Source organism: Prosopis cineraria, unplaced genomic scaffold, assembly GCF_029017545.1.
Source record: "Prosopis cineraria cultivar Desert tree isolate PC_DT_omini unplaced genomic scaffold, ASM2901754v1 PC3, whole genome shotgun sequence".
NCBI classification, from domain to species: domain Eukaryota; kingdom Viridiplantae; phylum Streptophyta; class Magnoliopsida; order Fabales; family Fabaceae; genus Prosopis; species Prosopis cineraria.
In genome coordinates, this window is record NW_026555334.1 from 48,009,897 (window position 1) to 48,121,880 (window position 111,984).

At 33.7% G+C, this 111,984-nt stretch overlaps 6 protein-coding genes and 1 long non-coding RNA gene across 17 annotated transcripts; 2 read left to right on the forward strand and 5 right to left on the reverse strand.

Annotated features, from left to right (window-relative positions):
• The first annotated feature begins 2,872 nt into the window (after positions 1 to 2,872).
• On the forward strand, positions 2,873 to 13,581 carry LOC129305225 (sterol 3-beta-glucosyltransferase UGT80A2-like). Of its 5 annotated transcripts, none has more exons than XM_054945215.1 (14): positions 2,873 to 3,233; positions 4,403 to 4,562; positions 4,930 to 5,160; positions 6,139 to 6,262; positions 6,781 to 6,951; positions 8,686 to 8,749; positions 8,983 to 9,040; positions 9,167 to 9,341; positions 9,507 to 9,637; positions 12,235 to 12,343; positions 12,448 to 12,524; positions 12,608 to 12,655; positions 12,736 to 12,885; positions 13,051 to 13,581. In XM_054945215.1, exons 3-14 carry the CDS (start codon positions 4,954 to 4,956, stop codon positions 13,219 to 13,221), a joined length of 1,485 nt encoding a protein of 494 aa, XP_054801190.1. In that variant the 5' UTR covers positions 2,873 to 3,233; positions 4,403 to 4,562; positions 4,930 to 4,953; the 3' UTR covers positions 13,222 to 13,581. The 5 variants fall into 5 exon arrangements, with proteins under 5 accessions (XP_054801190.1, XP_054801187.1, XP_054801188.1 ...); XM_054945216.1 differs by lacking the exon at positions 2,873 to 3,233 and adding an exon at positions 3,278 to 4,039; XM_054945212.1 differs by lacking the exon at positions 4,403 to 4,562.
• A 1,227-nt stretch (positions 13,582 to 14,808) lies between these two features.
• Positions 14,809 to 20,075, reverse strand: LOC129307053 (protein LUTEIN DEFICIENT 5, chloroplastic). Its single transcript, XM_054947913.1, has 16 exons — positions 19,753 to 20,075; positions 19,505 to 19,673; positions 19,028 to 19,244; positions 18,833 to 18,904; positions 18,646 to 18,756; positions 18,070 to 18,261; positions 17,777 to 17,938; positions 17,080 to 17,175; positions 16,900 to 17,001; positions 16,520 to 16,552; positions 16,337 to 16,417; positions 16,154 to 16,236; positions 15,857 to 15,988; positions 15,671 to 15,731; positions 15,417 to 15,482; positions 14,809 to 15,181 (listed from the first exon to the last, which is right to left on the reverse strand). Exons 1-16 carry the CDS (start codon positions 19,850 to 19,852, stop codon positions 15,035 to 15,037), a joined length of 1,824 nt encoding a protein of 607 aa, XP_054803888.1. The 5' UTR covers positions 19,853 to 20,075; the 3' UTR covers positions 14,809 to 15,034.
• A 589-nt stretch (positions 20,076 to 20,664) lies between these two features.
• LOC129304864 (uncharacterized) lies at positions 20,665 to 21,212 on the reverse strand. The gene is made up of 2 exons (XR_008591805.1): positions 21,138 to 21,212; positions 20,665 to 21,061 (listed from the first exon to the last, which is right to left on the reverse strand). It is a non-coding gene; the product is annotated as an uncharacterized LOC129304864 (long non-coding RNA).
• A 19,671-nt stretch (positions 21,213 to 40,883) lies between these two features.
• Positions 40,884 to 45,196, forward strand: LOC129304492 (uncharacterized). 6 transcript variants are annotated; one of them, XM_054944170.1, is made up of 6 exons: positions 40,884 to 41,050; positions 42,195 to 42,301; positions 42,828 to 42,905; positions 43,037 to 43,108; positions 43,260 to 43,357; positions 44,112 to 45,196. In XM_054944170.1, exons 1-6 carry the CDS (start codon positions 41,027 to 41,029, stop codon positions 44,684 to 44,686), a joined length of 954 nt encoding a protein of 317 aa, XP_054800145.1. In that variant the 5' UTR covers positions 40,884 to 41,026; the 3' UTR covers positions 44,687 to 45,196. The 6 variants fall into 6 exon arrangements, with proteins under 6 accessions (XP_054800145.1, XP_054800147.1, XP_054800148.1 ...); XM_054944172.1 differs by having other exon boundaries at positions 40,886 to 41,050; positions 42,198 to 42,301; XM_054944173.1 differs by having other exon boundaries at positions 40,893 to 41,050; positions 42,198 to 42,301; positions 42,833 to 42,905.
• A 1,229-nt stretch (positions 45,197 to 46,425) lies between these two features.
• On the reverse strand, positions 46,426 to 52,927 carry LOC129304491 (uncharacterized). Its single transcript, XM_054944169.1, has 9 exons — positions 52,211 to 52,927; positions 51,105 to 51,196; positions 50,325 to 51,022; positions 49,450 to 49,520; positions 48,876 to 48,965; positions 48,565 to 48,759; positions 48,007 to 48,166; positions 47,160 to 47,318; positions 46,426 to 47,067 (listed from the first exon to the last, which is right to left on the reverse strand). Exons 1-9 carry the CDS (start codon positions 52,574 to 52,576, stop codon positions 47,024 to 47,026), a joined length of 1,875 nt encoding a protein of 624 aa, XP_054800144.1. The 5' UTR covers positions 52,577 to 52,927; the 3' UTR covers positions 46,426 to 47,023.
• A 24,170-nt stretch (positions 52,928 to 77,097) lies between these two features.
• LOC129306414 (monothiol glutaredoxin-S7, chloroplastic) lies at positions 77,098 to 79,501 on the reverse strand. Its single transcript, XM_054947020.1, has 3 exons — positions 79,171 to 79,501; positions 78,588 to 78,857; positions 77,098 to 77,533 (listed from the first exon to the last, which is right to left on the reverse strand). The coding sequence occupies exons 1-3, from the start codon at positions 79,484 to 79,486 to the stop codon at positions 77,478 to 77,480; spliced, it is 642 nt and encodes a 213-aa protein (XP_054802995.1). The 5' UTR covers positions 79,487 to 79,501; the 3' UTR covers positions 77,098 to 77,477.
• A 1,517-nt stretch (positions 79,502 to 81,018) lies between these two features.
• LOC129305769 (flavin mononucleotide hydrolase 1, chloroplatic) lies at positions 81,019 to 87,645 on the reverse strand. 2 transcript variants are annotated; one of them, XM_054945837.1, is made up of 7 exons: positions 86,500 to 87,640; positions 85,708 to 85,783; positions 83,621 to 83,672; positions 82,775 to 82,889; positions 82,632 to 82,702; positions 82,318 to 82,405; positions 81,019 to 81,331 (listed from the first exon to the last, which is right to left on the reverse strand). In XM_054945837.1, the coding sequence occupies exons 1-7, from the start codon at positions 86,718 to 86,720 to the stop codon at positions 81,226 to 81,228; spliced, it is 729 nt and encodes a 242-aa protein (XP_054801812.1). In that variant the 5' UTR covers positions 86,721 to 87,640; the 3' UTR covers positions 81,019 to 81,225. The 2 variants fall into 2 exon arrangements, with proteins under 2 accessions (XP_054801812.1, XP_054801813.1); XM_054945838.1 differs by lacking the exon at positions 82,318 to 82,405 and having other exon boundaries at positions 86,500 to 87,645.
• Between the last annotated feature and the right edge of the window lie 24,339 nt (positions 87,646 to 111,984).

Here is a 111,984-nt window from a genome sequence, read left to right on the forward strand (position 1 = left end):
GCAAAGTTGATAAATACTCCAAATAAGGAAAATAAATATCTTTTAAAAATTTAGGATTCCAAGACCTTCTAAAATTCTTTAGAGCTATTTAAAGATATCATTTTATTGTGTAACAAGAGCTTATTTGCTTCATACTAGACTTTATAAGAAACAAAGCAAAACAATGAATGTTTAGGAATAAGACAATATGTCGTGGCACATGCCACATGTACCACAACATGTAATACAAAGCCACGAGCTCCCTTGCTGTGTTATATGTTGTGGTATGTCACCATGCATCGTGGCGCATATGACATATTTTTTATTGTTATAACAGTTCATAGATGTGAACTTCTAGCGTGTGTCATTTTTGCATACATAATCCAAATGGAATGATTCAAACATCCACATGAAACTTATAAGATAAGCATTTTAATGAAATAAGTTAGATATGATCTAATAGTTCGATCTCTATATAGACACCCGAGTGTAAAAAGTCTATTTTTTCAAAAACCAAGCACTCAAAGTGTTCAAACTCCACTTTGTTTCATTAGACCATCTAGGTCTTGAACAGAGTTCAAAATAACCAATTACATCTGATTGAATATTAATATTATCATAATTACACATACATTCACATTTAGCCATCAAATCGCCCTTTTACACATAACAGGGCTCATTTTTACAAATTCTCATTTACCAATATTCTTGGCTAAAATTCTCCATACTTTCACCACTTTTATACTCACACATTCATAATATAATTGTAATCCTATCTTAGCCCATTATCACATATTTCACCACATATCATACCCATTGGGCTAAGATACATAAAATCACCACACATCACATCAAAATATGCTAATACATCATAAGGCAACTTAAATCCTTTACAAATTCATAGAAAGGCAAATTTATTACACATATTTTTGGATAGCACAATAGTAGCATCCCTATACCGAGCTTGAATCTTTTCCTTTACCCTGCTTACTATCAAAACTTGTAAAAATGTAACCATAGGTGAGATAAACATTTCAATAACAAAATAACTCTCAACTATTAATTAACATGTATAACTATAAATAAGTAAAGCTTATATAAACATATAGATGTGTGTGTGTGTGTTTCCAATTTCATAAAATTATTCCCACATCAAATAATTTACACTATCATAATTACCTACCATCCAATTTTTTATATCACCCTGACTGAAACCATAGATTTTACCAGGCTAATACACACTCAATGACCGAAGCATACCTTTAGTGGTAAAATTACTGGGTTAAATATGTTCTGTCTCACTCTTGGACTGTAGTTTCCCCCAATCACACATAATTGGGGCATCATTATTCCAACATCATATCGTACTGATACTAAGGAGCTCAAATCTCTAATACCGTACCCACAAGGGCTAGTGGAGAGAATTCTCTAACACAGCACCTATTTAGGTACTATGGAGAGGAATTATCCAGCACTGTACTTTGTCGAGTACTAAGAAGAGTAAATGTCATATAGACTTCTATTACTTCTTTCTACGGTGAACTCTCACCCCCTATTATGATCATACTTACATACAAACCACATGTTTGTATTTTGATCCATACACACACTTAATCGCGTGTTTTTCTAAATTCCTCTTCTTCAAACCATTTTCATGCACAACTTTAAAACAAATTCAAGTGGTAAAATAATTACTCATAAATAGTTAAGCTATATAATCAACTAGAGTAAGTTATTCGGTTACCTCAACATTTTTATATTTAAAAAGATTACCTACAGATTTCCTCTAATCACTTAACATCACCACACACTTCCTTTACCTCAGAGCGCACACACACGTGGTACTAATCTATACAAATTAACACTATTAGTTAATTTACCAATTCCCATAAGTATTAATCATAACTATTAATCATAATTAACCATTCATTTCCTTTCTCTTGACCAATCTAGGTCTCAATTACCCCATTTAACTCATTTATCATTTCAACAAGTTCTAATACACTCCACACAAATCTTCACCCCTTTTTAACTATCCATTTAGGGCTAATTTAAGCTTAAAAACTCAAAGCTTAATCACTAACTTTCAGACTAGTTATAAAACCTTAATTCGATTCTCAAGATTTTTTTTGTTACTAAAAGGTGAGAAATAAACTCCTTAAAACTTTTCATTCAATTTTTCCATTAGTTAGACAAAGAGAAATTAGGGTATAATTAAAGTTTAAGGCTGTATGAAACTTACTAGACAAGCGACTAGTTGGAAACATCACCCAAGTTTCTACAAAGTAATGCCTTAGCAGAACGTTGGCTTCTCCTCTTGTCCTTCACGTCTCTCTTCTTCTCTTCTTTCTAATTTCACGAGCTAAACATGTAACTACTTATCACTTTTTTGTGCCATGAGCCATGTTGCAGGCATCACATGTTGCAACGTGTAGCACAATAAGGGAAACTTTCAACACGCTCGCATGCTTCTCTCTGCAATACTATTCTTTCATCCAGTCTTATTCATTTAACATCCCAACAAGTTAAAATATTAATTTATTAATTAAAATCCTAATCACACACTAATTTATCCTTTATTAGCAATTAATTCCATAATTGTGAATTTAGGATGTTATATTGCATGCTATTAATTTGATTTTGAGGGCCAAACTCTTTAAAAAATCTGAGATAATATTATTTCAAAAAAAAATTAAAATATCAGGTGCTTTTTATAAAAAAAATTTTCAGGACATGTTTTGTTCCTTAACCTTAAAAATATCACCTTTTTTAAAATTCAAGCATTAAAAAAAAGCCTAAATGATATTTTTGGTCAAAGGTAAAAAAGGTCGCCTGGTAAGAGTATAAACATGACTTTATTTTAAGCGGTAAAGAACAAAAGATCCACCACCGACTGGAGAGTTAACGGAAACTTGGTCCTGAATTGATGAAGAAGCAAGAGACTTCTTGGAAGAATTGGTCATTCCTCCGCATCCACGTGAATCCTCGAAAACCGCATTCTCTCTCACGCTTTTCTTTCATCTTCTTTATCTTCTTCGGAAAGGAAAGAAGCAGCAATGAAAAAGCATATATACCTTACCCACCTCCGTCACCGTACGCGCGTCATTCATCTTTTCGTCTTCATGGGAATTAGTCTTTCTCTGTTCAGTCGATGGCGAATTCTCCCCTACCTCCCTCTTCCGATTCATCCAGTGACATTTCAGTATCTTTGGACGCTGAGAGCATCGCCAAGAGCGTTAATGCCTCTACTTCTGGTATCTTTTTATTTTTTGAAAAAAAAAAAAGTTTTAATACTTCCGGCCCCCACTCTCCCAGCCATTCTATGTCGTAATTGTAATGTTCCTGCTATAGGACTTGACTCTCTACCTCTTCCAAAGGAATATTGATGCTTTTCTATTCGGAAGCTCAATTCCTGAGTCTCAGGGTTATACATACTATTTATGGCCTGACCAGGGTTACATAATCCCCAATCCAACTTTTGTTTGTTTTTTTGTTTGTTGTTGTTGTTGTTTTTTTTATTTTTTTTGAAAAAAACCTCTGTTCGGATTAAAATTTTTATGTATAATATTCCCTCTCCCGCTCTCGCTAACCGCAGATACTTTATTTGTTGCCATCGCTTTCCCACTTGCTTGGCTTCTTCATTTTGTCCTCCACTCTGTATTTCTGGCTGTTGACCCTTGATTCTATTACTGTAATCTCTATCCCAATGCGTTACGCAGTATATGTTTGATCAAATATCATCAGTATTGAAGTTCTTTCGTATGTTCAAAGGTCCCTTCAAGGTCTTGTGTTTCACGTGCATAACAATAGAAGCAGGCAATTGTACTATTTCTAGTGATACGCTATAAGTTTGTACACCACACAACGCTTTTTCTCCTGATATGTGTGTCGTGCGTCTTTTTAGATCTGAAGCAGCTGTCCATTTAGTTTTACGTTGGCAACCACCTATGATTGTTACAATTTTTTTGGTCTTCTCAGTAAGCATGCTGCTGCTGCTGCTGCTGCTGAGGATGACATATTACTACTACTACTACTATTGAGATCTTAGAAGAATAAGGAGGTAATGTTCTGCAATGTATGCAGTTCCTTGGTGTCAGTTGGATCGGAGAGCTCATACTTTTATAATTTTCCCATGCTCCTAGGGCTACGTCAGAGTGACCTCATTTTTATGCCTTTTCTTTGGTGCCAGACCTATGACTCCTACAGGGAGACCTCCTTGATAGATATTCACAGGGATTGGAGGACTCTTTTTTACCAACAAGCTTGTTTAGTTTTCTGTGTGCTCTTTCTGTTTCCTTTTTGTCTTAATTGCAGAGGATATCTCATTTCTGATCTGTGTTCATCTGTATACCTTCTTTCTTAACATATCATTTTCCTTTGAAATAAAAAAGACTTCAGTATGTAAGATTGATGTTTCATATAGACAGGAACTCAACAACTAATATGCCATGGGAAATAATTATGCCTGAACAACGAGAAGTGGGTCATAGTCCATGTAGTAGTGCTGGAAAAATCAAACAAAATGATAGATTTTGTGCAATGGCCGCTAGATTCTTTGATGAGAAAGTTCCGAGAGGAAAAAGGTTTGCCACGTTACTGTCTTTGAGCTCCTTTTTCTTCCTTTCTACATAATAAAATCAAGGGATGATATCATGATATGTGATATTGGACTGAACTTGCTGTATTAAAATTTGTAGTAGTTAATTTTCACCAGATTTAGACATTGGCTTTGAATAATTGATTTATCTCAGAAATATATTTGTAATTTCATGGGTTACATTGCAATTCATCTATTGCTTTGTTATAGCAATATAACTTACTGCACTTGATGGGATTTGTTTCAAATGCGTTGGATCTGCTAAATTTGATAATGAATCATCTCTGTAACGCACTTAAGTTCTCTGTTTGCTTTATCTTTTGCATCCTCAAGAACTTGTTACAACATTGCAGGTGAAGTGGCTAAAACAAGTTGCTATGGTTAAGGATGATGGTACTGTTGCAGTTCAAGTTCCAGCAGACATTAAGCCACAGTGCATTGACTTCGGAACTACTGTTATGTATAATGAAGAATCTGGTGAGGCAACAGACGTTCAAAATATTCCACCACTTCAGATTGTAATGCTTATTGTTGGCACACGGGGAGATGTTCAGCCATTTGTTGCCATTGGGAAGCGTTTACAGGTTTTTTTTTTTTTTTTTTGCATCACTATTTTTTGAATTGTAGTTTTCAAGAGAAAATCATTGCAGTAAATTACATGTGCTACATATAATTGCTTTTCTGCCATGCTTGAGGAAAGACGTACAATTGGGGTTCTGATGGAAGCAAAGTTGCATGACAGGAACTACTGTTATAAATGAGACACTCTGGAGACTTATTATCTGTCTTGATAAATTCATGGACTAAACCTGGATATTAAACTTCCCTGATCAAAACAAATATAAGATGTTCTATTGTTAGGCCCATTTAATCTTAGTCTTCCTATGTTAATCTGGCTTGTGACAAGTTATGTCTGGTTTTATATTAGATCTACGGCATAAGAAGTTCCTGTAATGTGAATCCTTGGATGACATGTGGGTGCTTTGCATCTATGTCACATCTTGAACACAGAAATTTGACGTTGAAAATGCATTCAATAAAACCTATTTTTTTTTGTAAAGTCTTTGTTGAAATCTCTCATGTAAAATAGATAGATGTGTTCTCATTGTTCCTTAAGTGAATGTTTTATTTGGACTAGCTTTTAATTCAGGTGCTAATTTGCTTTAGATGATTTTCTCATGTGCTCCCCTCACCACTTCCAACTCTCACAACATCTGAACGTCTATGTTCTTTCTTTCTTAAGTAATTTAATCTGAAAATCCTGTTGTTTTTTAGCCTGCAAGGGACAGGAAACTTTTCAAGGAATTTAAGGCTTTAATAAACACTTGTATGGGATGAAATCATATTTACAAATGATTGACTTAAACATAAAGCTATCGCTCTTGCTTATCCTTAAGACATTATTATAGCTGGTCCTGGACATCCAATCATTTCTTCTCGCTATTTATGAAACTGTCAGCTGCTCTTATGTTCCTATTATTGTTGTTCTCTAGTCATTGATGCCTCGACAGCTTTCTAGGTCAATTTAAGTTTTATGCAATATAAATTGATCACTGCCAAAGTTTGGTTTGCAGGAATATGGCCACAGGGTTAGGCTAGCCACACATAAAAATTTCAAAGATTTTGTCTTGAATGCTGGCTTGGAGTTTTTCCCTTTAGGTGGAGATCCTAAAATTCTTGCTGGCTGTAAGTGTTTAATCTCTTATTTAGATACAGTTTTGTTAGATTGTTCGTTTTAATGATTCTACACTTGATGTGAAACACCACCTGCTGACAGCTTGAACTAAATTGATCTTCTTTGGCGTTTGCATGTTAGTCCAACTGGAATTGTAGCTTGCAGGAATAGCACATCCTCCCCCCCTTTAACAAGTAGTGTCACTTATTAAATTTTGTCTTGAAAAAACAAAGATGAAGAATATACCACTTAAAGCTCAAACTGAGTCAATATTAAATCAAGAGCTGTTCAAATATTTTAATCTTTTTCAACAGAAGGTGAATGGGTGAGCCAACGGCAATTCAAGAAACTACGGTTGCCTTGTGAAAATGAATCATTCAAAACTTTCCAACTGAGCTTTATATGTGATTTAGGTGCTTCATTTTTATATTATCAGGGACAAATTTTAAATGTGAATGTGTGTGTATTAGAGAGATAGAGGGACGAATAGATAGGATTTTACACTTACACTTTGAAATGTTCTCTGCAGATATGGTCAAGCATAAAGGCTTCTTGCCATCAGGACCTTCAGAAATACCCATTCAAAGAAAACAAATGAAGGATATCGTTTTCTCTCTGCTTCCTGCATGCAAGGATCCTGACCCTGATTCTAAGATTCCCTTTAGAGCAGATGCAATAATTGCCAATCCTCCTTCATATGGTTAGATACTTAAGACTTCACTATTTAACGTTGGCTTTTGGTTTGAACTGGTCATTATTATAATACCTTGCAATACAATATAACTAAAATAAAAATTGACAGCAGAGTCTTTTTACTGTAATCACACAAAAACACTTATACACTTACAAGTATCTATTTTCTTTAATCTATAAATCCTCTCTAAACTCTTGATGCTTGTTATCTTAAAAAATTCCCACTCTCCCACCTTATATTTCTTTCTAATCTTTCATTTATCTGCCTGCTGCTTCATTCTGTTCCCTGCCCTCTGTAAATGATGCTTCAGCACCTCTTCTCCAGCCTTGACTGTCTTGCGTACTGCCTCAGTTGATGTTGCACCTGCTAAATAAGGAACATGAACTGGAGGCTTCTGGCCATGCAAGATCTTACGGGGAGTAGCTTTGGCTGCGGTATGAATAGTGGTGTAATACCACCATTCAACCTATGAAAGCACCTATTGAGATCTATGCTACTTTTTAGGTTTTCCCGAGTCATGCACCTCAAATAATTCTCCAAACACCTATGGAGAACTTCGACTTGCACATCTATTCGTAGGTGATATGCAGAAGTTAATCTCTGCTGCACCCCTAATAATTTTAGAAATTATTTTCAGAAATGGCTGAGGAATAGGGGATCCCAGTTACTAGTTATTTCAGTAGTAGCCCAATCCAACTTGTACGTATTATCTAGATACAATTGTGCTGCTGTATAAGTTCAATAAGGATAGGTTAATGGAAGAAAATGGGCATCCTAAATTTGTCAACTACCACCAGAATCGAGACCCTTGCCCCTGAATTTAGGTGTGCCATCAATAAAAAATCCATGCTGGTGCGCTTCCACACAGCTTGAGGAGAAGATAAAGGTTGAAGCATCCTGGTTGAGCTACTGTTTCAGTTTCACATCAATCACAATCATAAATTTGTAACATCATTAATTATATTCTTCTGCCAAAACATATCCTTCAAACGTTGACAAGTGGTATGAATTCCTAAATGCCCTCCCTGTAACGAATCACGCATCCATTTTAAAATGGTCAACTTTAAAGAATCATTGGTCATTTATTATATGCCAAAGGGTCAAAATTGAAGCAAATTAGTTAAACTTTGTTCTAAAATTGAAGGTGTACTTGTTAATTTCAACTTGATTGGCCCTTGTACCTTAGGATTAAGGATTGAGGGGGGGGGGATTTGTTGGAAGCTCCTTTGTTCTGAAGCGGTGATCCAGCAGCTGGTGATATGGGTGAAGGCCTTATCAGTTGTCAGGCAACCTGTCTTCGTCTTTAGCAGGTTTCAGATTTCCAAATTATTATTTTGAAGTTTGAAATTTTAGACATATTAGAGAGTGGACAAGCTTAAGAGAGAGGTGGCAAGTGTCTCTTGGCTGCTGCAATTCTAAGTCAAACTTGTTCATTGGAAAACTTTATGTCATGACTATACTACTGTAGAGGAGAAAAAAATATAAGTTTAAGGGTACTGTTTGTGTGATCCAATAACCGGTCATAGAGGGAGACCAAGAGAGATCTACGGAAATACTTGCCTCATCAATACACACATTGATGGTTTAATGCCCTAGTTTTTTGGGACATATATTTTGACTCTCGCAAGGAAAGAAGTACATTAATGGAAGTGAGAGAGAGAAGAGTACACTCCAAAAATCTGATATTGCTTATAATGGCAGTTTTACACAGACTTTTAACATGTCCATAAACTTCTACAGGGCATGTTCACGTTGCTGAGGCACTAGGAGTCCCGCTTCACATATTTTTCACTATGCCATGGACGTAAGTCTTGTTTGGTGAGATAGGCAATCGGGCATTTAGTAACCTGTTTTCCTACAATGGTTTCATACTACATGTGTACCATTCTCCATTCTTTGACTTTCGATAGTTTTTCAATGTGTATGATAAATTTGTCTACTATCTTTTTATTGATTTTTTCATTAGAATATGAAACACGTCGGCAACTTCAAAGTCAGCGATGCTTTTATATATTTCTTTTTTGACTATAATTGCAGGCCTACAAGTGAGTTCCCTCATCCTCTTTCCCGTGTCAAGATACAAATTGGATACAGAGTGAGTCCTTTGGCATGTCTAATATTCTAACTTAGCGCAGTCAATATATATATATATATTGGTGGAAAGCACAGTTGATCAATTTTAATGGCATGCCTAATTTGATTTTATTTTCATCTCTTTCAGCTGTCATATCAAATAGTTGATTCTTTAATCTGGCTTGGGATACGAGATATCATAAATGAATTTAGGAAGAAGCTGAAGCTAAGGCCTGTTACTTATCTTAGTGGATCTTATAGTAACACTCAGGATTTGCCCTACGGCTACATGTGGAGTCCTCAGCTGGTCCCAAAACCAAAAGGTGAAGTATGCATTTACAACTCTGTTTCAAGTATATATATGTTTTTAATTTCGAGTGGTTGATACTTTTGGTCTCATCATTCATCAGTAGTACCCTTGTCAGGGGCTATCTTGGGAGCATGTTGTTCTAGCATCACTCATGAGTCATGAACTTCTTGTTCTGCAGATTGGGGCCCTAAAATTGATGTTGTTGGATTTTGTTTCCTTAACCTTGCTTCAAATTATGAACCTCCGGTATCACTCATGGAGTGGCTTGAAGCTGGCAATAAACCTATTTATGTTGGATTTGGTAGCCTTGTGAGTTTTTCTATTCACATGTTTCTATTCTCTGACTGCTCCAATGAAGTCAAAGAATCCACTCTAAATTTAATGTTATCATGTTGATCAGTAACATAGCCATCGTCCCACTTTACCTATTCTTCTTGGTTACATCTATCACATACTCGTGTACAATAATAAAGATTATGTAATCAACACAGTTGCGGAGGGGTTGGCTCCATGTTTAGAAACTAAATCATGTGGCAGTAGAGTAGCAGCATTATCTAGTAAAACGATAGTGTTAGGAAAATTTTCTATGGTGAAATAAAATAAAACAAAATAAAATAACTCCTCAGAAGTGGCTGTAAGCCTATAACATAAACTTCTAATTCCACCATTGGGAACATAGTTATATGCCTGTTTGGTTTTTTGTTGGCCAAAAGTTTATTTGTTAAAAGTTTATTTGATAAAATTCAGTTTAGTAAAAGTCAATTATTGTAATGAAATTTTTATTTGGACTTTGGATACATTTTATCAAAATTACTTTGATAAATTGAAAGTTGTTTGGATAGTATATAATGAAAAGTACATTTAGAAGTAATAAAAATGTATATATAATATAAAATTTGAAATATTTAAATTATAGGAAAAACATATCTGCATGTCTTTATAGCTTGTTTCAATTTTAAATTAGTTCTCTACACTTTATTTTGTATTAGGTCTTTATAACTTGAAAAGTAATTTTGTTTTGAGAAAATTAATAATTCAGTATTGATTTAAACCTACAAGGATTAATATATTTAATAGATTAAACTATAAGGTTTTAATTAAAAAAAATTAAAGGGACTTAATTCAAAATTGAAAAAACTATAAGAGCTTGTAGATGAATTTTTTTCTAAAATTATAAAATATAAAATATAAAATGAACAAGCATAAAATTAGGAGTAGCATGGTCAAATATGAAATATTTTTAATAATTATTCTTTATAAAAAATTTATATATAAATAATTCTAAAACCTTGCTTTTGCATTGTCTCTTTACTTTGTCACAAGTCATTTTTTAATTTTTACTGTCCCTCTCCTCTCTCATCATGCACAAGCTAGGAGACTTTTGAAATGTGCTTTTAAAAAGCTCCCCCACATCAAGTCGAGAAAATTCACTTTCAACTACATTTTCAATGTGCTTTCCAAAAGTTGGTTTAGATAAAATTATAATACCCAAACAACATTGGGCTTTTTGAATGTGGAAAAGTACTTTCTAGATGTTAAATGTAGAATAACCAAAAGGACCCTATGATTATTTTATTATTATCCTAAGATAATTAGGTTCTTTCTTTTATTTAAATTACAATATCTATATTATCTTTTAGATTTAATTTAGTTCTGAATTAGGATTTATCTCTTATTTGAATAGGAAATATCTTGTCTTTATCTTTTATATTTGAGTAATCTGGATTACTTAAGATTAGGACCAGGTGTTGTAAATAGCCTTAGGGTTATTGACTTGAAGTTGTTTTTGGCCTATTAAATAAAGCTTGAGTAGTTTCAGTCACTCCCTCAATTTCTCTCCATGTTCTTCCTCCTCCTCCTTCCCCTTTCCCTTCGCTTGCTTTACATCATCCACATTAGCTGGTATAAATTATGATGGTACAATCAATTAAAGATGAGGGACTTGTAATGGATCATGAACCTTGCAAAAGTTCATAAGAAATGACCTGATTTGTTAAGACTGGAGAGGTTATTTAGGAAGAAGTAAAAAATTAGGAGTCACCGAAGAAGGGATGTTGCACATTAGTTGTGTACAGCAACGAGCAGTCTTATCCCATTAGGTGAGGTCAGTTACATGGATTATATGACATCATTGTACTCTATCATTTATTAAACTTTTAGAAATATTGTTAATTAAGAGGTCTCAAGTAACAACTTCCAAAAATATTCTTTTTAACCTTCGTCTACCCTTCTTCACAGGGCTTAAAGTTATCTATTCCATTTTTCTTACAGGTGCCTCCCATGATCTTTTTTGTGTACGTCCAAATAACTTTTTAAAAAATTTGCATATGGTAAAAATTAAGTTGAGAATCGAACGAAGTGATTGTAACATAAACATCTAGAATTGTTCCTCAACGTTAGCCATATGATTTGAGATGGTACACTATCCAACTGTTGAAATGAAATCTGGCTTCACTAAGGTAGGAATTTTTTTTTTTGGCCGGAAGATGGGAGAGAATTTTCAGGAACAAGCAAAAAATTAGGGAAGGCCCACTAGAAGAGAAAATATTAAGAAAATATTAACTTCCAATTCTGGAAAGATCAGCTGAATAAGCATTCACCGTAGTAGAGAAATGCAACAGCGGAGGCACAAGCCCCCTCTTAAATGGAACAGAACTGCTGGAGTTGGCAGTTTAAACATGAATCTTAGTTCCTAGGTCCAAAAATATGATATGGTAAACAGAGATCATTGTTATCTTTCAATTAAACTGAGGTTGTTGAGTTGTCTCTAGAGGGGTGATACTCTTGTTTTGCATGATTCTATATTTGTCGATCATTGCGCTAGTAAATAGATCGCAATTGCATAATCATTATGTCATGTCCTTTGCAAACTTCAAAGTAATCTTTTTGTTTCGAGCCTTGAACAGCCTGTACAGGAACCAAAGAGGATGACAGAAATTATAGTTCAGGCTCTGGAAATAACAGGGCAAAGAGGCGTCATCAACAAAGGCTGGGGCGATCTTGGTCTTACGAATTGTGAGTCCTGCTGCTGCTGCTTAGACCATGCGTAGTACACCACCAAATTTTAAATTTTTTGCACTCTTCCCATTGTGAAGCATGTATTAATTAGTGTTTCTCAGTGGCAGAGACGAAGAAGTCTGTGTACTTCTTGGACAACTGTCCGCATGATTGGCTGTTCTCACGATGCTCTGCTGTGGTAGCAACAATATTTTTCTCAGTAAGCGTACAACTGTTTTATATGTAAATTGAAGTTTGATTGGAAGGTGCGCGTGTTACAAGGTTCATCATGGAGGTGCTGGGACAACTGCTGCTGGCCTTAGAGCTGCGGTAATGTGTTGTTTGTCGTGAAATTTTGTAACTCGTACCATACCAGCAGATCACAAAGTCTCTTTTCCCCCACTGTTTAGTGTCCAACAACTGTGGTGCCCTTCTTTGGCGACCAGCTTTTCTGGGGGGAGCGAGTACAAGCCCAAGGAGTGGGCCCCGCGCCCATCCCAGTCGATGAGTTTTCACTTGACAAGTTGGTTAGTGCTATACGCTTCATGCTTGATCCGGAGGTAATATTTCTAGCTGTATTTTGTAATCATAGCAGTACGTGTTGTAGATGGGAGCCTGTGATATACAAATTGTTGCGTCCATGTTTATCTGACAGTTAATTCAAATGAAGAAAACAGATACATACAAGTCGGTCTAAGGAACTAGTCCCTCTGCACTCGTTGCAGGTGAAAACGCGGGCCTGTGAAATTGCGGAAGCCATTAAAAAGGAAGATGGAGTAGCGGGAGCCGTTCAAGCGTTCTACAAACATTTTCCTCGTCATGTATTTGAGGCTAAACTGGAGTCACAACGCCCTCCCACGAAACCATTTTCTTTACGTAGATGCTTTGGTTGCTAAATCTTCTGGATAAAGTATTTTCTTCTTCCATTTATGGGACCACGCTTGATAGGAGATCAGAATCATCATGTGATTTTTGGACAACCGTCTCTCTCTCTCTCTCTCTCTCTCTCTCGTTTTGCCATCTAATTTGTATGACAACTCCCAAAATGATTCCGTAATGTGTCAACCAGCTGATGCATGATACTCTGTCTATTGAAATCTTCACATATCGGGGCGGGAACATCGGATCCTTGGAAACAATTAATTATACTATAGGATTAGATGATTCTGATATTATTTTACAGGATTAATGTACCTATTTTTAGTGTGAAAAGACAAAAATACACTTCATGTGTATATTATATACTCTTTTGACAACTTTCCATTCCAAAAAAACAAAATTACATTCACATTTTAACAATAATAAATTCTTTTATTAACAGTTCTAAAAAATTAATTTGATGATGAAAAGAAACAAGTGTTATGATTTGGTAAATAAGTTCTCATTTAAGAAAAAAAATAAGTTTTATTTTTATTCTAACAACAATAAATTTTATCATTTACAACTTTAAAAAATTAATTTGATGATAGAAAAGAATAAATGTTGTGATTTAGTGAATAATTTTTATTTAAAAAACAAATTCATTTTCATTTTAACAATCAATTTTTTTTATTAACAATTTAAAAAGTGTTAATTTAGTAGAGGAATTATTATAATTTAATGAATAAATTTTTATTTAAAAAAAGTCTAATTTTTATTTTAACAATAATTAATTTTCCTATTATAACAAAAATATGTTAAGGTAGTTTTGTCTTTTTACAATAAATTTTAATTACATTTAGGCTCTTTGATCTTGCAGAATAACATCTGTATCTTTTGATCTTGCGGCATAATTAATTATTTTTAGAGATTTTTGATTGTGACTTTTCCTATTGGGATCTCTCTGCATTTGGATTTACAAAATGTGGAGAGAAGAAATAATAGATCAAATAACGTGACACCACTATTTTATCATTTTGATTTGATATTAATAATATGCTTTCATATTTTGATTCATAAACGTGCGACTTCTAACACAAATATAACTTGCATAAGAATTTTACTAATGTAATTTGCCGGTATTTCATTTTAAAAATAAATGTAGTCTACTTTTACTAGCACGACTGCTTGCGAAATTTTCAAATTTTGATTTATCCTTACACAATTAGTAATTGCCTTAATTTTTCTTTCATTTTTTCATGATATGTGAAGTACGTTTTTTTTTTTGGTAATTCCTAAATTTGAGTTTCTTTTTTTTTTTTTTTTAAACCAGCAAAATTTGACTTTTAATCTCATCCATAAAATTTATTTAGTATGAACCATAGATTACTTTTATCGGCCTTTCAAATTAATCATTCACAAGTCATAAATAAAAGAATTTATTCCTTATAATCCCGAACATGTCGAGTTGAAAAATATTCATCTAAAATTTCTAAATTATAAAATTAATGGTTTATAAAAAGAAGGCCTAACTTCGTTGACTTCTCCACATCTACGATTTAACTCACAGATCCCATTCCTCTGCATTTTTTCTCTTCCGGAGATAGGCCAAAGGAAACCAAGTATTATCAGAATGACTTTACATTAGATGAGAAAGGTGTAAATTTTGATGAAAAGGGGGGTGTTTCATGGGGCAAGTCTCACCTTGCTGCATGGGCAGAGAACCAAAATGTACACGGTCGGAAGATAAAACAGAATTCAACATCTAGTACTTCCCCCCTAAATTTAATTTTATATTGAATGGTTTATGCTGTGTTTCACCAACATTCGAAGAACTTCACCTTTTCTGACTTACTGCGTGCTTATCTTAATACTTGATGGATCCGCATCAAAATTCGACATTTGCAAGGAGGGCACAATGGGAGGTTTCATTCTGCGTGTTACGGTCATCTTCAACCCTTCTGTTGTATGAATTGTTGCCCCCGTAGTCATTTCAACCTATGAGAGCACCATGTGTCAATCAGATCCTCATTGCCAATTTCGTACTTTCAGAAATTTAAACGACCAGTTTTAGTTTCAAAACATTTAAACAACCACTTCTAGTTAGGTAAATGTCAGAAGAACCTTGAGATGTCTGAATTTGAAAATAGCACGGGAGATCATTGTGATTTTATCAAGCCTAGTTCCGTGTAATTGGCATGAAAAATTAGAAGTACTGAACAAACTAACTTACTGGCGGGGCTCCAAGGGCCATGTGGAAATTGAACCTCCTGACAAGCATCGCAAGTGCTACGACAGTCTATCCAATCATTATCAAGAATCATGCAAGTTAAAGTTTGTCATTAGTATGAACAAAAATCATGCCAGCTATTAGTAATGAGAAAATTAAATCCATTCTCATTGTCAAAGGCTATCCCAACTGGCTCATTAAAACTGTCAATAAACAAATAATTCAACCACACAGCAATGTCTTAGCTCCAAACCTACTTCATATGAAGCGAACATATCGCCGACACATTTTCGTGGTCCTCCACCAAATGGAAGATACCTGAAAAAAATTAAAACATTATTATTCCTTGCATTTACAGTTAAACGTAGAGATACTCAAGTAGGACATCATCCCTTTCAATGGGAGAGGGAGAAGAGAACAAGCAATAAACAAAAGTTATATACTTGAAGTTTTGATTTGTCTCATTAGGATTAGGTCCATCTAAGGCCCATCTGTCAGGAATAAATTGATCCGCATCTTCCCAAAGTTCTGGACTCCGATGTAAGTTCCAAACAGAGATAAAGATATCCTCACTCCTGAAAATAAAGAACATCAAAACTTACCAATAAACAAAAGTTAAGACTCCCAAAGCATTCATATCAGGTAAAAAGGGGAAAATTGACAAACTGCCTGCAGTTGGTGCAGAGGAAATATAATTACTTTTCTCAAGAATATCAATGCTGGTGCATTTTCAAGATTACCTTTTTATAGGATAGCCTCCCAGAACATCATTCTCAAGAGACCGGCGAATTAGCACAGGTGGTTGTGGGTAGAGCCTCAATGACTGAAAATTGAATATACGTTTAATTTAAAAAAAAAAAGGGTCAACTGCTAGCCATGTAAGAGGTCAACTCAGCACAACGCCCAACATGTTATCATCATACCTCATTGATCACTCGAGTTGTAAATTTGAGTTTCTTCATGTCGTCAATAGATGGAAATCGATCTCCAAGTATGGAGTCAACCTTCGAATACATCAATAACAAGTAATGACTATTATAGAGTCAGAAATATATGAAATTAAATGCTCACTTTGATACTAACTCGGGAGCTTAGAAAATTGATACCTCTTCCTGAAGCTTGGACATGATACCAGGCTCCTGCAGCCAACAAAAATGGATAAAAGATTCTCAAATGAACCATTACAGTAGGATAAATTTGTTAGTACAGTCAAAGAAATATTATCATAACCATTTCGTTCAGTTGGTAAGTGGAGTTATATCTGCAGTTTCCATATTATAACTTCTCTAAGCAGTGACACTGTTTGTTGGGCAAGTTCAAAGAAGTCTATCTGGAATTTAAATTAATCAAGAAAATTTAAGGAGTACAAATGTTCAAATTTTTCCAAGCCAGCTATATAACAAAGTTTTGTGGTAAATCAAGGATGGGATAAGAAAACATAGACAGCAATTATAATCCTGTCTTCATTAAAGTTCAGCAACATAACCTTTGCTAGAAGATAGAAGGTCCAAGTTAAGACAGAAGCTGATGTTTCATGTCCAGCAATAAGCATTGTCATTAAATCATCACGAAGTTGCTTACTTGATACCTACACAAACAGTCATTACATTGTACTAAAGCCAGTTTTACATCAATTAAGACGTGCTTTGACAAACAGCTAACATACATCATCTCCTGATGCTAATAAGAAGTGCAGAATACTAGGGTCTTTTTCATTCATGTACTCTTCATGAAACTGTAACTCTTCTTCATCAACCATTCTCTGCAAAAGGAACATTATTGATGAAATGCAAGCTCAATTTAGGAAAAATTGTTTTCAGGAGCCAGAATAGGTATTTTATGAATTGTTGAACCTCATTCTGATGAAAGTATTAACTAATGGAAGAAGAAATTTTACTGACTAGTGAACCCAACATCTATTTCGGAAACAAGCACATCAACAGACAAATATAATTTTTGCTGGTTTTTTTAGAAAATTATTAAGTAGAAAAATAACCTATCGTATATTGTTCTAAAAGTGTGTTTGAAGCAAGTTACACACACACACACGCATATCCAGTTATCCACATTTAAAAGTTTTTCTAATTTAATTTGTAAATATCATGTCAGCAACCAATCTCACAATGGGTGCTTCAACGACCATCAATCGTAGTTTCTGAACTTAGGAGAACTAGTAAGATTCATGCATTGTGAGACACCATCAAAATCATCAATGTACTCCACCATAAACCTGACAATTATGGGGCCTTGACAGTTCACCAATATGTGCAAGTTCCTTTCTGTTGAGGTGTCACATGGGTAAACCTATGTTATATGCAACCATTTAAGAGTAGAATTTTGTGTTTCTCCAAAGGCAACTTTACCTTGCATATTGATATCAGATTATCAAGCGTGTCATTGACTAATTTGAGAGCTGAAGCAACCTTCCTTTGACGTGGTGAAATGTCTTTCCATATGGGGATCTCCCAGAAAGGAATTGGAGCAACACTTCGATCTTCTGCTTCTCTCAGTACAGTATAAACAGCCTGATCTAATCAAATAAATCACCAATATATGAAGCTTGAATCTAAAGTAGCCAAATGGAGAATAAGCAAGGGAAAAACTGAAAACTTGAACATCAAATGACAGAAAGGAAGGGAATATGGCAAAACCATACCTCAACTATGCCAGTGTCATTTGTTAAAGAATCAAAATCATAATTGAATACTGCCTTGCCAATGATATCCAAAGTCAAACGAGAGAAAAGTGACTCCATCTCAACATCTTCCCCATCAGATGCTGCAGCATCTAACTTCTTGCAGAGTCTCTCTGTAGCTTGTCCAAAAACGTTAATCATAGCTGCTACATACTGTGGTTACAATCAAGAAACAAATCAACATCACAAAACGGTAATCATGGAGATGTTTAAAGAAAACATGAGTAGAAAAGAAATAGCATTGAATCAGAGATGATGCTCTAAGCATTTCAAGTTATAAACAACAATCTGGTGGTGATAATTAAATAGGGAAGCTCTACTTATTTATCAAGTAACAATGTAAACAAGCTTATCCCACAAAGCACACTATTTAGTTATGCCATGCGCATCAATGACAAGTTAGTCATCTCTTCCAATATTAGAGTGGAAAGCTTTGAATATTGACCACAGAAAGTTTCAATCAATAAATTTTAAGGTAAATCTATGATATTGTTGGGCATAGACTTCAAATACATCGGTCCAAAGATACTAGATAACCTTCTGATGCAATGCTGGGACTATAGCACGTCGTCTAACACGCCATATTTCCCCATCAGCAGGGATGAGCCCCTTTCCCATTACGAACTCCAGGATCTCGGCCAAGATACCCTGCATGTGGAGGGGTATCAAAATCACGAAGGACTGCGATCTGAAAAGGTTTGGCATCCATTATTCATTTAATTACCTTTGAATATGCCTTTGAATTGTCTCTCAAGATGTGTTTTGCAATGGATGGATCGGATACTATCAGAAAAGACTGCATGATAATGAAGTGAGATTGTGGGAATCAACTGAATAGTAGTTATACGGTGTTGTTGCCACATAGTTGTTAAAAACATCAACATGTCAGCGGATATAGCCATAAAAGAACAAAACCAACCTTTGGTCCAAAGGTCAGTCTGAAAATTCCACCGTATGTGAGGTAAAGTTCATACAACGGAATGAAGAACGCCTCACTTCGAATGGCTTTGATTGATCCTTTCGCCTCGGGAATGATGGGATTTTCACGAAGCCCATCCATCCTACCAAACAGAAGATCCAGAACCTCCTCGGGCATGCCCAACTTTGACAAACTCTTCTTTAATACAGACGGGAAACTAGTTGAAAGCGGAAAGAAAATAAAGATAAAAATTACGACTTAAGCTCGGAAAAGCCGGGCCAGAGCGTGAAGGGAGAAATGTCTACATTAAATTCTCTATTGAAAGTGCGAATGAACAAGAGATGAATTCCAGAATAGGCAGGGTGATGCGAGTGATACTGTAGCAGGGTATGACCCGGAGAGGCGTTATGATTAATTATAAAGGCAAAGGTAAAGACAGTACAGCGGGTAGAAAGAGATGCGGACGAGAAGACATACCCGGACTGCTGCACCGTAAATTCTCCGGAGGCAATGCGAGCGGCCAACTCAGCTCGTCGTCGTTGTTCACGAAGGCGGTCGCCGCTCTTGCTCTTGACGCCATCAGCAAGGGAAGTGGGGTCTCTGCCATTAGAAGAGGAAGAGGTGATAACCGAAAATCCGGAGAATCCTGCGAAAGAGGGGGGGAAAGAAATTGAGGAGGGAAAAGATAATCGGAGGGGATGAAGAAGAGAATGATTGAGATATACCTCTGGGTGTTGTGGAGGTGGTGATAGGGTCGAAATAAGAAGGATAGACGTGGCGGTGGGGGGAAATGGAAAGAGGAAGAAGAGCAACATGAGGAGCCATTGACGGCGGCGGAGAGCCGAGTGAAGTGAGAGAGTAATGTAATCCGAAGTTGAGGGACGGTACGTGTTTTATGGTATTACAGATTACAGATGGCGCTAAAAGTACAGCTTTCCCGCCGCTAAAAAACACGCAATGGAATCTCCTTGAACTGCATTTCTTGATGCCTCCCGTTTTTTCTCTTTCTCATCGGTCATCATCCTATTATCCCCTTGGTCCTAATGCCTGCCATGTTTATTTAGCTCGCGCTCCCCCCCCCCCCCCCCCTCTTTTAACTATTTTTATGATATATATATATATATATATATTATTCTAATCAGACGTTTGATATTAAATAAAAATAATTGTCTGATGCTTGGCTTGTCTTGTAATATAATTTTTTACTCCATACAGATATTCTTTTATTACTGATAATGTTGGAAGCTTAGTCGGACACTGCATTAATAAATTATAACATAATTTATATATCATTTAATTTTTTTTTTCATACATTAGCCTCATTAATTGCGCTGTTTCATCTCGCTACCTTTTTATTATTATATTATTCAATAAATCAAATTATATATTATTTATATATGTACATTTTCAAATTTTAATAATTACATATTTAAAAGCACTTGTTATTAGATACTATCAAATTGACGTTTAAAAAAATTCAAATATAAAAAAACTGTTAACAAACGAACCAAACTAACTTATGATAAAATTCTGCCAAACCCATGTTGAATTTGGAAGGGAGCCGTGGGATTTTGATGTACTAGTGCGTGTGGGGAACCTCGAGGCCGATAAATTTGGCAAGACATTACACCAGGATGGAATGGAGGAGTCTTGTATGAATTTTATTTATACTATTTATACATGTACATCAGACATGAGTGGGTTATGCTTTGTGTCACTCTTTTATACAGCTAGAGGTTTTAATTTAAAATGCAAAACAAGAGATAGGCAGCGTGAGGGAGAAGAGAATTTGGTTTGGTTGGAGGAGAGGAGAAGGGAAGTAGGAGGCATTCCTGGTGTTCATGGAGGCCTTGACGCGCTCAGCATTCTACTTGACAGAGTCCTTAGCCTTGAATCTTGATGTTGGCGGCGGCATCCCCTTCCTTTGAGTTTGAGGTCTGATCCTCGGAGGAGTATGCCTCGCGTTGCCGCAATTCTTGCGGTGGCGATGCCATGGATGGCTCCTACTCTTGCTTCCTCGCTCTCGCCTCCTACCTGTCGCATTTCAATTCATCAATTTCTCTGTTATGTATTTCCACGCATTCTTGCTCAAGCAAACAAATTTACTCACTTGATGCATACGCCTCGCCCCCAACACCCTGCTCCCCAACTTACTATCCTCATTGTCAGCCTCACTTTTTCTGTGAATCATGCCCCCTTTCTAGCTTTTTTATTTATAACCCCTTCGCCCGCCCTCTTTGCTCCCCTTCCCTCTCTTCTCCACTCATTCTTTCTCCCTCTCTTCCTTTTTCCCCACAAATCTCCACATTCCATGCTCCTTACCCTCATTCTATCAGATATTAGCCTGCATTTCAATTTCTTTCTTTCCTTTTTTTTTTTTTATAAACAAGGAAAGGAAGCAAAACTAACCGGCAATGCTATTGTCTTGCACCAAAATGATAAATAAGTATTGTGAAATGTGATAATTCAAAATCCTTCCAAAGCCAAATAGGTATTTCATTCAAAATCCATCCTAGTAAACAACTCCCCAATCTAACATTTGGAGGTTGCTCTAGAATGGATCATGAAAAGAGACAAAAATATACCTTTGAAATATGCAATAACGACAAATAAATATTGTAAAATGTGATAACTATGTTTAGTCTTTAGAGACTTGTCTAACATTTTGGTTTTTTGGAAAATGACTTATTTGTCTCTTCTTGAATTTTAGTTTCCAATCTTACTGTTGCCTAACGCAAGTGCAAGGGTCGTAGCAAGTAATATAATAAAAGTAAAGTATTGTTCCCTTAAGAATTTATTCAAAAACAATGATCAAATAAAAGATTAAGTAAATTCAATTAAGTTGAGTTACACAAAGTTAGGTGAAAATGATTTTGTAAACTAAACTAATACTAGAAAATAAAAAAGTAATTAATTCACAAACTTCAAACACAAATTAGGACCTAGAATTATTTATCCTCCTTGTATTTTTCATAACGCCAAAATTACCTCTTCTCATAAATGCTTTTAATGAAAATAAATGCTAACCTAGAGTTCTAAAAATAATTGAACAAGCTCTCTCAAGTTATAAACAAGTGTTTAGTTAAATTAATTGCTCAATCTCTTGTTACAATTGATAAAACTCAATTTTAAACACCAACCCTAATGTGGCTATGCAAGGCTAGCAAATATATCTCTATCTTACTAGCAAAACCATCCATTTAACCTGTAAATATCAAGTTCTTGTACTATTTTACCTAAGCTCTACATTTAACCTAGCCCTCTCAAGCATCAATTAAGTGAACTCAATATCAAAATGGTGGCCAATCACTTAAAAGCATTAAAGAAAGAGTAAAATAAATATATATATATGTTATTAATCATAAAAAGAGAGGAGGAACTTAATGTTAATTTATACAAAGGTTCAAAATAACCCTAGAACAAAGCTATCTATAATCATTCAAAAGATACAAAAACACAAAATATTTGAACCCATATCAAAATATAAAGAGAGGAAAGGGAAGAGGAATATAAAAATTAGAGAAAACAAGCTTCAAATGTCTTCAAAACTCCATTCTCTTGGACCCAACTCTTTCAATGACTAAACCCTAGCACACAAAGCTTCAAATGGTTGTTCAAAGTCTAAAGAATCCACTTTGAGTCGAGCTCAGAGCACATATATGTCCTAGCCAACCAATTTTTGATAAATAAAACGTAACGTTTTTTCAAACAGCGACAAAAGTTGCGAAATGAAAGTCGTGACTTTCTAATGACTTTGACATTTTTAAACTATTTTCACAATTAACAAAATTTTTCCTTTTTGCACTTGATTTTTTCATCCAAAAGCCTTTCAAAAACATCAACAAAGCTCCAGAAATGTATCTAATCAAATCCCAAACCAAAATAACACAAAATTAAGTCAAAAATATTAAATTAAAGCTAAAAATGCAAACCCAAAGTAAAATACATATTTTCCTAATTTGGGCAATAAAAATATATACAAATAAGGCAAATTGGATTAAAATCTTAAAAAATGTGATGAAATGACATGAAATTCTAGAGGTTAACATTTACTCTCTCCAATGTGGTTGCACTCAAGTCTCCAAAATGCCTCGTATGTACTCTTGCAAGCTGCAAGCTCCCTGACTTGTAACTCATTCAAGCACCATTGATTCAAATCTGCCACACAACTTGTGGAAGCATAGGACCCCAAAACTCTAGTCGCATCAACCTACGAAGGCAAATTGTATCTATCTATGAGGATGATATCATAATAGTCTTGGGTACCCGACCCGATAGTGGACTCAGCTAGTGTTGCTGGTGGGTTGCTCCAACCACATAACACAACCTAGTTGGATTAGATTAATTGAGAAAGGGGGATCGGATGACAATATAGAAAATGAAGTTAATGAGAATCAAATATGAAAGGGTACGAGTATAGAAGCCAACGTTCAAGCAGGTTCCATCGTCAAGAACTCAAGCTCTGGAGTTGATGACACCATTTAGGAGATGAAGTACTTGGCGAGAGAAGCAAGGAGCATCAGAGGGAGGAAGATTGGAAACTAACATTAAGGGAGGGGCAATTTTGTAAAACTTTTGAAAAGCTAAAATGCAAATAATTATTATAAATCCAAGAAATATCTACAAGCCTAGAAGGTTACAAGATGTTTCATTATTATTAATGGAAGGAATTTACTTCATTATGGTATTTGTTTGCATATTTATCAATCGTGATTTATCCACATATGACTCTCAACATTGATCATGATTGTCTTTAAAGTAATTGATGCATATATTATATTAATTTTTTAGTTAATTTTATAAATAATTTGATATTTTGAATAAATGAAAGGAAAATCTTAACTACTCATTGCCTCATATAGTGAATGTGCTCTTGCAACAATAGTATTGAAGGATAAGTTGATGAGATTTATGTGACTATGTTATATGCGGGTTCTTGAAGAATTACAAAATTAATTAGTTCATGAAGAACTCATGTAAATATATTTTTCATTTATATGGTTGAAATAATAGTGAAATCCCATAGATATTATTCAAAAAGGAAAATATTTACCACACTTGAACATAAGCAAAAGAAATTATTGGCATTTTATGCATATAAGGGGTAAAGCTTCCAGAAAAGCTATATCATGGTTTATTATTCAAAAATGAATTCTAACATTGATAACATATTTCATATGAATTTGTTAAATTTCAAAAATATTCGCTGAAATGAATATTATATTGAAGCTATATATATAAAATAATAATAATTAGAAGTTACCAATAATTGAGAATAATATTACAAAAAACTTGAGGTTTATTTAACCACATGCATGTATGGTTTGGCATAACCAGTTAAATCATCGTAGTTCACAATGACGTAGAATGTTATGAAGGATTTGCATTGGCATTTATTAAAGAATCAGATAATTCTTTATAAATGGCTAATATATTACATAGATAATAGATTTTTATGTGCTACTTGTTCTCTCAAAGAATTAAATATGAAAACATCATTAGCTAGATTGGATCCATGTAAATTTGAAAATTATGATTAGACTAGCACTTATGATTATGAAAGATGCATCTAGAAAATGGTCATGAGTGTTTATCATCAATTTGCAACTTGAAATTTGCTAATTTGTTCAAGTAATTACATAAAGTGCACAAGTTCCAAATTTGTGATCAATATGATTTATGTTGAAATTGCTGGTGATCGTTCGTCAAGTTTTCAATCATTATATGCTTAATCAAAGCATATTTAACATAATAATATAGAAAGGTAATTTATGAAATCCTCCATAAATAGCAATACGAGAACAAAATCCCTATTCTAATGCCAGGATAGTTGATCTTATATACTGTAGTACTCAAACTCATCAAGCCAATAAAGTATTATAAATTCTCCTACTTTAATTGGCTTTTGGTTAGGAGCAAAAAATTTTCCATCTTAAAATTTTTGGATGTGCAATGCCTATTATTATTGTTCCACCATGCTGCACATAAATGATTATTTATAGAAAGTTGGGATAAATATTAGATAAAAACCTCCTTCTTCTTATTTCTCTCTAAATGATACAAAGAAGTGTTTCTAAAGGAAACAAATATATTTGGCAGACTTATACTGCATGATTAGCTAGTTATCATCATTCGACAAAGTTCTCCCAACATTAGGGGGAGAAAATGAGTAGCTAGTATAGGAAATATATAGAAGCATTATCACTATATCTTATTTAAATCTTCACATATAGCAATATGAACTAGAAGTTCATCAAATGTAGCACATTCCTAAAGAATTTGCCATATACAATCACTTACCTAAATAAAAATTACTAAATTTCTTATTCCAGCTAAAAATGCTCTAATTAGAATAAATGAAAATGAGACAAGCTCGAGGCATGAAAGACCAATCAACTCCAAATATAAATTTAGAAAAAAGGAGAAAATAATCAAGATACTATTGAGGAGGTAGATACTCCAAAAGAGGGTCAAGACATAACTAATTGTAAAATCCTAAAAAAGGTTCGGGTACATGAAATTAATAAAGAGATCTCAATAAGTTATGTCACAATTAAAAAATGAAACTGAAAAGATAAAGTTGTCAACAATTTTGATGATAATATCACATGATTAAATGAGGATTTTATATACAAATTTGTCAAGTAGACACAAAAATAATTGACCAAATAGAAAAAAGCAAAGAAAAAGAGGCAAAGTGAGTAGAACTATATTCATTTTTAATATGTAAAAATCATGAACATATAGTCCAAATACTTGAAGTGTAAAATTATTATGAGATAAATGAACATTTATGTGTAAATAATGATTTTCGCAAAAGTCTAATTATGATAAAGTATATTATCTTGTGATGAATTTTTGTATATATCATTAGTCTGGTAGTATATGAAATTCAAATATGATGCATCTATTAAATATCATCATAGGATATGCATATTACTCATTACATAATGAAATTTATATGATAATCTTTAAAGGAGTTAAAATACCAAAATCATGAAAAATTCCTAAGAAAAGTATTCAACACACATACATGTGTAAGTTCTTAAGCTTGTGTGAATTAAAATAGTTTGAGTGTGTGTGTGTGTGTTGTCTTTGCAAATATGTATTAAAAATGATAGGTTTTGATAAAAAAGAATTTGAGAATAAAATTTAGGGCTAGTGATAGCTAATGAGCTTTGGCTTTGGTTATAGTTTTTGGATTAGGTTCGAAAGTATTTTTGGGCCACCTAGGTCCAAAATAGAAGAGCTACTCGAACTATGCCCTTTTTATGCCATCCATGGTGATAGATGTATCATGCATTGCAACAGATGGTTAGATTGTTGAAATGCAAGTTGATACAAAAAGGAAGGAAAGAAGAAACGAAGAGCAACATAAAGAGCTCTATTAGGGCTTCATTTCTTAGGTATTTTTAAGAGTTCTAAGCTTGATTCTACTTAGGTAAGCTTCCATTATTCCTTTCTCTTCCTCTCTATAATGTTTCTGCACATTTTCTAATGGAGTTAATAGGAGTTATTTAATTTATCTAAGCCTAATTTTGAAGATTTTATAAGGTTGAGGGTTTAGGTCTAGGGTTTTGGATAAACCTTAGTCATTTTAAGTGAGATTTTGAGTTGTTGGATGATATATTAATTGATATTTAAACTAATGTGAACTAAATGAAGTTAACATGAGTTACAAAACTCATTGGTTGTGAATTTTAAGCTTGTGGATGGAAATATAGATTGTTAAAGTGTGAATTAGGAGTTGAAATTGGTGTTTTGTTGATTACTAATGATGTTGGTTGTTGTTATTTGTATATTAACATGTATCATATAGTTGTTTGAGCTTATTACAAGCTTAAGAAGTAAGTTATTTTAGGGTAACCTTTGAATTTTCATAGGTTTGAGATAATTAGGAGAATTCTATTTTGTGCTAATTCTTGTTATATTCGTAGGATTTTTAGAAAAATAACTTGCAAGTGTGTTCTCGTGATATTAGATGTAGTGAGTTCATTTCTCCTACGTGCTTTTATAATATTGAAATCAAGCATTATGTTGTTTTGATGGAATATAAGATTTTAAGATGTGCGCGCGATTATGATAGTTGATCATATTGTAAAATGTAAGTATACAAGGTGATGGCATTAATGTTTTGTATGATTATATTGGGCGGGAGGTTACACTAAAAGGTGTAGTGCTTAATTCCTATATGGAATATAAACAACACAATGGGTGGCCTCGGTGATTTAGTTTAAAGGTCAAGTCTTCTTGAATCTCACTTAGAGATAGTATAAATATAGGTTGCCTAAACTCTTAGTCCTTACATAACCTTGGAGTAGGTATACTGTAGGTGTAACATTTAAATTTTAATCCTTAGATTACTAAATAATCAATCAAGTTTAAGTATGATTATTAAATGATGGATGTAATGTGTGGGCAAAGAGGTCTAATAAATGTATTCGATTGTGATTTCAGAACTAATTATAGTTTTGAAGTGAAGTCAGGCCACCTCGGTTTGAAAGAAGGAGAAAAACATGATAATTGTCTCTGTGTCATATGTCGTGGTGTGCAGCACCTCTGCCGTGGCACACAGATGACAAAGGGACAAAAGGACCTCTCTATGCTATGGGCTGTAATGCATGCTACGTGCACCCCAACGTATGGCCCATTTTTTGCACTCTTAAGGCGCGATTCTGATATGAAAAATAGAGGAAAAAAAGAGGGATCAGGAGAGAAATAAAGGGGTTAAAGAGGACTTTGTTAGGGTACAACATTGGGATGGATTTGAGTGAGTTTGAAGTTTCAAATCATCTAAGGTAAGATTCCTAAATCCTTTCCTCCCTTTCTCTTCCATTTTCTCAAAGAGTTACATTAGGGTTTGACAATAGAAGATTATTTTCCGTTCATATAGGTTATGAGTTTAAATCCATTGACTTAAATAGATTTAATAAGAGTGGGTTAAGTTGTTTAGACCCTTCATTGATGATTTTACAAGTTTTGGTTAGAAGCTCCATTAATATCTAAAAATAAGGCATTAAATGTGAGTTATGGGGAATGGTTGATATATTAATGGCTATGTGGGAGCTTAATGAAGCTATTTAATTAATGTTAAAGAAAGTTAATGCACCCAATGAGTAGGCTTAAATGTGAGAAATACAAGCATTAGATACATTATAAGTGAAAAATGAGAGTTAAAAATGTGTTTTTAACAATGTTGATGAGTTTAGAATTTATTAATTGTAGATTTAAACATTCAGGCACGATATTTGGCTTGGGAATCAAGCTTAGAGGCTAATTATTAAGAGTTTTCAAAGGTTTGAGGTAATCGGGGAAACCCTCCTTTGGGTAATTGTTTATTAATTGTACATTAATGTAAATATGAGTTTGTGCACGTGAATGATTGAATGTGTTGATGTGATAACATGCCATAAAACATGTGGTAATGTATTCATTTTGATTTGAACCAAAAGGCAAAAGGTAGATTTAAAATGTTTTTCAAACTACAATTTATATTGAAATGTATAAATTAATGATTTGGCATGAAGATTTTGATTTGGTGATTAAGCATAATGGGATATAGATGATTGTGTTGAAATTGAAAGTAGTAAATATATGTGAAAATGAGATTTGATGCTCACTTGGGTAACTTATTATCATGAGCTCAATGTGCCAATAATAAATAAATGAAATTGTAAAAATGAGTGAGTATCGTACATAGTATAATCAGTTTGTGGGAGTTCGCCTAGGAAAAGGAGTAGTTAAAATCCATATGGTATTTTTGGCTGCCTTCTGATATATGATGGTATGGCCTTATCCCATAGTTTATCAAGAGACTGTCCCATAGTTTGTTGTGAGATTAGAACCTAGTTATCTCCACCAGTTTATGGAAGAGATTAAGTTAGGGTATAGGATACCCCATAGATTCAAGAGTGGGGGAAGCCATGGTTCAAGAGTGAGTCCTGTGATCTTTGACCAAGTCATACCTTACAATTGGTGAGTTAAGGCAATCCAGTCACATGATCGAAGCCCTCTTATAGCTCACAGTTTTAGTCGAAGGAAATAAAAAAGGTATAAGGATGGTTGATCATGCATATGTGATTATATGATATGTCACATGGTTGTTTAAGTTTGTGGTAAGTTGTGATAATAAAGTGGGCCATTGTCACATATCTGTGTGTCTTATGGCAATGTACCATGTAATTGAAATGAGAATGAGATAAGAATTATGAGAATGAGTTCAATTGAGAAATGACAATTTTTGTTACACGTGTTGTGTGTATATTTTGAGAAAAACCAACTCTCTATATTTGTGTATTTATTTAATAGATATACAACTACATAGGTTAGACGTGCCTTGGTTATTGAGTGGCTAGACTCACCCCTCTCTTTCAACATTTTACAGGTTCTAGCTCTAATATGGAAAGGAAAAACTTCTAAAGGCTTAGGAATCTTGGATTCATACTGTAAAGCCTCTTATTCTCATTTATTTTGTGTGATAGTTTAAGTATTGCCAATTAAGATGCATCTTATTTACACTTGCACTATATTATTGTTTATGATGTCTGGAATATATTTTAAGCATGAGATGTTGTTTATGATAAATTGTAAATGTTAATAGGGTCAAAATACTAGTGCAAGTGTAGTAAAGTTGTTTTAAACATGATATGGATGATTTTTGATAAAATGCAATGCTAAAAACCTCTTTCTGTTTTTGATATTAAAAGGGTTGAGGGGTAAAAATATGATATAGTATTGTGTATGTGCATATAGTGTATTGTATTATTAGTCCTAGGTCTAATAAATATGGTCTGGGTGTTAAAAATGACTTTTGGAACTTATAAGAGGTTTTGGACACTCTTTTGTTGTAGAAGTTATGAAAATGTATTTCGGTGTCTAACTTCTTAGTATGACTTAATTTGAAAATAAAACCTATGCCATTAACTAGTATATAAAGAAGAGGTTTTTGTAAACACTTAGATCATCTTGTTTAGACATCAGACACAGAGATGGGGCAAACTTGAAAGTTGCTTGGATTTGCTATCAAATGACAGCAAAAAATGTTGTCATGGGTGTGCAATATGCCATTACGCATGGTGCCATACGCAGCGGTGCATTGTACAGAGAGAGGCAAGCCATGACGTTGTGTGCACGAGCCACGATACACTACTATATTTTTAGAACCCGAAGTTTTTTCAATTGTTTTGAACTCCTTTCATTCTTCTAAGGTATTACATGCTTTCAAAAACAATATTTTATTTTGTTAAAGGTATAATAAATGATTTTGATTTATTATAAATTATGAAAACTTGGGATCCCATTTTCTTAAATTACAAATCTTGGTAATCTCTTTATGGGTTAATCCCTTGATTACCTTAGATTATCATTTTAATTGTGATAAGTATAAGGAAGGTATTATAGTAGGACACGTAACACCTTGATAGAATTGAGAATTGGGAAAATCTATGGTTTAAGAGTAAATATAACACATTTGGCCAAGTAGTTCCTCACGATTAGTGAGCTTGGACTAGTCCATTCACATGGACTTAGTCTTAATGAATTTGTTAGCCCATAGATTCAATCGGCAATATATGGATAAGATAAAGACAATGTGATCATACATCTAAATTACCATGTGACATGATATTGGATTATATGCTTGAATTGTAACATCCCGAGTTTTAATTCCTTGATTAATTAAATCTAATTAGGGTAATTAAGTAAGTTGAAGTGGTGTATGGCTAGAAAGGTCTAATAATCATATTTGATGGTATTTTAGCTCTAGTTATGGGTCTAGTATCTAGGCAGGCCACCTGGGCATTAAAAGAAGAAGAAAAGGAAAAGTTGATGTTGCTGTGCCACACACCGCGATGTGCAGATCATCCGCCATGGCGCATAGACGTTTCTAAATGAGGGAGGACCTCTCTGTGCCATACATCGCGATGCATTGTGCATCCGCCATGGCGCGTAGCTATTTTTTGCAGTTTATTAGACGTAAAATGAGACAAAAATAGAGAGAAAGAAAAGAAGAAACAAAGAAGTATGCCAATGCTCTGCTAGGATTTACTTGTGGATAACATTGAGAGTATTTTGAAGGCTAAAAACACCTAAGGTAAGTATCACACTCATTAATCTCCTCATTTCTTCTGCATTTATGAGTTTATGGTCAGGGTTTGATAGTGGAAGTAGAATTTCGGTCCATATAGGTTATGGGTTTGAATTTATTAACTCAAATAAAGTTAATGGGGATAGATTAGAGTATCTAAACCTAAGTATAATGAGTTTTGGTGTCTTGGGTTATCAGGCATCATTAATATCCAAAAATCTCATTTATTATGGGTGGTTGGAAGTTTGTGATGCCATTAATGGGGATTTAATAGCTCATTAATGCTATTGAGAGCTAAATGTCACGGATGATATTTCCGTGACCGTGTAAAGACCAAGATAATGAACGGTCCGCTGGTTAGCCTCGCACAATATGGGTAAAGGGGGCGACATTAGCATTGGGGGTGTTCTGCCTCAGTCTTCGGACTGTGTGCACAACTGGTCGGGGGCTAGTGCCGCCTCCCTGATGAGCCCATGGCAGGGCGAAACCAGTGTGATCCGTACGTGGTAAGGCTTGTCCTGAGGATTATGGGGTCCTCCAGGACGCCGCACGGGAGCCGTGTGCTGTGCCAGACTCTCAGCCCGTGACAGAGTGGTATCAGAGCAGGACGTACTTTACTGCCGTGTGCGCGTGGGGTCCCACGTTGGGACTGGTCGGCCTCGGCACCGCTCCAGAAAGGCCTCTGAGCAGGTGGGTCCAAAAGTGGGGACTCGGGCGGGAAGGTTGGCCGTTGTCGACTCCACTCCTGTTGGCTCGCGGGTGCGAGTGGGTCCGAAGAGTGCAGGACTCGGGTGGCCACTCAGCAAGTAAGCTGATGTGTTTGTGGCAGTACTGTACGTACGATCCTTGGGCGGAGTCGTTCTCCCCTAGCACGAGGGCGTGCTAGATTGGGTGTGGGAGAATGTCACGGATGATATTTCCGTGACCGTGTAAAGACCAAGATAATGAACGGTCCGCTGGTTAGCCTCGCACAATATGGGTAAAGGGGGCGACATTAGCATTGGGGGTGTTCTGCCTCAGTCTTCGGACTGTGTGCACAACTGGTCGGGGGCTAGTGCCGCCTCCCTGATGAGCCCATGGCAGGGCGAAACCAGTGTGATCCGTACGTGGTAAGGCTTGTCCTGAGGATTATGGGGTCCTCCAGGACGCCGCACGGGCGCCGTGTGCTGCGCCAGACTCTCAGCCCGTGACATAAAGGTAATTATAAAACCTAATGGATATGCCCTAACTCTTATAGAGTAAATGTTGGGCAATTTAGAAGTAGAGATTGAGGGTTCAAATGTTTAAGTTGGTTATGTTGATGAAATTCAACTTGGTTGGTTATAGTTTTAACTCTTGGTCACCTATTAGATTGAAAATTCAAACTTGAAAGCTAGTTGATTGAGGGGTAAACCTTTGACCTCTGAAAGGTTTGAGGTAATTGGGGGAAACTCTACTTTGAGTAGTTATATGTTAATTGATTATTAATTGGTTGTTAGATATGAATTGTGAATGTTATATGTATGGGATTGATTTTTAAAGTAAAAACTATATATTAGTTTCAATAAGTACATGAAAAAGCTATTTTTGGCTTGAAAATGCAAAATGCGAAGTCAAGAGAATTTTAGCTATAAATATGCTTAGGTTTTTAGAAAATGAATGTGATGATGTGTAGAGGTATTTGTATGTTAATGAGAAATGAATTTTGAGAAAATGATAAAAATATATACTTGAGTAGTGCATGATTATGAGCCCAACGTAATTGTTATAATAATGAGTATATAAAAGCGAAAAAAAAAGTGAAAACCAGTGAGTCTTGATTATGGCATGATCAGTGGCAGGAGTTCGCCTAGGGATTAGGAGTAGAGAAAATCTATATGATAATTAGGCTGCCCTTTGATGCATGGAGGTATAGCCTTATCCCACAGTTTCTTGAGGGACTGTCCCATAATTTGTTAAAGGACTATAACCTAGTTATCTCCACCAGTTCAACGTGGAGAATGGCCTAGGGTATGAGACACCCCAGGGATTTGAGAATGGGGGAAGCCGTGGTCCAAGAGTGAGTCCTGTGATCTTTGGCCAGGTCACACCTTATGATTGGTGAGCTTGGATAGTCCAGTCACACAGACGAAGCTCTAATCAGTGTTATAGCCCATAATTTTAGTGTTAAAAAATAAGGAGGATATAAGGTTGGTTGATCATTGTCTAAGTAAATATATAACGTGTCACACATGTTAAGTGGTGGTAAGTCGCATGAGTATAGGTCATGTCACATATCTGAGAATATAGTGATAATGCACCTAGTTATAAGAGTTAAAGAAGTTATTTAATGATAAATAACAAGATATGATATATGCCAGCATGTTTTATATATTTGATTTCCTCATGCATGTATTTAGTTTATAATTGATATATATCTGCATAGGGTAGGTTTAACCTTAGTTACTAAGTGGCTAGATCACCCCTTTCATTTAACATTTTTCAGGCTCTATTTCTGGTGTTGAGAGGGAGAAGGCTAAAGAGGTGGGGAATCAGCATATTCCTACTGTATGCCTCTAATTTAGATTTAATTATGTAATAGTATATGAATTGCCAATTCTAGGATGCATGCCATCACACTTGCACTATTTTGTTGTTAGAAATGTTAGATTTGTATTTTAGGCCCTTAGTCTTTGTACATGTTGATACACACACACACACACACACACACACACACACACACACACACACACATATATATATATATGTATATATATATATATGTATATATATGGTCAAAATACCAGTGCAAGTGTAAAAATAATGATTTGAACATGTTGTGAACAATTTAGGCGAGATGCAATGACAAATTACCTCCCCCTCTGTTTTTGGTAAAATGGGATTGATGAGTAAATTTTTGTTATACTGATGTTTCGATGCTTATAATATGTTGTACTAGTAGTTCTGGGTTTATTAGACATGGTCTAGGTGATAGGAGAAACTTTTGGCAATTGTTGAGGGTTTTGGATACCCATTTTGTGTAAAAATGTTGAAAAGTGATTTAAATGTGTTTGGGTGTCCAACTTCCTAATATGACATGTTTTTGAAGTGAAACTCATGCCATTAGCTAGTTCATATAAAGAGCTTTTCGTAGACACTTAGATCACGTCATTCAAACATCGGACAAAGAATTAAGGCGAGTCAGAAGTTTCTCGATTCTACTATCAAATGATAATAGAATCAATAGAAATTTCGTGCAATACGCCACGGTGCATAGTGCTTGAACTGCGGTGCATGGCACAGATAGCAACACGCCACGACACAGCGTGCACAAGCCGTGGCACATTGCCCTATATCACAGCACATGTTTTGTTTTTCAACTGTTTTTGACTTCTTTCATTCCTCTGAGGTATCTCATACTTTTGTAACTTATTTTTACTCTGACATGAAAAATTTTAATTGATTTTAACTCATTTTTATTTAGAAAACTTGGGATCCCTTACTTTTGAACTAAACCTTGGTAATTATTTTATTGAGTTAAGTCTCTGATTACTAGGTGTTTTATTAGTTAATTATGTTTAATGGAGTGAGAATATTTCATAAATCACCTCTTAATGCATACTTTGAATGTTGTAATTAATTTGACTTGCATGTGTATAATTTAGAGTTTTTTTTTGTTATTGAGTAGCTGTATTTACTTTTATTTTATATTTTTACAACTATTAACTCCGAAAAGATCAAGGGAAAGCTTTAGAGACTTAGAAATCTACATCCTTATCGTAGGCCTTCTAATATAGTTTATATATGCATATTTTGATGATAATGATGATGATGCCAACTAAGATTATTCTTTTGTTTACTTGCACTATTTCATATTATTTATGTTGATTGTTTGTACTTAGTGTCATAATCTTGTCACATGTAATGTTAAACTCTAGTCAAGGCTTAAATATTATTGCAACTAGATTTGTATTTATTTTAAAAGATGTATATGCATGTTTAAATGATTTAATGCCTCCCTTATGGTTTTTGGTTGAAAGTGAGATTAAAGAGTGAAAATGAGTTAGGAGTCAGATATATGTATTCTGCATTGTTTACAAAACCAGACCAGATTGACTGGTTGAACTTGTGAATTAGCGACTTGGCTGTCTGTTCAATTTGGTTTTGTGGTTTGCAGTGGCAAGGATTGAACTAGGTTAACGCAGGTGGCTCGAGATTAACCTGCTCAACCCCACAGGTTAGGTAGGTTGGGGAATCAAAATATAAAAATAAAAATTAAAAAATAAAACTCAGACAGATCACTAGAAGCCAATGTCCTTCTCTTCCTCTACTCACATTTCATAATTTTAAAGTTCTTGAGCTCGACTTCTCGACATCTTGCTCATCATCATCCCTAAGTAGAGCTTCAACCTTCTTTACTTTTTCTCTTCAAGCTTCTTGTGTTCGACCTCTGGCATTCTCGGTGTTCTTCACATTACTACTCTCAGTGTTCTCAGCATATCTTTCTAATATAGAGAGGGAAGAAGATGAAGAAAGAAGATGATGAAAGAAGAGAGAAGAAGATGAAGGAAAAAAAAAGAGAGAAGAAGATGAATTGAAAAGTGAAAACGCATGCAAAAAGATGAAACCTTGAGTAGTGATCGCCGAGATGATGTGTGTATGGGTTTACCTGACAAGACTACAAAAAAATAAAAAAAATCTTAAAATATTGTAAAGAAATTCAAAATTAGCATTGCATGTTCCTATTCTTTATTTTTACATACAGAAAGGACAATAATGTGTCAAGCACTTAAGCTACATTAGGCAAGTAAAGGTCTATATAATGTAAATTCCTTAAAAAAATAGCTAAGTAGGTATTATTAATTATGAAATATTTATTATTTACTATATAATAAAAAATATTATTTTAATTATTTCAATTTGATGCCTAATTCGATCTCGGTTCCCTTAACCCCTAATCTTAACTAGTTTAATGATCAATCTAGTTTTTAGTACCTTAGTATTGTGGTACGTTGGCATTTGGTTGAGATTTTGGAAAAATATGCTACAACATAAAATTTTATGTTACATCAAAAACTACAGAACCCCTAATAGCAACAAAAGCTGTCATGGCAGATTTCCTGGCCGAACTTCTAGTGCACACTAAATCTTCATCTGACGTCTAATTGAGGTGATTTAGGTGTTTACAAAAAACTTTCTCCAAACTCTAGCTAATGGCACTATTTCACATTTAAATCATTTCTCAATCAAAAGTTAGATATCAAAAGGAAAACTCACACTTTTATGCTTTCAAAATATAATTAAGGTGTCCAAAACTCAATTTAAGTGCCAAAAGCACATATCAACCCTTAGATCACACTCAATAGACTATAGAGGACTCGTGCAATACACCACAACATTCAAATAACACCTATATCATATTTACAAGTCTCAATACCTTGATCACAAAAACATAAGGCGAAGCCAAAATATGTAATTTCACATCTAAATCACCATCATTCATAAAATATACTCACTTTTTACTTGCACAAGTATTTTAACCTTGCATAAATATCTCAACTAAAAAGATACCACATGTGCTAGGGCCCAAAATATACATTTCAATACCCAATATTCAATGGTACAAGTATAACAAAATATGAACATCCTATTTGGCAATATCAATTAATTACACAAATGCAACTAAAATTATGAGAGGCTTATAGTAGGAAATTGAGTTTCCAAGCCTTTGGTGCTTTCCCTTTATCTTGCTCGGAACTAGTGCATGTAAAATGTTAAATAGAGAGGTGAGTACAACTACTCAATAATTAAGTTTCACCTAATCTATAGTTACATGTCAATCGAAAGCGGATGCAATTAGTAATAAATACACATATAAAGCATGCATGACAATGTATATCCTCGGCCATAACAATAACAACCATATGATTGGGCTTCAAACACATAATTATATATATATATATATATATATCAATAATGCACAATCTGGGGTCACAATAATACTAACCATGCACCCCTAAACTGCACTGAACCACAATACTAACAATTATATGATCGAGACTAAATGTATGATCATACACCAACCATATACCCTCTTGTTACCTCCGACATAAAACCAGTGGTTACGTCTTGCACGGGCTAATCCAGCCTTCTACTTATAAGAAGCTACCAGGCCAAGGTCAACTCAATTACTTATGTAATTTAATTTCCCTTAATACCAACAACCATAGGGTTCGTACCCCTAATCTAGCCTCCTCATGAATCAGTAGAGACTAGTTAGGTTTAAGTCCCTTATAGAATAAGTGAGACAGTCTCGAATCAACTATGAGACAAGGTTTACCTCCTGATTCTAACAATCGATGTTAAGGCAAGCTCCCTATTCTAACAGTCGCTGTCAATACCATGTGGGTTTAATCAACTACTCTTTCTCTAGGTGAACTCTTGTTAATGATCATGCTGTGCACGTATATCACATATGTATATGCATTCTAATCAACCATTTATATCATGAATCCACATATTAGTCACACCCAACTCACTCCACACACCAACTAGTACATAATTTTATTTTCTCATTCATTATCACTACTAGCATGTATATGAATATACATATAATTTACAATAATAATACATCATTAACCATGCCAAATTTACATAGCGAGTTTAAAAATATTAAACATGTTTCAAATCAACCATTTTAACAAATAATTAATTAATATTTAACTATATAAATTAGGTTTTTACCAATTATCTCAAACATTTGAAAGGTCAAAGGTTTATCCCCCATTACCACTTGCTTCTGAGCTAAACTCAAGTTCTTTAGTGCTTCATGGGGTAATCTACAATTAACATTAATACCCATCAATAATAATCATCAAAATCACCACTTCGAACATCTAATTTCATGCTTTAATAACCAAATTTTTCAACTATAAGATCAACCTTGCATCCAATGAGTTCTTTAACTCCCATTAATTTTATTTAGCTCTCAACAACTTAAATAATTACTAATATATCATCTAACAACCAAAAATCATAATTAATGTCACAAATTACTCACTTTCAACTTTTAATTTCCAACACTTTAATAACCCAAAGCTTTCAACTATTGAGTTTAATCATCATATTAGGTTTATTAACTTCCATTAGCTTCAACTAACACTAACAAAATCTTTAATCAATATCAATGGTAGCTACTTACCTCAACCACTACCATTTATGACACTTTAGGGCATAATTTCATCCATAATTGAGATCTTACTCTCATGAATGCATAAAACCACTATATCTAGGCTTATATAACTCAAATAACTCCCATTAATTCCATTTAGACTAATGGATTCGGACCCATGGCCCTAGGTCCGAAAATCATCATCTTCCAATCTCAAATTTCACTTTTAAAATATGTAGAGAGATGAAGAAGAGATAAGGAAAACATACCTAGATGGAATTAAGCTCTAATCACTTCCAAAATGCCCACAAGTTGATGTCCTAGTAGAGAAATCACTCCCTCCATCGCCCTCCCTCTATTTCTGGTCTTTTCCCCTTGTTTCAGACGCCTTTGTCACGTTTTTAAAAGATTAGTTTTGAAAATTATGTTGCAACGTAAATTTTTATACTGTAGCATAATGCATAGTGTGTTAAAAATTCATTTTTTCTTTATAATTTGAGTCCGGGAGACCTAATTTACTTTCAAATCCAATTCAAAAGCTAAAACCAAACCTAATAGCTGTATCTAATTATTCTCAAATTCATTTATATTTAAATTTATAAATTTACCTCTCTTTAGCTTAATTAATTAAGGGGATAATTTTTGAGATGTTACGATGAGTTTTAAGCCTTCCCATTATATTAATAGCTATGATTATGGTTTTAATTATTTCTATCACAATAGAATTTATTCTACTATAGTAACATCCACTTATTTTTATTTATTTCAATTACAAATTGTAAGTTTAATTTTATTAACCATAATAGACATTTAATATGAGTCCTTTCCTTTTCTACCATAGTTAACTTTTTTTAATTGCAGTTGTTCCCTTTTTACCATAGTAAGATGGCTAAGGTGGTTAATCTCCAATTACCATGGTAGAATAATGTTATTATTAGTTTAACAAAATTAATTAGGTAATATCATAACAATTACATTTGAGAAATTAGTATATTATTTTGAAGTATAATAATTTAAAAGTGATGTTATCATCGGGAGAGTAAATACACGCTATGCTCTCTTTTTACCTCAAATAATATTTTGTTCGATTGGGTTTTTCTAGTAAAGTTTTTAATAAAACAGCATTAGATATCATACAAATGAATGATGTACTTTTTTCTCCTACTAGATGTTTGTTCCATAAGATTTTTCCTAGTTAAAGTTTTAAATGAGACACATTTTTATATAATGGACATTCAAGGAGAAGTATTATAATTATAGTTATAAATATAAACATTATCTATGGATGTCCCTTTCCCCATGTCATAATTATGAGTGTTCATCTCCCACACTATTCAAAAGGTGTAATTCATGAGATTCTTGAATTTTATTTTCCACTTAAAATTAATGTCTTCGTCATTATATATTATTTCACAATCTTGAGACTCTTGAATTATAAGTGTTTACGATATATGCCATCTTGTTTGTATTATAAGTATGAAAGAGAACACAAGATATCATCCTTATTCTTTGGTATGCTGTTCGAACTTGAAATCTGTAGGATGAGTATGCAGCACACTAACCAGCAAGCAACAAGTTTTCATGGAAAAGTCATCCTTATTCTATTGTCTCTATTCTTCCCCCTCCTCCTTCTCTTTCTTCTCATTTCTCTTCTCTCAACTTTTTATTCACGACAATATTTATTTTATTTAGATATATATGATTCCTGAGCTAAAAAAAATGTAACTTTTATAAAGTTCATTAATTCACCGTTCTTCCCCCAATTTCTTTTACTGTTTTTTCTATAGTATAATATACTACAATAAATTTCCTATTTTGTCCTTTTTTTGTCAAAAGAAATGATCCTCTATTTTTTTTGATTTAGTGAGCTTCTAGATACATTTTTCTCCATATTTTTTATTGTTTAACATGCTTCCTTCAAGTTGTTGAAGTTCCCGCAAGAAGAAAATATTATCAAATTACCTTATTTCTAAAATTTGGAATCTAAAAAGACCAATTTAATAAAGCCAAAACAAAATATCAAATTAAGATTAAGTTTCAAAGGGAATTACTTTGAAGTCCTTACAACATATTTAAATACCACAAGTTTTATGAAGTAAAAATGACATTAAAATTTTTATAATTTTTTTATTAAATTGTGAATAAAACTTTTAGTATTTAAATGTGTTATGGAAGATTTGTGTATAATTCTCTATCAAAGTTTTATCATTGAATTATTATCTTTATCAAAATATTTTATATAACAAAATATTAAATTAATCTAAAAAATATCTTATAAAATGCAACTAAATTGATCTGATCCAAGAGTAAAAATATCTTATCCTATAAAATATTAATATTAACATTAACATTAGTTATTAATTAATTATTAATTATTAATTAATTGTTAATAAACCTTGTAGCATTTAAATATGTTATAGAGGACTTGTGTATAATTCTCTCAAAGTTTTATTATTGAATTACTAGTTTTATCTAAATATTTTATATAAAAAATATTAAATTAATCCAAAAAATATTTTATAAAATGAAACTAAACTGATCTGATTCAAGAGTAAAAATATCTTATCCTATAAAATATTAAGATAAGATGGTTAGAATTTTTTTCCCCTTAACCCCGGGAGTCACAACGCAGCGTTTGGGACTTCGGGACAATTTTCTAGATCCGCTGCCCTGAGTGACGCGATTTCAATCGGGGAAACACTTTCTTCGGCTTTTGGGAGTCTTTTTTACTGTGTTCGCCGGGAAGCCTGAGCAAGCTTTGAACCTTTGGCACAACTCCTTCGGTATGAGTTTGACCCAATTCGCCATGGTATGTTTCTGCGCGACGGTTTTATTTTTCCTCGCTTTCTATTTGTTGCCTGCTTTGGTTTCTCCCCAATTTCGTCGTTTGCATTTTATGAATTTAACTGGCCTGTTTGAGTAATAGTGATTATTAAGTTCTTAGTTCTTCCGGATATTAATTGAGCAATTCTCATTTGGTGGTCACAAAATCCACTAGGTTTAGCGCCGGACCGCGTTCTTCTCATTAAATTATATCCGGTCTCACTGCTCATCGCAAAATGCGGCAGAAACCGAGCAAAAGTATTTTTTTCTATTCGATATTGTATGTGAGGAATAAAATTTTACCGAGCATCTGGTGATCAATATGCATATCTCACGTGGAGTTTATATGAAAATGTAACAACGCAAGTATTTGTTAAATTTTGAGAATTCGCCTGTGGACTAGTAGCTCGCGTGGCATCAGTGAAATTGGTGCGTGTCAAGTCAATGGCTCAATCCAAAATGCCTTCGAAAGGAGAAATTTACTCATCTGAACATGCCTGGAATTCTTGAGATGATGGAGAAGGGGACGAACCTATTTATTCACGAAATTTATGAAAGGGATTCAGAACGCTATACAATCGCACTCCATTGTTCTTCACGTCATCCTCCTTTTGTATGCTGTAACAACGTTGCTATTAACTTTATGTATACTTACGCTCAAAGTTACTTGGATTTTGGCCGAAACTTACGAAGCTTGATGAGCTAGGACAGATGTCTGCATGCTGAAATTCAATGTTTGATCCGAAGTTAACTCTTAACTTTTGGTGTTCATTCATAGTTAGATAAGGCTTGTTTGTTCATCAAAGCATTTGTCTGACAGGGATTTCATTATAGTTTGGGTTTAGTGTTGGCCTAATTCTCTCTAACAGCATTTGTTCACCTGTTTGTCTCCTTATATCTGCAGCTCATTAGCTGCGATTTATCTTTTCTCAACTCTACTATAATAAATGGGATAGGTTGAAATCTCCAGGAAGATATGTATTTTCCATTCTGTGTTGTTGATCATTCGTTTCTTTCTTGTTGCTGTAAAATATTTTGAACTTGTACTTTGGAGGGATTCCCCCCCCCCGGGGGGTATCTGTTTAAACTTCTATGTTGGGGGGTATCTGTTTAAACTTCTATGTTGTTAGCAGGTCGAGGAATTGGCTTTTCTTGTCAAGGACAATCTTCCTTGCAAGCATCTAGTTCTCACTATGGAAGAAGCCCTAGTTAAGTTCCTTCAGGATGATAACACATGGTAACAATTTATGACACATCTTTTGACTGATGTTGAAGCTGAAATTTAGTGCAAGCCATTTCTATGGCATAAGTGATAGGAAAGTAAGAGGTTTTAATGATTCTAATAATTTTGTCTTGAGCATGGTAATAGACAAATATGAATGCCCAGTGGATCATCATATTCTATATATTTTTTCCTCCTTTCTTTTTGTTGCTTTTGCACTCCCACCCTAGGGGATGATTCATAAAAATTTATGTTATTCAGTGTTTCATATTAATTTGAAAACCATGGCATTGCATCTCTTACTCTCACTTACATAAAATTGAAGTGTTATAAGTTTGTGCCTTAATTCATAGATAAAAGAAGGGAGGTTGTAGGAGATGAGCATTACGTTTTATCGGTCTTTTGTAGTGTCTAATTATAGGTGGTTTTTGTGCCAGTTCAGTGTATACATCCTGCATTGTAAGCAATAGTTTACAAAGGTTAGAACTTTTTCCCATAGTATCATATCTATTTCTTGATCTGTGTTTTTCTTGAATTGTAGTTCAGATGGGATCTTGGAATTGGAGCCAATGGACTCTTACAGTCGTCTTCTCTTACATCGTCTTGCAGAGATATTTAGGTACTCTTCTTATAAATTTAGTTCCGTGCAAGTGACCTTTAATTTCCATTTTGGTTTCTTTGTTGTTGTTTTTCTTTTTTAATTTGTATCTGTTTTTTTTTTTAAGTTGATAGTTTCATAATTGGTGTCAGGTTTACACATGAATCTGTTGGTGAAGGAGATGATCGCCATTTGATTCTGGTGAGGTGTCCAGAGACATCTATGTATGTGAAATAAAAGGGCCCCCTACCTTCAATTCTTTTTAAATCAAGCGTCAATTAGATTTATGTAATCAGTCTCTCTACATTTGAAGAAATCAACAATGTTTCTGAGGTTTCTCTCATGAAATAATCTGTGTATGTGGTTGGATTGCAGACCTCCCATCCTGGTTAGTGATATCCTCTGGGAGTATGATGAGCCTCAGCATCTGATTTCATCACACCAAATATTAAGGAGAAAAGAAACCATACCAGGTGATACATGCCGCCATTTATTGTTGCTGTCAATTACTATTGTATGTTCAGCACAATATTGAACTCTATTGAATCTTCCATGGTTAAGAAATGAGTAAATATAGTATGCTATCCTATGATTTAGGCTGTCTTCACTTTGCTAACTTGTGTGTCACTCTGCTGCCTTTATGTTTGGTCCATCAAGTCTTTGACTCAATACTGCTTCATTCTTTAATTTTGTTTATCACAAATTGAAAACCTCAAGTTTGAACTGATATTTTCGAATTTTATCTCAAAAAACACGTTGAATTGAGAATTGAGGGCTGGGGAAATAAGTTGGGGATGCTTGACTGAACAATTAGGGGGGAATTTCTGGACGGGGCAAGAATTTGGAGTGTGTGAGAGACTTGGTTGAAAAAGAATCAGGGATTTCTAGATGGGGTTAATACAAGTTTGAAAGAGCTATTGGATTGAACTAAGCATGAAGTTCGGAATGGGGAAATGACTTGTGGGCCGGAGGAGTTGATTGTGGATGACAAAGGTTAGGGATCTCAAGGCTGAATTGGAAGAAATTTGGGGAAACTGAGGACGTCACAGTGAATGATTAGGAAATATTTTGGGTATTGTTGAGCTTGGTTGGAGAGAGGGGTTGTTGGTTGAGATTAAACAGAAAATTTATGATAATATTAGTTTACATTGCAACATTTTTTCCTTGATGAAATTAAGTGCACTGCACTGCATGAGTGGGCCTTTATATTTCTGCTGCTTCTTTCAGCCTCTCAGACAATTACAGCACCCTTTCAGCAGTCACTAGAGAAGAGAAAAGAAGCTTATTTGATTGCTCGAGAGCGAATTTTTTCCATGAATTTGGAGGACGAGAAAGGGTCTGGTGAACAGAAACCCCGAAGTGTGCCTGTGGTTGCCCGCCGAATGATTGCTCATGCTCTAGGTCAAAGCATCCATTCAAAAAATCAGAATGGCTTGCCTAACAATAATATGAAGGATAGAGTATGTACCGACGTATCAGATGATCAGAATAAGAGCAGTGAAGAGTCCAACCTTGTGGAACATTCTGAAGAGTCTATACACCCAAAAAGGAACTCAAACAGTAGAATAAGAAATGATAGCAGCTCCAATGCATCCTCGTTCAATGAAAGGAATGATGACAAACCACAAGTCTCTCAACATGTAAAGCATGGTAACAGGGCAAGTAAAGTCGACTACATGAAAATGGAGCATTTAGGAGCTGCGAGGAGAATCTTTGCCCATGCTTTGGGGGTGCACTCTGGGAAGGATGCTGCTTCTGCTTCTAAAAGTGGTAGAGAATTAAAAAGGAGTGACACAGAATAAGGTGGATAAATTTTATACACTACTGCTGCTCTAAATGAACATTCGCAGGGGCACGGCCAGGTTTCAATTGTGATGAGAGGGATGAGGAATGAATACATTTTACTTAAAATTCGTGATGTTTTCTGGGGATATTCAGGCGAAAGATTATCCTAGTATTATGGTTTTTCAGTTATAATTAAATATGCTTTAGTAAGTTGAGAAGCAATGCAGTTCAAAGGTATCATCAAAGAGGTAGAAGAAACAGTATCTTGTCGACCTGCCTTGGCATGTGAAACACAGTTGGTTGCGTGGAGTTTAGTCTACCGAACTTCGTAACCCTTGCAGTCCTGTCTTCATTGTAGATGTTTATTTTGTTATGTTAACGTCTAGGTTTTCTTCATGGACACGGACCTTCCGCCGTGCTAGGTATGAACGAGTCATTTCTTCACATGGAGGGGGGTGTATGTATTTTTAATGTAACATATTTCTTTATCTTGTTTGGGAAATTCCAATTTAGGTTCTTCTGTTTTACGTTGTGTGATCACTATGATAAGATACCCGTTATCACCTGCACTAGAAGGACGAGTGGGAGGTGGGAGGGTTGAATGTTGAGTTGCAGTTAACGACTTGAGAAATGGGGCTTGACAGTCTCCAATCGTAGAGGAAGGTGGCAGAAGATAGCGGGGCACGCACCTTCGTAGCCCATAGGATCTCAACATGCATGCGACTCTTTCACGGCTGTTTTTATTTTATCTTATTTTATTTAATTCATTATTTTTATTATTTAATTATTATTTTTCGGTGAACAGTGGAAACAGACCAAATCAATACATCATTATTAATAGGCAAGTAGACAATTGAATTGGTTGGATGTTGCCAAGAAAATCCAGTACCAACTCCCATTTCTTGTTTTAATTATTACGTCTGCTAGAGGTATCGCCTTGGGCAGTCTAAACTTTGATCATTACCATTGCATCTAGGACAGAGTACTCCTACAACTCGTGGGATTGAGTTGAGATTCTTGCTCTGTAATTTCATTAGCATTACATCGATAGACATTCATTTTAGTTTCCCATACCTAGCACACTATGGGTGTATAATATTAATTAATACAGAAAATTAAGAGTTTATGAAGCTTATTTTGGGATGCTATCTCGGTGCAAGTCAAATGTATATGCATTCGAATCTTGTGAATTCCCTCCATCGAGGGTCTCTTCACTGCCTCAGATAAAGTCAGTTGTCTGCCTTATCCTTTGACCGTCTACGAGGCACGTTGAAGGAGGTGACGCTCCAAACATGACTGATTTAAGGGAATGTTGACTTTCGAATCAGATTTAACAGAGCAAGAAGACTGAGGAGACTATACATCCTTCTCATTCATGGGAACAATTGCCGCCACTCATGGCTATATTGGTAGAAGTAAAATGGTGAATCACATTTTTGTACACAAGAATCCCATCAAAGTGAAGTCCACACCTTGGGCAGCTATACAGGCATCTCTAGAAGTAGTGAGTTAGAAAGCAGACACAAAACGTAGCTTATATGCTTTAAGCAACAGGGGTACATTGTGGTTGTTTACATTGTCTTTTGTCTGCGAACAGACACCGATAAGGAAGCTGAATGAATGGAACTACTCTCATGATTTGTATTAGCTCTTTTCCAACCCGACCCACCAAATATGGTCGGGACAAGTTTTCAGGATGGCACTCATGAATCGTACAGAGATGATGCCACGCTTGTTTAGAAGATAGATATGATCAGATGGGAATATTCTATACAATATGAAATTTATAACAAGCACTATTATTTACAAGTTATGAACAACATGACTTATTTTTCAGATACTGCATCGGGTCCTAGTTTTAGATGATGCCACGCTTGATAATTACTTCTGAAAAATAATTATAGACCCGTCCCCTGTTATTCATACAAGTCCTCAGTAGAGGCTTGTGCCAAAACTGTTTAACTCCAGGATCCATACAATTATATCGCCAACAGCACCAAACCTACTTCCAAACTAATTGATATGGTCTAGCATGCACCGATAGATCTTTCGACGGCTCACTAATTAATCTGAAAAACTAGACATGCAAGAAGCTCCAGCAATATCAGAGAATACCAGACATCATGTCAGCATCACGCTAGGAAAACCTTCACCTATCTGCACGTGCTATTGACACAACAAAGACCTATCCACAAATGGTTTCACGACAAACAGTACATCCACGACCATAAGAAATATCAATTTGACAAGAACATGAAAGAATAGCAGACCAAATCATGCAAATTTCTATCGCCATGCTTATCCATCCAGCATCTTTGAATGCCGCAGGATCTAGTGTGGAATGCTACAAGTTTTCAGATGTTCATACAGAACATTCTCTGATCATTTCTTCCAGCTTCTGTTTCAATCAAGGACCATATCAGAAACAAATCCATGCAACAATGATGATTCCCTTTAGCAATACCTACTGAGTTCGTCTTCATTATTCACCTTCTTTACTGTTTACTTGAGACGAATGCCTAGATGATGTAGAATGGAGCAGAGACTGCCCAGCCACCAATTTCTCCCTTAGCATTACATTATACTCATGCAAAAGTTTTAGATTCCTCTTGACATCAGACAAGTCCATTTCAGAATCTCTCTTAAATTCTGCCACGCAAATGACAAGTTAAATGTATGAGAGGTATCAAAAGCATTCAATAATATTTTAAAAAGCTTTGTACAACCACATCAAAATATTAGAAAGCAAAAGGATTTGCAAAATCACTGAAAATAAATAACCAAACAACATAGAAACATGTAAGAAAATGAATCGAAGTGAAAAGTCTAACAGCTATAAAGCACTAACAATCATTTTTTATGCATAACCATTAAGGCATAATGTATGCCATGCGAATATAAAATTTTAACAAATAATTTTACCATGACCATATTAAGGTTTGACCGTACCTGATAATTTAAAAAGCTCAAGCTATATAACATAGTTATATGAAGCTTAATATAATTTATTTATATTAGTAAGATTTATTTATATCACAAGTAGTAATTTGATTGTGTTAGCCTAATCTATGTAGTGCGGTAATTAATGCATGAACCTAACAGCTGCAGAACCAGTAGTCATGCCATGACATGATTTAAAAAGAGTAGCAGCGGTAGAATGAGAGATCACTAGAAAGAGAATTTATAGAACCTTGGAAGACGTAAATACAGGTTTACCAAAGTAACAATCTGCAGTGTTTTTTAATTAGAAAAGGTATTGCAATAAAGGGTTGAATGGTCATGGGAAATGACATTCACGATAATAAGTATGCCAACGCAAACAGAAATTAATTTCTACCTAGTGAAGGTGGTGGTGGAATGAAGTTATCAATGAAAGAAGATTCTTGAGGTTGAGACGGAGTCATTTCTTCACTTGAACCAACACTCTGCTGCTTTGATACATCTTCTGAATGCTTCTTCTGATCATTTGTGGATTTAAGTGGTTTGCAGCTCAATGACTGGAAGAGAAAGCATTGAAAGATGAATATAAACAATTTCTTGGGACATTGACCAGTCAATTCTCATTTAATTTTGAAAGAAACACTACAAACCTTTTCTCCTAACAATGATGTCATGTTCATCAAAACTTACAGCCAATTCATATTATAACTTACACCTTGAGGTTGCTCAGCATGTGTGGAATAGGTTTGTTTGGGTTTGTAAATGAAAGTATTGGATTATATGATTATGCCTACTTTGTAGTACATATTCTAGCACACCAGATGTATCATTTTTAACTATTTTGCACAGTGACCTATGTCATGCAAAGCAACCTCCAGAAAAGGGAGAGAGAGATTCAAAATGCATCAAGAGCTAAACTAACTTAGTTTTAGAATGAACAGAATAAAAGCTTTACCCTGGTTGCAGTTCCACTGGCTTTGCTGTAAAAACTGATTGAACTTGTTCTGCTTTGTTGCCTTCGCTTATGTGATGACCCACTTCCACGAATTGATTGCAACATGAGCCCACTGCAACTTGATTCCGTTTTAGAGTTCTTGTAAATGTCATCTCCAGTGTTACAGCCATACGTGTACATTACATATTTTCTCAACTAATTAGAAGTGGACATTATCAGTCATCCAATCCAAATTCAAAAGGATATATAATCAGTTAAAGGTTAACAGTAGGAGATATATGAGATGTTTTGATCAGTTAAACAGAAATTACTTTGTCCCATCGCTCTCGAGCTTTGCGCTGATTTCTAATTCTCCGCAAAATACTATCTTCATTTCGGAGTTTCTTTATCCTGTACTCACACTAAAATTTAACAAAATTAGAACCCCACATGGATCATAAGACAATTAGGACTACTATGAGCCATTCATCATGATCTGATATAGTATGCACCAACTAATAAAAGAATAGTCACACAGAAGTCATGGCATGAATGGATATTTTAAAAATCTTAACTACTCAATTTTATACAAAACCAGAAAAAACTTTATTGCTTGACAATTTCCACCTTGATGCATGTTCCGGCATTTGTCGTAACTCATAAACCAAATATTGTTGCTTCTGATGCTAGAGCTACCTAGGAAGAATATGGCCAAAGATCTTTGCTGGAGTCTATATCTATAATTAATAAATGGATGAAGGATTTGCTTGTCTCATTTGACAAACAGTTATAAAGTGCAAAGGTTGAATGTTTGCATTTTGTTATCTTCCATCATGTTCATTTTTCAATATTAAGAAATCATAGGTATAATAATACTGAGAAAGACTAAAGGAACCAAAATCATACTTGTATCAACAGGTAGAAAAAAATGCCTATGCTAATACAATACAGGCCACCAAGATCTGCAAGAAAGCTCACTGCACATCAAAACAGAAAATATAATGATTGATGTCAGCAGGAAGCAACATTTGATATACATATATATATATATATATATATCTGTATAAATGATATGACGATATGTTACTTTATTAGAAATACAAGATTTCTGAGACAGTTAAAGTTTTATAACAGAAAAGCAGCATCCTAGCAAAAAACCAATGCCTCCATCTATTAACCTCAATTACCTATAGTCATTTGGCCTGGTCTATTTGATCTGCTTATTCTAAAAATGCCCACATTAGTACAACAAATACAGCATGTCAGTTTGACAAGACATCCTCACGCAAGACAGAAAAGGGGATAAAGGGGAAAGGAACCAAGTTCTCAACATTCAATATCAATTCAACATTCCAACAAAACAACCAACTAAACACGCATACTTAAAGGAAAAGCAATTGGCTAACCTAACCCTAGGACCATAAGACTAACAATGTAAGCAGCCCCACTTGCTCAAATTATAAAACCTCACACATACGCATGTGCATGGATGTGCGTGTGTGCATGTGAGTGTGGATAAAAATTAGAGGTCATAGGATTAGCCAATTGGACTTGAAGGCAAGGAGCCAGTAGCATTTCTTAAGAAAATGAGTGAGGAAATTTGGCAGGACTGAGGATATGCACAATGGAAGCAACATCAAGGAAGTAGGTAAGATTGCAAAAACTACAAAACAGGACAGTTATTGCAAAGAAAGTTCTTCAGTACCTGAAATTCATTTAGAACTTAGAAAAAATGCAGATTGACAGACAAGTACACATACAAGCTGGCAAAAGATATTTACCAGGACCCATGATACTCTTCTTGTCAATTTCCACAGTATAAGCAGACAGAAAATTGATGTACAATGTAGTATTTAAGAGTCCATCAACAGAGCTTTCAAGGGATGCCTGCAGCTGATTTGCATCACGATAAATTGAGCCAGGCAGGAACTCATGAAACAAAGGTTGGATTAGCTTCAAATCATGTAAACTATGGTATATTCGGGGGAACAAGTTAAATTTTAAAATATTTGATTCCCTCCCTCTGAATGTAACCGGTCTATCATCAAAAGCACTTCCATTTTTTAGAGTTCCACTAACAAAACTCACGTACTTGTTTAAATTATCCATTGCAGAGAGATTGAACTCAAACCCAACAGCCATGGCAGGATTATTGGGGAGATCAGCAAAATGCCAAGAAATGTACATGTTATCATGAACCAGTTTGCAGTTTTTACACTTAAGTGTTACGGTTGGGCCCTTGCTTGAGTTGTGGCAAGAGTAGTTTGCCAAAGTTGATAGAGAAGAAACTCTTTGATCAATAAATCCAGGATTTCCAGTAACAAAGCTACCAAGATCACGTAGATTTGAACAGCTCATACTAGAAATGGTGGTTATGTTGAACTCCATGTCATTCATAAATGAATTTAATTCTGGTCTGCTTGTAGCTCTCACATTATGCACCTCAATTGTTCTTTTTGATATGATCTGGTACAGCAACCTGATGAAAGGTGGACTCAAAAAATGGATACCATCCTTAAAATATTCTAATTCCTTAAATACAAAAGCTATCAGATACTCACGCAGCAAATAAACCAATAAAAAGGATCCAACTTGCTATGGAGAAAGTTCCGCCAAGTTCTGTTTTGCGCTTTTTAACTACCTTCTGGTCATCCTATATGAAAAATAGCAGTTACACATAAAGTATTGTTCTCATAAATTTAACAAGCACACCAATAATAGGATAAGGAAGCAGGCGTTGCATTATATTTACAAACAATTCAAATTTCTTGCAGGTCCACATCAAGTGACATGGGTTTCAACTTGAATAGAGATGTAACCATGTGAAACAGTCAAGAATACTTTGAGATGTGAAATTTTCGTAATGAAGAACAAGATTGCAGTTGTTTGTGTGCCTTTGACATGGAGAATGAACTGAAAATGATATGCGAAGCAACAGATCATAGGAGAACCTAAAGTCCTCTCGCTAGCCTAAGTTGTAATGTTAATTCAAGAATATCCACAAGCTATACTTTTGCGTTTGCCACCGATAAAATAAGGTGAAATCAAGACGCTTAGCATATGCCGAATATTAGCATAGGGCCCCAATAAGTGGCCAGTTAATGACACGCATGATTAAGAAAAATGGGAGGCAAAATGAAGCCTCAATTCCTTACGGTCCGTTGGCTTCAACTCCTTATGATTCCTAGGAAAAGCCTTTCCAACTGTAGCCATCATATATTCCAATATCAGCATTTTTTAATGATTTTACCGTAATACAATCAAATTTGGTTGGCCACAACCATGGGAATAGTCTCTCCCATGTAATCATCATTCTTAAAAATTGGCAAACCAAATCCATGAGGTTATACATGTCAATTCTCAGTATGATTTCATTGCTCTCTTAAAAAAAAAATGTGTTCTTTCATTTTAGTCCATTTTATTCTCCATTACCCCATCTCATCTCATTCCTATCCTTTCCAACAATCAAACAGCACCTAAACTTTTATTGGTGTGCCTACACTTGACAGCTGACAGCAGCCAAGGTAAAGGGTAGTTTAGATGAAAATACACGGAAGGAAGAAGGAAATAAATGACTGAGAATGATGGTAAGATTAGAGGCGGCGCGGATGAATGAAACTGGAGATGAGATAAAGAAAGTAATGAATAATGAAAGGGGGGAACTAACCAGCCAATGCCTGGTGGCAAAACAAATATCCAAACGGCTGATCCACCATCTGATGTTAAACCATATAGTAGAGCCATCGCCAAGGTTCGTAAACCTCAAGAAAAAGCAGAGGAGAAGCCAAGAGAGAAGCATAACGAGGGTGGCCTCCAAGAACACAGCCTGGGACTGCGTAAACTTCTTGATGGAATCAAAGGCAAAGATGGTCTCCGGAAAGCTGATGGCATAGTAGTCGACTCCAGATTCAGTATTAATGGAGGAGTTAGCGGTGAAGAGAGTGCAGCTGTTAGAGGGGCGAACGAGGAGGTAGCCAGGAGGGCAGGCGCAGAGGGAGCCATTGTAGCTGATGGAATTTAGAGGGCATGCCATAAAGAAGAGAACTCGCTTTAGGGTGGTTGGATTGCGCTTGTTAGTGCGCTACATCAAAAAAATTGAACAGGAAGGAAGTGAGGGAATTGGGTTCCGTGCTCCGATCTCGATGCCTAGCGGCAAGAGAAGGGAAGAATGTAGAGTAAAGAAAGGAATGTTAACACCTGAAGACTGCTAATTAGCAAGCACTGGAGAGAGTGTTGATTTCCCTTTGTCGTCTCCTTTTGCGATTATGATTTTGCTTTGTCTCGGGGTTATTCTGGAACACGCAGCGCAACCAAAACACTTCGTTCGTTTTCTTTGATCTTTCCACGCTCGTCCTGACTCCACAGCGCTGGTGTCAGAAGATGCCCCGGTGAAGCCGTTAAGGGCATGTTTGGGCGAGTATTAGGACCCGCTAGTTTCAGATTAAAAAATAAATAATTTTTAAATAGTTTAAAAACTTTATAAAAAAAATTATTTTACATAGATTTTATAAAAAACCAAAAAAATATTTTATGTGGTTACAATAATAAAAAAATAATTATTAATTATTTATTTTTAAATTTTATGATATCTTTCTTATTTTTGTTTTATAAAAATAATTTTTCATTATATTGTTTAAAAAAATTATTATATCTTCGCGTATCTCACTTCTTTAAAACATATTCTCTCATTTATTATATTAGATTATTTTTAAAAGTTTTTCAAAGTAGCTTTGTAAAATAATCAAAAATATATTTTTTAATTCTGATTATTTTTAAAAGTTCAAACAAACATCTTAAAAACTTATAAAATAAATTTTAAAAAAATGATTTTTTTGTGAAATTAGTTGAAATAAATGGGCTCTTAATTGACTTTGGGTAGATTTATTCATAAAAGTCATTTTCTTTTTAAGTGATCACATACGGTAAAAGACGCCTCATTAGTTGAGACAATTCAAGTTTGTCAAACTAGTCTTGAACTTTAGTGTCCAACCCATCACACTAATGGTACATCTAGATTATCGATATATAATAATTATAAAAATTTTAATATTAAATTAAATCTTTTAAATTAAATATAGACTAAATTTAAAATAAAAAATTTATTAAAATTATTTTATAATTTTTTATTTTAATAAATATAAAATAAAAAATATATAATAATATTTTAAATTTGAATAAAATTTAGATGATTCAGATCTCATCACATTGATGAGTATTATGTGCTGATCACTATGATAAGCACTAAAGATGAGCCCTAGAGTGTTAGGGAGGGCAAAATTTGAAGGGAGGAAAATCATACAAATTGTTATTGTATGTTTTATCTTTACTTACCTTCAATTTTCTTCTTGACACCTCTTTATTTCTTCTTTGTAGATTATTTATATTTTTCGTGTGTTGGAAGAGGTGAGAGAGATTGCTTTTCCTAGTACAAAAACACCACATGATTCATAAATATAGAAACGATCAAAATTAATTTTAATTGATTGAAAAAAGATTGATATTAAATTTGAAGGGCCTAAAAAAATATGAACTTGCAATCAAAAAATGAGTCATTGTTTTGAATCCTATAATCCATTCTTTTAATACGAAAATGAACTAGTAATCTTGATAGAAGGTTAAGGGGAGAAAATATTATGAAATTTTTTTAAAAATAACACTTAATATCTTAAACTATTGTTTAAAGTAAAATTATTCTAGAACTTTTAAAAAAGGTGCGTAACCACCAAGGACAAATCCAGGGTGAGAAACATTGGGGGAAAAAATTTAAAAGATAAAATATGGGTTGCCAGACTCTATTTTAGGAATTTTTATTAAAATAAATAAATAATCTTATAAAGGGGTGTGAAAATTAGGGAGGGAAGCACCCCTGCATGCCCTCATTATATTCATCCCTGAGTATCACCCTACCGTTAAATCCAGAGAGCATTGACTGTTAAAGTAAAGTTTGATTATGGGTATTTTACTGTTTTGACATTCTTCCTTCTTTTTTTTTTAGCTCTTCCTTCTTCTCCACCTCCCACCTCCTCATGCTCTGCATTTCACAGCCACAAGTGTTCAATCTTTTTTGTTGTCTGAGAAAAGGTGAATCTAAGCCTTCCTATTCAACATAAGGGCAATTGTGATGATGAAGATGATATCCTGATCCAGCAAGTGTTTACACTAGAACCTTGATCCCTTTACCGTCCACGGCATCACAAAATTCTTCAATCTTGCCCCCTTGAAATTTTCCCGGCAGTTCCTGAGCCTCAAGCCGCTTCGTCTTTTGGCCGATGCTCAAAACGCTTCAATCCTCCTCCCTACGAACGATCTTCCTATGGACTTTGATTAGCAAGATCATGGAGCAGTTATCGACGTCTAGGACCAGGCATGTATATGCATCGACGCTTTGATTTTCTTCCCAACTCTAGTCTGGTTTTGTTTTTCTTTCTTTTTTCTTTTTTTAGCCTTTTGAATGTTACAAAATCTAGCATGGTTAATTTTTAAGGTAAATTGATCAAGGAGCATGTGGATCGTGTTGGTCGTTTAGCACGACGGGGGCATTGGAAGGAGCTCATTTTCCTTTCTTTTCTACAAAATGAACTATGCCTGGGTTCCTAATTTGGAGAATCAGTGTCAAATGCAAGCCTAGAGAGAACTGTTTAATGGATTTGGGCTTAATTTGTCAACTCATCCTTCTAACCGTAGTAATGGCAATGCAATGGATCTATCTCCTAGTAGCACGAGGAGGATACACTTCTTCCCTGATTTGAATGATGATGACTGTCACTTGGCTGTTAATCTTCCTTTAGATTGGTTTGGTAATTGAGTTAAAGAAATGTGTGTTGAACAAAGACCAAAAACGCAGAAGGAAGGAGAACAAAATACAAAAATACCTTTGATCAAGCTTCATTTTAATAGTCAATATTTTTTTAGAATTAATGGTAAGGTAATATTGTAACTTTTTGAAAGTTCTAAAGTGATATTATTCTAAACAAAAGTTTAAAATACCAGGTATCCCTTGCAAAAAAGTTTTAGGACTTTTTTCTTTTTAACCCTTTTATATACTCACTATTAAATTTATTGGATCATTTATGAAATGACAAGTGGCAAGATATTACATTTTTCTTTCTCATAAAGTGATAATTATAATTGAATTAAAATGAGTTACTATATAGTAATTGAACATTGTATAAATGAACTAGTACTTAGAATGCTTAGAAATTTCTCAGAGCCATTGTTTTTAAGGAGAATCACATCCAGGGCCTTTAGGAGGTTAAAAATTGCATTAAGGGTTTAATGCATTATGAATTTACTCTAAAGCCCAAGGGCCCTTGTTACACAAATATGTTTGAGGAAGAAAAGACCCAATTACTCCTTTTATTTTCTTCCCTCTCTCTACTTCTCCATGGCTCTTCCTCCTCTCTCTCCCTTCTTATTCTCCTCCTCCTCTCTCCCTTCTCTATGCTTTTCATTATGTCCAATGGTGTTGTGTCGGTGCTGTACTTGACTTGCTCTTAGTGTTTTGTTTGGTTTTGATTTTTCAATGTTGCAATTTGTCTAGAGAACAGGATTCACTCACTAAAGAAATTGAATCACTATGGAAAGGACATTCAAGCGCTTCTTAAGGACCAATCGTTTCAAATGCTACTGTTGCAAATGCACCAATCAAGAAAAGAAGGCTCCCTTTGGTTCAAGCTTCATCTTTTTTGTCAAACTGATATAACTTGACTTGTTTGCTTGACTCTAAATTGATAGCGGATTATTTGTTGTGAACTTATGATTGTTTGCTTGTTCATATTAGATGTTTACATGTAAATATATAAACCTTTACCTATGAATATATAGACTTTTACTTGAAAATATCTGAACTTGAACTTGTCAATATGTGAACCTTTTGTTTTTAATATGTGAACATGTAGTTGTACAAATCAAAACTCTTGCTATCATTGAACTTTTTTTTTTTTTGAATAAATGAAGTTAGAAATTTTGAATTTTGACTTGTGAATTGATGAACCAATACTTGAGAATATTCAAATTTTAAGTTGTAAATTTATGAACTTGTCTAACATGAATTTATCAACTTTGAACAGGAATTTTACTACTAATGGACAATTATGTTTTAATTTGTGTACCTAAAGTTGTAAAATTATGAACATATGATTGTAAAAATTAAAACTTTTACTTACTTTCGTAACCTTATTTCTAAATATATAGAGTTAGAAATTTCGAACTTTGACTTCAAACTTTAAGTTATAAATTTGTGAACTTTTGCATTGATAATTTGTGCAAGTGCTTTAGGTGTGACATTTTGTGCTAGCTAGTGGAACATGCTAATAATGTCAAAGCTCAAAGTACTCTTACACTCATAGCAGGAACTAAAACAAAACCAAAATGCCTCCATAATGATTCAATTTCTTTAGTGAGTGAATCTTGTTCTCTAAACAAATCCCAACACTGAAAAATCAAAACCAAGCAAAACACTGTGAGCAATTCAAGACACAACAACATTAGATAGAATGAAAAGCACAGAGAAGGGACAGCAAAGAAGAAGAGAAAAGGAAGAGCCATGGGGAGAGAGAGAGAGAAGAAAATCAAAGGAATAATTGGGTCTTTTCTCACTCAAACATATTTGCAATAAAGGCTTTCAAGCTATCAGATTAAATTTAGAATGCAATAAGCTCTTAGTGCAATTTTGTTTCCTCTTGAGGGCCCTAGATGTGATTTTTCCTTATTTTTATCCTTGTAATTGATTATCACTTTCAGTTTTGAAGACAAAAGAGTGGAAACACTTTAGGCTAATTTTTTTTCAATTTTCAAATAACATAATTTTAATGTTTTAAATATTACAATTTAAAACATAAAAAAATTTAGCATAGAATTTTTTAAGCTACAAAAATATAATTTCATATTTAGTTATCATAATAGTTAATCTAATATATACTTCCTTCTATCTCTATTATAAGGCATCTTATAGAGCGATTTTTTTTTGTCTTTACTATAAAAAACATATAGGGTCATTTATTATCATTTTCTAATTTTATTCTTGTTGTCATAATTCAATTTTATAGCTCTCTTATTTTTATTTTTAATAAGGGTAAAGTTAAAAACATTTCATTTTAAAACATATTTAATTAGTTAACTGTCACTTATTGATTTAAAAAAATTATTAAAAATGTCTTATAATAAAAATAGAAAGAAGTATAGTTTATCAAAAGAAAAAAGAGAAAAGGAAGAAGCGTAAATGTACCCTGTATATTTACTTTTGTTACGAGAGAAGGTTTTCTTTAATAAAATAATTATTTAAAGTGACATGAGACTGTATAATTAGGATTTTTCAGAATTGGTGCATGGTGATTGGATGGTGTGTGGTTGAGCTGGCGAGGTCTCTCAAAATTTTTCCCTCTATCTACTCCACCGTAGCAAATAATAAAATATTATTATTTATGATTTTATTATATGTGAAATTAATGATGTATTAATCAAAAGCTAATAATTTTGCAAATAAAGGGCTAAGATTGTACCCACACCATAAAAATAATATGATTAAGGGACATTTTTGTCTCTTAATTTTATCCAAAAAATCATTAAGCATCCTAAATTCAATTATGGGTTAATTATATATTTTAATGTTAAAAATTTTCTCTTTCATCACCTTGCTATTAACTTGTCTATTGTGGTTGACTTGTAGAGAAAAATAGAAAGAAGAGAAAATGAGAGGAGAAAAAATAAAGATAAGAGAAAAGTAAAGAGATACAATTTTTTTTCATTATACTTGACTGAACAAGAAAAAATAGGGAGGAGAGAAAAGTTGTTAATTTTAAAATTTAATATTTTAATATATTATATATATAATAATTTTTATCATATATTATTGATTGAAAAAAAAACATAATTAAAAATTATTTTATCAAATATTGACAAAATTTATTTTATCCAATTTAAAATTTTATTTATTAAATTACTAAATATAATAATCTTGAAATTTGAAACTACAACCAAATATAAAATATTTACCTAAAAATTTAGAATTAGCATGTGTCTAATTAGTTTAAAAATTAAATATGTTACTTGTTTAATAAAAGTTCATGATCAAAATATAACTACACTATAAATATCATGCGAAAAATATAAAGAAGTAAGATGTGGCAATAAAAAAATTGGTGAGTAAATTTAAAAATGAAATTTTCTCTTCAAAATCTCCCCATATTTGAAGACAAAGGTTGGAAATAAAAATATATGGGTCATACATGTTATTTTTCTCTCATTTTTTCCTCCCTCCCCTTTTCACTCTCCCTTTCTCTCTCTCTCTCTAATCAAGCAGGAAAAAATATTGTTTTCTCTCTGCTTTTTCCTCCCACATTTGTCTTCCCTTCACTTTTCTGTTTGACCAAGCATAGCAGTCATGTCTTCACCGTTCATTACTATGTGGGGTCAACATTCTCTCTCCACCATCCACTTTTAATTTTTTTTTGTTTTAAAATATTCAATTCCCGCTCTCTCCTTAAGAGTAAATTTAGTGCCCATCACCCTTGAAATAATCATAACGGTCCAGATTTAAGTACTTTTTATTTTTTAAAAATAAAAATTTATAAAATTTTGAATAATCTATTAATTTCCAATATATACAATTCATATTTAATCAAATTAGTCCAAATTTAATATTAATTTTTTTGTAATTTTTATAAATTGACCATGCATATTTACTTTGTACTGTTCATATTCAACCATTTTAACTTATTGTCGTGTCAGATTCAAAACAATCTAAAGTAAATCTATTATAAAAATTGTAAAAAAATAATATTAAATTTAAACTAACCTAATTAAATATAAACTTTACATATTGATAATTAATAGATTTATTAAATTTTATAAATTTTTATATTAAAAAAATTAAAAAAAGATAGTCTAGATTATTTCAAGGGTCATCACTCCTAACTAGTACTAAATATGCTCCCCTCTCTCCCTACTCCTCTCCTTCTCTCCTCTCCCTCTCCCTTCCCCAATTTCTCACTCTATCCTCCATTCTCTCCCCCTCTCTCCCTCTCCCCCTCTGACATTCACACTCTTTATGGTCCTCATCTCCCATACATATTCCCCCTTCTTCCTTTAGTTTTTTCCCTTTGATCTAAAATTGCCCAATATATGCATGGGGTAAAGACTTAATGGTAGAGGATCTTTCCTTAGATTTGGTAGTTTCTTGGAATAGCAATAATAAAAGTTTTATAATATGGGATCTAATAGAATTAGTAAAGACATAGAGCTTCCCCATTCTTAGAATCTAAAAGGCAAAATCAATGTTCATGGCTTTTGGGTTTTGATAATGATAAAGGTATAGACTTTCCCCCCTCTCTCTCTCTCTCTCTCTCACAAAATGGTGCTTCTACAATGTCACCCTCCATCACTTCAATGACTTCTTTAACCAATAGTTTCAAATCTCAATCACAAAGTTCTTGAATAAGGGAGGCCATTTGCTTAGTGTTATGGGTGACGCTAGTGTTGAATGTCACTTCCACATTCTCAACTCCAATGGCTTTTATAACATCTTGGAAAATTTAACCTTTAATTAGCTAAGTGAATGAGGCTAATTAAGTAAATTAATGTGGTGTGTGGTTACAGAAAGCTAATTGAATGTTATGGGTTATGATTTCATCCTTAGGATTGAGTTCAAAGCAAAGTTGAGCCACTTGAATGTCAAAAAATGAGAAAAATAAAGGAAAATAACTATGTGCCACATGTCACAGCACGTGCATGGCATGTTGCAGCACACGAGCTATCAGAGCATGAAGATCCCTCTTTGTACCATATGTCGTGGTACATGGTCACGATTATGTAGAAATAAGAGTGTGGATCAAATGCATAACAAGAAAGAAACAAAAGAGAAAATGAAGGAAACATGAGGAGCTCTGCTAGGGCTTGAGATTTGGAAGCCTTGGGAGTATTTTGAAGCTTTTAAACATTAGAGGTAAGTTTTCCAAGCTTAAATCTCTCTTTTCTTTTCCATTTTCTTCAATATAGAAGTTAGGGTTTATTAGAAAAAATGATTTTTAGTCTATAGAGACTATAGATCTGAACCCATTAACTTAAATAGAGTTAAGGGGGATTGTTTAGGTTATTTAAACCTAGAATTTATGGCATTGTGAGTTTTGATAGTTGTGGGTTGATAAATACCTAAAATTTCACCATAAATGATGTTGTTGGAAGAATGTGATGCCATTAATGACTATTTAGGAGTTCAATAAAATTAATGAGAGTAAAAAGAAGCTAAAAAACCATATGGGTACCTTTATATATGAGGAGATTGAATTTTGAGAGTATTAGAATGTTGAGTTAGATGTTGGAAATTATCCTCAAGATGTTAATGACAAATTGTCGATGTGAATCAGTGTAGTACTTGGCACTATTCAAGCTTGGATTGGCTTTGAAAATGTGTATTTAAGGAGTAAATTTTTGACCTCTCAAATGTTTGAAATAATTAGAAAAAATTTCTCTTGTACTTTTGTGTGTTAATTGATTTATACATTATATTTCAAGTGTGTGAAATTAATTGAAATGCAAGTGTTATGACATCCTAAAAATTTACCCCTTGACAATCAAGTAATTAAGGGTCATTAAGTATAATTTATGTGATGTATGTAACACCATAAATTTTAACACTTATTTTCACAAATTAATAGCTTGATAAACTATTTTAATAATTTTAAACTCTCACCATGGTAGAAAAATAATTATAAAAATATTTCACAAATAGTCTACCATGATAAAAAGGGTCTATCATGGTAGAAAGATTCAAACATAATAAATTTACTTTACTATAGTAATTAAGAAAAATAGTCATTAAATACTTTAAGTATATAGCCCCTTATAATTTCAAAGCTACAGTCACTTGAGCAACATTTCACAAACCATGATTTTACTATGAACTTGGGCCCTAAATTATACTTTTTCAAAACATTGGTTACCACCAAAAACTACCACATAGGGTATATTTGATCGAAATTTTACTTCACAAATATCGGGGCCATGAGAGACAGACAAAATTCTCTTAGCATATAAAGTACAATAATAAATAAAGCCTACATACTCAATATATATATATATATATATATTCTAGGTTGGCATAATATACATCATTAATGAAAATAAAGAGGCTATGTTAGAAAACGATGTCTCATATACCGAATTAAGCCTTAGGTACTTCTCTAAAAGAATTCGCTCCTGAAAAATTAATAATCACGGGGAATGAGATATAAAAGTTTCAGTAACCAAATATTAATATTTAATCATGTACATGAGGTAGTTAATCATGCAACTGTTAAGTAGGCAAATAAAACAACAATCCAAATAATTATTTAATTAGCATGACTATATCTTTATTCCTCCTTACGTCATGCTCGGATGCCAAATCACCTGGCTAAAGGTGAGTTAGACCAACCTACAAGCCACACATTAGTTCCAATAAGGGCTTGCCACGTGGTAACTTAACCAAATAAAAATTCCTACTAAACAATTTTCAATATACTCCGACCAGTCATACATCAATAACAACTAAACAAAAATTATTTGGCACATTTTTATATCAACCAGACAATTTATCTCATGTTTTTAGTAGTGCCAATATTCACAAAATATTCATAATATAAATTTAACCCACTTGGAAATTATTTCTGGACAAATATATATATATATATATATATTATTTCTCAATAAAAATCAATATTTTTCAAATAACAAAACAAACACACAATTAATCACACATACAGATACTACAACACATTAATGATAATTACCTCGTGTCTTAGATAACGCGTTCCCTTGTACCACAACTCTTTCACCACTCTCTTGAACCACATAAATTATACAACCATTTAATGATAAATGTATAATATTAATTTTATAATACTGAATATTAATTAATAAATAATTTTAATTTAAATAGTTAGAAAGTTTAGGCTTAATTTAAATATTAATACTAATTCAAAATTAGTTCCTCATTTAATTTTCTAAATTACTTTCTGAAATTCTTATACCTCAATAGACTATACCTAGGTTTTAAATCAATCATAATATCAAAATTTCATTAATTTATTTTCTAAAAATTTATCCAAAAATAAATAAATAAATTTAAAAAGGACCCTCAAGCCTCAAATCACCATTTCATAACCTCAGAAGCATTTATTCATTCATAAATAAATATCTAATAATTAAAAACCTATCCCAACATCTCAAATCTAACATTAACTCAATCATATAAGTCTAAAGTTTAACTCAAAAATTCTCAAATCTAAGTTTCAACCTTAAAAAAATATTATATAGTATTTATTATACTTCCAGCAACCTCAACATTTTCAACATAACCTCATATTAAATATCTTATAGAAAAATCATAAGCAAAAAATTTTCTCTATATATCAAAATAATACTACTATTAGATAGTTCTAAATGAGTGAAAAATATCTATGGAAAGATCTTTAAAAATGAAAGTCATTTTGTACACCTAAATAATCTGAAAATTTAGAAGCTTACTTGAATAAAATGAACAATACTGCATAGAAGTTGAAATGGAAAGAAGAAAAAGAGGAAGATAGCTGTGCACAAAATGAGAAGGGAAGAAAGGTATTTATAATGGGACATAGGTCTCACAATCATTTATTATTATATTATTATCATTATTTTTCAAACAAAGAAAGCAAATTTCAACCAAGGGAGAAAATTGTCAAACTAAGGAAGCAATTTCCCAACCAATATCTCTGTAACTACACTATGCCTATATATATATATATATATATATATATCATAATGTAAATAAATATCTTTTGTATGATTTTGAACTTAAATTTAGTCCACATTTGAATGACTAGATATGTGATTAACTCTAAATAACCTCAAATATAAATTTATTTATTCTAAACATCAAAATAATATGAATTCCTAATTTTGAATATGTAACAAAAACCTAAATTTCATAATTTATTTATTATTTAAGGATAAGGATGTTACAGTGTATGATCAAAGGGAACTAATGAGCGTCTTTAGTTAGGATTTCAAGTATACATTTGGATCCAAAATGAAATTAGGTCACTTGGGCATCAAAAGTGGAAAAAAAACAAGGAGAAAAGCCTCTATGTGACATGTCGCGGCATGCAAAGCTAGAAAATATGAAGTGATCCTCTTTGTACTATGTGCTATATGGTACATTTTTTGCAAAAAAAGATATGCGAACAAACAAAAAAATAAAAGAGGGATTATGAGAGAAATGGAAAGGAAGCAGAGGAATCTACTAGGGCTTTAATTCCAAGAGGGTTAAAGGCATTTTAAAACTACGAAACGTTAAGAGTAAGTCTTCTACCTCTTCTATTTCCTTTCCAACCCATTTTCTTGAATTTATGGTTAGGGTTTATAAATAAGAGATGATTTTTAGTCTACATAGGTTATAAGTCTAAAGCTACGGACTCAAATGGAGTTGATAAGAGTTGTTTGAGGCATTTAAACCTAAGGATAAGGGATTTACATGTTTAGATGGTTAAGGGTGCATTAAGGGCCAAAAATGTCATTTATTATGGTAGGTAGACTTAGCTGAGAAGCCATTAATAAAAATATAAGAGCTTAATGAAGCTAATGGAGATAAAGAGAGTTCAATACTCAATAAGGAAGCCTAAATGTAAGAAATAAGGGCTTTGGGTATTTTAGACATAAAAAATTCAGAGTTGGAAGTGTGTATTTAACAAAGTTGATGAATTCAGACTTAATTAATTACATATTAATTATCCATGCACCATATTTGGCTCAAAAAACAAGCTTGTAAGCAAGTTATTAAGGGGTAAACTTTTAACCTCTCAAAAGTTTGAGGTAACTAAGGGAACCCTATCTTGGGTAGTTGTTTGTTAATTGTGTTATAACTTGAAAATAGGTTTAATTGCATGTATAATTGTGATTGTGAATGTTGAAGCATGATATAAACCATATGATAGTGTATTAATCTTGATTTAACCTAAAACGCGGGGTTGAATTCAAAATGATTTTCAAACTATCAGTATGTACTAAAATGACAAGTGTAAGATATGTGATGTGATGCTTGTGCGTTAGTAAGGAATCAATGATTGAGTTAGTATTGTTATGCTCACATATGATAATTAACTAATTAATTTGAAAACAAAATGTTGGATATTGTGAATCATGAACATATGAGAATTTGAGCTTGAGATATTGCATGATCATTTAGTAAGAATTCACTTGGGGAGAGGAGTAAATAAAATTCATATAGTACTTATGGCTACCTTTTAATACACGAAGGCTAAGCCTAGTCTCTCTATTTTTTGAAAGACTGTCCTATAGTTTATTGATAGACTAGAACCTAGCTATCTCCACCTGTTTGTTAAGGAGATTAGCTTAAGGTATAGACATCACAGAGATTCAAGAGTAGAGGAAGTCGTCGTTGTTAATTTTATAGCAAGTCATGATAGTTAATGTGCCATTGCCATGTGGTTGTCTACACTGTGGCAATGTACACCTCTAATATAGATACAATTGTTATCACATGGTTGTCTGTATTATGGTAACATGTCTCATAATATGAATATGTGAAAGGTTTGATAGTTAGATGATGGTGAATTTGTAATACACATGAGTTATGTATGATATTTTGAAAATGAGTTTATTTGTGAAAGTACCCTCTTATGTTATATGTAATATCATATTTTTGTGTATTCAACTCTCCTTTATGTGCTTTAAATTAATTGATACGCAACTGTATAGACTAGGCATACCTTGATTATTAAGTGACTAGACTCACCCCTCTCTTTCAATATTTTATAGAATCCAGCTCTGGATCAAATCATGACTCCTATAGTCAACATGAATTTAAATTTTGTGAATTTTATAATATATGTTTGCTATAGAGAATTGTTTTTAGTATAAATAAAATGAAAGTAAAAGAGAAATTTAAAAATATGTTTGGTATGTAAATGAAAACGAGATAAACATTTTATTTAGTAAATATATTTATATTTTGAAAATTCTAAAATACCCCTTAGGTTGCGTTGGGATGGGTGAATTTGGGTTAAAAATTTAAATTTAAAATCTCGCATTTGAAATTTATAGATTTTAAATTTTTTGTTTAGATGATATAAAAAATTTCAAATCATATTTGTTTAAATCTTAAGTAAAATTTTAAATTTTAAATTCTATATTTGAATTTAAAAGTTATACCATCCAAAAAATTTAAACCCGGTTAACTAAGCTCAATAAGCGCAATTAAGTTTATTGATGTGATGTGCGGCCAAGAGGTTTAATTTGTGTAATTCATTATAATTTCAGCTTTAAATGTGAGTCTGAAGTGACATCTGGCCATTTGGACATCAAAAAGTGAGAAAGAATTAAAGAAGGATCCTCTGTGCCATATGCCATGGTATGAGCAACATTAGTTGCAGTGCACAGAGGCAACCAACAAAGGGTGGGCTTTTCTGTGCCATGCTCCACGATGCATGACCAAATTTTTACATAAACCAATACGTTCTTTGATCGAAAATTAGAAGAGAGGAGAAAGGGAAAACAAGAGCACGCCACTACCTCTGTTAAGGCATGAATTTAAGAACCATTGGAGGTATTTTGAAGCTTTCTAACACCCAAGGCAAGTACATTATGCTTTCTTCTCCTCTTTCCTTCCATTTTCATGAAAGTTAAAGTTAGGGTTTGAGTTAAGAGAGTGATTTTCAGTCCGTATGAGCTATAAGTCTAAACTCATTGACTAAAATGGATATAATGAGAATAGTTTAGAGTGTTAAAACCTTACATTTATAGTTTTATGAATTATTGGTTATTAAGGGCCATTAATATCTGAAAATGGCAATAAATGCAGTTGTTGGGGTTGTGTTGAAGCCATTAATAGTATTCTAATGGCTCATTTATCTCAATGTGGGCCATCAAAATTTAATAAGCCCAATGGATATGAATGAGAGGGGGTTCGTGATTTTGACAAAAAGAACAATGTAGTGTTATAATGTTAGAAATTACTCAAATTGGAGTATTAATGTATACCCTTATGGTGTAATTGTAGATTAATTAATTGGCACCATTCAAGCTTGAGAAGAAGCTTTAAAAGTTGGTATTTTGAAGGGTAAACCTTTAATTTTTCAAAGGTTTGAGGTAACTTAGGCAAAGGTCTAGTTTGTATAGTCAAATGTTAATTAATTATTTGTTAAATTAGATTGCTTGGAACTTGTTAGGTGTTTGAAAACTCTTTGATGCAAATTTTGGCAATGTGGTGATTATGTGGGCAAAATTGTGTTGAGTTGTTTGGAATGATAATATGCATGTGTATTCATAAGACTAGTGATAATGATTTGAAAACATGATATTATAAAGGTGAGGAATATATGTTATTTAACATGTGAAGTATGTTGGAGAGAGAAATTTGTGTGAATACATATGAGGCTATTATTTGTATTAACATGACATAATAAGTGTCATTTTATGCATATCATAATCATTAGCAAGAGTTTTGCCTAAGAAAAGGAGTAGTTTGGTAAACCTACATAGCACTGGCAGCTTACCGTTGGAATCAGCAGGTTTCTTTATTGCATGGTTGATTCAGGATTATCCCACTTATTCTTCGAGAAACTCAAACCTAACTAAACTTCACCGATTTATGAGAAAGCTAAATTAGGGATATGATATCCCATAGTTGTTAGTATTAGGGGAAATCGTGGTGCACGATTGAGTGAATTAACCTTGGCCTAGTAACTCTTCACAAGTGGAAGGCTGGGTTAGTTCAAGTTACGAACATAGCTACTAATAGCCACTGGTTTTATGTCGGAGATAATAAAAGGATATAAGGTTGGCATTAATCATGCATTTATAGTCCCGACTACATGGCTGTTATTACTGTGGTTTGGTATGTCTTTTGAGGGTGCATGATTGTTATTTTTATGAGCTCAAGATGAGTATAATTGTGATATATTTAATGATATGTGTTGCATACCTGATCACATGGTTCTTGTTGTTGTGACCAAGGCTATATTTGATACATATGCATGCGATGTGTGAATTTATTATCATTTTCATCTATAAATAATTGATATGCAACTATGTAGGCTAGGTTGACCTTAGTTACAGAGTGGTTGTATTCACCCCTCACTATTCAATATTTTAAAGCCTAGCTCATCAGACCAAGACTGAGGAAAATGACCAAAGGCATAGAATTTTGTGTAAATCCTACTTGTAGACCTCCTTGTTTTGCTTATGTATATTAAACATTGTTAACTTTCTAACTAAGATTTTATTAAATTATTTCATCTACTTGCATTATAACTGAAAGTATTTTGTGTATTTCGTGCCTTAAGTTAGTAATATGTCATTGTAAAGCTTAAGTAAGGTCAAAATACTTGTGTAAGTAAGATAAAGTGTAATTGGTTGACAGTGATTGAATATTAATGATTTAATGCAAAGTTGCCTTCCCTTTTTATTTTTATAAATCAAGGGGTTGTGTAGTGAATTGATGATATATACATGTTGATTTAGTTGTGATGTGTTGCCTGAGTCTAAAATGATCCATTAAGTATGGTTTAAGAGTTAATATAGACTTTTGACACATAGGTAGGAGTTTGGGCACCCTAGTTGTGAGTTTGTGTGAAAAAGTAGTGAAAATTGAAAACAGTGTCCAACTTTATTTTTGAATGTGAAACTTGTGCCATTACCTAGAGTTAAGAGAAAGTTCTCTATAGATACTTGAATCGCCTCAATCGAACATCAAATGAAAAGTTGGGGCGCATCGAAAGTTTATCTCAAATGTTGTCATATGATAGCAAAATTTGTTGTCAAATTCATGCAACACGCCAATGTGCATGGCACCTCCCGCCTCAGTGCATAGCACAAAGGCTTATACTCCTCGGCGCACCTACAGTAAGCTATGGCGCATGTGCTGCTTTATACACAATTCACTGTTTGGAGTATATATGCAAAAAATTTGATTCTTTCTTTGATTTCCATGCTTCTACATATATTTTAAACCTTATTTTGGGAATATTGAAAGTGTATAGTAGTATTTTAAATTGTGAAAACTTAGGATTCCTTATTTTAATTTTGTAAATTCAATAATTACCATGGATTTTGGTGATTTGGGTAGATTAATAAGAGTAACCTTACTTGTTTGCTACGGATATCACAAAAGCAATTCGAACAACATTAATGGTCCAATCCTAGTCAAAATTAGTAGTTTAGAAGACCAACTTTCACTAGAACCAAACCGTTGGTACCTATCAGGATTGAACAATAAACTTCCACCAGGACTATACCACCGATAATGACTAAGACCAGAATGCAAGTGATGACTTAGATCGAACGACCAACTTTTAAAAAAACTAAATTGCTAGCATCGACTAGGACAGGAGCACTGGTGTTAACCAAGATAGGACTGTCAATGATGACTGACACTAGACAGCTGCTTGTAACTAGGATTAAACGACCGGCTCTCACAGTAACCAGGACCAATAACTTCAATTAGGATTGGAACAACGACCTTAACTAGGATTGAATCGTCGACACTAACCAATACCATATCATAAATGGTTTGTTCTCACTCGAAGTTGTTGGTTTGGTCTAGATCATGATGGGAACCGACTGTTAGATCTAAGTTGCCAGAGACTGTCTAATCCTGGTCAATGCTGACAGTCCGATCTCAATGCAAGTAGGCTGTTTAGTCCTAATCATTACCTATACTCTGGTCCCAGTCATCTCTAATAGTTCAATCCTGATGGAAGTCAGCCATTCGATCTCGATCAGCGATAATAACTCAATTCTAGTTACCATCGACAATCTAGTCTTGTTCGACATTGCCAACGAGCTAAACAAATTACAAAGAGATTGAGGTAGGATTTGAAATAATAGGAGTTTAGAAAAGATTTCAAATTATAAAAAGATTGAGTTAGAACTTGAATTTTCAAATCCATACATTTTTAATCACCTAAACAATGATTTTAGCTCAAATTCAAATCCCTATACATCCAAACATAGCATTAATTTTTTTTTTTTAAAAAACCCTTCGTGTTTGTTTCTTTCTCAACAAATGACTTCATGGTCTCTCTACACAAAAAAAAAATCCAAACAATCATAAAAGTGCCATATCTAAAAGCTTATAACCTATTTAGGTAACTTTTAAAAGTATATCTAAACCATATCTGAGATGTGTTTTTGCCAAATTCAACAAATAGTTGGATCCCCCGAATGTACTTTTGCCATATGTAAATTGAAATTCAAACAAGCACTATGTTTAACTAATTACAAACTAATTAGGTGCTTGTGATTCAAAAGTGGCAGATCTAACAACTATCTTTAGTAGGAGAAGGATCTTAGAAAAAGAACAAAGCAATGGATATAAAAGATAGAGAACCATAAATGGCATCGCTTGCAGTTGAGGCAGGTCTTTGCGATCCCAATTATCTAGCAACAACTGATAAGGAAGTAGTAACAAGTGATTCAGAGTGAGACATAAGAGGAGAAGGAGGAGAGTTAATGGTGGTAAGAGGAGTTATAGTAAATCTACTCTTAATAAGAGGAGAGGCCATTAATGAGTTCGCAAATGGTGTTGCCTGTAACATCCCAATTTAAATTTTAATAGTTAATTTGGGTTAATAGAAATTTTAAAAAAATAATATTTAGAGGTAAGAAAATTAGTAAGAGATGATTATTAAATCTAACTTAGGATATAATTCTAAATTAAAAAAAATTTTAAAAAAATTAAAAAAATAATTAAAAAAATAAAAAAATATTATTAAATTATTATTATAATAAAAAAAAGAAAAGGTATTAAAAAAAGGGGAAGAAGAAGAAGAACAAAATTTGCTTTCGGCCGCCGCACAACAATCATTATGTATATAATAATAATAATAAAAAGGAGAGAGAGAAAAGAAGAAATAATAAAAAAATGTGGGACCCATTGAACTTTTATAAAAACTCACCTGTTCCTTCGTTTCTTCATTCATTCCTTCGTGCGCGCTGAGGCAGAGTGAGCGTGAGTCACCGGTGCGGGAGATCTGAGCTTTTAAGGTAAGAGTTTTTAATAGGATATTTAGGGTGTGATTTTAAGTTTTTCAAGACTAAGTAAGTGGTCTAAAATTTTTTTTCTTAGTCATCCTTTCTCTTTAGTTTCTAATTTTGTGGTGGTAGAAAATTTAGGATCTGGAAGAGGGATGAATTTATGTTGAATAAATATGGTTTATGAGGTTGTTAGTAGTATAATAAATGTTCTAGAGTATAAATTTGTTGATAATTTTTAAACTTGTGGCTTATGGATCAAATTCTAAACTAGATCTGAAAATATATGTTGATTTATTGAGGTTTAGATGATTATTTGGGATGAGAAATGAATTATTATGGCTATAGGATTATGATTCTAAGCTAGAGACTCAATTTTTAATTTTTGAGTATTTTAGGTGCGAATTTATAAAATAAAAAGAAAATTTTGATAATAGAAATTAGTTTAAAATTTGATTTTTAGATTATTAATGTTTATTGATGAGTAAAAGAGGAGTTAAAAATTTTACTTAATAGTATTAACTCTAAATTTGTATTAAGATTGAGATTAGGAATTATGTTACATTTTTTTAATTCTATTATTAGAATTATTTTATTAGTTTCAATAATTGAAACTAATATTTATAAATAATATGTTATTTGTAGATTGTGTTATTGGTGAAGATTGTAGTGGGAGGAAATTGTAAGGAATAATTTATTGATAAAGCCACAAGGTAACCATGCTTTTAATTTGTGATTAGTGTTACTTCATGTTAATTAGGTAATTATTGAGAAAATTATGAATTTTGTAATATTGTATAATTGTGCAATATTATTATGAATTTGTTTGGTTATTGTGGGAGGTGTTGGGAGACTTGCTATTGTTGTTGTATTATATGCCACGTGGTACGCTCCTATTGGAGCTCAATAGGTGGCTTGTAAGGGCTCGGGCTAATCTACCTTTGGCCGGGTAATTTAGCACCGAGTGAGGGCTACGGCTCGAGGTTAATGGAGGGATATAAGGATGGTTGTTTGTGTGCATTGTAATATTTCTTATATTTTGTTGGAATTATATTATTTTTGGTTCTCACTTAGTAAGCACACACTTAACTGTTTGTACACACTATCATAAATTGGCTTTGGTTACTGGAACTTTTGAGTCTCATTATGTGGTTAACAATTTTCAGGAGAAGAGCCACGAGTGACACGTGGAGGAGTCCCAGAGGCTTAGTGGCATAGATCCACTGTCTCTTTTGGGTATTTGATTTATGATTTATAATGTGTTATATTGCCAATATTAGGGCTTTTTGTTTATTGACAATTATATGAATATATAAATGTAATCATGCCTTTCAAACTATTTCTGTTTTTGGTACACTTTGGATGACTGTAATTTTAATATTTGGTTTACTTTGGATTGGTTAAAATGGCATGATTATGAGGCCAAATAACTAGCTTGTGTTGAAAATTGACTAAATTATTTATTTTACTTGTTGGGAGTATAAGGATGGACAAATGTGATTTAGTTTACTTGTTGGGAGTATAAGAATGGACAAATGTGATTTAGCCTAATGGCATATGGGAGGTAAAAATTTATCTGAAATGTTATATTGTGTGAGTTGAAGCCAATTATAAAATATTTTATATTGAAATTATTGATATAAAAATATGTTGGGTGGTTGTAACCCAACCATAGTTGAGTTAAATTATTTTTTAAAAAAAAAATTGGTGTGTTACATTGCCACCACACGAGTAGAAGCCATTGCCTTCCTTAGAGCTGCCATTGAAATATTGATCACTGTCATGGTCCCTCATCATCTTCGCCATCATCCTTAGGTTGTTCCAAGGAGAGAGAGTGTTAGGGTAAAATGGTTAGCAATTAAAGTTTTAGAGAACAAGAATTGGGTTCCTTGGGTTTAGGTGTGGAACCCTATTTCTATGGAAAACTAGCTTCCATCATGTCAAATAGACAAAATTGTTAGTTCAACTTCCACTTCTCTCCCACCATTTCATTGTCATCAAAGCAGCCATAATGTTCACATTTCCTTATCCTCTTCCCTCTAAAGATTCTAATTGCCAAATTTCTTGACTTCACTCACTTGATTCATGCCTAGCTAGATCGTCTCCAATTATTGATCATGTACTTCTTCCATTTGATATTATAAAGTATTTTTAACTGAATTACACCCTTAATATAATGAGTTAGTTAATTATTTTTAAAATTATACACTTGTGTCCTATTTACCCATTTAATAAGGTATCTTAATGAAAAAAAAACTTTATTAATTACACCCCTAATCGAGAGTATTTTTGGAAAAATTGCACTAATTGCACCTTAAAACACCTAGAATGCGTTATATTTTTAAGAAAAAAATTAATCATTTGATTCTTATAATTTTAACTCAATTGTAATTCAATTCAAAAATTTTAACTCATCATAACTCAATCATTAAAGTTTTGACTAAATTGCAATTTAATACTTGAATTTTGACTCGGTGCAATGTAGTCTTTATAGTTTTAACCATGTAAAATATTAGTCCTTATATTTTAAAAAATAAAATTAGAAAGATGAAATATTTATAATTTTTATCAAATTAAAAGTTTTAGTAATTTAAAATTAGTCCCTAAATGTCAACATAATTTTAATTTTTAAAATTTTATTTTCAAGATATAAAGACTAATATTTTAAATAATTAAAACTATAGGGACTAAGTTGTATTGACTCAAAGTTCGAGGATTAAATTATAATTGAGTCAAAGGTATAAGAATTGATTTACAATGAGTTAAAATTTAGAAATTGAGTTATAATAAAATTAAAAATTATGAGAATTAAATAATTAATTTTTTTAAAATATTTTATTTTAAAAAAATATATATCTTATATTTTAAAATGGAGGAAGAATATTTCTTCATCCAAAGTCACATCCGACCAAAACGGAGCATTAAAATTTAAAACTGAGTGAAAAGGTAGAGTGGATCTAGTCTCAGCGAGAACTGCACTCGAGTTCAGAGCTTGCTCACCTCAAAAGTTGAAAGTCATTACAAAGTCAATTAGGCGGGCTGATACTGCTGAAAGCAAACTCTACCATCAGTGCATTTTATTGTCACTCATTTGTCTTTGTTTGTCGTATCTACTCACTAGGTTATGAAAAATAATAAAGAAAAAACTTTTACACTTTTTTTTTTTAATTCTGAGCATTGTGCATTGAAAAGCGCATTAGGTCTGGCTTCCCAAAAACGAAATCTTTAACCAATGACGGTTTTCATTTTTTTGGGCCAAACTTTTGTAACAAGTGACTGTTGTGGAAATATTTTTAAAATGTAACATCTTTAAAAATTAATTTTTTTTTGTAAAAAATTATGTAAAGAGTTATAACATTAAAAAATTATTAAGGTTATGTCTTTTTTAAGATACCTTTAAATAAGGGAGAATAATAGAGACGTCCTTTTTAACTTATATCTCAAGTTTTAAACTTCATGAATTTACAAGTTTGGTTTTTAATTTTATAATTTCATTATGATGAATTTATAATTTCTGTTTCAAATTTTAATAAAAAAATAAATTTATTTATTCTTCAATTATGTTAAAATTAAAAAATAAGTTATAAATTTATCATAATGAAATTATAAAATTAAGAGATGAATTTGTAAATTCTTAAAATTTGACACTTGAAACTTAATTTAAATTAACTAATTCTTTTAAGACCTATCTGTCATTCTTCATTTAAAAAATTATAAAATTAAAAAGTATCCCTCAAGGAAAAGATGATTTTCTATAAAAAAATTATTATAAATAATAATGGTTGATATTAATTATTAAATTATGTTGGTTTAAGAAACAATATAATTATGTATGACTTTTAAGTAAAGAGTTTTATTACTCAAAAAACACCACTACAAGACATTATTTTATTATTTAAGAATACTCCCACCATCACTCACTTTGAATATTCAAATACTTTAGTTTAACTTATTGCTTTGTCTTTAAGTACATCAAAAACAAAATCAAATTATCACTTCATAAGAATCATTGTTATCTCACCTTGAATCTTGAAAGTACAAACCATCACTATCAACCCAATTTGTACCTGAACATTGAAATAAGTTGAGGTGAATCACCTAAAGAAAAATGTTTTCCACACTTTAAAAACATCGTGCACAACTTTCTTTAAGAGAATTTCATATAAAGGCCATAGTAATTATTTATTTACAAATCGTACCTAAAAATTCTAAAATTACATTATAGGATTGGAGGACATAATTGAAACAAACTTCAATGAGAAATGACCAAATTGCCCTAATGTTTGAAAAGAAATAACGTTATAGACTTAACAAGTAATACAAGAAAATTAGCAAGTTATATAAGAAATTTTACAAGTAAAATTAATAATTTGGCAAATGATTATGGATGGATTTAAGAAAGGTTAGATGATGCATAAGTAATGTTATAGACTTAACAAGTGACTAAGGAAATTAACAAATAATGTAGTAGATTTTACAAGTGAAATTAATAATTAGGTTAAAAGGTAAGTTTGTTCTTAAACGTTTTCTCTATGTGCACCTAGTATCCTAATTTTTTTTTAAGAGATGTTTTCTTGAAACTTTTAAAAATAGTGCAATGTGGCCCTATCATTAAATATGATAGATGTTGATTGTTAAATTCATTGTGTTGACCAACTGAATCCCATGTGGTAGACTTACATGGCAAAACACTTGTCTAACTTCAATCGATCTCAATAACCTGTCGAATTCAACCTCCTCAACTCCTTCAACCTCCCAGGCTTCAATCGATTTCGATCTCCTCCAACGACCATCGCACCGTCCTCCTCAAGAAGCTTCAAGACCCATGATTAACATTAGCGTATACATTAACATATGCTTGTATGTAAATCTCTTCCCTCATAACAAAGTCCTTCATATTTAAGCCCTTGAGAGAGATGTCCCCAAGAACTAGAGTCAACTTCTTTGAGATAACAGAATTGAACTCTACACCGTAATTTTCCTTCAACAATTTGAACAACTATGTTCTAGTGATCTGCATACGGTGAAGTTAGCCTATATTTGCCTTTCTCACCTGAAGTTGACCCATATTGCCTAGAAAGCTCAACCTTCATTTTCACTTGAACATCGATCATTGGGTCGCATGCTGAGCTTCTTACTCAAATCAATAGGGGGATAAAACTTAATTTTCAATTAGGTTTAAGAATAGACTAAGCTCATTAAACTTATAGCAAAGGCAGAAATGGAAGGCTCACAAATCAAACACAACACATCTAAAAATCAAGAAATTAAAAAAAATCCCATCTTCAAGTTTTTAAAAATCTAACTAGATTTGATGAAGATGAGAAATTTGGATTACTTGTTGCAACACAACATAATTAGCTTCATTGGAAAAATCCTAGAGCTCTATTTTGTGCATTGGCAGAATCGCAGAAAGGGAAAACACTCAAGAAGAGGGTGAGAGAGAGAGACAGAGAGTCGACAAAATTGATGAGAAGGCAGATCAAACCACCACTAGACTTGCTACAAAAGAAATGAGGCAAACCCTAAAACTTGGGGTCTTGCTTAACGGATTCAAAGGAGAAGCAACCCTCGACAGCGAGATCAACATCACAAACACATGTCTTAGGATTGGCCATGACCTTGGACGTTGAGAGCAAAACAAGAGAAACCTATTTGAGTGAGGGAGATTTAAGGTTGCCTGGAGATGACAACCATGATCATGGACCATGAAGATGCTAGAGCATGGAGGGATGAGAGGAAGCCATGAATGCATGAGGAGGGAGAGTCCTCTGGGAGTGGTGAAGAATAACGAAAACGATGAGATTCTTTAAGTCTACATGGATCCTACTCAGCATGCATAAATGGCCATGTCAACATAACCGTCAAACGTTGGGGCAACATGGCACCATTTTTTAAAGTTGGAGGGCAACATTATTCTAACAAAAAGTTTAGAGTACCAAGTGCAGTTGGCAAAATAATTTCAAGGCAAATTTGCCTGTTAACTCTTAATAATTTAACAAGTCATGATGAAGAGATTTAATACAAGGATAATGTACAAGTAGCATTATGAACTTAATAAATAATACAAGGAAATTAATAAATAATTTTAGTGATTTTACAAGTAAAATTAATAATTTAATAAGTTATGATGGATGGATTTAATACATGTTAGATAATATACAAGTAATGTTATGGATTTAACAAATAACACAAAAACATTAACATATAATAATAGAAATTTTGCAAGTAAAATTAATAATTCTTCTAAATCATTTAAGGACATTTTGATCATTTTGCTTCAGCATTTTATTTCACTTCAATCCCAAAATCTTACTAATCCTAGAATTTTTTGGATCTGATTTGTAAAAAAGTACTACTGTAGTCCTTAGATGAAATTTCCTCCTGTTTTTTTTTTTCATCTCTACTTCTTTTATATTCTTCATAAAGCCTAGCAGCAATTACTTTGCCTCACCTTTCGTGTGTGTGTTTTGGGGTGGGGAGGATGGATTTCGTCGGTTCATTAAGATAAATGACATGTATGAATAAAAAGAAATGTAAAGAAAGATGTCGAATAGAAGACAGTCTGCTGCATTTTCACACAATGTCACCATCCCTTTACTTCTGATAAGGCTTCCCACGCTTCAAAAGATCTAAATTAATTTGAAGCCGAGCTATCAAATCACACCGTTTTAAGCATGTTAAACTTACAAGCTACTAAGGTAAGATAGATTGAACACAGGATATGGATACAATACAGAGCAACAATTGGTGATTTAGCAAGGTCTTCTTGATTCTCATCACTCACCTTCGCTTGTTTGCGCTCAAACACCAGGAAGGATTATTTTCCTGCAACAATCGTAAGACGTACCCAGCTATGGAGTGCGGACACTTGAACGAATTTATGCATCATCGGTGTCCTTCTTTCTGCCCTTGGACTAAAGGAGGCTTCAGGAGCACATTGTCTTCTCTAGCAGTTCCTGCAATTCTCCGCTGTGATATGCGTCTGTAGCCAAACAAAACGTGTGGGACCACACAAACTCATGTTATTCTAGCAGCAGATTGAACAGATAAAAGCAGCATCATTCGAAATCCACTATATTTTGTTCTTTTCGATCACCATGGATCAATTACGCGGAAGTCACGTATACAGCCACGAAAATCTCAAACGAATAATGGAATAATAAAAATTATGTTATACATCATCACGCTAGCATGTTGGCTTTAAACTCGGCGGATCTTAACACGGTGATTAGTCACTTGATCCATAAAAGCCCTCGTACAGCTATAACTTACAAGCATAACTTTGACAACAGTTAATGATACAGCGCTTTAGTCACTATACCTATCAACAAGTTATATTTGAATTTAAAGCACGGTACGCATACAAATCTTTCTCCTTTTTTCGATTCCCTGCAGAGAATATTCAGATTCAATAACAGAGACTGAATGGTAACTTGCATCCCAAGTTCTAACCGTATAATGATATTTACCATTAATGACAACTTCTGATGAACATTCACTTTGATACAAGAAGCGATAATCGTGCTGTCATCAAGGTGAACAGAATCTAAAAATTATATCAAACAAAATCTGCCCTCCAGTGTGGGCGCTACTTTTCCAGAGCGAAATCCATACAAGATCATACGGGATACCATCAAATTGATTTTCATTTTCCATGTTAAATATAAAAACACGAAGTTCATCATAGTCGTCTCCTAAACAACTCATTCGCTCTGGCTTAGCCAATAACAATTATCATGCCCATAGACGAGCTAACTCGATAAAAGCATTGCGGCCCTGCGGGTGTTTACCACACATGTGCTGTAGTTCCGTATTTGTTTAGTGTTATTTTCAGTCTTTGATGCTTCCTTTTGACCCAAGGCAACCAAGGCAGCACCAGCATTTACTTCTACTAGGTATCAGATTCTTGAAGGCTTGAAATTGTTAGCATGATATGTCTAAGTAGTTACTAGTGCATTAGGGACATGATTGAAGGAGAATTAGCAAAGCAACCCAAGAAGAAAAAGATCAGGTGGAAATAAATAAACATGACATACCAACAGTGATATCACAGCCACCAAAGAACTCTCCATCTAAGTATAGCTGAGGAAAGGTTGGCCAGTTGGAATACTCCTTCAGAGCTTGACGTAACAAGTCATTTTCCAGGACATTTATTGTCTCAAAAGGCACATCGAGAGATTTCAATATTTGCACCACCGTGTTCGAAAATCCGCACTGCGGGAAATCTTTAGTCCCTTTCATAAATAGAAGCACTTTATTTGAAGTAATGACTTTATCCAGGGTGGACTTGAGTTCAGGGGTTAACGCTGAAAAAATGGATGCGTACAGAGCCGTGAGACATACTAACTCATGAGAGAGACATGCCGTCAGAAGAAAATTAAAAAAAAAAATCCCGATAATATAAATATGAAGGGCAAGGGAATGATGAAAAATAAAAAATCAACTGAAGCAGCACCACGGGACAGGTATGTGGAAATGAGCAGAATCTGGAGACAAATTAATTGTGACCAGGGCAAGCACAGAATTAGCGATTGATAAACCTAGAGTAGGGGAGAAAGGGGGGAAGATGCATGATTAATAAGAAAGAAAGAGAAGAAGGAGCAATAGAAAGAGGCGTACCAGAGAAGCAACGGAGGAGGTTGGACCTGGGTTTGGGTTTGGGTCTGGGTTTGTATGGGAAGAGGAGCTTGGGCATGGGAGGGAGGGAGAGAGTAGAGAGCATTTGGGATGTTGGAGAGGCAGAAGGGCGCAAGGGACGCGCGGGAAGCTGAAGCTGAAAACGGAAGCCCTTCACACCGCAAGACATCTTTCTTTCGTCTCTCTTTCCTCCCTCTACTCTTTTGGGTATCGCGCTCAGTGGCTCTCCACTTGCCAGATTGCTCGTCCCCTCTGCTCCCTCCGTAATTTGTTTATCTGCTCGTGCTGCCGGCTGCATTCCTTTGTATTGCTGACAAATAAATTTATGCTAGTTTCTAGGGTTTAAGTGCATTTTATCTTGATATACCTTTTTTAAAAAAAAAAAAAGTGTCGAACACTCTATATTAATAATTAAGAATGAGCAAAACATTTCTTCTGTTAGTGATCCATTAATGAAGAAGAATTTTTATTTGTCTAAAAAATGTTTTAAGAAAAAAATGCTTCACTTTTTAATACACAATGTCCCATACTCTTTAAAGGAAAACACAAGGAAAAAATTCATTTTAACCCTCCAAAATATGTAAATAACAATGGGATATTGTAAAATGTCATGATTCTTCTGAAATACTTAAAAATCTTTCAAACATTAATAATTTTTTTGTAAAACAACTAAAATACCCTAGTTTAAAAGAAAAAATAAATATTAATGACTATCTTTATTTTAATAATGACTATTTTTTTCTGACAATAAATAGAATGAAACAAGCAATTAAACCTTTTCTTTTGCAAATTAGTACTGTCAAAAGAAAAGTGATCACTGATATGTACTTTTAGTTAAAATGTATTTTTCAAGGGAGTAAAAATCCTCCTACATTCACTAACAAAGGAAAATTTTTGCACATCTAAAAAATAGTTCGAGAAAAAAAAAATATTTCATTTATTAGTATAAAGTGCCTGACGCTCCTCGAAGAAAAATACTATAGCAAAAAAATACTTTGACTCTAGTTTTTATAAGTCACTTTATTTTAAAAAAATAAATTACTGATTATTTTCTTTTAGTTTTATCTTTTCAATTTTTTCTACATGAGCATAGAGTACAGACTTATTTGAAAGAGAGTATTTTTAAATAAAATGTATTTAATAAAAGTAAATTAAAAAAATTTGCACCCTCTTTCACTTTGATAAAATAATTAAAATTTGATTTATAAATAAGATAAAAAATCAATAATAACATAAAGATATTAATTTACCTATTTTACAATAATTTATTATTTATTTAAAATTAATATTCTTTTATATAACTACTTGATTGGCAAATTTGACTCAAGTATTGTCAAGCTCAAGTGGGAATATCTCTCAAAACTTAAGCATTTTCTACATTCGCATGGACTATGCCAAAACCTTATACCCAAATGGTCATAGCCTTCTTCACTAATATTGATAAAAATGAAAATCTAAAAATTATTAAAAGAACAAGTTTATTTTTTTAAAAAATGAAAGTTATCGATTTTAGTACTTAAAAAAATGCCTATTTTATTATATTTAATTAATCTGTTAATAATGATAAATATAAAAAAGATTACATCATTATGCACATATTGAATCCTATTGAATTATCTTATAATATATTGGGTTTCTTAAAAAAAAAAAAAATTCTTCTAACATGCCGCTTGCAGGCTACCCCTCACGAGTACTGGAAAACCCAAAAATCTTAATTCTTACATTTTAAGCCCAAAATAGCCTTCCGTGAAAACCCTTCCACTCTATCCTGTCCGATTCTCCTATCCCTAAAAATCGACTTCCCTACCAAATATAGCACTAGAGTCGCCATTAAAAGCTTCCATGTAAAATCTCTCATATTTAATTGAAGAATCAAGAAACAACCAATTGTCAGGTTTTCCCATATCCCTTTTTCCCCGGGCCGTGAAGATTGGCGCATGATGAGGATAAATGACAACAAAAATAAAAGGAAAAAAAAAAGGGTTCCCCGGAGGGGGGGGGTGTTTGTCAGACTTGCTTATGGTGATCCCCGTTTGGTTAAATGTCAATCCCCATCAGGTACAGTTCTTCACGCAGCGCGTTAGCATTCTTGAAATGTATACCCCTGATGCCAAGTTCAGTGGCTACCTCAACATTTTTCATCCTGAAAGGGAATCGTATAAACAATAATCATGCTAGCATAAATAAAGCCAATCTGAACAAATTCAACTCTTCTAGTCTAGTCTGCTCACTGCTTTCATACAAAATATTCATTTGTTGCACAACAACCAGTTCTACAGATCGATAGCAGGAAAGAAGGGGAAATAAATGATCAAGCCAAGAACCTCCATTTCACAGATGACAGTTTCATACAGCAAAAGTTCGAATTAGTCTGACCAAGAGATAGTAATATCCTTAGGTTTTCCAGGATACTGACAACAGAATTAAGGAAAAAAAAAAACCATTTCAGTTGCATTTACAAAGATTTGCTAGCCCAGGATAGGGATTAGTGAAATGCTACTTTGTACACCTCCGTTACACTTCTCTCGTACTAGCTAGTAACGCATGCTATTTCAGATCGATAAGATTCATATCCTAGACTATCAATAAAAAGCAACACTTCATCAACGTCCAACGTTTATTAATAAAGAAGTGCATTAAAAAATCTCTACAGGCATCATTGTCCATTAAAAACTATGCTTTCGTGAGTTTGCTTGCAAAAGAGACAGGAGATGCTTGAGGAGCAATAAAAGGCAAGTCAAACGACAACGCAATAATTTGTTTTGAATATAGCAAACATAATTTCATGCCACAGTATTCGCCAATTACACAAACTAGTTTCAACGTGGACCAAAGAGCATGAGCAATTAATACCACATGCTGCCTTCTATGTATCATCATGTCCTTAGTGGCACATGATATAGCACCTATTCCTTCAACTCAAACATGATCCTTGATTTTATTACAATGACATGATGATTGACACCTTCATCAGGAAAAGAAATCAATATATATAATTAAAATCAAATCTACCATTACATTACTATTGCGTATTGATGCAATTTTTCAATTTTTGTTCTTTTCCCCGTGCAGAAGTGTGTGGGTCCAGTAAACATTTAATAACAATCCAGTACTCGTGAGTGTAAGAACCTGTCATCCATAAAAATACAATTTGATGGATCAACTTTAAGATGTCCCAAGACTTCCATATAGAATTCTGGATCGGGTTTTCTCTTTCCTGAAAACATAATAAATTGTCTTTTTCTAAGGCTTGCATGATAAAATAATTTGAAATTATTTCAAACTTAATATTCCCTAAACAAGAAATGAGATAAAGAAACTGGTACAACCATGAGACTGTTCCAATTCTCTCTAGACGACATCAAATAAAAAGATGATCAACATAAAGGGTAGAGTGAGTAGGACAGAGGAATGTCTAACAAATGCCAGACTATGTAAAATACCATTTTTACATGAACAAAATGTCCAAGATAAATATTTGGATAGCTTCAGCTTGTCTTCAATCAACTGGTACCTACAATACAGAAACATTCTGATCATGGAAACCAAAAGCAAATAAGAAATCATAATAGAACAACTCTCTTACCATGTGGGATAGTTTGTGAATGCGTGCATCTCATAGTTGTTTTGCTTCAAGGAAAGAAGCAATTCTTCAACGCCTTCAATATAGGAATATCCACTTTTCATACAAGATTTGAGGCCTGCCATAGACACCAACACACACATCAGCAACTTTGATATTTTCCAGCTGCGTTTGGGTATGGGGCTTGCATTGAGCACCAAAACAAGATATATCAAACATACTTCAAGAGTGTTGAATTGAAATGTTGAAAATTAAATCTCCACTAGAATATAAAAAGCGACCACACACTTTATTGAATTAGATTCTTATAATATGCCCGTGAGGAGAATTAGAAGAATAAGGAGCAGAGCAGACAGTAAATCAATCATCAAGAAATTAACATAAGCCAGCAATTTGTCTTGGATTAACAAAAGCAATACTTTTTCATCCAGATTCCAGTCTCAGCTGTCAATTAAGTACTAGTCAGTGCTCACAGCTCACTTACCTCCTGCAGCATTCTAGGAGAGAGATTAGCTGTTAGAACTTGCAAAGCAGTTGTTACAAGGGGCAAAGATCACAAGAAAGCTACGATATTCTGGACTCTGAACATATATGATATGTTAATACTCATGGAAACCAATATATAACTCCCATGAATCAGCTTGATCTTCTATATTAAAATGAGTGCGTGCACCCACACACACATTGCAATTCTAAGACAATGCAGCACACGCATATAAGCAAAAACTTCCCCAGAAAAGGCGATTTTCAATCTAATAAATAAATGAAGTGTCCAAAACCGTCTTCATACAAAAAACACAAGATTTAAATTAAAAGATCAGGCTTTAGACACAAGAATTTTAGACCAACCTTCTAAATCAAAAGGCCTTCCATCCTTAAATAATTTTCTTGCCAGCTCCATCTGGAAGAAAATGACACGGATTGCTAAGAAAAAGGTAGTGAGAAAGAACTATCAAATAATTACATGCAGAAGATCTGAGAAAAGGTCAAGAGAAAATGACAGGCAACAGACAACAAAGGTACAACCTGTCCATCATCCCCCAAAACTCAAAACAATTATAATTGGTGGTAGACTTCACTTGAACAAGACACAACTGAAATCCTTAAAAGAAACATTTTAAATCCAAGCAATGAATCTAGAGCTCACCGTTTTTAAGGAATTTTTTTTTTTTCAGTCAAATACTCTTAACATCCCCTTCAGATTTTCTTTACTTTTTTGCAAAACTGCAACCCGTCCCCTCCCTCTCCCAAAAAATAATAATTAAAAAAAACTTCAAGAAAATCTTTGCCTTTCAATTCATGAGAGCCTTTTGTAGATTTTCAATTTACAAGGGAATATTATGAAAGATTTTAAAAATCCAGGGAAGTTTGGAGTATATTAGATTTAAAAAAAAATGAGGGGCAAAGAAGTAAACAAGCAACTTCAAAATATTACATGATACCCATCCGGAGAGATTCTAGAATAAGAGTAAATTGATTGGATAATATATATATATATATATATCAATAAAAAGTACTAAAATCTGAAAGACATTACGAGTTACTTATTGAAGAACATCCGATAACTTCACAACGCATATTCAAAATCTAGCAATGGATTGACACAATGAAGAGGAGTGTCGCAAATATTGAAAGAAGGACCAGGGATACAAGGCTTTGCCAGCAAAGAATGCCTGGAGCTAATAACTTGCATGTTTATGTCATTTTATTTCCTCTGACTGGTAGATATGATGGAATCCTCTAAAAAGTGCTTGTACTATTTGTGTAAAAGTTTGCTATCCTTTCCACAAGCAAGTGCATGAGAAAATGCAGCAAAGTTTTATCCAAGAGGAAATTAAAAGAAAAGGAAGCAAAGAAAATTATCTCTTGTTCAGGAGACAAAAGGCTCTCCCAGCCCAAGTGATTTTTCCCTACCTCCTCAAAGGCTCAGACAATATCCCTCCTATCATCTTATCACAATCCTCTCCAACAGAATGCTCTCTGATCAATCCTTCTCTCATCATGCACTACTTGATAATATGCCAAAGATAAGGTATTTGCTCCTTGGAAGACATGTTCACCAAGGGAAGAAGCTTAACGGCAGCATCAGCATTGGGAGTTGACAACCCTTAAGGACCCAAGTCACCTTTAAGTAAAATTTCCCTAGTCCATCATAGGTTTCCATATCAGAGATTCAGATCCGTTCAAGTAGGTTAAGTCTGAGGCTAAACCTTTTTCTCTGTCTAAATTACATTCACAATAACAGTGCTTTAATCCTTAGGTACTCACTTGGACATGTCAGGATCCTAAATTATATACAGACAAATGAGTATATGGGAAAAGGCAAACAAAGAAAGAGATAGTGATTTTTACAACCCATTGTACATTATCCGTATAGATGTACAAGAACATACCCACTGCTGAGCACACATGTTGGCAGAAAACTTTTCTGGTTTCTACCAAGACAAACTAGGTCTAACTAAATACGTTGCAACACACTAAACACATGAACATAGGATCCACATACATTTGCTGAGAATGCTACTCCACAAAGACAATTTTTCCCTGTTTCAGAATTAATCAAGGACAGAAGAATTCAAAGTCCAAATAATCCCATCTTGGATCACTTTTACTCAAGATATGGCTATATGTGGATAAAAAAATAATCATGTATGATTGGAGGATTTGAACATCCCCGGTTACCAAAGCAACGAGGGATCTTCAAGAAACCAAAGGCATAGGCCATACGCACTTTAAGACAAATGAATGAACAAGCCTCCCAGGAATCTAACTTGTCTAAAGGGAGCTAAAGCTTATGCTCATCACAAGTTGTGCCGTACTAGTTCAATTTTTCTTCCAGGTTTGAACACTGCATGATGCGAAAGATGTCCTAATACTGATAAGTTAACTCATGGCTGCACTCTTAAATATTTATTTCCTTTGAATTTGAGTTTTACCTCATCAATTATTCCCTTTTCAAACTCCATCCACGCAGTTGGGTGCTTGCATTCTATTAGTTCCTTCAAAGTCATTCTGAACATGAAATAACTATGTGATTACCGAGACTGTTCAAGATACGAAACAAATTCTGGAAGGTTGCAAATGAAGCAAAAACAAGATATGATCACCTGAAACAATTGTACAAAGGATACTCTTAGCAGATGAAATGAGGCAACAACGTAGATTTTAAGACTGATATACGCAAACAAGACCTTTATATATCGGGGTTCCACCTGACAATTACCCGCCTTGCGGAACTCCTAAGTCCTAAGCTTAATAAACAGTAGAAGACACCGGCAAAGATGATGTTCCATTCCCAGTTGCAAGGGAACCTTAAAAAGATGAACTTAGCTGTCCTTCTGTTAACTTAAAGGAACAACAGGCACAGTTGCTTCTATTTTCCAAAGACGTAACATTGAATTGAGAGGGAAAGTGCATTATTATCGATCCAAGCTAGGTTTCGCACAGCAGGATAGTTAACACCGCACAATAAAGTTTCGAATAGTCAGTCGTGCGAATATTGATTATAATCAAGCAAATGAGAAGATTGAGCATTAATCGTTTATAAAATTTCTACTCATTTCGAATGAAATTATGATTCGACAAAAGATGTTAAAAACGAACGTCGTTGTAATCGCGATCGAGGAAAACTTTCAACAAGCCAGATAATGAGAAATGACTTTCCCAATAAAAAGTTGGACTTTAGATGTTAAGAAGAGGGGTTTAAATAGGAGTTACAGTTGGTGTACCCGAAGAAAGCTGGGACGTCGTGGTAAAATGGATCACGAACGACGGTATCCATGACATCGAATAAAAGTATGGGTAATTTTCTTTCGGTGTAGGGAGTGGCAGTTGATGAAACGCCTCCGATTTTGGCCATTTTCTGTGGGTTCGAGTACAAATTTTGGCAGAGAGAGAGTCTTGGACGAAAGCACGCTGGGGGTGCTCGCAGCGAGAAGACCACAGCCATTTTACTGGGATTCGTGGATTTTGGTCAATCTACCGAGTGGCTTTATCCCTGATCTGGATTTTGCTCGTTCCAGCAGAGGGGTGAGCAGCCAGCTTGTAACTCGTTGGACCCGCCAGGACCTGGACAAAAGCGGCAGACCAAAAGCCCCCCACAAAAAATAAGCGGGCTAACTCAACAGCTTAGCCTGTGTTCATTATAGGGCAGGCCTGCGACTCATTTCTCGGACACAGCTGTGTACAGGTTTAACATAAAAAAAAAATTGTAGGTTTGGTCCGCCATTGCCACGCGTGCACACAAGACGACAGCTCCTTCCATCCTTCACTACTTCTCCTCACTCCTTAGATAAGAAGTAGAAACCACTGCCGTCTCGTCCGTCTCCAGTCTCCGCGACTCCTAACAGCATCTCGCTCTGAGTTCTTATCTGCCTCGACCCTCGCCGTCTCGTCTCCGTGACTCAATGCTTTCGGTGCTCTACTGCTCTGTGCTTCCATCCTTCTCTCATCTTGTATCTTCTCCCTCATTTGCTTCTGGCATCAAGATCGCGATCTGAATAAAGATGAGGATTGAGGAGGCTTTGAAGATTGCATCCTCGCCTCGTGTCGTGACTCACTGTCTCCCTCTCCCCCGCCGCCAATTGCAATCTGAAGAGTGAAGATGAATGCTGAATGCTGCCGGACCTGAAGCCTCGATCCTGCTCGTGACTCTTCTGCGTCTCCCTCTCCCTTGCAGATCTGCCACTCTTTCTCTACACCCATTTTTCTGTCTTGCATGCTTTGCTTCTTTGGCAGATCTTGCAAATTTAGGGTATTTTTTCTAAATATGTAAATTTGATGGTTGAGTTCTAAATTTGAAATTGAATTTCTCCCCTTCTTCTTAATTTTATTTTATTTTTTTTGCAAATTTTATAATGAAAAATGAGCTAACCAGAACCCACCGCCTGTTGTAAAATGGTTCACATGGATTAGGGATAGCTCGTATCTGTTTTGTCACGTACAAGCGACCTATGGGTAGCCCCTCAGCTTTGTCCGAGAGACAAAATTAGTAATGTGTAAATGGATGCACACATAAATCTAAATTAGCTCGTTTTTTCACCATTGTAATTGAAAAAATATAATTTTTAATTTTATAATTTTTTTAAGTTTTGTTTTAAATTTTTGTAATTTTTTTAAATATTTTCAATCTTTATAAAAATTAAAATCATTAAAAAATAAAAATTATAAAAACTTAAAAAATAAATATTTTTAAATTTTTTTAAAATTATAGAGATTGAAAATTCTAAAAAAATTATAAAAATTAAAAATAAAATTAAATGAAACTATAAAAATTAAAATTTGTGTTTGCAAAAAGCCTGTTAGATGCAAAGTATAGTATCTTTTGTGTGTGTGCGTGTATTATATATATATATACATATATATTTAATTATATTTTTATTTTATCATATCTCCTCGGATAATTAATGGGAGCCTTTTAAATAAATTAAATATTATATTCTTTTTACTCAATAGGCTATTGAAGTTGATCCAAAAAGCAGTGCCATTGAAATGATTCAAAAAAAAGTTTTAAAAAAAATATTTTAATCAATTTTCTTATGCATGTAAATGAATTAATGACTCATGTTACAGTTTAAAGGGAATAATCAAGCAAATGAATTCAGATGGGATTAAAAATTAAATAATTTTTAAATATTATAAAGATTTTATAAAAAATATTTTATAGATATTTTACTAAAAAACAATAATGAAGCACTCATTGTTAATTTTGACATTGGAGAGAATTTGGTCAGCATTTTCTTGTTTCAATCTCTTCTTCAGTCTCTCATGTTTCAATTCCCCTTACATATTAATAAGTAAAATTATTAAAATCACAAGTAGAATTATAATTTTAACAAGGAATGACATGTGTACTTCAATTAATGATAGCTTTTGGCCGGAAAAAGAAAATAATGATAGCTTAAAACATAAATGTGACCTGAGAGAACCAGGCAAGAATTTTGTTGTGGATCCATTCTTAAGTCTCATTTTTTAACGTCCCGTACATATTAATAAACAAAAGTTATTGAGTAGAGTTAGAATTTTAACAAGAAAATGCTTATGTATTTTGTCTTATATACTCAATGTAACAACCTAAGTTTTTAACTTGGAATTTTGAGTATTTAAGAAGGATAAATTGGTTAAAATATGTAATTTATAAATTAATGATATTTTTGGGACACTAATAAAGTTATCGGACATTTAAATAGCTTGGAAATGAGTTAAGATATTGTACGAATCAACCGGGCTCAAGAGGGTAGCCAAAGTGGCATGCGGCACTTACTGTGTCATGTGTTGCGGCACACACATAATGCGCTGCAATGCACGATCAAAATATGAGTTAAATCAAATGCAAAATCATGTATGTTTCAAAAGAAGAAATGAGAGAGAGGCGACAGAGGAGACATTGAGGGTTGCTAGAGCTAATCCCCAACGTCATATTAGAAGCTTTTAGAGATTGAATATTATTCGGTAAGCTTCATACACATCTCCTTCTTTCTTTTATGAGAATTTTTATGGTTTTAGGTTTGATTGGGATTTGATTTCATCTCTCCTTAGATTTTGACCAAATCCATTAGTCTAATTAAGATTTCGAGGAGTTAAATCAAGTTTCTAAACCTAGGTTTATGAGTTTTGTAATGATTTGAAATTTTTGGTTGGGGTTTGGACGAACCCTAGGTAAAAAATTTAGAGTTTTGAAACAATATAGGTAAATAATTGATGATATTAGTATATTTGGATGCTAAATGAGATTAATAAAGTGTGTTGAAAGTGTTGATGTTGATAAAATGAGATTTTAGGTATAATGGGTACTTGAAATTTAGTGATTTCGAGACTTAATTAGAGTGATAATTGATAACTATTGCTTAATCATGTAGATTAAATATTGTTCGAGTGTTGTTGCACATATAGACCGTGTGGAGTGAACGTTAGACTACAGTAACCCTTTTTGTAACAAAAGAGTTGAGATAACGAAATAATTTATTCTATCCGATTAACTGCTTAACTATTTGTGAGTAAATATGTAATTTGCATACCTGTATTTTGAAAGTGTTGCATATTATGAAAAGAGGATTTTGTGTATTTGAAATGATTTTTAAAACAGTGAATTTATGAAAGTTTCTTATATGAGTAATTTATGATTTTGATACAAGTATATGGTAATTATGGGAAATATGAGCATGATCATGATAGGAGGTGAGAGCTTACTCGTAGGAAGGAGTAATGAAAGTCTATATGGCATGTAGCTCCTTAATGCCAAGTACGCATTTTGGGGTACAGCGTTGAAAATTTATGCTCCTTAACATCAGTATGATGCGGTATTGAAGCAATGATACCCTGAATCATGTATGATAGTAGGAAACCATAGTCTAAAAATGTGTGAGTGTTGGTCCATTAGAGCTTTTAGCTTCAATCGGGTGATCTGAAAGCTCAGATGGTAGAATGATTATGCTAGAGTAGAAATTACCTATGATTATAGAAATGTTATGTTGGAATATGCTAAACGGGTGTTTTTACTTATATGAGTTTTACTTGCTTATAATTGTACATATTAATTAATAGTTGTGAATTATTCTGTTATTTAGATGTTTATCTCACCTCATGATTATATTTTACAAATGAAAGTTCCGGTAGGGGCAAAGGGAAGGAAGGGACTACCAAAGATTGAGAACTTTGTCTGTATGGCTCTTTCCTTTTTTTATTTTGGTACTGTAACGAATAGTTTATGAAATATATACAAACTTATGGTCATTCATTGTTTTGTATTCACTTGCATGAGAATTTTAATTGTATAAGTATGTATCTTAACCTAGAATGATGTGTCTATGTTGAAATTGTCGTGTGAGATCGAGATATTAGTGCAAGTGGTGTTTTGTAGTTATTTATGTGTTTGTTAGGCCAAAATGATATTTATGATGAATTATACACACCCTTTTGATATTGCTGTGAAATAGAGGTTTTAGTGGCCAAATTGTATATATATGTGGTTTTTATTGTGATATAAGTAGTTTATCAAGTTATGTGTAGTCTATTTGAGTTTGTTCAAATGGTTCCAAGGCTATTGGCACTAGTTTGTGTGTTTTGGACACCCTTTAGTGTGTTATGATTTGAAAACGGACCATTTTGAGTTTAGGTGTTTAACTTTTAAATGGTTGAATATTTAGGTGTGAGACTAGTGCCAATAGTTAGAGGGCTCAAAGAGTTATGTGTGGACATTTAAACCACTCAAATCGAATATCAGGTGGCGAAATGACGCACTCCAGAAGTTAGATCCGGAGTGTTGTCATGACAGCAACGATGCACTGTAGCGCATTGCACAACAAGAACCTTGGGTTCTGTTACCATCCACTGTGGCGGACGGCACATGCGTCATGGCCAATGGAACAATTTTTGGGCAATTAGAAATGCCTCTTTTAGTGCTTGTTTGATAGGTTATTTGACTTTCTTACTTCTACTAAATTTCGTGATTTGTTTTAAATTATGGTTTGAACTATCTATTTTATTAGGATTCCAACATTTTAAACTATCTATTTTTAAACCTTTGGGTTGTGATGACTTTATTTAAGGATTTTAATTAATTTTAATATCACAATAATATGTTAAAGTATTGTTCTGATAATGTCAAAGCGGACATTACACTCAATAACCTTGGTCCAATTAAATTAAAGTGGGTGGATTTTAAAGTATTCATAATATTAATAGAAGATTTTATTCGATACTTTAAATATTTAAAGTTATGCACGTAAGTTTTTTTCTTCTAACAAATAAGTTACTTTGTGTTCAAATCATGTGGACAAATCTATTATAAATACAATATTTTGTAATATTTATTTTTTTTTGAAAAAATCAATCATATTAAAATAAAATGAAATACATAATAAAAACCCAAATCAAATAAGATTAATTTAGGCTTTGAGTGCTAATAGTTCAAAAGAAAAACATAAGACAACAATTAGAAAAACAACAAGCCAAGCTAATTTCTACATAATACTTTAATAGATATTAGCAGAAAAGTGTGAATGGATCAATACAAGTGCTAAATTCAACTTGAGTCCGCGTTTGATAATCATCTCAATTTTGAAAATGTTTTGTTCCATTAAGTACATTAACCATTGTTGAATGAGGTAGAAAAGAATAATGTATTGTTGCCCGTTCCTACATACGAGGCAAGAAAAGGCACCCTAAAATACCTTATAAGGTTTGCAATGCTACCAAGAAGCTAGTAGTAGAATAGAGATAATAAACTTTGAAGTATATTGGTAATAGATAGAAAAAGCATTGAAACCAGAACACAAGAAATTAGAATAGATCACAGACACAAAAGCAATCAACACTAAGGAACTCCTCCTTACAATGTAGTGTAGCATCATAAAGAAGAAACCTAACACCTTGAAATTGGAGCTTGTGGTGTTGAGAACCTCAAAACTATTAAAGAAGAAAGCACAAGACTTAACATATTAATTGATAAAAGCATGTATACATTTAGCACTTCTAAGTGACTGCTAGGTAACTCAAAGACCCTCAAAACTATTATGAAAGCTTATGGAGCATTTTGGCTAAAGCTCCACAAGAACCCAAATCTTTAAAGGCCTTTAAATGAATCTCAACTAGTACTCTTTTAACACCTCGTCTAGTATGAACTAGTGTAGAGATAAAGACATTGAAAGTCTTAGTGATTGAACTTTGCATTTCATCTTGCTTTCATTTACAAAAATGAGAGGTATCGACATGAAGAGAAGTACTCACAAACAAGGGCTCAAAACAAAATTAGGATTAGGAGTTTTTAGCACATCTCGAGATTTGTAAGTAGTAGAAGGATCATTATAGATAATTTTTTTTCACCTTTTTAAGAATTGGGATAATAGAATTATTCAAGTCATCCCCCTTTCGTTTTAAACCCATTATATGAAAAGGGTCTTGTATGTTCTTTAGCCAAAGTCGAATTCCAATTACATTATTTGCCAATTAATATGCCCTAGTGCTTATGAAATGTTCTTACTCCATTAAACACAATTAATAAATGAAACTTATGGTAATCAGAGGATTAGCTCAAAAAGTGATTACCAAAGTTTAATCTAAAAGTAAGGGATCTCAAGTTTTTTGAATAGAAATGAGTTAAAATCAATCAAAATCTTTTATATCAGAGTAAAAATAAGTTTTGAAAGTACGAGATACCTCAGAGGAGTGAAAGAAGTCAAAAACAGTTGAAAAACAAAACATGTGTTGTGATTCAGAGTAATACGCCACGGCTCGTGCATGCTGCGCCGCGGCATATTGCTCTCTATGCCACGCGCCGTGGCGTGTTGCACAAAATTTTCACTGGTTCTGTTGTCATTTAACAACAGAATTAGGGAAACTTCTGACTTGACCCGATTCTCCATCTAACATCCGAATGACGTGATTTAGGTATCTATGAAAAGCCCTTTACATGAACTAACTAATGGCATATTCACTTCCAAAACAAGTCACACTAGGAAGTCGGACACCCAAACACATTTTAACCACTTTTCAACACCTTTACACAAAATGGGTATCCAAAACCCTCTGCAAGTGCCAAAAGCTTTTCCTAACACCTGGACTATGTCCAATAAATCTAGGACTATTAGTACAACACGTTATAAGCACTGAAATATTATTATAACTAAAATTCACTCCTTAACCCCCAATTTACTAAAAACAAAGGGGGAGGTAAATTAGCATTGCATTTCGCTCAAATCATTTAAAACATACTCAAATCTTCATTTCTATACTTGCACTAGTATTTTGGCTTTATCAACACACACACACACACACACACACACACACACAAAGGCTAAGGGTCCAAAATACAATTCTAATATTTCCAACAACCAAAATAATGCAAGTGTGATGATATGCATCTTAGAATTGACAAATCATATACTATTACATCATTAAATATAAACTAGAGACATATAGTAGGAATATGTTAATTCCCCGCCTCTTTAGTCTTCTCCCTTTCAATACTAGAGTTAAAGCCTAAAAAGTATTAAATAAGAGGGGTGAGTCTAGTCACTCAGTAACCAAGGTTAAACCTACCCTATGCAGTTATATATTAATTATAAAACAAATTTATGCACAAGGAGATTAAATATGTAAAACAAGTCCACATATATCACAATTTATCATTTATCACTCTATAACTTCTTTACTCACATAACTAGGTGCATTGCACTATATTCTCAGATTTGTGACATGACCCATCCTCTTGCGACCTGCCACCACTTAGCATGTGTGACACATCATATATTTACTTAGGTAATGATCAACCAATCTTATATCCTCCTTATTTCCTCAAACTAAAATCGTGGGCTATAACACTGATTAGGGCTCCGTCTGTGTGACTGGACTACCCAAGCTCACCAATCAGGAGGTATAACTCGGTTAAAGATCACAAGATTCACTCTCAAACCACGGCTTCCCCCATTCTTGAATCCCTAAGGTGTCTCATACCCTAGGCTATTTTTCCTCATTAAACTGGTGGAGATAGTTAGGTTATATTCCCTCGACAAACTATGGGATAATCCCTCGAAAAACAGTGAGACAAGACTATATCCCCATGCATTAAAGGCAGCCTAAGTACAATATAATTTTTCTCTACTCCCAAATCCTTAGGCGAATTGCCGCTACTGATCATGCCATAAATAATACTCACTTATTCTCACTTTTTACTTTCATATACTCATCTTTACAACAACAATGTTGGGCTTATGACCTTGTGCTACCCAAGTGTGAATTCCTATTATTTCTTAAAATTCATTTCTCATTGATAAACAATTATCTCTACATGTCATCCCATTCATTTTTTTAACAACAAAAGCATGCTCATAATTAAAATCCTCTTGACTTTGCATTTTGCATTTTCAATTCAAAAGTAGCCTTTTCATGTACTCAATGAAACTAATATGCAGTTTTTACTATAACAATCAATTCCTTACATGTAATATTCACAAGTTGCATTTAACAATCAATTAACATACAACTACCCAAAGTAGGGTTTTTCCCTGGCTACCTTAAACCTTTGAGAGGTCAAAGGTTTACCCCTCAATCAACTAGCTCCCAAGTTTGAATTTCCACTCTAATAGGTGACCAAGAGCCAAAACTACAATCAACCAAGTTAAATTCTATTAACATAACAAACTCAAACATTTGAACTCTCAATCTCTACTTCTAAATTGCCTAACCTTCACTTTACAAGAGGTGGAGCCTAACTATTAGGTTTAATAGTTACCTTTAGCCCCCAATAGCATTAATGACCCATTAAATCCTATTAATGGCATCACAAACTTCCAACCACTTATAATAAATGGGATTTTTGGACACTAATGGTACCCAACAACTTAAGATACTAAAACTCATTATACCTAGGTTTAGATACTCTAGTCTATCCCCATTAACTCTATTTGAGTCAATAAATTTGAACCCATAACCTATATGAACCGAAATCTCACTTCTACTATCAAACCCTAACCATAAACTCATAAATATGGAAGAAATGGGGAGATTAATGAGTATGATACTTACCTTGGGTGTTTGTAGCCTTCAAAATACTATCAAAGTCATCCCTAAGTAAACACTAGCAGAGCATTAGCACGTCCCTTCTTTCTTTCTTTCCTTTTCTGTCTATTTCTGTCTCATTTTGCGTCTAATAAACTGCAAAAAATGGCCATGCACTGTGGTGGACACACAACACGCCACGACGCATGGCACAAAGAGGTCCTCCCTCACTCAGAAATGGCTGTGCATCGCGACGGAAGATCTACAAACCGCGGCGTGTGGCATAGCAACTTCAACTCTTCCTTTTCTTCTCCTTTCGATGCCCAGGGTGGCCCACCTCGATACCAGACCCACAACTAATGCTGAAAATAGCATCAAACATGATTATTAGACCTTTCTGGCCATACATCATTTCGATTTACTTAATTACCCTAATTAGGTTAAATTAATCAGGGAATTAAAACTCGAGATGTTATAGCTTATATTAAAATGAATATTAATCGATCGAAATCCAAGCCTTGACATATTTATTGGATGAGAGCATATCCCTAAGTTTTGGCAAGATTGATGAACATGACCAATTTCCATACCATTATGACAAATTCTTTCAACCCTTTTTAAAACAAGTTCTAATTGAATCACGTCACCATTGGGCAATTCAACATAAAAAAAACTCCAACACACATAGCTTGAACTCTGTTATTACGATTTGAAATCACATATTGTGATTTCTAAATATGCTTTTTTCATTAAAGTGAAAGAATTGACCTAAATGTCTAGTTTAGAATGAGGCCAGTTTTAGATTGTAATGATCTAAGGATAAACCATAAAATTGTACCTAAACTGGAAAGAAAAAAAAACATAAGGAAGAAAGAGGCTTTCTAGGCAACTAATGAAAAAAGGAGATCAAATAGCCTTGTAAAATCCAGGGACCGTTAGAAATCAAAAAACTCAAATCCTGTTCTAACTAGAAATTAAAGAGGAAGTAATTTCTAGACTGTTGAACTTCATAAATTTATCCCTTTAGCTTTCAATGACAATGAGCTAAATGTTTTAACTTAGATGCATGTAATCTATAATTCTTAATAACTCTTGTAAAGGCAAAATGTTTACTAAAGAAAACATGCTAATTAATCCTAACATAGCTAAAAGGTATTGATGTGTAATTAGCCATAGTAATTAGAAAACCAAAAATCATAAGAGGAAAAGATATACACAAAGAGAGATGGCAATGATAAAGGAGGCCCTTAGTACTTGCATCTTTGTAGGTATCATAGTGAAACGGGCACAATCCTGAGGTCATGCAATAAGAGATTGTTGATAAAGATGTTTAAATCCCTTAGGTAAAGATTTAAAACAATAGGAAGTAAATAAAGATCGGTGAATAAATACAGTGATCTTGAGAGAAACTGCTACAAAATAAGTAAGGATAGTGATTATGATTGGCAATGTCAAGTGAGGAAACAGTAGCATTAGAATGTTGAAGCTAATACAAAGAGCTTATGAGATAGGAAAGAAGGGCAGGGAAGAAGTCAACTACTAAATAATAGTAGTTAAAATAGAGGGATGGTAGTAATCAAGTGAAGTGATGCTAAGAGGAGTAGTAAAAGTGGAGGATGAAGACGACAAGGGTAGTGACATCAAAAAGAGGAGCAACGGTGACAATAAACTAGGATTCAGTGTAAGGTCTCCCTCACTAATCTAAAATTAACTTTAAAACCAAGGTAATTATAGGGCTAACCCAATTAGCTTATCAAGTTTGTAAAATTTCATCAATGAGATCCTAAGTTTTCAAACTTATAAAACTCCTAAATATCATTTGATAAAATAAAATTAGAGTACAATATGATTATGAAAAAAAGAGATACCAAAAACATTCAAAACATTTGCATTTAAGGTGTTAAAACATTATCAATATAGAAAACAAGAGTGCGCATCAATATGTGACCAATGTGCTGTGGAACATCCCTTTCTATGCCATATGCCATGACACATTGTACAAAATGACAATTTTTGTTACTGTCACTTGATAGCAATAGGGACTATCTAATGGTATTAATTTTATGTTCAAATTATTTCTTAATCAAAAGTTAGTTGCCCATTTTAAAACTCACTTCTTTTTCAACAAAAACATTATTTGAGTACCCAATACTTAATCTAAGTGCCATAAGCATAAACTTAACCTTAGACCACATTTGACCTAATGAGACTTGTATAATACACCACAACATACACATTCAATGCTCGACCCCTTAATAACAAAACAAAAAAGGGGAGCCTTGGTTACATAAATCATCTCATCATTCATCATCAATCACATATCTTGCTTGCTTCTCATTTGTAGTAGTATTTTAGCCCTTTCTAGATTTCACAATTTAATATGTATATAACCTAGGGTCTAAAATATAAAACTTAGTGTAACAATCATACAATGCAAGTGAGTAAAACATGAAATCTCCTAGTTGGCAATATCATGATAAGTTATACATATAGTTTTTAAAACAAATGAGGCAAACAAATTTAAGATGAATATCCCAAGCCTCAAGTTGTTTCCCTTGATCCTATCTTAATGAGCTAGCTCTTGTAATATTGAGAGAGAGAGAATAAGTATAATCACTCAATAACCAAAATATATTTAACCTATATTAATGCATGTCAATTAATTACAAAATACAAGTGGCTCAACATTTTCATACTTATATCAACTTATTAATCATAAAACTTATTTTCATATTTTGCAAGATAATTACATGATTTCATCACAAAGGTCATAATACAAACAACTATACGCCCTTAATAATAATAATATGCTTGATTACTACCTTCCTTATATCCTCCTTATATCTCTGATATAAAATCATGAACTATTATACAATGGCTAGTCCATGTGATAAGACTATCCTAGCCTTTCATATGGGAGAACCTACCTGACTAAGGTTACTTAACTCACTTGTGGGTCATAATTTTCCCTAAATCTCACATTGTCATTCTCCCTAAACTAGCCTTTTCATTGAAAAAGTGGAAACTATATTAAGTTCAAGTCTTTTAATAAACTATAGAACAGTCTCTCATCTAACAAGTTATTCAAATATTATATACATATATTAAGGCAAGACATAGAGCTCCAAATGATGGCCATACCATATAGATTTCAATTCATTACTCTTTCCAAGGGAACTCCCACCTCACATGATCGTGCAATGTACAAGTGCAACATTTCATAACATGTATAAGTATGTATTATATGAGCATAATTGTCATCATCATTATACTCATAACATTTCACATCATAATGTATCATTTCATATTGTCATATACTCACACATTATCATATCATCATGGAAGTCCTCAATCAAATGTTCCTCCCATTATTCAAAACACATACTCATATAAATTATATCACATTTCACTATTTGTAATTTACCATTGCAACAAATTAATCATTGTTCCACGATCATTTACCTATAATACATATCACACTTGTATTGAATGATTTCACACATTTCACACATAACATGCATAAATATGTATTATATGAGCATACTTATTATCATCATTGTACTCATAACATTTCACATCATAATTTATCATTAAACTTTACATTGTCATGCACTCACACATTATCGTATCATTGTGGAACTCCTCAATCAAATGTTCCTCCTATTATTCAAAACACATACTTATATAAATTATATCAAATTTCACTATTTGTAATTTACCATTGCAACAAATTAATCATTGTACCACAATCATTTACCTATAACACATGTCATAGTTGTGTTGAGTGATTTCAAGACATTTCAAAATAGTTTATAGAACAATATAGCTAATTAACATACAAAAGTACAAGAAATATCTTCTAGTTACCTCAAATCGTTGAGAAGTCAAATATTTGCCCCTCAAATATATACTTTCAAAACTTCACAATGCTTGAATAGTACCAGTATGAAATTTAATCTACATATTAACATACCCAAAATCATCAATATTATGATTTCAATAATTCTTACTCCTCAATTTAATGCTTTACAACTCTTAAAATTATAACTGCTCTACTTTTCAATATACCCATTGGATTCATTAACTCTCATTAGATTACATTAGCTTCATTAAACTCTCAACCAACCATTAATACCATCACACCTTTATCCACCACACGTATTATGGATTTTTGGACATTAATGATTTCCAACCAATAAAAAACACATTTATTGCTCCTTCTAAAGTTTAAATATCTTAAACAACTTTCATTAGCTCTATTTAAGTCAATGAGTTTAAACTCATAGCCCTATAAGTCCAAAATCAACTTCTTTAGCAAACTCTAACTTCCAAACTTAAGAAAAATGGAAGAGGAGGAATGATTAATGGTTAGGAGACTTACTAGTAAAGGTTAAAGGCTTCAAATAATTCTCAAATGATGACCCAATTTGTGCCCTGACATAGCCCTTTTTCTATTCTTCTTCTTCTCACTCAAACTCTCTTATTTTCCATCCTTCTCTATATTAGACTTGTGTCTGATAAATCTAAAAAATCTAGAAATACACTGCGACACATGCTGGTTACGACATGTAGTGTGGCACATAATGAGCCATATGATGTGCCGTATACTCCCTGCATTATGATATGTGGTATTAAGAGCTTGTTGACTTATTCTAGCCCTTACAATGCAGTACACGACACACATGTTGCAGCACGTGGTATAGAGATTTATTTCTTATATTTTCTTTCCTTTAAAAGGCCTAAGTGGCCTATTATCATTTTGGACCCAATCTTAAGATTGTAACCATAACCTGATTGGTTCGTTAACTTCTTAAGCCACAAATCACACTAGTTTACCCAGTTACTATTATTACTAACTCAAACTTGTTTAACTTGGTTAATTTAAGGTTAAGACTTTTAGGATGCTGCATTCAGAGTTGCAACGAGCAAAGAGAAAGATAGAGGGCCTCTGAAGAAGGTTCGAGCTCACTTATTAAGATTACTTCATACTACTCAATTACTTAATTAAAGCGTTATTTGGTAGAGAATTGTTTTTAGTATAAGTAGAAGTGGAAATAGAAATGAAAGTAAAAGTAGAAATGAAAGTGAGATATAAAAGTATATTTGGTATGGAGATAAAAATAGGATAACAATTTTATTTAATATTGTATTTATATTTTAAAAAGACTAAGATACCCTTGAAAAAACCATTAAACCTTCATCACACATGAAGCTCTAGCCCTTCAATATCTCTAACAAGCAATATAAATTGTACCTCAAGTGAGATGGGCGTGGGGTTAAGACTGATAGGTCTAGGTCTAAAGAAGAATATAGATGGACATTGAATATGCCATGTGTTTAGGTTTGATGGGCTTGGTCTTGTGTTTGAAAAGGAAATATCTTACCAAACATGAAGAAATCCCAACCCCACACATGAAGAAATTGAAGCCAGACCTTCAAGCATGAATTCAAATTAAGTGAAGATGCTATTTGAGAAATCAGAGCAAGTGTTACTGTGCCTAATTGAGGACTATAGCTGTTATTATTAGCGAAAGATCATTACTGTCATTATTGGCAAAGCACCGTTGTTTTTGTTGGAAAAGAGCTAATGAACAGCTAGTAAGAACATAGAAGAGGGAAAGAGAGGGTAGGGGTAAAGGGGTCAAAAATGGAAATAAACCCAAGTTTCCATAGGTTGAGGGATGGAACCCACTTCTATTGATTTTGATGTAACTGAGTTTTATTGAGAACCGATTTCTATACTACCAAACTAATAAAATTATCAGTCCCACTTCTGTTCTTTTAATTCCTTACTACCAAGTAGGCTATAAATGTCACTGGTAGCTTAATGACAAAAGTTATTTTAGAGAATCAAGGTGTTACCTTAAAGAATTTTTAGCCTTATTAGAGTTCCAGCAATGATGATGGTTTTTTAAAAACAAATGAAAGACATTTTAGCAATTGAATAATAATTTTTTGGCCAAATTAAATAATAAAATTTCATTTAAAATACTTGGATTTATGGTAGAAGTAGGTTTGAAGGGAAAAGTATACACTATATGGATAACTAATTGATTTTCCAAAATTTAATAACAAAAATATTAGGAATGCACAAATATTAAGTAAGACTGGGTTAATTATCAATTCGATGCCTAGTCCTTATGTACTAAGACTAAGTCCGAGCCAATTCAGCATAAAAATATTGCTTAAAATTACACTCCTTCTAGAATACAAGTCAATAGGATTAGACAATAATGATAGAGTGTGGGAAAGAGAGAGTTGCTCGAGTATCGACGCTGAAGGAGAGGGATGCCCTTGATCGGAGAAGGAAGTCCATGCTAATGATGGGGCTTTCTCAAATGATCAAGCCCTTATTCCTAAACACAAGACCTAGATGATGGAGGAAGAGACGTTTGAGATGATTGCTGATAAGGAGGGTAGGGATATTGGAAAGGAAGTTGGGAAGGAGACACCTAAAGTTAAAAAGTCATACAAACAGGCTTGCATAAATGGGAAGGAAGAGACTCTTAAAGAGGAAGACTAGTAGAGCAATGAGAAGTGATGGTCCAGAATATTGTTTCAGATAACCCTGCATAGATTGAATGTGATTATACCTCAGGTAGAGAAATAATGACTGGCTAAAAAGTGGGAAAATTTTTTGGTAGTTACTATCTTAAGGTGCATGGTTCACACTAAGTATATGGAGACCAAACTACCTCAAATGTGGGGTAGAAAGGGTGAGGTCACAGTGATTGGCATGGGGTCTCAATTTTTTATGGTACAATTTAAAAGCCAAAATGATTATGATTTAGCTTTAACTGGTAGGCCTTGGTTATTGCTCGATCATTATATTATTATGCAACTTTGGAAGGAGGATTTTAAACCTGATGAAGAAAAAATCATGTAGAGTGCAGCATCGATTCGGATTGTCAATCTTCCATTACATTACTATGATAAGGGAATTCTATACGTGCTAAGTTCTTAGATTAATAGAGTCTTAAAGGTTGATATGACAACAATGAGGAGGAAAAAAGGAAGGTTTGCATGTATTTATATAGAGCTTATTCTTAGTGCTGCACTACAACAAATCATTTTTATTAATGGAAAAGAGAAGAAAATCCAATATAAATGTATACACCTAATTTGTTTTAGATGTGGTAAATATGATTATGATACTAACCATTGCCATGAAAAAAATCAAAAACCAGTGAAAAATAGGACGCAGGCAAAAAGATTGATCAGTAAAAGATGGAAGTAGTGGAAAATATCACTAAGTATGAACTGCATCATAAAAAGCACATCAACAAGAAAGATGGGAAAAAGGAAGCAGATTTAGAAGTTTAGTATGACTCATGGATATTGGTATAGAGGCAAAGACACTTTCAATACTGTGGTTAGTAAGAAAGATAGTCGTTCGAGATGAAATGAGAAATCAGGAGGAAGAATCAATCTAGTATGCAAAAATCTAGATTTTCTGGCTTAGATAATGAATAGGCGAATTTAGAGGTTGAAATTTTGAAAATTATAAACAAAAAATGTGCCACTAAAATATATTACGAATATAGGAAATAAAGAGATAGCTTATAACAAGAAGTTTGAGAAAAAATGGGCCAGTTAACAATTATCAAAATGGGTCAAACTAAGGAAATATGTATAAGAATGAAAAGGATCAGATGTTTGCACTTACACTTAATAAAACAAGATTAGTTGGGATGAAAATTATGAATCAGGCCAAGACTAGATTAGGCCTAGATAAGAAGGCTATTGAAAATGGGCATAATGTATTAAATGACATTAAAAAGGATAAAGGGGGAGAGATGGTGGATAGGATAGACTTGGTTTTAGAGAAATCAATTGATGAAAGTAATGTCAATATTGAGTCAGATTTAATAAGGGGAGATGATAGCCTATTGGACCCAGGTTGGGGCCTACCATTAAATTTCTTTATTCATTCAAATCTATTATCAAAGGGCATGATTGAGAGGGGAATATTTGATGTTGTTAGAAGTGAAGAATGTCCCTTGGGTCTAATTGGTCTTTTTCTAATTATTATATGAGTTTTTATAGATAGCTCACATAAATATAATATACTGGTTTGGAATGTACGTGGCTTTGGGGGATATGTTTTACCAGGGCTTCTGTCCGACTTACAGAAGTGTTATAAAGTTAGATTTTTTGTACTGCTTGAACCTAGACATGATAGTTCTAGTGCTCAAGCATTATCTAGGAAAGTAAGGCTTAACAACTTTGATTGTGTGGAGATTGACGGCTACAGTAGAAGTATATAGAGGTTCTAAGGGGATGAAGTGAAATTTCAAGTGATAACAAAATATGAACAAGTGTTGTATGGTTGCTTTAACTTTGGTACTAAAAAGGAATGAGATTTCTTGATTACTTATAGCAATTTAAGGTACGATAGAAGATGATGCCTTTGGCAATGCCTCAAACAGATTAAAGCACAGGGGATTTAAAAGTAGTGTATAGGAGGAGATTTTAACGCAACATTACAGGAAGAAGATAGGTTTATGTTGTTGCATACTTCACCTAAACCTGACAAATGCTTTAAGTCTTGGGTCTCTAAAATTGGTGTTATTGATCTAAGCTATCAGGGACCTAGATTTACTTAGAGCAATGGAAGATCACGCAATAGAATTGACTGCTTTTTGGTAAACGTTGAATGGTTTGAGAATTTTCTTGAAGCTAATGTTTTTCATTTACCTAAGTTCAAATCAAACCATTGTCCTCTTTTTTTAAAGCTTCAGAGTGCTATAAAAAGCAAGAGAAGGAAGAAGAGATTTCAGTTCTTTGCCCCTTGGGTTACTCACAAAAGCTTTAATGCTTTAGTAGAAGGGTCGTGGTTTCCTTCCAATGATTAGAGTGAAAATATGAGAGGTTTTTTTAGCAATGTCTTAAACTAGAATAAGCAAGATTTTAGTAATATACATAAGGATAAATCAAACCTATTGCATCAACTAGAAAGGATAAATACAAGGCTAAGCAGAAATCCAAATTCGACTACTTTTGAAAATGAATGGACTAAAGTTTAGAGGAGATGAGAGGGAATTTTGGTTCAAGAGGAGATCTTATGGCTTCAATGATTTAGAAGCAATTAGTATAGTCATGGTGACAAAAATACAAAATATTTTCACAATATGACTCACTTCCAGAAGAAAAGAAAATATATAGTAGCCCTTAAAGGAGATAATGGGGAATGGATTTATGATGCTAGTACCTTACAATTGATAGGCAAATAATATTTTACTAAAACTATATGTAGAAGAATTAACTCATTCGAATGAGATTATTTTTAGAGGAGGTTTTCGAGAGATACAGAGCCTCTCTATTGAGTTAATGGGATGTGGAATATTTGAACAAGAAGTGAAAGACATTGTATTCTCAATAGGTCCTTTAAAAGCTCCTGGTCTAGATGGATTAAATCTTCTTTTCTTTTAGAACTAATATGCAGTGGTTGGCGAATCTATTATCAAGCTTGTGTAACAAATCTTTCAAAAACTGAGCTTGGTAAAAGGTATTAATGATATAAATATAATTACAATTCCTAAAGTTGATAACCTAAAGACTATGAAGGATTTCCGACCAATCAGTTTGTGCGATATGGTGTATAAGATTGTTATTAAGGTTCTTGCTACCAGGTTGAAAAGCATAATGCCTAAGGTGGTCGCACTAAACCAATGTAGCTTTGTACCTGGTAAATAAAGTATAGATAATATTATTGTCGCTCAAGAGATCATTCATTCTTTTAAAAGATGTAAGGGAGAAGTGGATGTATGATTTTGAAGATCGACCTGGAAAAAGCTTATAACCATGTTTACAGGGATTTTGATGTAGGATGTCTAAAGGAGTTAAATTTACATTCAAACTATATGGAGCTAGTCTCTCGATGTTTATCTACAGTAGTAATGCAAGTTATATAAAATGGTGAGAAAGGACCGCAGTTTACACCAGCTAGAGGAGCTGATCCCTTGTCTCCTTACTTGTTTATTCTACCTATGGAAAAGTTAGGTCACATATTTCAAAATGAGGGTAATAATAAGGCCTGGATCTCGTTTAGACTAAAAAAGAATGGAGTTGCTATATCATGCCTCTTTTTTGAGGATGATCTCCTCTTCCTTGCTGAAGCTAATTTAGAACAAGCAGGTATGACTAAAGCCTGTCTTGATGATTTTTATTTTATCCTTGGTGAAAAAGTTAATAGTGCAAAATCCAAAGTTTTCTTTTTTAAAAAATGTTAAGAGTCCTCTTGTAAGGCAATTAATAAATTTCTTGAATTTACTCCTACTAATGATCTTAGTAAGTACTTTGGTGTCTTGCTACATCATTAGAGGGTATCTAAAGATAGTTATCAAATATGTTTTGAACAAGATAGATAGTAGGCTATCCTCATAGAAGGCTAATACCTTGTCATTGGCAGCTAAACATATGTTGGTCTCCTTTGTTGTAGCCACACTTCCTAGTTACATTGTGAAATCAACTTCGCTGCCTATTCACATGTGCAATGAAATTGATAAGAAGTGTTGTTGTTTTATTTGGGGCAAAACAAACTCTAAAAAGAAAATGCATTTTGTTACTTGAGAAGATGTTTATAGGCAAAAAGAGGATGGGGGACTTGGTCTCAGGATGGCACACCATCAAAATAAAGCTTTTATAATAAAATTGGGATGGAACTTGATCAATAAGAGAGATCTCTTTGGGTTAAATTCATTAGGGAGAAGTATAGATGTGGTGATGATATTATCCCTAAGGTTGAAGCTCGAAGAAGTAGTTCTAGTGCTTGGCGTGGATTATGTTATGTATGGATGAAACTTCTAACGACATTGCATAACGACATGCATGGGATGAAAGTTAAATTTTGGAAGGACTGTTGATTGCCTTATCATAAGGCTTTGATTACCTATGCACTGTACCTGACATGCATGCTTTGTGAAGAAACTGTAGACAAATTCTTGAACTCGTTTGGCAATGGGAATAGGATGAATTTTGTTGAATATCTTCCTACATATATACTCAATAAAATTTCTAGAATTTTGTGTAGTAATGTGGAGGATTTCTAATAATGGGGAATTCACAACTAAATTTGCTTACATGAAGTTGTGTTCGAATTCTACCTCAAATTACAGATCTTTATGGAGGAAAATTTGGAAGGCTCTCATCCCTCAGAGAAATAAAACATTCTTATGGCTGTGTGAGAGAAGTAGGCTTACGACAAACTCATTGCATGTGGTTAGAGGACTTCAAACTAATGATTCTTACTATTTGTGTCCACAGTGTCAAGAGGACATACTACACGTATTACGTGATTGTTCTTTAGCATTCGATCGTTGGGAGAGATTGGTTCCCAAGGAATTCAAATCAAAATTCTTATCTTACACCAATCATGTTGAATAGATTGATTGCATTTTATCTAAGCACATAAAGGTGAAGGGCGTCTGATGGGGTATTTGGTTTGCTATACTATGTCAGCAATTATGGCTTTGCAAGAATCTTAAAGTGTTTCAGGGGGAAGGAGTTTGAAGCTCAAGGTGTCATATCTCAAGCACAGGCTATGTCATTTTAGTCTAATCTAAAACTAATGTTAGGACAAACATTTTGTGAGAGGGATCACTGGACTGCTCCTAGGTTTGGAGTGGTTAAATTCAATGTCGACGAGATAAGTAGAGAAGATGGTACAATGGCGGGATGTAGAGGAGTTGCCCGTGATCATGAAGGAAGATTCCTTAGTGGCTTTATGTTTCATATCGAGCATGTGAGTAGTCTACATGAAGAGTTATAGGGAGTGCTTTGGGCTTTCAAGAGGGTATGGGATTTAGGATGGAAGACTATTGTGATCGAATCAGATTGCATGGAGGCAATATCAATATAGATATTTCTCCCTAACATCCTAATTAGGATACTCTTTCAAAAATCCAAAATATATTTGGAAGAAACTGGTTGGTATCAATTCAATGGTGTAAATGGGATGTAGATGATGTTACTGATAAACTTGCCAAGGAGGCCTTGTCTAGATGAGATGGTTTTTTGCTCCATCTAATTTCATTTGTGAGTTATTAGATTTTGATGTAAGGGTCTAGTACCCCTGTGCTTTATTCCCATAAAAAAAATAAAATAACAAATAAATTTTATATATTAAATTAAGTCCATATAAAATATTCCCTTGAAAAATAATATTTTAATCAAAACTAATATTTTTAATTTTTTTAAAACTCAATAACATATATTGTTTTTACAATATTAAGTTAGGAAATCAAATTAAAATTTTAAATAAAAATAAGATGTCGATCTCTTAAAAGTTTTAATAACAACAACAAAATAATATATTAAGTATGATCCATAAAAGAAAAATATTTCATAAAATTAATTAACTATAATAAAAATTTATAATAACATATAAGATGAATATATACTAGGCCAGACAAGATTGGGTTTGAACTAACCCCAAGATTAGAGTTGGTAAACGGGCGGGCCTAGCCCATATTATGGGCCTAGGCCCTAAAGCTCGATTACCCTAATTTTACTTTAAAATTGAAGCCCGCCCTTATTTAAAGGGCTCAAGGCCGGGCCCATAAGCCCTGATAGAAATAAAATAAAATAAAATTTAACATTAAAATTTACTTAAAATATTTTAAAATTCAACATACATCCAACCAAAGTCTCACATAATCTAAAAAATAAATAAAAAATTTAAAAGTCTAAATAAGATGAAGACAAACATTATCATCAATCCTAATCAAGATCCCCCTCATCATCATCCAGAAATAAAATATTGGAACCCTCAGATGTAGGTCCACTCATGGAAGATGGAGGTAGAGGCTCAATATCAATTATCTCTGCAGCTTCTTCTTCATCATCACCTGCAATAATTAACAATTAAATTGTGTCATTATCAAATATATATCTATACATATATCACAAGATAAAATATAAAAATTACCATAAAATGGCACAAAACCATTCAACCAATTGCGGGCACAAATCAATGCTTGCACATTATCCGAAAGGAGGCGGCAACGATACTTTGTGAGAATACGGGAGCCAATACTAAATGCCGATTCACTAGCTACTATAGTGATCGGAATACTCAGAATATCACATGCTATCCTCGAAAGATTAGGAAATCATTGTTGATTAGTCTTCCACCAATGCAACACATCTAACTCTGGAAACTAGTGACCATCAAGGAAAGCTTCTTCCAAATAAAAAAAAATCCAAATGTATCAAATAAGAAATTACAATTTATAAACTAACAACAATGAGATAAAAACTTACACCATAAGTTTGAGTCCAAGACATGGTTGGTTCCCTCTTCTTCTCTAACATCCTTCCATTAGTGCTTGAGCTTAGTTGACTTTGTGTTGGAGTTGAACTTAGTGTAAAATTAATGGAAGATCCACCCATTTCTTTATATTGATCAAACATACAATACAACTTCTGCTTGATATTATTAACTTTCATGAAGTAATTTACAGGATCAATCAGTGAGTAAAAATACTTAATCACTTCAAGCTTTGCTCGTGGATCAAAAACACTTCCAATAGAAAGGATTACACTATAGTCACTCCAATACTTGTCAAATTTCTCCTTCATTTTAATCGCCATACTAGAAATCACAGGATCATGATTGCCAGTGGCTTCATTCAACAAAATCTCAATTTTTGATATTTGCCCAAAATACATATTTGAGGTAGGATAGGATGTGCCAGAAATTAAAGTTGTAATGATTGCAAATGGCTGTAAGAAAGTGCACATTTCCTCTGCTCTCCTCCATTCTTCATTCGACAGGCAGTGTTTAAAACTAGTGTCACGACAAGACATACAAACAAAAGCTCTTTTATATCTAATTCCACTATCAAGCATATAATAGGTGGAATTCCAGCTAGTAGGCACATCTAATCGCAATCCTATTGAGGTGTCAATGCCACCAACTTGCTGAATGCATTGCTTGAAAGTCTTCATCCTGGACTCTGACATCTTAACATACTTAATGCTTTCTTGAATTTTATTTATCGCAACATTTGTTACCTTCAAACCTTCTTGAACTATCAAGTTCAAAATATGTGCACAACACCTCACATGAAAAAATTCCCCATCACAAATTAAGTTATTTTGCAAAACCAACCTCTCTTTCAAGATTTCAGCCATACAATCATTTGCAGATGCATTGTTTAAAGTAATTGTAAAAACTTTCTTTTCAATCCCCCACTCACACAAGCTCCCAAAAACTTTGCTAGCTAATTCATGTCCAGAATGTGGAGGTTCCATCTTACAAAAAGAAAGTATTCTACTATTAAGTTTCCAATTTTCATCCACAAAATGAGCTGTCAAGCAAATATAACCTTCAGATATTACAGCAGTCCAACAATCAGAAGTCAAATAAATTTTGCTAGGACTCTTTGATAAAATCACTTTCAACTTCTCTTTCTGGAGCTCATAAAATCTCCTAACATCTGACACAGCAGTTTTCCTACTCATAATCTTAACATCAGGATTACATTCCTTAAGTAGCTGTCTTAAAAGAGGAAATTCAACAAAGGAATATGGCAAATCATGTTCAACAATCAACATCCCCAACAACTCCCGAATACGTGTATTATTGATTTGTCTAGGCCTAACATTCCCTTCATTATCTAACATCATTAAACCTATATTATGAAACTTTAGAAGAGCCACACACTGTTTAACATGTCGACTTAGATGTGAAGTGCCATGATTTCCACCACTTGCTAACAAAGTGCCACAACCATTACACTTTGCTTTTGTTGCTCCCTCTTCATTAACCACTTTAGAAAAGGACTTCCAAACATCTGAAGTACAACTTTTAGCTTTCTTAGGTGGTTTCTTATTGAATGTAGTAAATTGGGTAGGAGTTGATTCTCTATTACTTTCCTCCTCAACTAACTTCTTACTAGTTTCATTACTTTTGGCACTAGATGATGACATATTGCAAACAAGCATAAAACATACAATTAAAACTAATAATAAAATAACAGAACAATATTAAGGCCTAATTTATCAGGATCAGGAATAAAATCATATAATCAAAATTAAAAATAAACTAACAGCATTCAAAGCATATCAAGATAGAGGAGGCAGAGGATCAAAAATCAGGAATCAACAATCAAAATCGAGACCAGAAATAATCAAAAACTAGGAATCAGCAATCACTAGATCGAAAGACAATCAGAGCAGTAACCAATACTAAATAACCAGAAGCAGATCAAGATAAAGGAGGCAAACCTAAAAGGTGAGAGGAGGAGGAGACCACAGCGAGACTGTAACTGTGAGGCTGAGTTGACTGAAATTGAGAGGCGAGAGGGAGAGGAGACCACGACAGAACGAGCTCGAGACTAAGATTGTGAGGCACCAACGAGCTCGAGACTCTGAGACTGAGACTGAGAGGCGAGAGGTGAGACTGTGATTGAGGACTACGGCAGATTGCGGCAGAGACGATTTTGAGACTGTGACTGATTGTTGCAGAGACGAGCTCGAGACTGAGAGGCGATCGGTGAGACTGTGACTGCGACGGAGACGAGCTTGAGACTGAGACTAATATTGAGAGGCGAGCGCCGAGACTGTGACTACGACAGAGAGTCGGAGACGAGCTTGAGACTGAGACTTGAGTCGGGAAATGACACTGACTGCGAACTATGGTACAGAGGAGCTCGAGAACTGAGATTGAGAGGCTGAGAGACGATAGGAGGAGCTGAGAGTGAGAGCCTGAGAGTCTGAGATGAGACGAGAGTCGAGAGGGCGGAGAGGCTGAGACAATTTTGAGAGTGAGAGACTGCTGGAGCTGGTCTACTGCATGCGGTGTGCCTGTGTGGTGGAGGCGTGGAGCATTATTGACTGCTCAAACCCTGCCTGCGTTGTAGGGTTTCTTTTGGACTTTCAAACTCAATTCTCAAACCCAATCCAACTATAATATGGAAGCTAAAAAAAATAAAACGGGCTTTACAGGCCGCCCGGGCCCGAGCCCCTTTTTTTAGGGCTTAAAAGGGCCGGGCTTCGAAGCCCGGTTACCTAAAAAATATCAAATTTTCAAGCCCAAACCCTTATTAAAAAGGGCTTAAATGGGTAGCCCGTCAAGCCCGACCCTTATTCTCGACTCTACCCAAGATCTAGCCCGACTTGGTCATTGAGACTAACCTAGGAGACTAAGCTCGTCGGGTTACCAAGTTGGTTGCATACCCTTAAAAAAAATGAGAAAATTCGGATCATAACAGATGGCAAGGTCAAGAAAAAGTGTAAAACTGGTAGAGTATTGGGATTGGACAATTATTGCTTGTCGGGTTACCAAGTTGGTTTACACCCCTAAAAAATATGAGAAAATTCGGATCATACTAGATGGCAAGGTCGAGAAGAAGTGTAAAACTGATAAAGTATTGGGATTGGACATGCCTTTTTTAACCTATATGCTATAATAATAAAAAAATTACCTAAATGTTGTACCATGAAAAGTATTTAGCCAAACACTCTACCAAAAATCATTCAAATCAGGAACAAGTTTATATTTGTAAAGAATTTATTCAGGCCAAGAATAACTTTAAAGTTAGAAATTATTATTTTTTAATGAAAAGTGAAATCGTTCACTTAGTAAATGAGTTTAGCTTTTTCTAACTGATATAATATTTTCTATTGTACTTTCTCCAGCCTGTTCCATTAAGAGTTGAGTTGCCTTATCCAAATATTCTTCGAGATGGATAGATCAAGCGACATGGTAGCTA

What these genes read in the sequence shown, in the direction of transcription:
- LOC129305225 (XM_054945212.1), top strand. Translation starts at nt 3,036, where the DNA reads ATGAAAAAGCATATATACCTTACCCACCTCCGTCACCGTACGCGCGTC. An exon ending in ATGTTGGATTTGGTAGCCTT is followed by an intron (nt 9,638 to 12,234) that starts GTGAGTTTTTCT and finishes AGCCTTGAACAG; the next exon opens with CCTGTACAGGAACCAAAGAG. An exon ending in TCTCACGATGCTCTGCTGTG is followed by an intron (nt 12,525 to 12,607) that starts GTAGCAACAATA and finishes GCGTGTTACAAG; the next exon opens with GTTCATCATGGAGGTGCTGG.
- LOC129305769 (XM_054945837.1), bottom strand. Translation starts at nt 86,720, where the DNA reads ATGGCTGTGGTCTTCTCGCTGCGAGCACCCCCAGCGTGCTTTCGTCCA. An exon ending in GACGTCCCAGCTTTCTTCGG is followed by an intron (nt 85,784 to 86,499) that starts GTACACCAACTG and finishes TTTCATGTTCAG; the next exon opens with AATGACTTTGAAGGAACTAA. An exon ending in AAAAGGGAATAATTGATGAG is followed by an intron (nt 83,673 to 85,707) that starts GTAAAACTCAAA and finishes ATTTTCTTCCAG; the next exon opens with ATGGAGCTGGCAAGAAAATT.
- LOC129304491 (XM_054944169.1), bottom strand. Translation starts at nt 52,576, where the DNA reads ATGGCATGCCCTCTAAATTCCATCAGCTACAATGGCTCCCTCTGCGCC. An exon ending in GAAGAGTATCATGGGTCCTG is followed by an intron (nt 49,521 to 50,324) that starts GTAAATATCTTT and finishes TTTGATGTGCAG; the next exon opens with TGAGCTTTCTTGCAGATCTT. An exon ending in TCAAGTAAACAGTAAAGAAG is followed by an intron (nt 47,068 to 47,159) that starts GTGAATAATGAA and finishes TGATTGAAACAG; the next exon opens with AAGCTGGAAGAAATGATCAG.
- LOC129304492 (XM_054944170.1), top strand. Translation starts at nt 41,027, where the DNA reads ATGAGTTTGACCCAATTCGCCATG. An exon ending in GTTTGACCCAATTCGCCATG is followed by an intron (nt 41,051 to 42,194) that starts GTATGTTTCTGC and finishes CTATGTTGTTAG; the next exon opens with CAGGTCGAGGAATTGGCTTT. An exon ending in GAGAAAAGAAACCATACCAG is followed by an intron (nt 43,358 to 44,111) that starts GTGATACATGCC and finishes TGCTTCTTTCAG; the next exon opens with CCTCTCAGACAATTACAGCA.
- LOC129306414 (XM_054947020.1), bottom strand. Translation starts at nt 79,486, where the DNA reads ATGCAGCCGGCAGCACGAGCAGATAAACAAATTACGGAGGGAGCAGAG. An exon ending in CCTCCTCCGTTGCTTCTCTG is followed by an intron (nt 78,858 to 79,170) that starts GTACGCCTCTTT and finishes CCATTTTTTCAG; the next exon opens with CGTTAACCCCTGAACTCAAG. An exon ending in TGGCTGTGATATCACTGTTG is followed by an intron (nt 77,534 to 78,587) that starts GTATGTCATGTT and finishes GTTTGGCTACAG; the next exon opens with ACGCATATCACAGCGGAGAA.
- LOC129307053 (XM_054947913.1), bottom strand. Translation starts at nt 19,852, where the DNA reads ATGGCTCCTCATGTTGCTCTTCTTCCTCTTTCCATTTCCCCCCACCGC. An exon ending in TTTACGGTGCAGCAGTCCGG is followed by an intron (nt 19,245 to 19,504) that starts GTATGTCTTCTC and finishes GCTTTCAACTAG; the next exon opens with TTTCCCGTCTGTATTAAAGA. An exon ending in GAGACAAATCAAAACTTCAA is followed by an intron (nt 15,732 to 15,856) that starts GTATATAACTTT and finishes AATTTTTTTCAG; the next exon opens with GTATCTTCCATTTGGTGGAG.